This window comes from Mugil cephalus, chromosome 13, assembly GCF_022458985.1.
Source record: "Mugil cephalus isolate CIBA_MC_2020 chromosome 13, CIBA_Mcephalus_1.1, whole genome shotgun sequence".
NCBI lineage: Eukaryota > Metazoa > Chordata > Actinopteri > Mugiliformes > Mugilidae > Mugil > Mugil cephalus.
Window position 1 is genome coordinate 17,268,924 of NC_061782.1, and position 144,179 is coordinate 17,413,102.

The 144,179-nt window shown below is 44.0% G+C and overlaps 4 protein-coding genes across 47 annotated transcripts in view; all 4 read left to right on the forward strand.

Moving 5' to 3' along the window:
* Positions 1-3,865: 3,865 nt before the first annotated feature.
* LOC125018712 (ankyrin-3-like) lies at positions 3,866-117,602 on the forward strand. Of its 42 annotated transcripts, none has more exons than XM_047602852.1 (50): positions 3,866-4,683; positions 61,871-61,972; positions 62,181-62,279; positions 64,192-64,290; positions 64,733-64,831; positions 65,982-66,167; positions 68,110-68,208; positions 69,225-69,323; positions 69,452-69,550; positions 70,124-70,321; positions 70,940-71,038; positions 71,191-71,289; positions 71,412-71,510; positions 71,607-71,804; positions 73,230-73,328; positions 75,069-75,167; positions 76,826-77,023; positions 77,180-77,278; positions 77,908-78,006; positions 78,109-78,207; positions 78,343-78,438; positions 80,440-80,512; positions 80,687-80,743; positions 84,450-84,573; positions 85,871-85,882; positions 87,885-87,987; positions 88,615-88,665; positions 89,136-89,245; positions 90,088-90,120; positions 90,968-91,192; positions 91,275-91,429; positions 92,278-92,489; positions 92,745-92,952; positions 93,293-93,389; positions 94,435-94,663; positions 94,813-94,938; positions 95,540-95,662; positions 96,193-96,219; positions 97,720-97,801; positions 99,118-106,386; positions 107,260-107,334; positions 107,608-107,739; positions 108,113-108,256; positions 110,528-112,001; positions 112,113-112,275; positions 112,502-112,579; positions 112,911-112,994; positions 113,128-113,235; positions 114,067-114,158; positions 115,559-117,602. In XM_047602852.1, the coding sequence occupies exons 1-49, from the start codon at positions 4,615-4,617 to the stop codon at positions 114,136-114,138; spliced, it is 14,079 nt and encodes a 4,692-aa protein (XP_047458808.1). In that variant the 5' UTR covers positions 3,866-4,614; the 3' UTR covers positions 114,139-114,158; positions 115,559-117,602. The 42 variants fall into 42 exon arrangements, with proteins under 42 accessions (XP_047458808.1, XP_047458814.1, XP_047458819.1 ...); XM_047602858.1 differs by lacking the exon at positions 3,866-4,683 and adding an exon at positions 22,994-23,026; XM_047602891.1 differs by lacking the exon at positions 3,866-4,683 and adding an exon at positions 33,939-34,469 and having other exon boundaries at positions 99,118-104,940; positions 108,113-108,193; positions 111,914-112,001.
* Positions 117,603-118,735: 1,133 nt separating this feature from the next.
* Positions 118,736-131,374, forward strand: LOC125018910 (coiled-coil domain-containing protein 6-like). Its single transcript, XM_047603330.1, has 9 exons — positions 118,736-119,093; positions 120,137-120,286; positions 121,867-121,995; positions 122,611-122,714; positions 123,529-123,689; positions 125,080-125,236; positions 126,611-126,711; positions 127,235-127,356; positions 130,086-131,374. Exons 1-9 carry the CDS (start codon positions 118,839-118,841, stop codon positions 130,284-130,286), a joined length of 1,380 nt encoding a protein of 459 aa, XP_047459286.1. The 5' UTR covers positions 118,736-118,838; the 3' UTR covers positions 130,287-131,374.
* A 3,836-nt stretch (positions 131,375-135,210) lies between these two features.
* Positions 135,211-142,758, forward strand: LOC125019187 (monocarboxylate transporter 9-like). Of its 3 annotated transcripts, none has more exons than XM_047603744.1 (6): positions 135,211-135,429; positions 136,710-136,967; positions 138,360-138,503; positions 139,753-139,848; positions 140,221-141,099; positions 141,342-142,758. In XM_047603744.1, exons 2-6 carry the CDS (start codon positions 136,769-136,771, stop codon positions 141,524-141,526), a joined length of 1,503 nt encoding a protein of 500 aa, XP_047459700.1. In that variant the 5' UTR covers positions 135,211-135,429; positions 136,710-136,768; the 3' UTR covers positions 141,527-142,758. The 3 variants fall into 3 exon arrangements, with proteins under 3 accessions (XP_047459700.1, XP_047459699.1, XP_047459698.1); XM_047603743.1 differs by lacking the exon at positions 135,211-135,429 and adding an exon at positions 135,613-135,927; XM_047603742.1 differs by lacking the exon at positions 135,211-135,429 and adding an exon at positions 136,269-136,543.
* A 355-nt stretch (positions 142,759-143,113) lies between these two features.
* Positions 143,114-144,179, forward strand: part of LOC125018815 (protein FAM13A-like) — a 19,585-nt gene continuing 18,519 nt past the window's right edge. The window contains exons 1-3 of the mRNA XM_047603194.1: positions 143,114-143,365; positions 143,772-143,973; positions 144,093-144,179. The exon at positions 144,093-144,179 is cut by the window's right edge and continues 123 nt beyond it. Coding sequence (XP_047459150.1) covers positions 143,336-143,365; positions 143,772-143,973; positions 144,093-144,179 — 319 coding nt within the window. The 5' untranslated portion in view covers positions 143,114-143,335. The remainder of the gene's footprint in view (positions 143,366-143,771; positions 143,974-144,092) is intronic.

Genomic DNA, 144,179 nt, shown 5'->3' on the forward strand with positions numbered 1-144,179 from the left:
AACATTGGCCTCTATAAATTCCGTGATAAAAACTGTTAGAGCTAAAGTCACAAAATCCTCATGATATAGATGTTTTGTGATGCACAAACAACATATTTGTTTGGCTTCTGGGATTAGTGGCGGCTCATGAAATCTCCACAGTATCACTGAACGGACGCACGCATCACAACTGATTGTCATTGTTTCCAAATTTCTATACTAATACTTCTCATACTGTAGACTTGTAGCACAGAGAGACAAAGACCTTCACATGGACATTAAGGAACTTTTAAAAAAAAAAAAATTAAATGAATATAGTTCATGGCACAGTTCCAACAGGATCAAACCATTGTTGGTCGCTCTGCATTGACTAGTGTTGACTTTTTAGGGTGGGTCTGGGCATCTCTATTATTTTTAGTGCACTTTGTTCTAGTTTAAATATTGTGCAATGCAATGGTTTCTGAAGTTGTAACGTCTACCAAGTCATTAGAGTATTAGAGCAAGTCATTAAAGACCACATGGTAAGTGTAACCTAGTTAATATGGAAAGGTAATCAGGAAGACCACAGGGAGGATTTGCCCTGCAGATAACCTACCTACTGTACTGCACTAGAGATAACCTATTGAGTGTCTCCTTACAGTGATAACCTATGCCTCCCCTCCTGCAGGCGAGAACGCGGCACATTGGCTAAGATACACTGTATCCGAATGGCAGTGTGGTAAACAGTATGTTGTATCACTCCTAAGTATTGATCATAGGTGTAGGCCACAGTTTCTAAACAACAAATATTGTTGAGGAGTGTTTTTTTTCACACACCAGTTAGTCAGGGAGATGTTCGTCCACTTCTGTTTTCTGACATGTGTCATTGGGGATGTTATGGGTCATTTGACACTGAGGTCTGGTTATACCTGGAACTCAACTTGAAAATCATGGTAGCATTTAACCCTCCAGCTCTAAAAAGCTGAGTGATGCACATGTGTGCACTGTACAGCTCGAGTCCAAAGAGCAATGTTGCATGTTGTCATAAATAAAGGCATGAGTTTAGAATGTAAACTTCCGATTTGCTATATAAAGCCTAACCTCAGCGATATACATTAAGTAAGGGTGGGCTCTCGTGTAATGCAGTGCAGCACAGTGACAACTTCATCCTTCAAATTCATGAAGCAGTTCAATTTCAGATGAACAGTTTCAAAATCCAACTCTAAAAGCTGAACATTGATTTGTTGTACAACTGTTAATATTAGCAAGACGTAGCTGTCTTATCTTGGTCTAATGTTTTATTTCAATCATTTATTCCAACATCAAACTAATAGTTTCACCGTGGCAGTAATATGTTGCTTTAAACAGGAGACAAACGAATGTGAATGGTTTCACATTCTGCATGAGTTTATGGTGTTTCCCAGCGTGAGGTGTTGGCCTTATAAATCCTAATAAATGCCTGGCTGATGGAGCTGCCTCCTGGCAATCAATAGTACCCTCAACTAGTACACACTCACAGGGACCACACCCTTCAACACACACACACACACACACACACACACAGGCAAGTGTTCACAGTTGGCCGCAAGCAACCACAAAACACGTGCACCTTCCCTAAGAGCTCCACTAAATTCAGGCAATCAAAACAGAGTGAGGAGAGCATACTGTGCTACAGATTAATGTGTGAAGCTGTGCGTAATCCTTCCACCACTCTGAGGACTTGGTGTTGAGTATGGGGGACACTGGAGCGAGCAGATGACAGAGAGGAGGATGACGGTCTTGACTGGAGGACATTGTACAGTCCGTAACTAGCAGGCTAATCTGTTGTGAGCTTTCACTGAGGCGTCCGGGGTTCGGAAACTCTGCTTACAGATTCTGTCCTCGAATTCAAAGTCAAGTTCATACAATCATTTTGGGCAAATTCTTCTTCCAAACATTCACAAAGGACTTCATAAACAACATGAATCACGTTTCCATATGTCTCTATTTTCTGTAAAAATGTTAAAATTTCCACTGCCTCAAGGGCCGCGGTACGGGGCGCCCTTATTTGGACATCCTGTTGCTGTATCTTTTTAGTGTAATTACGTAGACACGTTTAGAAAACACCCACCACATGCATTATACGGTCATGTAAACAGCTTATTCAGCTCGCCTCACTTGATTTAAGCACATAATTATCGTTAATAAAACCCCTAAGTTGCCAGTGACAACTTGTAATGTATTCATTTGATTGATTTAATATGTGATCACGCAATGTGCTTGTTGTGTCCTGTTCTGTCAAAGAGGGGTAATCCTGAAAATCTTTATTGCATACGTCTACACTTTGATTTACTTCAAATTTACGACTATCTATGCATGACTCAGCGTCTCGTGGCCGCTGCCCAACCTTTCTGGTGTGGCTGGTGGAAATCGAGGCAAAGTGTGCGTGTGCGGTGCCGGCCACAAGAAGAGAGACACTTATACTTAACTGTTTTTTTTTTTTATTTAAGGCATTTGCTTGACAATGGTGACACACACACACAGTTTACCTGCATGCAATAAAAAGCCTCAATGCATCGTGAACAAAACATGAAAACCAATATCTTGGCTTGCCTCTAGGGTCTAGGGTCATTTTCATATCCAGATATTTGAGATGGGCCCTGTGCCCTTTGCTACATGCCACCCCCACCCTCTCTCAAGCCATTACTCCCTCAACACTAGTGCTATCAAATAAAGACATAAATGTCAAAATGCAACACCCTCGGTCACAAACTTGACGACCAGATCAAGCTTCGGCTAATAATCCTGTATGATACGATAGTCGGTATTTAAAACACAATATATTTTAGTACATAATATTGTAATTTAAGGCACATTAATCGTTGAAGACTGTGGACAATCAAAGCTGGTCAAAATATCAGCTCAGGTAATTGTTTGTGTTTTCCATTATCAGGGAAAACATTTTGTGTCATGTTTTGCTGCATGAATCTCATTACTGGGTAGTTTTGCCCGTAGGCTTTTTATAACTATCAGATGGACATAATCTCTGCGCTCAGAGTTGTTAGCAAGCTGCTTTATGTTTGTTTGATCGCTTTGTTTTTTGTCCGCGAATCGCTCCGATTGTGCTGAAGCACTTCCAAGTTGAGCGGATGCGTGCGGTGAAAACAGTTTTTTCTATGGTGTTTTATTCTTTATCTGTCTGCTGAGGGCCTAATGGACAGCAGGCAGCATGGTGGTGATGGCATACAGCTTGTCGGGAGCAGGAGGGAGGGAGAGACCGTTAACAGCAGCGTGCCCCGCAGAATAAAGAACCTGTTGTTTCGAGGGCCTTTCTCCCCGTCCCTCTGTCAGCTCCTCGTTTGTTTTTTCTCTCTTGTTCTTTCAGCCTCTTTGATTTGACCGATTCACTGATATCACATTGTTTTTCCACCTTCCCCAATTCCCACTGTCAGTTTCTCTCCCTTCTCGCTGTTTCTCACACCACCACCACCTCCTCCCCCTCCCTCTGATCTCCCGCTCTGTGTCACCCAGAGCTTTTTGTTCCCATTTTCTCCCCTTCTTTCCGATTCACTCGCTCCCCCCTTCCTCACTGGCTAGATGCTTCGCCGGCGGAGCCCCGAAGCCGGTTGAAGCCGAGAAGGCGTGGCCTTTCCGCCCGTTCAGCCTCCGGAGTTGAGCTGTCAGACGCGCATTTTAACGGTTACCGGTTGGACATTCTTTGAATAACATCGACCGCGTGGTTACACCTGACTGTCTCTCCGTCTCTCACACAGACGCACACTTCTACCCAGTCAGTCAGTCAGTGAGTGCTGGGTGTAGTTTATGTTCCAGTTTCCAGTAAGCTGATCCTGCTGGCAGAGGCTAGTGGGGAGACTTCCTTTTCTGGAAGGACCTGATGCATCGTGTTAATGATCCTCTCTCTCTCTCTGTCTCTCTCTCTCTCCTCGTCTATCTGCTGGCCTGCTGAAAGAGACTCTCATTTCATATCACAGCGTCGGTGCAGGGAGCAGAAATCATTCAGCTGGCAGAGTGAAGAGTGGATCACACGCCACTTTCTTCTCGCCTCTGTCACAGACTTACGCTTTTCCTCTCTTTCACCAACACACCCTCACTCTCTCTGTCTCAGCCACCAGTTTTCTTCCCCCGTTTTGTTTGGGAAAGTGTCTCCAGCCTCAGGTAGGCAGCACCACATCCAACCAGAAATACGCTCCTTACTTCTTTCTACCTTTTCTTTTCTTTCTTATATTAACATCCTCCTCCTCCTCCTCCTCCTCCGCCTCATCTTCCTCGTCCGTCTCTGTCTCTCGACTCTCCTCCTGCCTCCACACCCTGCCTCTGAGCGCGCCGGAGAGAGTCGCCAATTGCGCACAGCGAAGGCAGCAAGTGGGAGTGGACCTCGTGTGTGTTTGCGAGCGTGGAGAGGAAGAGGAGAGGAGGAGGAGGAGGAGGAGGAGGAGGGAGAGAGCATCAGCACAGTCCTCCTAGTCTCTCCTCTCTTCACGCACACTCCCACTCTGCATGGAACAATCCTTCCTTCACTGCTTCTAAATGGACATTTCTGTGGCAACATTTCACCAGTGAAGACAGCAGCTGCTGCCGCTCCATTCCACGAGCTCCCACATGCTGGATTTTACAAAAAAGTGAGGAGAGGCGAGGAACAGGGGGAGATCTCCGAATATGAGTGAGGAGGCTAAGGAGAAGGCAGGCGGCGGGAAAGCAGCCCATCGCAAGAAGAAAGGCAAAAAGGTACGAGAGTGGAAGAGCTTTCTTTGTCTTTGCGCGCCTCATTTCGCACAGTTGTTGCTCTGCACGGGAGGCAGGAGGTCGGCGAATGGGTCGAAATTCATGGGTGAGGCTGATAAACCCATTTCAAAGTGAGCAAAGCTGTGCGTTCTCACGTTTTACCGCTTTTGAAAGATATTCCCGATCAGGTGAAGCGATCCGTGACCGAGTCTGTTTGTGTTATGAAGTACGCTCTGCATACCTGGTTGTTTTTTTTCTTTGATTGTTTTTTCTTTCTTTCTCTCTCTCTCTCTGTGGTTCTGAAATATTTGTTTAGCCTCACCCGGAATGCTACCTAGAGCCAATTGAAATGCTTCCTGTCACTCACCAGTTATTATAATCCCAACTCTACAACCGGTCGGTCTGGTTGTTTTGCTGTGGGTGACTGCTCAGGGAGCAGGTATGTGAAGTGGAGATAGTGTGTTTAATGGGAAGCGAGGGGATGTCCTCGGGGGTTAGGGTGGGGGCGGCACAATGCACGCACTGCTCAGGCATCTGTTGTGCTGTCAAACTCACTTCACAGCTGTGTGTGCGTGGAAGTGTGTCTCTCCGTGTGCGAGACACATGCACTGTAGGCGTCATTAAGGCTTTTAACCGAAGGTGTTCCCCACAGAAACATGTTTTGACTTATGTAGTGGAATGTAGGTTTGTGCGCTTGTGTACTCCTATATGTAATTTTCCGGCTTTGATTCACGGTTAAACACCTTGAGCGTGACTGTTATCATTACTAAAGCCGGTTTGCTCCTGTGCCTCCCATGCCGTCGTGTCACTGAGGCGAGCCTGTGATGAATGTGCTTTGGTGTATTTTAGTCTCACAAAACACACACTTGAGCTGAGTTTATGCTAAAAATTTGGATTCTGGGTAGCTTTTGAAATTCAGGGATATGTGGGACGGGGAAAGACCGTATAACCTACAGGCACTGTTACAGTTGACTGGAACATTTTACTCTCTGACTGGATCTGTTTTTGAGAGAGCAATGTATTCTGTATTTTCCCATTAAATGATTTATAGCTGGCGTAATAGGGGCCACCCTCAGTGGTAACGCTGTCAGTTTTTATGGTCCCTCAGTGACGGCACGAGACAAGATGTTCAAACTAGTGGCTTCAGTAAATAATGTTGTCACAGTGGAAGCAAACTGGACCTTGTTGTGAAGAGAAAGTGTCAGTATAAAGAATCGTGTTTGCAAATGTTAGATGGTGGTTTCAAAAACCAGCCACTTCTTTTGCCTTATGCAACCCAGTTGTATGGCTGTGTAGAGGTATAATAGGTGTTTCCTCATTATAATGTCCAAAGCCAACTAGACAATTGGTATATACACCGATCAGCCACAACATTAAAACCACTGACAGGAGAAGTAAACAACATCGACCTTCTTGTGACAATACAATGTTCTGCTGGAAAACATTGGACCTGGTATTCGTGTGGATGTTTCTTAGACATGTAGCACCCGCCTAGACCAGACTAGACGCCCCCACCCCATAGAAGCGATACTCTTTGGTGGCAGCAGGCACCCCCAGTAATGGTTTAAGAGCAAACCATCAAAAAACATTAAAAACAGCACAAGATGTTGACCTAGACTCAATATACACTCGATCCCAAACTGAGGGGACAAGCCTGATCCACAGAAGTCTCTTCCCTCAACCCTTAGCACATCCTGTTGCCAGACACCACAGGACACCCTCACAAGGCCCATGTCCATTTTCTGATGAGTCACAACTGTTTTGAAAGCACAAGGGAGACGTACACAATATAAGAAAGGTGTTTTTTATATTGTGACTGATCAGTACATGTGCAGTATTTAGCTGGTTTATGAATGTTCAGACCCAAAGAAATCTATTTGTTTTTAACTCATTGTTAATTGTATAATTAATTTAGATAATTTTCTGGTTTAATTATAATGAAAACATGCTACAGTTCATTTTAGTGCACTTGTTTTGACCACAGCTGTGAGGTGAGTAGCTAACCTATCTAATTCTTGACTCTTCTATTCTTTTAGAAATGGACATGGACATGGAATATACTGACTGATTTCTGCTCACTACTGACAATTTCTTTCATGGGCATCGGAACAAGTCCCAACAAGTCCATGCTACTCGTCAGTGTCGCCAAACTCCGTCTTTTGTTACGGTTTTGATTGAGAGCCTCCTGAATGTAAATATATGTTAATTCCATGGAGCATTCCTGATGCACGTCGGAAGATCAAAACATCACGTGATAGACGGCGCGATTGCAAACTGTAAATGTTGACCCAAAGGTAACCCCGAAATAGCACCACATGTATGTGGAGCATTACTTTTAGTAAATCTAATAAAGAAACTGTGTCTCCGTTTGGTCCAAGAACATCAGTTTTTATAGCAGGAACTCGTGAGCCTCTTCCTCATGAGTCACAGAGGGTAAAATCTGAATAGTGTTTTTAAGCGAGCGGTGAAATATCAGTCTAGAATATACTAACATATTTTATATCAGACTCTATTTCCCAACAGATTAAGATAAAGACCGTTAGGCTAAATAGACCAATGGGATTATGGCCGAGGCTCAAAGTTCTCTGTTTCTGTATTTTCCCCAACAAGTCTCGACCCGTTATCACAAGCTCCAGACTGCAACCATGAAACTGAAAACATGCAGCAAAGCAGAAATAATGCATATTAATGATTATTATTGTTTTTTTTTTGCATAACGTATTTAGTTTGTTTGCGACGCGTGTCCGTGTGCGCCCGTGTCTCTCCGCCTGTCTGCGTGAGCATGTGTGAGCCAGATAACTATGCCAGATGTGTTAATGATTGTAGCCATGGCAACTAGTTTCTCTTCTGAGCGAAAGATGTCGAGGGGGTGAGAGCAGGCGGGAGAGCGGGAGGAGAGTGAAGAGGGGGTGGACTGGTGAACTTGGTGGCCAGAACAGAAATATATTTTTCATGAGGCAGCTGCTGTGACGGCTGAAGCTCAAGGATACAATCGAATATCTTTTGACTCAAGGCCCCAGACTTATCCTGATTATGACACGGGCCGTAAATCAACACCGCTCTCAAATGTTGCGTTTGCCTTACTGTGATTGTCGGCGAGTGTGTTTGAGCGTTGTACAGTTATTTGTCGGCGCGTTCGTGTAGCACTTTGATGTTACTCCGAATGCTTCGTGATCTCAGAGAGGCTTAATGATAAGAATTAGTTGTAGTGATAGAGATAATGAGGTTTACATAACACACACACACACACACACACGGATGGTTTTTACAGGAATCCAGTTGCATACATTCCTATTGCACAGAAGCTGCTGTTGGTTCAAGTGAAACCCTTTTATCAAATACTTGAATGTGCGTAAGTTGTCTTGTCACTGGGCATCTGGTTTGCTTAAATTGCACATGGAACAAAAAAAGCGAAATAAAGGAGATAAAAAGGACTCCAGAGGACTCAAACAGTAGCTCAGAAAAACTTAAAGAAGAAAGAAAATGCTCTCAAAAACAAACATTTCATTTAGCCTGGTCTAGAGACTTGCATAACTGCCCCATATGTTTATGTACAATAGCCCAAACTCGATTAAGAGCAGAGGCAGAGTTAACTCTTATGCAATTTACTTAAGGATCAAATTAAATTCAGTTAAACTGAGTGCAGGGTATGAAGTGAAAGGGTAGTGCTAAGGAAGAGCGCGCAGCTTAAGGTTAAACTTAAGGTTATGGAAGGAATACACACCCTGAAATATTATTTATTCTGTTTCTACTTTCCGTAAATAAACCTGACTCAACAGGGAGATGTACTGTATGTTTACACCACCCGGAGTATTTGTGTAAGGCAACTGTTTCGGTTACAAAAAACCAAAGCGGGGCCGCCTCCATCAAAAGCCTCTGACGGGGCTTTCGTTGGAACGTGCCGACGAACGGAGACAGCTGAGAGGTGCGGTTTCACTGAAACACTGAAATTCTGTCACAAACAAGCCACCGTTCCCGGTCATGTTTCCCCACAGTCGGTATATTCTGCCGCTGCTCCTCGCAGTGCGTTTCACACTCACGACACATCTACAAGCGGCACAGACCGTGTTTACTTGTTGCGATATTCTCTGCTGTGACATGCAAGCTCCCTTTAAAGCAAAGAAAAAAAAAATAAGCTGCTCCCCGTATGAACGTTAATTACTGTGTCTTTATGATATTGATAAATAATAATGAAAAAGATGACTTTAGCTAATTTTCTACGTTGCGTCTCTCTCCCGTGTTGCCTCTGTTGTGTCGCTCGTAATGAGGCAGCGAGGCTCTGCTCTTTGTCTTGGACTGAAAACCCCGGGCCCTGCCAGAGACTGAGAGCCCCGCGTCTGGAGGACTGGTGAAATAAGCCGTTCTGTGACAGCGCCTTCAAAGAGAAATGGCACGTCACATCCCCCCAGATAACAGCAGGGCACTGGTGAATGTGCTGATGGAAGATGTGAAGTGTGTATGTGTGGAGAGAGGCTGAGAGAGAGAGCCAACAAAGTGCTGTTTTTGTTTTTTCAGATTACACTAATGGACTTGGCACAGATCAGGGCCTTAAAGAGGGGAGGATTTTGCCTCATGGGCTATTTGGGAGAGACTGTGGAGAGGAAAATACAGTAAATATCCAATACTGCTACAGTAAATGAAGATGGGCTGATAAATTTTTCAATATTCAATTGATACTTTAAGTCCTCTTGGAGAACAGTGCCACAGATTCTCTTGTTCCTGCAGCACCAATATAAAGTATTTAATCTTAAATAAAATGCAAAATATAGTAGTTACTTTTTACGTTTTAAATTGTTTTAAAATTCAGAAATCACACACAAACCCAAGATTCTTCCACAAGCGTTTGCAGTATCACAGACACTTAAAACTCAGGAAAAATCTATTCACTCTGGATATTGATATTGGTATCAGGCCAAAAAAGCCCTGCAACCTTCCTCATCGCCTCACCTCTTTGACATCCCTCACTTTTGCAGAACGGAGATGTGGCGACTTACATAAATGTACGCGCATGCACATGTGCTGTATTAGCTGGAGAGTGGAGGTGTGAGTGCGTGCACGTGCGCAGCTCTATAAATGTATTCATGCATGTGTGTAGGTGGGTGTATTCCTGCCGCTGCTGCGTGGATGTGTGTTTGGGTAGGTAGGCGTCGTGGAGCCTGGGCACAGCTGCGCGCCCTGGGGAGAGGGCAGAGGGATCAGCCTGTCAGAGCTCCATCACTCTCAGATGAAGCATCCCTGTTTCCTCTTTTCCCACCGAGAGAGGAAAAGACGAGGGCGAAAAGAGGAGAGGAGCCGGGGGAGATGTGGGGGGGATAGCGAGGGCACGGAAAGAGGTGAAAGATGGAGGGCCGAGAAGTGAGAGTGAGGTGTGAGGAGGGGAGTGACAGAGAAGAAGATGGAAAGGGAAGGGGAGAAGGGAGTGTGAAAGAGGAGTGTTTCCTTTTCCCGTCACTCAGTCGCTGTGGAGCTCTTTGTTGAAACTGCTTTAGGGGAGGCTTGAGCGGCCGGTGCGCTTCAACCGAAATGTCACGCGGCTTTCGTAAAGCCTCGTGATGGAACCGACGGTGGCTGTGACAATATCTTAAGCTTTGCGAAATGAAAACATTTACACCCGCTTTAGCTGGAAATTGGGCAGGTGTGTGATGATGAGAAAGTAAGCATGGGAGACCTTTGTCCCCTTAGGTTTCTGTTTCCATGCTGCCACAGAGACTGACACAAAGTGTGTGTCGCATTTGAGTGATAGCTGAGGTCTCGACCCGCTCTCTGGCGGCCATTTCCCCTCCGCAGCTTTCATTCGTGCAACAAGTTGCACAACCTTGAAAGCATAACCTGGCCCTTATGAGCCCTGCTCAAATTACTGTTTGTTGACCAGTTATTAGACTGGTCCGCTGATGGTTTCTGGTTTAATACGAACCTGAGGCAGTTGCTGTTAGTCACAGAGACGTGCATTTGTGCAGTCTTTAATTTGAGCACAGGCACACATGCGAACCCCAGACAGAGACACGGCAGCCTTGGCCGGCTAACGAGTCTGTTGAACCCCGACCTAATCAACAAAAAGGCCTAACAGGGGCTCGCTGTTCTCCACTCTGCCCATCCATCCCTCCACAAACCTTTCTCCTCACCCGCACCCCCATCAACAAAAGTAGGCAATTTGCAGAAATGCTTGTTTTTTTTTTGTTTTTTTTAAATCTGTCAGGAGAACGAATCAATACCAGTGAGAGCTCAGCGCATTTTAAAAAGAAACGGCCGGGGCCAGCGTTGGACTGCGATCTCACATCTCAATGCTTCTCATTAAACATGGGAAAAATGTGTCTGTAATTAAAAAAACAAACGAAAAAACAAGGCCAGGCCTCAGTCTGAAAATTAAATTTGTGCTGAATAATATTGTTGGCGTGCGGTTTTAATCGAAACAATAGAAATGCTGAACGTAAACAAGCCCGACGTTTTTCTGCTGCTGCTCGGTGACCCAGGCTGCAGTCGCTCTGAGACGTCTACGATGTAATAATGTTCTCTCTCATATCCACTCTAGTGGTATTTTCCTCTGCTGGCAGACACTGTTGCCTGAACCCCGGTGCCTCTTCCGTTTCCCACAGCTCCGTCCGGAAGGCTTTTTACATCTCCACTGTGTTGTGCTCTTTCCATTTCTCTTCTCCTCTTTCCCTTTCTTTCTTTCTTTAAAAGACTCCGGTCAGTAATCGAAAACAAGGGAGAGAAAAGACTAGGAATGGAGAGCTTCACTGTCCCTCTTTTTTTTTTCTTTTTTTCTATCAAGTTGGGGATCCTCCTTAAGCCTCTCCTGGCCCAGTGTTGCCATGGCAACCATTAAATGCAACAGAGCAGGATAACAAAAGCTTTTGTTCGTACCAGAAGCAATAACAGTGCTTCGCGCTCGCTGTGTTGTCTGCCGACCCCGTCGTGACCGCAGAATTCTCCCATCTTTCTTCTCACTTGACTTCAGACATCAGTGCTTTTTACTACGTCTGACAAAAACACAGCGTGCGACCAGATTCAGATCACAGGTTTATTTATAGCCCGCACACTTAAAAGGGACTGAGTCACAGATGCACTCCATGTTAATTGTTCTTCACACAAAAAAATGAACACCGCTGAAGCCGACGTGTGAGTCGTTAATGAGGGTTTTGGTCGCGATGCAGCGGATGACAATTGACAAAGATCACACTATTCCCACACTAATTCCCACAGTAAGGCAGCGGGGAGACGACGTCCTGTCACGTGATGCGCGGGCCGATTGTGTGTTTATTCACAAGGAAAATTCATAGCAAGCTGTCGTGGGTGCAGTCGATCTAGATTTCAGCTTCAGATTTCAGAGACGTGGCCTTGTCGTGACCTGAATGGTGCCAGTGAAAGTGGACCCAACATATTTGTGACTGAAAGAACTTACTAAACGTTGTCTATGCCCATTACTGCGCCTTTAGTTCTCAGGTGTTGTTTATTTAAGTCAGGTGATGTATCCTGGGATCAGGAATACGTCCGCGGTGGAGCCAAGCCAGATGGCTCCCCCTCTTCTTCCTCCACGGGCTGAAGAATGAAAGCTTCCTTGTGAATAAAATAGATAAATGAAATGAAAAATTAACTGTGAGGAGATGGCTGCACCGCCACGTGTTAAGACCCTTATGCTCGCTCTCAGCTTGAAGATGCACTTAACCACAGGATACTGGCTCCCTCTGAAATCCAAAATGTCTGACAGCCCCAGAGCTGAGCTGTGTCTTGAACTGCAGAGCAGATTGCCAGTTTGGCAATTTGTACGTTAAGCGGTTGCCAGAACCAGGTGAGGTAGACATCCGGGAAGCATGCTAGGGTAAGCCATATTTTTTTCATATCTTCTGTTATCGTTTTGTTATTTTTTCAAAAGATGGCAACTGGTAGTCATCATGGTGTCACATCCTGTTACTATTAGGTCTTCAATGCTAAATAAAACAAAACTCATCTAAAACATAACACTTGAGTATAGCTCAGCATTATATTAACTATGTGAAATGACAGAAACCATCCTTGAACTAAGAGGGCGGAGCTTATGACCTATAATGCAGCCAGTCACCAGGGGGAGCTCTACTTGCTTTGGCTTGCTTTTAAGGAGCTCCTCTGTTGAGATGAATGGGAGTTTGGGATTTCGGTTACAAGTTGCTGAAAGATGGCATGTGTCTTTTCGCAGATTTTCAATATTAAACCAAGAGCATTGTCTCCTCCTAACGTTATTAATGTGCTACAAGTGCCTAAACCTAACCATAAAAAGTTGAATAACATTGACATTTTTCACAAGTGAGGGAATTGCAGTGAAGTCTACAAATGTGCGTGCTTTTTCAAATCAGAACATGTGAAATTTAATTTCTAGGAAACATGCATTGCTTTCGGATGGCAGTGCTTGTCTGACTTGACAAACGGATCAAGCACAGAGAAATGGACGTCCAAATCGAGCACGTAGTGTGTATTGTACAGTATTTTAGTATATAAAGTGACAATTCTGTACAAGCCAATTATTATGTTACTTCAGGGTTATGAATACACACAGGAAATAAAGCTCTTAAATGTAGTTCTCCCCAGTGCCTGATCTCAGAGAGTCCTTGTTTGGTCCAAAATCGTGCTCCAGAGTCAGAGAGGAGTGATTTGTTCAAATTATTAATTGGCTTCGTGGTGAGGTAAAAAAAGATTTCCTTCAAATGTTTCATTTCCCTAACACAGTGAGTCATTGTTGTGGCCATGCTGTGAAAAGAGAGATTGTCCTTTCAGGATCAATGAAACACTGGGTTACACCTGCCATTAACCCTCATGGGTGCATATCATTGGGGTTTCCCTTCTGCCTTCAGCACAGGTTCCACAATGTTACGCTTCCCTTATTCATGGTTGTTCCCAGGCTGTCCCATGGCTTTGTAGGCGGGGGGCAGCCCTATCAGTGGGGTTGAAACAGCGCAGAGAGAAGCTGTGGGGGTGGACGGAGGTATGTCGACTACGGGCGCTATGTTAAATGTTCCCCTTTTTAGATTTCATTTCAGGGGTGACGGCAGCATAATGTGAGCCCCGAGGCAACAGCACCTGAGCCAGATGGTTCAATAGCAACGTGGAAGTGGACTGGAAGGAGATGATGGATGAGCGCTGGGAGAGTCACATTTTTAAAAGAGAGCGAAGCGTGGATTTGTGGCAGGTGAAACCAAAGGGGACTGCGAGATGTTAAGCAAGGGGAAGGAACGGGGGGCGGGGGGGAGTTGAGCTGTAGGAGGAGTGGATGAGTAAAAGAATGTATGCAAGTGAATGCTCACATGTACTTACACCTAAAATAAACCCGTACAGGCATGCATGAGATCCACACTCCCCGGGGGCTACAGTGACACTTATGTATGTCAGTATTAGGAAAGTCAAGAAATCGTCTCCTGTCCTCTGTAGGAAAACTGTGATATTTGTCAGGTGTTAGTGCAAGAACAAGAATGTTCCCCTCACCTCTTCTCCCAACCCTTGGCCTTCATCTGTCCTTTCCTCTTACAGCCTGGAGCGGAGGAGCCAGTGGGATTCACTTGATATTGCTGAGTGCGGTTCATCTGTGATATCCCATTTTCCTCAGGGATGCAGTCAAAGGGCCCTGCCTGCCTTTTTATTTGTCTGGCCCCTTTATTGAACATTTTCTCGGCCAGTTACTTTGCCTATTGCCTACTACAGTCGCACTTTAGCCACTAATACTCAAACAGTTTTTTATCTTCAACATGTTGGACACACCATTCATTCCCCACATCAGTGACTTTAATGAGAAGCCTGCAGTGGTTATATGTGCTTTGTCATTTTTCAAACCACTTTCTAACACATCACCGAATATGTTTTTGATGTTTGCCGCCATCGACAGTGATGTAATGGCCCATTAAATGAAAAAGCTGCATGCCACCGGGCCTGTTTTCACTCATGATTTTTTTTTTTTTTTTTTTTCCAAAGTCGTCATCACGTTTCATCTCAGTAATGTTGAATATGAGGATGTTGTCATTGGAACATATTTGTAATTGATTGAAGGTAATGCTGTGATGTTTTTGCTGACAGCGCATCGACAGGAAGTTGGCTTAAAATCATTAACACTGGAATCTGTAAATGCTTCAGACTTTCTGTTCTCCTCGTCAACAACGCTCCATGACAGGATGTTCGACTTCTGGAGTTTTTTTTATTTATTTATTTTTTTAAATTCGAAAAGACAACTGTGTCTACCTGAAACAGTGAATTATGGATTTAAAAATTTGAGCATTGATCTTGGCTCCAGTGCAAAGTGCCGTATAGGCACAGTTGTCATTGCGCTATAAACACACTGTAACTGACCTGTGTTTACCTTGCTCACAATACGCTGAGGCGTGAATGTAGCGTTGCCTGAGGCTTAGACGAGGCATGTGGGAGTTGAACAGGGCTAGCATACCATTTTCACACGCACACTTTTATACGTTTGTGTTTCCATTTAGTTTGGAGCGCATGTTGTTTGTTTGTGTGTGTGTGTGTGTGTGTGTGGCGGCGGCAGAAGGCTTGTGTGAGGATTGTTTTTTCCCATAACAGTGACAGCCCTGTGGTCAGTGACAGCACACACAATGTGGCAACCTGCAGCTGTGAGGGTGTGAGTTTGCTAATGAGATACCCTTTGGACCTGTTTGTTTGCTTGTGTCTGGGTGTGTGTTCGTGCAGTGGTACACCCTGAACAGCGACATAGGCATTCATCAGAGGTGACACGCGGATCATTCTGCCACATCAGACGTTATCGTAAGCATCTGTAGCATGATTCAACATCTGTCCTTAAACCGGGGCCTATGGGTTAAACCAGTCAAGTATAACATTAGGACCACCTTCCTAATATTGTGGAGGTCTCCTTTGTGCCCCCAAAACAGTTGTGACTCATCAGAGAATGGACATGGACCTTCTGAGGGTGTCCTGTGGTGTCTGGTAACAGGATGTTGTTTGTGTGGTCTTGAGGGGAGGGGTGTTTGTCAATCAAGCTTGTCCCAGTGCGCCCCACAGCTACTTGGATCAGTTTAGGATCTAGTGAATTTGGAGGCCAGGTCAACACCTTGTGCTGTTTTTAATGTTTTTTGACAAATCACAAATGCCAGGTCCAAAAGTTTTCCAACAGAACATTGAATCCTCTCAAGATGGTCGATGCTTTTAACTTCGCCTGTCAGTGGTTTTAATGTTGTGGCGGATAGGTGCATATTCTGTTTCTGCACAGCAACCGTAAGAGCAAGTAAACGTCAGCATAGAGAGTAGCAGCACAGTTGGTGATAGAGTCTGCCAAGTAGGCTACGGTTAATTACTTGTGATGTGATTTCAAATTTCTACTTTAAATCCTTGATTGCAAGTTGTTTGCGGTAGCAGGTGTTTTGAGTTTGTGAAACGTGACTCTTATTTTGATGCGATAACAAAGAAATTAGGTCATGATAACCGCCAGTTCAACATTTTGGGACCTAATTTGATTAAAAAGAGTGATGCCAGTCTCATGTTTGATAAATATGAAGCCACAACCAGCGGCCAGACACCGGTTTAATCCAAAGGTTTCAGCTGCGATTCAAGGTATTTACTGGTCTCTCCGATGCCAATGCACTCAACCAAGTCCTTCTTTGTAGGTTCTCGCCTTGAACTTGTACCTCACAACATCATTTGCTAATTACTGAGTTCCAACTTATACAAGTTATATGCTGTTGAGACAGTCTCCTCACTCTAATGTCTCTGCATATGTATTCAGTGCCCGCAGAAGCAGTGAGAATGAATTGCTCCTGCCTCTCGATGATTAGAGGTGATTAATATGAGTAGGAAGGAAAGCAAGGGACGGAGGAATGTGGGCGCTGAGGAGGGATGCAGGAGAACATGGAGGATGAGAGGATGATGTAAGGGTGGAAACTGAGGGAGCAGGTAGACAAGGGGAAGGTTTGGTCTTCATCCTCTTGTGTCATGAATAAATCACTGTTGAGATCCCCTTGCTGACCAGAATCCTTCCGTAGTTATAGCTCATCCCAGATGGCCTAGTTTACCCACAAAGAATAAGCCAAGTCGTAATTTACCAGCTGGGGACTTTTTATGATTGCTTCATCCATCATCAATTACCCGGCGCTACTGAAGTATGCAGGGGAAGTCGGTCTAACGTCGCGGGCATCCCCGCTATTGAATTTTTACCGGCACGAACAACAGAAAAACAATGTGGAAAAGAAGATGAGAGGCGACTATATTAAATCTACCTGGAGCCCGTCACTTTAAACGTAAAAAGCCTTTCTAATAATCGTCTTCATCACAGTCACAGAGGAGGGTGTTATATAAAAGTGAGTGGGAAGCCAAGATGAGTGCCAAAAAGAAGAAGAAAAAGTCAAAATTACTAAATGATGCAGTCTTGTCAGCTCAGCACAGTCCTGCACACCCATGCACAGTAATGGAGTTGTAAGGGAACAAAAGGAAACCATTTCCTCCCTTAGTGCCATTAAACAATGGAGACATCCTCCTCACTGGCCAACACAGAGAGGGCTCTGGAAAGATCCATGTTCCACTATGTCCTTGATTGATAATGTTATTCACTGGTGCTTGTGTGTGTGTCTGTGTGTGTCTCTGTGTGTGTGTTTCTTTATTATGGTGTCATGTAAAGGGTGCAGGGACAAAGAGGCAGATAGAGAGTATCACAGTGCAGAGGACAACTGAGAGAACAAGATAAAACATCTGCTTCTGTGCAGCTTCTCCGTCTCTAAAGCCTCTGCCTTTAGTAATGAACACAGTCCTGGATTTACATGAATCAAAATGTAATGTGAACGAGATCCCTCTCTTAAACATCAAGTCATCTCAAACATGCGAACGTCTGTTGATCGGTGACCGCGGCTCAACAAGCGTGTTTTGTAATTCTATGCAAAGACTACGCTTTAGAAATAGATAAATCCCCTTAATATTGCCCAATGTCTGATGACAGCTTTTATTTAAGAAACCTTAATTTAAGCAGAACCTTTGTTTCTGGATGAATATTAGATCATTTCTAAATTCTGAAAGCCCCATAAAGATGAAGGATAAAATGCGAGGTTTGAGTTGGGATAAATACAGGCGTGATTAGGTGGGATTTTCTACTGCGTAGTCATCCAGATAGCAAACACCCATTGAGCAGAAGCTTTGTTAGCAAGTAAATCTCCATTTACGCCGAGTCTGAAAAGCAGCATTAAAAATCTACTAAACTGTTCGAGCGGGATGTTGAAAGAGGACTTGGTTTGTAAGAAAAAGGTGAAATCTTTCGTTGTCCGTCAAGGATGCCGTAATCGCCATTTTGACTTGTCACAGCAGGGAGGGCGCAGGTGTTTTCATGATGATCCACTAAGTGTCCCTGTAAGCCATGGCCAGGAACCTGCACAAAAGCAAAACCTCCCCTCTGAGGAACGTAGCCAATAATTAAGACACCTGTTGTTCCCTTACTGTGTCAAGTCTAAACTGTCTCCTGCTCCTCCACGGATGGCTGATTCAGAGCTTCAGACGGCCTATTTCACAAATTTCAGACTTAAGTCTTGCAATTTGGCACTTTTCACCCACCGTGGTACAAAAGACACTGAAGAGCTTCTAAAATACATTCTTCCTGTTTTCTATTTGCCGATTTCCTTTTGGATCCATATGTGGCAGCACGAAGCCAAAGCTGGCTTATTATTGTTTGCAAGATTTATAGAGATGAAAACATATTGTTTTATATGGTTAATCCCTTTCTTTATTTGCATTAGTTTTGCTTTTTTTTATTTACATTACTTATGAGGCATTAAACACATCCTTTGGCGTTGCGTCAGCATTGCACCGTCTGATTGTGACCAAGACTTCATCAGACTGATCTTGCACATATGCCAGGCATTTAAGAATCCTCGTTACCTACCGAAGCATCCGCATGATTCCTCACAAGCCCTCCGCCATTCATCCCGTAAGCACGGCCAGAGAGAATTTTTAATTATCCACACGCCATCAATCTGGTGATCTCTGCAAAGTGGCATTCTCAATATTTCTATGCGCTACAAGGCCGCACCGCTGGAAGCTCTTATTAAATTCAATAACATCCCGACCCAGATAGTTTTCTGATTAGCATCATTGTAATATCGGCCGTGCACAAGGCCGTCTACGTGCTCTAAATCCTCCGATACGTTTCAGAGGAAATATTATTTCCTAACTGTAACTGGCAGCTAATTGTCTGCTTTACCAGCGTGGCCACAGTTAGATCAGGACAGAGGTAGTGTTAGTATCGATCCTGTGACTGAGAATCGTGCTGAGAGCTGGAGAGACGTGGTGGACGAGGAGGGGGGGCAAATGAAGTTTACGTGACTTCTGCTCTACTTTTAAAATCAGCACCAGCAAATAAATGATAAATCACTGAAGACGGGGGGAAAAAAAAACATGAAACGTTTGAGGCCAAGTCAGAGTCGCCCTGTCTGGTGGCTAACGTCCTCTTAACTTTGTAGTTAGATTATCCTCCTGAAGAGCGTTTAAATGAGATTCTGTACGGATTTTCTCCACTATCATCGGGGTAGAGATTGGAGAGGGGTAATGATCTACAGCGGGACTTTACCTTACAATGGCAGCTAATTGGAGCTGTCAAGCCCATGATGGTCCGTGTTAGTGTGTGCCATTCAGAAAGCCGCAACATTTCTAAGGGAGATGATTAAAGGACGAGTGTGTGTTTGTACGAGCGGCAGAAAGAATGAAAAGAGGCGCGCGGCTTGCGAAGGAAAAGGCCAAACCCAACAGCGGCGTGTCTGACAGGAAATGTAATGAAACAGATTGGTCGATCAAGAGTTCACGGCGGCTCTTTTTGACTCGTCTCCGAACTCTTTTGAGGGATGGAATTTTTCTTTGTGAGAGGACGATTCACGATGACGGCTCCAGTTCTCGTCACCGTGTTGGTCTTTTTTGAGCAGTATAAGTTACTTGACAACGCCGCACCATCTCCCTTCAATCTGTTCGGCCATCCTTGGTCCTCAAATCAAAGCAGCACCTTTCCACCTTCGGGCGTTCACGCTCGGGCTCGGCGCAATAAAACCTTTTCCACCGCCTGACCTCCTTTTCTCCTCACACTCGCAGCCTCCTGCTGTACCACTCTCTCTCTCTAGCTTTTTCTCTCACTGCCTTACTTCTCTTTTTTCCTCTCTTTCCTCGGTTTCCACCCTCACTGTCAGTCTGCTCGTTTTCTCGCAGCTGCCTCAGAGTGACGGGGAGGAACTGTGAAAACCTGAAGGAGGGGAGAATATTTTGACTAAGAAGCTCAGTAACACACACACGCGTACACACACACACACACACACACACACACTTGACATCAAAGCTCCCGTCATTCTCTGCCTGCTGACAAGCCGGATCACTGGGCGGCCTGGAATAGAGAGAGAGGTAGTAGACGAGGTGAGAGAATACGAGGTTGGAGACAGAATGTAAAACAGACACATCACTGCTGAGACGTACTTATCTTTGCGTGTCTGGGCATCGTGATGGGCATATGTGCTTGGCAAAGCTGTAGTGGAAATGTGTGTGTTATGTCGAGGCCTATGTCTATTTCCTCTTTTGGCACAGCCAGCAGCCTCTCAGCCCAGCATGTGGCATCTGGAACCTGCCTGCAAGCACACTCGAACAAGTCCACCGATTTAGTGCCTGTGCTTGTGTTTGACACTGATTGTACATCATAGAACATACATATAAGCATATAGGGAGACTGCAGTGTCTACAGTTGTATTAGTATATTTTGGTCCTAAAACATGGAAACTGGCAGACATACAGGAAGGTCTGTCACGAAAACAAATCTTGCTGGACGATGTGTTGTCGCACAACTTATTGCCGATAAACGATATTATCGTAATGTAATGATAATATGGCATAATAATGGAATGCACCCTTTCAAAAGCAATAAACTTTTATTTCACAAGAGCATTTAACATTGTAATTAAAGAACTTTTAAATATCCTCAATAAATAAAATAAACAAAAAACGATAAAAGTAAAATGGACTCAGTTAAAGGCTGCATTTCTATTGGGATGTATCACACTCCACTCTCTGTAGCCCCTTTCACATTGAACGGAAAAACACATCGACCCCGGTTTCATTGGCTCGGCTTCAATGTGAACAGGAATGCCGCGTCAACCCGCTAATTTACACAGTGACGTTGATGTACCTGCCTGTCATGTTCAGATTTTGTCACTGGACGGCCTGTCTGTCTGTCTGTCTGCCTGGGTCATTGTAGAAGCTCCAGGGCTGCGAACAGCACAAAAACAGACAACGTGCTGTGAGCTGAAAATCGCACAGCGTGAACTCTCTTGTCATCCGGCCTCTTTGGTAGAGAGACGAGGAAAACAAACATGTGTGCACATGTTAATACATCCTTATATTATCGAATTTGTTTTCATTTGTGGCGCGATTAATTGATTTATTGATTATTGTGACAGGCCTAGATACATGTCAGTCGAATGGGATGGTATTTCCTGCTGTTGATGAAAACAGACCTCTCTTGCTCTCTTTCTCCCTTTTTGTCTCTATCTATCTCTGTCTCTGTCTGTCCTCCTGTCTCATTTGCTCGACTCCTCAGTCTGGGTCAGCCACGGGTACTTCATCATCTGCTCCCTCGCAAAACATTCATCACTGTATGCGTCTGAAACAGTATGAAAGAAAGCTTGAGTCCTTATGCACACAAAGGTAGTTATTAAAACACAGCCTTTTCTAAGTGTTTCAGCGTTTAGTTCGCACACAAACCCAGATTTGTAAAAATCTGCCTATCTAAGATCTGTGGAGGGGAGCTGGAGGGATGACTGGAGGTGGTCACTCAAAGCGCCACAACCTTATACATGATATAATCTAAGTAGATGAGTTACTCTATGCAATTTACCACAAACTTTATTTATTTTTCTGATGTACAAGTGGACATTTAAACAAAGAGGCCTATGGAGATTAACTGTGTTTGCGAACAATGCGTAATTTGTTCCTCACTATGTTCCTAATTTGTTCATGTAGCCCATAGACTAAGACTATGTAAATGTGTTTTTTTATTGTTTGAACTAATAGTTGGATATGAAAACATCTTATTAAATTCTTATCAAAAAGACATTAGACACTGAATACTCATCCGATGCGCTGGAGCCAGGCTCAAGCACTTAACCACAGCTGCAGCCACTGTTTCCATGCGCTTGACCGCAAAAGCCATTTCCCACTTTTGTGACTGCAAAGTTTAACAAACACTGTCTTAGTGTGTTTGTAACAGTTTACAGATGCTCTTAATGGAAGTATAATACTTTTTTTATGGGAACACTAACAGTCTTAAGCACAGCCTGACTCTTGTATATCCAGTTTCGGCATTAAAAAAAAACTTATGTATCTTATTTTCTCAGCTCAGGCCAAAATGCGTTTAAAGAGCCGATAATGTGAAGCAGCCTCCCAAAAAGAATCTTAAAAATGGTTTTAGAAGGACTGGCAGCAAAGCCCTGGACGTGTCTGTCATTTCTTCACCAGCTGATGGCTGGGTTTAAGTATAGGTGTAGAAGACAAACAGTAAAAGAGAGAAAGCATCCAGACCATCTACTTTGAATTCATGACATACAAACCACACTTTGATTCCAGGTGGTGTGAAAATGTCTGCGCCGGATTCCGTGAAATTCCAGTAGCAGGACGCCGGTTTGTGACGGTCTGTTCACAGCTCCCTCGCGTCTGAGCGTTTCTGTCCTTGTTTCCATGGAGACCAAAAGAGGTGTGGAGGATACTGAGGCCCTTTCTGTGGTCGCCCGCTTTGTCATATGTGCTGCCAGCCACCGCCACTTACCTTTAATAGCCCTTCACAGCCAGCTGCTTGGCAAAGACACGATTCCTTGACGTTGCTTATCGGAGAGAACAGGTGGTTGTATTAGTCATACACAGTCATCCTGTGCCCCTACTTCTGTTATCAATTAAATATAAAATATTTCAGGTACAGTGTTGCAGACTTTAAATGTGTTGCTTTGAGACACCTCAACCATTAGTCCAATACAAATTATTCCAGTACAAATTCCCAGCTGATAGCACAGCTTAATGCTCCTGCTGCACGCGACCCTCATTTGGATCTGAAATATGACAGTAATAACCCCCTTCCTATCCACCCTGTTGTTGTTTTACACAATGCCATTGACCTCCTCTATTGTCCGTCTGGCTGTGTCCTCCTTTTCAGCCCTGAGAGGCTCATTTGTTGATCTCCTAACTGGATTAGCACTTGTCTGATTAACTGCCTGTAACCAGCGCTGTAGCTACTTGTAGCTAATATGGGTTGGACGGGGTTGTGTCTTTAACTGGTTCGTGGCCACCGACACTTTCCCTTTTTGCACCTTTTGAACCCATGTCAAACTTGGATTAACTGAAGATGCAAAGACTTGACGTGGTGAGTTTAGAGACACGCAGGGTTGTGAGCTTTCTACATGTCTGGGATTTTCTATAGGACCTATTGACAGTACTAACATTCCTACGGAGAGGCTAACACTGGGCTGTAACGGTAACCTATTTATCTGTTGGATGGATGAGTCGGTGTGGCTCTAAGTAAAGGTCAGGTTTGATAGGATCTCTGCAGATTTGTTTTGCTTCACCATGATTTACCAAGATGTATATTTAGTCACTTTAACCATCCCATTATTGGTGGATTGGTTTTTACTACTTTTCCCTAGACTGAAATATCACATTCACTGTTGAATGGATTGGACATTTTAGTTCATTTTAACCCATTGTCTTGTCATTTCTGGCATAGCAGCCTTAAGTTGTCCTAATGCATGTGTGTAAGTCAACAATTTGACTGGAATGCAATTTTTGAACCCTTTTTCCCCAAACGTATATTGCATTAACCTTTAAAATTGATCAATAGAGGATCCAGACGCAGGGGACTTTCCCCTTTGACCCATCACCTTTTCATTCTGGCGCGTAGTTGAGTTACCATGACAGGTTGAACTCTAAGAACGAGGGACTGAGGACGCAGTACGAAGGGGTCTAGGGAGTAAGTCACAGTGAGTGGGAGGGTGGGGGGGGCTCAGACAGAAACGTACACGCATGGCCAGGCAAATTTTGCCTCCCAGTGCTGGAGTCGGGGTGACAACCATCATGCGGGGAAAAGAGACGATTGGCTAGGAGAGGAGTGGGTGTATGTCCGTGTATGGCCTTTGCAGCAATACAATCAGGAGATCTGCTGGAGTGACAGTTCAGGAAATTTCCACTGATGTGGGACTGGGGCCCCAGCTGTCAAGTCAGAGGCGGCAGGGAGGGAGGGGCTGGGGAGAGTAAAATGAGTGGGAGAGAAAGAGAGAGGAGTGTTGGATGTTGCTTATCAGACTTGGCGAGATGTTGCAGCTTTATGGCTTATGGGAGAGAGCATTGATAAGTTCCGTCTCTTCCTCTCTTGTATTATTGCTTTCAGTGATAGAGCTTCTCTGTGATGTTGGCAGCGCGAGGCTCATATTGGTTTTGTTTTCTGAGCTTCCTAAGATGAGATAAATTATGCTCTTAGGTCCACGTTTATGAAACCGCATCAGTGCTTTGAATATAGATGGGTTTCTGGTCAGGAGGATCATTTCATTACCTGACATTTTTCATTAAGAGTTTCACTGGTTATGTTTACATCGACAACATTTCTATAACCTAATAGAAATAATTAGGATTGCAGGTTAACTGTTTACATGGATGCTAACTAAAATGATTATGAGTCACAATGAGTAACACGCCCCAACACAACTTACTGACATGCCAGAAGTTTCATTGACTGCAGTGGTGTCAAATTAGTCACCAAATATAAGAAAACATTTTCTTTGACAACACTGAATTCATTCAGTTGAAAAGTCCAATATGGACCAAGCTGGACTTGTGTTTTTTTTTTTTTTTTGATTTTCACCATTTCCTACGTAGATTCTGATTTTCTTGATATTTTCAAACGCTCAATCAACATGTTTTTGCTTCTACTATGTTCCTGCGCCTCCTGGCAGCTTGTCACACCTGAAGTTTACCCCACGAAAGGCAAACACGGACCGAAAGAACACGTATTCTATGATCCAGAGGAACGGTCAGACTTCAATAAACCCTCTCTTTAACCTTTCCATGTGGTCTCATTTCCAGATACGATATCAGGCAGCGCGACGACCTTTTGGCAACACTAATACAAGAATACGCGAAGCGAAGTGTAGTGCTGCTTCCATTGCCAAGAGTTGTCTGTCTGGATGGCTAGCGTCTCTGGCTGGCATTCGGATCAAGTGTTTACTTGGTTATTTGGCGGGTTTTGAAAGGTTTACACCGTCTCGCAAAACACTTTCTGATGGTAGGTCTTTTCCAAGTGAAATGGTTACCTGAGGCATTTCACTATTACTTGGCTATTAAGTACACATGTTTGACGGTACAATGGGGTAAGAGTCGTGAACTTTGTAATTGGGTTAGTGAGAGGACTTGACATTTACGCCACCTGTGTCTTGCCCTGCCCCGCTTCTCGGATCCCAACCATCCAACGGGTGTGTGTGCGCATGGTGATCATTGCTAAGGTGTGAGAAAGATGAGGTGATTGGAAGCGTGTGACCCAGACTCGACGCTATTCGTGCTTTCGCATGTAGTTCGCTGTTACAGTGCAAACGCAATTAACTGATTTTCATTCAATTAAAACTTCAACCAACCCTCCTTGTAACCTTTCCCTGCTGTCAAATATCCAGATATGATGTCAGACAGCACGTCGACCTTTTGGCAACACTAATGCAAGAATGAGGTGGTGGTGCTGCGTTTGCATTGCCAAGCGTCGTCTGTCTGGACGGCTAGCTTCTCTGGCTAACCGTCGGCCTCTTCTATCCAAAGACTGAAAATGAAGCCTGTCGGTGATAAAACGCCCAAGTGGTTACTGTACCCTGGGCTTAGTTCCAATTTGGAGATTTTACTCCATTTAGCTCCATAGATGTGTATTTTAATGGGAGACATGCGTTGCATGCATCTTTGAGTCACAGACGGCCTCCTGGCTATATGTAATGTCTACATTGAAAGAACATTAAACTTGTAGTCAGATTCATTACATGCATGCACAAGATGTTGCTCATACTCCACCTGTGTGACATGAGTAGAGTCAGCGGCTAACACTAAACTGATAGTGGTGACCTTGCTTTGAAGATGCTTCTAAAAATAGAAAACACTGCTTGTTTAGCGTGGATTATCATTCTGCGCTTGTAACTTTCTACAATATCTCACATTTTGCATCTGACTCACTTACTTGAGATTTTTACTTACCTTCATTGTTTACCTTAATTTTGTTGAATCACATGCTGTGCATTGCCAAATATGCCTTAGGTGTATTAGCACAACATAAAGAGACATTTAAACACTTTCGAATTCTATGCGCGTTTATCATTGTTGTGATACCTGGTATGTAGATTATGTGTAAATATCTCAAGGCTAAAAATAAACAAGTGTTTTACGGTTGACCTCTCCGGTACGTAGAAACCCTACGGGTGTGTGCAAATGTGTTTGTGTGTGTGTGTGTACTCCCACAGCAACACAAGAGTTTGGGGTTCGCCGGGTCCGCCAGTACTTTCCAGGTGGTTGCTTTGTGTGGTTGCGCGCGCGCGCGCGTGTTATGATACTTTGATATGGGTCTGGCACACCGCGCGAGAGTGAGCAAAGCTCCCCAGGCGCACTGCTTCTTGGCACGTCTCTGTGATTCCATCATGATGGGGAAACTCGACACTGGGGAGGATATTCCACTGGCCGGCAGCTTAGGGAGAGTAACGAGGCTGCACAAACATAAAGCTCCTGCAATTCCAGTGACAGGATCTGGTGAGGTTACGCTAGCACGAGCACACACACACAGGGCGTCACACACTCTGTGCTCTCTGTCACTTCAGCGCAAAAGTATTCGCGCGCATGGAAAGTATTTATGTGTGTGTGTGTAAGTGTACACGGGTGTAAATATACATACAGTACAGTGCATATGTGCGCATCCATGCACATACCCACGCCCCAGCGCTGCACTAATGAACACTCCCATTGCTGAGCGGACAGTGAGATGATTGGCACAGAGAAAGCATTACACCAGCACTTTCAGGCATATGGCATGTAGACCCACTGATGGGCACACACATATGGTGCTGGTGGCTTCTGCTGCTTCGCATGGGAGGAAAGGCACTGTGTGCTCGCCTTTGATCAGACTCCAAATCACAGAGCACAGCACACAAAGTACAGCCTAAAAAAATCCAACTGATTGGATGGCATCATTCGGGGTCATTATTTAAGTAAATATAATATAAAGAATTTTACCGCTCACTACTGTTTCTTTATGGTGGCTCAGTCAAAGGATACTGTATATACTAGAGACGACAAAGCAGTGAAATATCTTTTTCTTTTCATTGAGACATAGACTATTACCTGTAAACCTCTTGAACACAGATAAACGATGTCCATGCAAACCAATTATTTTGTTCTTGTCACTTTGATTTAATATCTAAATTATGATTTTAATTTGGAAATGACTGTATCTTTGATCTTTGTGTTGTGTCTATATAAAATTAAATAAAATTAAATGTAAATGAGATGCTTATTAGATATAACTAGTCCGCATATACAGTACTTGCATATGTGATGCAGATGTGAACACACATATGACAGCATAGTGAAGTAAAGGTGAGAGTGTCTGTCTACAACTGTAACTTATTTTATAAACTATAAAATGCATCCATGACCAAAAATTTATTGGCCGAACTGTAGAAATGCTGCTACTCACAATAGTACGCAGCAATATTAACAACAAACCTGACGCAGAAACCTAGCCCGAGTTTAACAGGTGTCATTTTTTTTATGAACCGTATTTGCGAGCGTTCACTGTGACAGTAGGCGTGTGTGTGTTACATTTACATAGAAAACTGTTGCTTTTCTCACTCTTATAACACCCTCCTGATTCCCACATCAGCAAAACAACCTCCCGTTACCATGGTAACCTTTGTATTCGGGATGTTTCCTGTGTGTGTGTGTGTGTATGTGTGTGTGAGAGAGAGAGAGAGAGAAAGAGAGAGAGATGTTCCCGGAATATCCCACCGCCACCACCTCGCCCACCAGAGAGCTACTGAGGATTTCCGTTTATATCTGACTATTGTCATGGGAACCGGTTGCCGTGGCGACGAGTTGGCTCCCACAGTTTTAAGCCGAATCTGTCGTCAGTCCGTGATTACCTTGAGCATGGAGGTCATGACCTGCAACGCTTTGATGGCGTACCTCCTCACTTGGCCGTCACCAGGTTGCGAAACAAGTTGCTAGGTGGGAGGAGCTATTTTTGGCGCCCCTTGTGGTTACGGGAGTCGGTGCAGACGATGATGATAAAGATTCAACCTCTGGGGTAGAAATTAAGTAAAGCTTAAATGTTTTCTTCGCTTTGTGGCTTCTTCTTGGTCCCAATGGTGCATGAGGCTCATGGGAAATGTAGCATTACGAGTCAGTGACCATGCATGTTACAAAATAATTGAAACTAGTGGTCCTAATATAAAACTAAATAATCTTTACTTTATCTGGGAGTCCTTTGGTTTTTTACATTGGATATTGTTAAAAAATGGAATAGGAACGCAAAAACCTCTTCTCATATTTTTCAACCGCAGTCAGGTTTTTCTTGTTTTATATTTCTCCTTCATCAGTTTGTTACATGGGGATTTCAAAGTAAAAGCATGGGAGTACACTGCTGATGTCTACAATTAAAAACCCATCAGGCTGACTTTTTAATGATTTCCATCAGGAAATTGTGTTTTATTAATGCCCGAATTGAACTTTCTGCTCGGCCACAAATGTAATCATCCTGCCCTCAACAGATTTCCAGGACAACATAATGTAATAAGGCCGCCTGTAAAACAGCAACAACCCGCTGAGAATTAAGAGGCGCATTTAATAGAGGAAACTTTTCGTTAGAAATATAATGCACTTTGAAATCAACGCAGAGTTTAGACGGTATCTTTTCGACAGCATTTAAAGCTGCTCGATTGCATGGTGGTTAAAATGACTGATTGCAGTACAGTATGCAGATATGAGGCAGCCTGTGAATGGGGACACACTGGATGTGATTGTGCGAGGCCGTGTATTACCGTTCCCGACAGACCGTGAAATTGTTTATTCTTCTGCTGCCATTTCTGCGTAAAATAGAAAAGGGGGTTCACTTCCCCCGGCTGCTCAGCCGTCACAGTCGGACCGCCATTTATTTTGGCCAACAAATTAACTCCCCATTGATTACCGGAAATTCTTAATCAACAGGCAACCGTTATTTGTTATAGATGTTTTTTTGAATATCTGAACTGAAACTGTTGCAATAGCCATGAGATATTGGCGGGGGAAACACTACCGGCCTATTAACATTATTGATTGTCTTTCTTCACTTCTCATATTGTCTTAGATTTGAGATCAGAATAAAATACATTTGCTCGCTCATGATAATGAGCTGAGACTGATTTGCTTCCACCAATGTGGGTGGAGGTTTTTAATGTGCTTGGAATACATAATGGTGGCTCTGTAACTTGAAATCTGGAGGCCCAGTTCATTGGCTTTCCGTACGCACGTCTTCCCCTGCTGTTCTAGAAACATCAGTGCACCCACTTTGGTTTTGTTTTTTTGTGAAAATCCCACTTCACCTGGGGGAAGAGGGATTATCCTGGTGATGAAAGAGGAGGTGGAGGCAGGAAAGCGGAGGGAAACCAGTGCTGTGTTAACCCTGCATGAGCCCAAAGTTTTTAGGGGGATTTTAAAAAGGAGCTTTCAGGGTTGACAGAAATTTGCTGTAATCAAGGCTTTAATCAAGCCCTCCCTGTAATCATCTCCTTTTACATTTTGACCACATCTTAGGGCACGTAAAATATATTTTTAATTCAGTCATTTAGTTTGCTTCAGTGCGACTTATGTAATCTGTATCTGTGAGTGTGAACAGTGGGTTAATATCTTTCTGCCTCTGATTGATATGGGTACAAAATAACCCTTCAATTCTGAATATTCTGTTTAATACACATCCTCAAAGTCTTTAGTTCAGTCCCAGCCTGAACCTGTGTGTGTGTGTTTATATCTGTGCATGTGTTTGCCGGTCCCCTCCACTGTGAAGGTCTGTCTGCCCCTCAGTGGGGAAACCGTGGAAGGACATTTTGGTCTGGTTTGAAGGGGCCCGCTTTGGTCGTGACACACATTTAGGTAGGTTATTGGAAGCTAACTGGGCTAAAGTCTCATGGCATATTTTGCTTATCCGGAGGGGAGACTTTATAGAAAAAAATTTAGGTGATGGAGTAGAAGATCATCGAGGGGGTAACTGAGAAGGGTAAGAAAAATAGACGAGGGCAAGAATTTGCAGGTCTGAGGTCCAATTGTCTGGTCAGTTAAAAATAAAATCACAATAACACAACATTCACTTGTGGCCGCAGAGGCTTCAAACATCCTTGGACACTTCTGCAAGGCCTGCAGATCTACAGTAGTATTCATTATAAAGTGATGCTTGGTTTGTTTTGACCTATGTTTTGTTGAGTGGTGGGTTATTAAATGGTTCCTTCTCTGCACTGCTCATATATCCCCCCCTCCTTTCTTTTGTTGCTCCATCCAGATCTGTATTCTGTGTTTTTCTATGACATGGTCTTCAACCTCCTCTGGCACCCCTCCCCCCCCCGACGACGCATTAGCCTCTGGGCCTAGTGTAGCTGCTGCATAGAGGGTTTCTCTTTTTCCGGTGGATCCGTCTCCCATCAATACTTCTTGCCATGTGACCTTCCGCCTTTCACGCTTCTCTTCCTTCTTTTTCTTCTTCCTGGAGCCGCTCGCAGGCAACAATTTCTCCACACTTGAAGAGAAGCTGAGTTGGAGTGGAAGGGATTTAGATGGGAATAGTAACTGTAACTGACTATCAGTGAGCTGCATCGCTACATGAGTAGAAGTGTGGTGTTTTCATGTGTGAAGCTGAATGCAAGTACAAGTCTTAAATTTGGAAAAAGTGGAATTAGTCCATGCGTTGTATATTTGGACACATTTCAGGTCATGACGCATGACTGTTTAAATTTATGCTGATTAATTTGTGTTCCCTGTGATTTATTTACTTATTTTTTACACGTTAAACCAACTGTTACCTTGAAGACGTTTCTAGGCTATTGCCACAGCTGAGCACTAGAGGGCAGCAGAGTACAAAGAATCAGTGCAGTCTGAACGAGCCAAACGCTGCTACTGCTGCTACATTTCCCTCTTTTCCAAATATCAAAGCAGATACTACATGTGCAACATGATTTTGTCCGTTTACAAACTGCAATTGCTGCTTTACATCTGTAGCAGAGTGATGGATTTAAATAATGTAGGTGTAGCTTTAAAATGGCCAGAGCACAGTAACACTTAGGCTAACACCTGAATCACAAGGAATTATGCATAATACAGCCCAGATAAGAAACTAAAATTAATTTATTCATGTGGCCTCTGAAGGCTTTTCAAAGCATCCTCCAGCTGCAGCTGTTTAATATAAAATGATGTAAAATATTAATAATATTATTTTCCAGAACTGTCTCCCTCATTTAAGAGGCATCAGGGCTGTTCTGTAACCTCAAAGTGACCTGTCCAGCTCAGGCCCTCCAGATGTCGTCTTCGCCTCGCTTGTTTTTGTTGGTGTTCGGGGACCCACTGTTGTGGCCGGAGAGGTCACAAAGGCCAATGTGATTGACGCAACGATTGGTGGAGTTGCACCCGTGGGAGTTGGGGCAGTAAAGGATACGCAGGGCGAGACGCTGACCCAAATCAACCTGCTTCCAGGAGCATCTGAACGCACATGAGGATGGACAAAGTTTGGTGCTCCGCCTTCTAGGTTTCTTAATTCACTGTAAGATTTATAAAATAATTCTATTCAGACTATTTTTTTTTTAAATTTGTCATCAATAGTAGTACTACGGCTACTACTCATAATGACAAGGATAATAAATAATACACACATTTCATACAAATTCAGTTAATTTTTTTTATTACCAGTTAATCTATAGATACATTTCTAAATTAAGTTCTTAGTCTGGAACTGCCAGTAAATATAAAATCGACTAAACTGCTGGAATATTGTTTTAGGACTAATCATTGTGACGCACAGATTTTATGCTTTATTGTATTCTTTATTTGCATTGCGTGATTTATTATACTAGTATTGGTTCCGGTCTTTTGTGTATGGCATAGTGCCTGAAAAAAGGTGGATAACGTCCAATAATTGTCCAGTTCTACGGCCACCAGCCAACTCTGCTCTATTGTAGTAGTCGGCATTTCTCCTTTGCCTGCAAAATTCTGCTATTTGAAATATAGGCCACCTTGGCAACGGCTTTTACTACGAGCATGGCTATGGGATGTTACAGTCTTCTTTTGGCTCGCTGAGTGTGAATGGAGTTTTATTGTCGATGAATTGTCGAAGAGGTTGTGGAAGTGGCAGCCGGTAAAAGAGCCCAGCAAAATAGACTGTGGCCATTTTTATAATTTCTCCTAAGGCAAACGATTTATTTCTTTTTTTTACCCCCTCCGTATTGGTGATTTGTTTGTAACGTGCACATATGGCTCGTCTTCTCCAATGCGTCCACATACAGTTGCTCTCATGCACCCACCCCCTACTCCCATTCCCCATTCTTACCTCTCCACGCTCCTTATCCATCCATCCTGTCGTCCCCACAGCTACCCCATTGGCCCTTGCCTAGCAACCGCATGATAATTTGGCATAATGTGACACCCCCTGATGCATGATGGGGGCTGTAAGTCAGTTTCAGACCCCCCCCCCCCCTTTTTTTCTTTTTTTTTTGCTTGTGGCTGGCGTGTGTGGTTGAAAAGAAAGAAAAATGAACTGGGGACGATGAATAGATATGAGGAGGAGAAAAAGGGATTTCACGCTCATATCGTTACGTGACTGGTGTCCACCGGCTAAACCTGTCACGCCTCCCAGGGGGGTTGTTCTTCTCTTTCTCTAGCAGCAGTGTCCGATCATCTCCCTTCTTATTCTCAGCTTCTCTCCATATGGCTCCCATTCGGTCCGCCGCTGGAGACCCGAGCAAACGCTGCACAGTAGATGTTTGGGAAAGCAGACAGGCATGTGCTGAGGCAGCCTCTCGGTATCAACAGGACCCGGCTTTGAGGTGGCTCTGACACGCAGGCAGGCAGGCAGGAAAATGAAACACAAAGATGGCCGCTGCGTGCTCCATCTGTCTCCACGCTGCCTTCTCTGACGTGAGCGCGGCGGTTCTGAAGGACATCTTAAATGAGACGTCTGCTGTTTTTTTTTTTTTTTCCTCCTCTGTATCTCCCTTCTTCAGTCACAAAAAATCAAACACAATCTTTTGTTGTCTCTCTCTCTGTTTCTCCTCCTTCTCGCTCTCCTCCTCTTCTGTTCCTCAACAAAGACCCGAGTGATTTGGTGAAACAAAGGCTCCCCTGGTCCTGTTTGACCTCTCCATCATGATGTCAATGATCCCAGATGGGTTGACCACGCTGAGGTTAGAGAGGCACGGGGCTCAGAAATCAAACATGTTTCTTTTTGATTTGTGCACAGTTTAATTATTTATCAACTCATTTACTAAATCATTTATCATTCGCTGACTGGTTGGTTCAGTTATTTGATTGGTTATTGCTCATTCATTCAGTCACAACTGGAACAAATCAACGTTGAGTATCATCCGTTACCGCTACCTCCTCCTTGTGTGTGTGTGTGTGTGTGTGTGTGAGGTGGATGAGGGAGTTCGGGTTCAGACTCTCCCCCCTCTCCCTCTTCGCCTTCACCCTTGTCCTCTGCATGTTCTCCCATCCCGTTACTAGGCCACCTCCAGCTGGTAATATGTGTATGCGACAGTAGAAAGGTGGGGGTCACACACACACGCACACACGCACGGAGGCGAATGCACACTTACCCAATATCTGATGTCGCTCCCTACCACCCGTTTCACGTCTTTCCTTAATGATGTATTTGCTTCATTCATGCACTCGCATCCACTCACACCCAATTTATCTATTTAGCTATCTCTCTCACACACACACACACACACGCACACACACACACACACACACACGTTTCCATGGTGCATCTCCAGACAAGGTGGATCAGTAGGAACCACGGCACGGAGAATAGAGAGAAACATTTAAGAGAACAACTGAAACAGAGCGTGGTTACCATGGCAACTACTCCCCTCCTCCCTCCCTCCCTCCACCTCCACCCTCCACCTCCATTCTCTCTCTCTCTCTCTGTTTCTCTCTCTCTCTCCTCCCTCCCTCCACCTCTGTGCTGGTGGTGCTCGTGTCTCTTTTCTCTCCATCCGGTTTGTCCTCACCTCTCCAGGACGCGCTCCTCTCACACTGCCAGCGGAGGACACACGAGGAGGAGGAGGAGGTGGAGGAGGAGGAGGAGACGAGGAGAAGCTGCTGTCTCTTCTCTCCCGTCTTTCCATCACTTTAAAAAAAAAAGAGAAGAGAAAGAGAGAGAGACAGAGAGGGAGAGATCAAGAAGACCGGTCCAGAGTAACAACCAAAAGAAAGGACACACAGGATATACAGACATACCTAAAAGAAACCCTACTCTTCTCCATTCTCCTTTTCAAGGAGGGCATTTTTCTTCCCTTTCCCCCCCTTTCCTTTTCTACCCCGATTTTTTCCTCTGAGATCCCGGTTTTGTCAATCACAGCCCCTGAACTTCTCTGGGATTTCAGGTGAGGCACGCGTGTGTAGTGTGTGGTGCTGCTTCAGTTTTTTCATTACCTATCATGGCTCACGCGGCCTCCCAATTGAAGAAGAATCGGGGGGAAGTGGATGTGAATGCAATAGAGGACGAGAAGGAGAAGCGGAGGAAGAGCAGGAGAGCAGCGTCCCGGGAACAAAAGAGAAAGGTAACAGACGAGGGCTGACTGACTGGCTGGCTGGTGGCTTCATCTGCTCCGCTCCACTGGCATCATTGGAGCGTGACTGTGTGTTATGTGCTCGATACCTAAATGGGGTTTGGAGGTCTGGTGAACATGCGGTACACTCGTTCCTCTCTGTGTGCTTGTTTCTGTGCAAGATGCACGTGTGGAGCTTCTGTTTTTCTGTTGACACCGGTCACGCTGTCCGTTTGAATTCGGCGTCTCTAACCTTGGAGGTGAAAGGAGTGCGTGCGGTGATGTTCCCCCCCGCGGGGGAGTCTGCGCGCACGTGTTTAAATCTTCAAATGCACGATAGCACAAAGTCAAAAGTCCATCCACCCCGTTCGTGCCCTCCTCTAGATGAAGTGACACATGGAGCGTTTTGTTTTCCTCTTACACTATCAGCATCTCTTATATTGTCTGCCTTTAGCAGAACTACGTCACTCAGGTCCTCCTCAAACATTCCCGCATCCTTCCTCCTTCCGTGTCTTATTGAGAAATAAGATAGCCAGGTGTTACGATCGTATGAGTACTCTGGGTTTTCTATTAGACAAGATGAAGTTTCAAATATGCAAGGCTGCGTATTTTTTTTTTTAATGTAACATCAGAACAGATGCAACCGAATAGAGCAAACACAGGGCAAGGCGTAGAGGGAAAACTCTTCCGTCATACTTTTTTACTTTACAATGGTTTTGGAAATGCGGTTTGGCGTGGGCGTGCTCGGATGCACAGATAGCCATGTATAATGCATACACGACTGATTTATTGATGACAAAGCTTTTCATATGATGGAGGAGGAACTGAAATGCACGTGGCTCCCTCATCCCTTACATGTCAGGGCTTTGCTTTGCTCCAACCAGAACAACAAGGTAATCCAAAATAGGAAGCCGTGTAACGAGACTGCAACAAATGGGAAGCTGCTGCTGCTGATGGGGGCACACACACAAACCCGTCTCCTGTCCGCAGCTGTGTCTTAAAATAAATCCTGGTCTTGACTGTTTTAGTGTTGCATTCTGCAGGGAGATTTGACCGTGAGAGATCAATTCAATAACGGTGACATTTACTGTACTTTGCGCCCATGGGTGGCCGGTTTTGAATTATGCTGCTGGCGACGTTATTTGACCTTAGCATAAACAAGAAGCCAGCAATCATTGCTCAATCTTACCGAAACTAAAAAAAGATTCGTAAGGTCAAGTGGATTTGTGGACTTCACTTTGCGGCCAAACGCGTTCTGAGACCGTGCATATGACTTTAATCGCCCATGACTTTTCACTTTCTTCCTCGTCTGCGTGCATTACACAAGTGTTTGAGATTCTGATCTGCATCGGACGCCTTTATAGTCCTTCTGAAGTGTCATGTTTCATAGAAGAGAAGAGGAGATGGAGAGGAGAGGGTTGTATTGATTAGACTGTGCATCGCACCAGCCATGAGGATAATCAGCTTTTTTGTCTCTGCCTGTCCTTCCGCGTGTCCTCCTCACACCAACCTACTCTCGGTGTGTCCGTCACTTTCCCTTTGTCCCCTTTGTTTCTCTACCTCTCTGGCCCCTCACTTTTGGCTTTGTTCCTCTGTTTTCATTCATGCATCGTCTCTCTCTCTCGCTCTCAGACTATTTTATTATTAGCATCGCTGTTTGGCTCATGCTGCTGTCTTTGAATAATACACTGAGACAAAAACAAAGTCAAACAAAGTTAATGTGTCAGTTGTTCCTTTCTTGAAAGGTCCACGGTGAACTGTGGGCCCCTGATGTCCATCACTCTTCCTCTCCCACATATTTAAAAAGCAGTTGTAAGTTATAAGAAAGAAAAAAAAAACACCAGGATCTCTTATGTTTTAATTCCCACCGTTTTATTCCTCGGCTGCCCTCGCTCGCGCCTAGGTTGCCCCCGTGGTGGCTTTCCAACTCTCGCTGTGCCCCACAATGAGGTTATAGGCTGACTGAGGAGTGTAGGAGTTACAGACACACACCCAGAGGACTATAGACGCAATAAAGGGGCATTACTGTCACGTAACATTACAGGGACGGAATGATGGAGACGGAAATGAAATATTCACAATGTAAGAGAGCAACAACAGCAGAGAGAGGCTGACAATCGAGGTGACATGGCCCTGTTAACGTGAAAAACTGACAACGCTTTGTTGTTTCTCTTCATTATTTAACCTTTAATTCTTCGTTTCTATCTGATTCATGCTGTAGTAAACTGATACGTGGTCTTGGTGCAAAATGTGCAACAACCGGCTTTGAGTCACTCCTTCCACAGCCCCACAAAGGCTATATTTAGATAGCGGAGCAGGTAGAAAACTGTTCGTAGAGAACGCTTGTAAATGCACAATGTATGGTCGGGTTTATTTGCATTGCTCACCAAGAAGGTGGATGAAATGCGGCAAAATAGTTGTGGTTAGTTTAGGGCTTAAGGATGTTGTTGCTGTAAAAACGTGCCTGTGCATTCGCACTAAATATGAAAATCACTGAATATTATAAAAAAGAAAAACGTCCTACTTACTTCCTTTCTAAAGACAGGATTATAGTAATTACTATAACTCATGTTATAACTTCGCGGATGTACTTTGTGTCAGTTCTTTTCCCATTCAGACAACGTGGGACTAGCAGCAGATTCCAGTTTGTCGTTCTGAGCAGAGTCAAGAGTTTTTAACTGATCTAATCTGACCAGGAAATAATAACTTGTGCGTTTAGTCTCATATTATTATATGTGCAACAATGTGCAATCGATTGCAGGTTTTCCAAAATCACTCCTTTGTTTGCGTACTCACTATGTCCCGGCTGCACTCAGTAAACTGAGATTTTGGATATATTAATCTTCGGTGTAGAATCACACCGTGGTAATTTTACCCCCTATCAAATGCAACATGTTGTATTCGTGGAACGGTTTGTAGATCCACTGTTTTGAGGGCAAACATATACTTACGCACATTTTACTCTCACACTTCAGACGCTCAAGTTTCAGTAAAGAGGGGGGGTGACTTTGGAGGAGAGGAGTCCACGCCGGGGAGATGAGGAATAGTTTGACATGCTGCCTTTATCGCACAGTTCAGCGTTGACCTAATACGGCCCGTGGTGTCTGGGGAGACATCACTTATATACCGAAGGTGACAGCTCGCTGTGTGAGTGTGTGAGTGTGTTCGCGGCGTGCACATTCAGGGAAGCACGGGGAGATTAAGTTCCTGCAATAAGCATCCCGGGAATAGTGGGTTAACCCGAGAGACAAGACAACTAGGAAGAGAGAACGCACACCTCTCAGCCGCTGAAACTGATTTCCACGCGTTCCTGAGGAATAATCGGTGAAAACTTAACAGCCGCAGTGGTCATTTTAACGGGAAACCCCCATTACTGTGTTACGTAAATTCTCCAAGCTGCTTTACATCTAATGACATTATCCAGAGCCAGGAGCCCCCAATGGATTCCCATAGACAGAGGGAGAGGGAGGGAGAGCTTAGCAAAGCATTGGTTTCCTTCTGCTGTGTCCCAGATTTACACACCGTTCCAGTGCAGAGGATGTTCATTTTCACTGTACACTACTTATTATTTATCCCGCAAGGTTTATATGGGCCATGTGCTACCTGTTGTCCTTTTTGTCACACTCTTATTCCAGAGCGCCCTTTGTTTTGACTGCGTGTCGTCAAAGCTCAGTTTTGTAGCGTTCCCTTTACTGGAAGCTCGATAAAAGCCTTACATTTACAATGCTTCTTCGAGACGAGATCCATTCCTGCCCGTCTCTCTCGACGGAGGCGAATGTCATCATCATTCATCAGCGTTCACCAGGGGGTGGTGAATCTAAAGCTAAACTGTGGGATGCTGGAAGGCGAAACGGCAGTGTTGAATTTGGATTTTAGCCTGCGCTGCCTTCAGAGGGAGCCCATGGCAACTGTGGCAAGGCAAGTGTCTGTCAGTCCCTTAGGGGAAAAATAAACCGTGGGGAGGGGAGTCATCGCGCTGTAGGCAGACGGGAAGGGAAACATAATATCAGTGCATATTATATAGGATGTTCCCTTGATTTTCCCTTGATTCATTTTCTGACTCCCCTCACTCTCTGCGCTCATGTTCTGAAACAAAGCCGTGTTGCTTCCCTCCTCCTACTCCTTCGCCTCCTCCCCTCCTCCCCACCAGCCCACGAAAGATGGAGGTTAATGAATTCGGCACTCATGCATGCCTCGGCTAATTGCATTGGCATTGGGAACTCCTCCCAGTATTACAAAATGTTTTCACCGTCAAGATGGCCACCGGCTGGACCGGCCGGCGAGTGTGACTTTGAGGGGGATGCCAAGCTTCTGTTCATGGAAATAATGGCGATTGATGTAGCACATATTAGGTTTTTATTCACTCAGCGGGGAAATGATGTGCACGACTCGGATTAGCTCAATCAAGTAAACTGCTATTGTCCGGTTAGGTCTACACATTGAATGTGTGTATGTGTGCGTTGGGGGCAGCAGTGACACTATGGAATAGCTCTATCGGTCAATGTCCACTAACTAAGTGAACTCAATGTCAAACACCATCCTGACACTCACACATACAGTAAATCATACACAGTGACATGGTGAAATGGACAAAGAAAGACATCAATTCTTTATACAACCATTTCTGAAGGACGTTGGTTGTCTCACAAAAGTGCACTTGGCGGTGTTAAACTGTTTTTGTGCTGGCTTTGACATAAGGCGGTTCATAAATGACCCTACAACAGATTCTCACCCAGGATTGTGTTAAATTAAATGAAACCGATTTAGAGTTAGGGGTCAACGGTTTAATGTAGACTGTCAATGACAATAATTTTATCATCGAATATAGGAACCGCTCAGAACTTAACAATCTCCATTTACAAAGTCGTTGTGTCATTAGTGCCATGTTTCTAATGGACGCTTCCATAACAATCGCTGTTGTTTCCATTTCAGGGCAAAATCCGGTCAAACCGACTTGTTTCTTGTTTCTGATCGAAAATCGAATCGATTTCAGCCTCTCCAGGAATAAACAAAGCGTTCTAGTTCTCGACGGCGCACATGGCCGCTTCTTGTTACACGTCCGTAATGCACGCGCTATAATATGAGCCAATCAACCCGTTTTAATCCTCACTACTTCACATGGCCGGAAACGTGCCGGATCCTCCAGTGAGCAACGCAGCGTCCTCACTCTACTGTACGCTGCTATTGTTCTACATTAGCTCCTGTCTCTAAGGGGAAATGAGAGCATGTAATAAGGATTGTTCTAATTATTGATCCACCACTTCGAGGGTCCTCACTAAGAGCTGCTGCTGCTGCTGGGGGCTGGTGTATGTGTGTCTGTGTGTGTGTGTGTGTGTGTGTGAGAGACCGAGAGAGGTGATGGGATTTTCTTAGGAAGCCTTCGTAACTGGAAACCAGTATGTGGGGGGATTTGTTTGTCCTGCCACTCGGGGGGGAAAAAAATCCATGTTGTCTCGTTGCGGTCTGGAACAGGGTTTCCCTTATGTGCGCATCAGGTGATAAAATAAAATTTGGCTGCGTTTGAAAAGTGCCAAGGTTAATGTGCGCACGCATGAAAGAGGAGGAAAAAGTGCTGAGAAGGAGGGGTCGTGGTAGAAAAGAGAGAGAGAGAGAGAGAGGAAAAGATAAAAGCTAATAGATGAAGTGAGAGTGAGCAAGAAGAGGGTGAGTGATAAGGAGAAATGGAGAGCATTACTATAGAGAGACAGAGAGAGGGGAGAGCGTGACTGTAAGCCTAAAGGTCATTTGAAGGTGAGTGGCGTGTTTCTTGCCAGTCTTTCGATCCACGTTCTCCCTCCCTCTTCCCTCTTCTCACCTCCAGCTTTCTCCGGTGTAGCGTCACATGTGGAACTAGGAAACACAAATTCGCCCCCCTGTTAAAATTCATACGTCATGTTTTCGAAAATCTCAAAACGTGGAGGTAAACGGGCTTCGCCGAATAGGAACGACATCACGTTACACCGCGCACACACACTATCAGGTAAAGACGGAAAGAGGCACGTGAAATGGTTGCGTTATTGTTTTGCTGGCAGGGAGTTATTGACATCAGCTGATCAGTTGAGGACCAGAAAAAAAGACCTTGCAGGGGATCAATGCACTAAGTTTAATTATCATCTATAATAAAGTCAACGTTCTCTTATTTCATCTTCTCTGTATTATTTGGATTTGCTGCTTTTTGTTTGTTAGGTCAGAGTGAACTTTAGCTAACAACATGTAAGCGAATGTTAATCCGTCGTATTCATGTGCACATACACACTACATATGAACTATTTCCTGAAGGGTAACGACGCTGCCATACATACAAATGAGCTGCACGTGTTCATTTTGTCGGCACCAGTGGCTCCATTCTCCAACCCCGCTCAGTGACAGAGGGCTAGAAGTCCTCTCAGCAGGGTACGGCAGGAGTGTGTTTTGCAGTCTGCCTTGTCGGAAACATGAGCGCACACCCTAAGATTCCCTGAAAGGATGCGGCAATACAGTTTGATAGCAGAAAATACACCTGCTGAGAGAGAGGCGAGCATTATTCACCGGAGGATACGCATCTACCGCTTTCACCGGGATTCTCTTCTTTCTCGGAGCAGGTCACAACTCCGGCTCTCAAGGAGTTTTGGGAAGTTCATTTTGAGATTATTCACACATAGTTGGAGATAACGGCCGCGCTGCTTAACAGTATAATTACAGAGCGGAATGGTATGTGGGGTGGAGGGGAGAGGGAGACCAAAGACAGGCATGGGCATGAATGAGCCGGAGATAAAGGAACAGGGAGTTGATGACGCAAGGGTGGAGGGAAGGAAAGGCAGGTCAAGTGGCAGCAGGTGTGGACGAAACGCGGGGAGAAGAGAGGAGAGAGTGCAGAAGAGAAAGATTAACAGCGTTCGCGCTCGTTGTAAACTGGTAATAATCGGACAGTGAAGGATGAGCCCCGCTTCCCTTTCGCCTGCTGTTAGCATTAGCGCATTTGGAAGCATTATGCCGCCTGCAGGTCCTGTTGTGTTTCCTTCCATCTGATGCACGAGTCAGCCGTGGGGTCAGATACGACTCACTGTTCACTGAAGGAGAGAGACGACGCCCCCACTCCTACGACATCACACCCATTAATCCCCCACTGTGCGTCAATGCCAGGCGGCTTCCATCAGGCTCTTAAATGCGCCAAATGTGCGTGGCGCGGCCGCGCACGTCCGTCTGTGCGCGTACGGCAGGTGCTCCTCACACACCGGCAGATAAAGCTTATCCAGTTGAAATAGTGCGGTCTTGCTTTCTTTATCTCCCTCTCTCTCTCTCACACACACACACACACACACACACACAGCACGCACACCACTCTGTTGACCCTTGGGACTCACGCCTGTATGGCTTGATAATTACTTTCATTTGCTCGGCCCCCACCTCCCCCACCTCCACCACCGCCATGTCTTCCTGTCCTCTATTTAACCACCTGCCACTCCACCATAACGTGCAGAGATAAATGCACCCGTGTCGTCATCATTTTCTTCATCCAGCCCGATTTTGTGGCTCTGAAAGCAAAAGAGGCAACAATGAAAACCGCCAAATTTGTCTAACAGGCTAATTATTGTGTTTACTATTAATTTTTTTACTCCTCTTCAATATCTGTGGATGCACCACATTCTTTCTCTTAAAAAAAAAAAAAGAAGAAGAAGCAACCAAATGGTCCCGGTCTCATGTTAACTTCGCCACGCAGGCTGGAGCTCAGAGGCTCTGGAGCTGGGGAAATGGGCTGTGTTAGGACAGATCGATGGTAATCACACCTCTTCACAGTTAGCTCCCTCGCGTGGGGGGGAGGGAGGGAAGGAGGGGGAGGAGGGGCGGGGATGGGGAGGGGTGCGAAAGAGAGGGGGTGTGTGTGGAGAAAGGCGTAGGTGGCAGCAGGGAGCAGGGGAGTGGGAGTGTATCCAGGGCTCCCCTGGGAACAGAAAAACGCCTAGATTCATGATTAGAGGGAAAATATGCACCCCACCCCCGTCCCCTCAATCCCATCCACCCAGTCCGGCTACCAAACACGGATGCTCCATCCTGACTGTGTTGAAGAACTGTTCAAGCGTTTACACGTTCACATTTCTTCCAATATTCCACCTCTATATCTTTTTGCCCTTTTTTTCCACTGTGAGGAATTTAGCAGTTCCGGTTCCTGTGCGCCGCGTTTTTTCTTTACCTAGATGCATTGTTACTCTCTGAGGCGCAATAAACCTCCTGCAAAGTTCAACTAATAGACTGAACAACAACAACAACACTGGCTCTTAGTGCCGCTTTGTCACAACATGTCGGCTGTATTTGTGCGCGCCTTCGGCCAAAAGGGAAACACTCAGTTGCACCTTAACGGATGTAATTTAGTGTGAAAAGGTTGCAGTGTGATCTTAGCGTGGAAACCTTGAACGTGTGCGCACAGCATGCGGACTTGTGGCGAACTGTGCAGTACAGTGGAAGGTAAAAACGCGCAGTGAAATGATCGCTTCTGTCATCTGCCGGCTAGCGGTCTTTAAAGCAAGCCCGCGCAGAACGCACTAATCCAGCGTAATGCCGGCTGATGGGGAAAGGTTGATCATAGCTCCGAGGTGGGGTTGGTATTCTTTTACTCAGATGGTTGTGTGTCAGGTCAAACATGGACCTTTAGACTGAGAGCGTTCCACATGAACACAAACACACTCCAGAGAAGTCTCTGGCTGCGTTCCTTGTGTTTTTATTAACAGTCGTGCACACAGCCAGAATAGAAGCGAAACGTTCTGTCTGCTTAACGTTTGATACTGAATTATTCACAGGCGGCTTTGCCAAACATGTTTGCACTGTGTTATCAGTGAACACTCGCAGCATATTGTGGGATGAATGTGTATTTCATCATCCCCGTGAAGACTTTCCTCACTGAGAGATGGCTGAAGAGGCTGAAAATTCACATAGTAACAGCACCTGGTACCAGGTGCCAGGAAACTGACTGTCGATTTAGAAAGGTCAGAGACTATTCCTGCCATTGTTTCACAGTTGTACTATATCTGAAATTCAAGGATGGGAACAGAGCAAAGTGAGGATTATATGATGGGCCTATATTTGTCCTCCCTCCCGAATGTCCTCGATTTCAAACCCACGGTCTGCTGAGTTTTTCAGACTGTCCTCCCCTCTCGCCCTCTTCCTGGTTCTTCCTGAGCGTAACCAGAGAAGGGAAATCGATGCCTGGTCTGGAGGAGTTAGCAACTCTGTTATGACCTCTGATCAGTCTGTCATATTTTTTTTTTTTTTGAACCACCGTGGTACAGTCATCATACCGTCATACACCGTGTTTATTAGGTCATCAAAGCGGACTAAGCAGTCTTATTTTCATTGGACATAGCACATGTCGGTGTCCCAGAGTTTTCTTTTCCCCTTTGAACATATGCTATATCTGCAGCCAGTCCTTACATAATATGTTATGGTAGTAAAGGACTGGTGCTGCAAGGGGCATTGTCTGTAGATGTTCAGATCTATGTAGGTTTATACCCCAGGGCAAAGCAGGTATACAGGATTGATGCTGCGCTCTGGGTCTAGGTGCCCTGTGAGTCCACTGCTCCTACAGATCCATTACTATTTCTGTGGGGCAAGGGCAAAAACACAGGAGGTTGTGGAGAGGAGTCATTTTAATAAAGAGTGAAGCCAAAAGCAAGAAAGTACAGTTAAGCTCCACATGAGATGAAACTATTTTTATCTTTATATTTTAAGTGAGACTTTTAGACTATCTAATTCCTCCATTTATAAGAATAAACCGAATGTATTTGTGTTTTGCACACAAGCAAAGTTATGACAGACATTTTTCATTATTTCCATTATTAATCCAGACAGAAATCCCGAAACTGTTCGACGATTAAAACCACCTGAAAGAGAATAAAGAAAGACCCGTCACCACTTGAAACCCCGCTAGTGTTAAACATAAAGCAGCCTCGACCGATATTACATGACTGTGATCATACTGATGATGGAGGCGAAACTTAATCTTTGCTGTGTCATGGTGATTTCATTGCCAACACATGAGGCAACTCTACTGGACATAACTGAGTCACGGCAATTTCCACCGTTCCCCATGTGATCAATAATTTCTCTACGGCATCTATGAACAGAAAGCTAGTAAGTTATCTTCAGTGTCTTCGTCCTCTACTGGAGGTTCTTTCTCATTTTCTGTTCGACTGGGGACGGGTTCACAAATACCTAGCGTGTTGAAAATAGAGCAGCCCTACACCATCTCCCAGCCACATCCCTTGATGATCCGCATCGCCTTGTTGACAGTTTTACATCAGATATTTTTATTTCTGGTTGTTACTTTGAAAGCATCTCCAGTCAGAGGCTCCCAAACCTTGTATCTGCCAGCCTTCACATCTAGTTGTAGTAAGAGCCCACTGCTCCTACATGGAGGAAAGTGAGTGATGTTACAACTGTCTGTTTATAGTCAGTTTGTCACTATGTGAGAACAAAGATTCTAGCACTGCAAGCAATATTTTGGGGTATAATGTTAACAGTTCATTGTGCTAAATCTAACAATAATCAGCAATGACTGTGGAAAGAGATCAGTTTCTGACCAACTTTTCTAACTCATCCACATTGAACACAGCTCCTGGAGGGAGCTGCGTTAATTTAGTGACTTCAGTTTTTATTGTCAGCCTATCAACGCCCATCACCCTACCCGGTGCATATTATCGTCTTACACACTTTCACACTTCATAAGGGAGCAATTGGATTGGATCTTTGTTCAGTACCTGCAGACACTATGTAGTGAATACAGAATAGTAGTGAATTAAACAGGTCATTAAACTGCAGGGACGTCTTGAGCATCCAAGGTTTTAACAATCTTTAATTTTGGCTATAGACGCAACATATTATGTGAAATATGAATGCTACTAGATGTTACCACAACATAAAAGACATGCAACTGGGTATCACCTGCATGGCAGTGGAAATGAATCTCAAAACATGTGCAATGTATACACCGATCAGGCATAACATTATGACCACTGCCAGGAAAAGTTAATAACAATGACCATCTTGTGACAATACAATGTTCTGCTGGGAAACTTTTGGATCTGGCATTCATGTGGACATCTGCCTCCAACATACATCAAACCTGGCACCTCAACCCCATAATAACGACACTTGACACTGACTTGATGACAGCAGCCAGCCCCTATCAGAATACAGAATGACACAGACACACACACACAAAAACAATTTGGGAACAACTAAGAGAAAATATGAAAAACAGCACAAGGTGTTGACCTGGCCTCCACATTTACTAGATCCCAAACTGATCTGTGAGTCCACTGGAACAAGCCTGATCCACAGAGGCTCCTCCCCTAATCCCATAGGACCCAAAGAGCCCCACCAGCAACATCCTGTTTCCAGACACCACAGGACACCCTCAGAAGACCCATGTCTATTCTCTGATGAGTCACAACAACTGTTTTGGAGGCACAAGGGAGACCTACACAATGGTCATAATGTTATGCCTGATTGGTTTATGTGGTGAAGGACAGAGAATCCAAAGCCTATGAGGAGGAGACATCCTCTAGCAGGACATGTTCAACAGACAGGAGATGAACCAACCCACTGTCGTATCACTGACGCCAACACAAGTTTTCAGACATTATGATCCCCTCTATCATTTGCTGAACAGAGGCCAGGGAGTATTAACCTGGAGCACCGGCCGGTGTAATGTGTCACTAACTCATCTGCGACCTTGACCAGATTCGTCGCGGCGAGAGAAAGCACGAACCAGATTAAAACAAGCACCGTGTTGTGCACTTTATGACCTTTTGTCTAAATGCACGCTTTGCTATCTGTCGGACTGCAGCTTTGATCTGATGCACCGAGACGCAGCAGTACGAGTCAGGTTGTTGTTAGTGTTGCTGCTGACTACGTTGCTGTCACCCTGTACGTTTGTGTGTGTGTGGTTGCTGACTGGGATGCTGTCAGCTGTGTGTCAGCCATCTTGACACCCGGAGCGCACTTTTAACTTTTCTGGGACCTTCTCTCCTGACGGCCAAATGGCCATCCCAACCATGTACACACACACACACACACACATATGGTCACGCAAGTTGCTGAAGTGACCAATTAGATGAAATGTAGGAACTAAGCAGAAATGACACAATAGACAACATAAGAAAGCAGTGCTTGTCCTTTGTCTCGCAGGGTCAGCACGGCGTCCGTATCGTTTTCTCTCTGCCACAACCTTCCTGATTATACGTCAAATTAATTGACTGAAGTATTTCAAATATTGTTGATTTGGGTTTTTATTTAGACAGTCAGCTGTATGAAATGGCTGCGAGGGATCTGTTATATCACATCGTGATGTGTTGGCAGAATTGCGATTCGACACTTTAATTCAATCTCACCGCGAATCCAATAATGTTATGAGTCGGGCACATGCCACTTTGCAATTGGTGTCGTGAGAAGCTTTGGAACAAATGGCTGATTGAATGGTTGGGGGGGGGTGAGATGTGTGTGTCTGTCGGTATTTTGTGTGCGCGAATACAGCATGTGTGCGTGTTGTGTCTGTGCTCGCTTCTTTTTTGCACCTCTGCCTTGTGTTTGTGTTTTTGCGTGAATTACCGAGATTGGCAGAGGAGGCGCTTCAAGGTGAGCTAAATGCGGGGGGCGGAGACCAGGCAGCCCTTAGAGGAACACATGCCAGCCTTCACCTGGAGAGGATAACCTCAATTTACCTGTCACTGCTCCGAGATGTATGTCTCCCCCGTCTGTAACGAGGCAGACCCGAAAGCAATTGTGTCGCCAACTTGTAGGAAATGTGTCACCGAATTGTTCTCGGCGTTTTTTAAAGATTTTGTAGGGCGAGAACAGTGAATCGCGGCGCGACAAACCACAAACTGAAGCACAGCAGACCGGAGTCCACCTCAGGGACGAGGGCGGATTCAGCACTCTGATGCTGAGCTGCAGAGAGCAGAGGACTCTGTGTGTTTCTCTAAGTGTGGGACGGTGAAAGTGTGTGTGTGTGTGCGGCTCCAGCTCCAGCTCCAGCTCCAGCCAAGTAAACTGACTGTCCCCATCAGTCAAGGTTGTGTCTTATTATAGGTCATTAGTCTCTCTGCTGAGCTGCGACCTTGACGCTACCTGCTGGAGCATGCATATGTACCCCAGCAGGCAAAATAAATGCGTGCATGTGAAGGTGCACCTAGCCCGCTCTGCATGCTAAACCACACCGGTAAGAACATGCGTTGATTGCCCTGGCCATTGTAAAGATTGCTTATATTATGTGCGCATTGCTTTTTTAATTGTGTCTTGACAGCACACGCGGCTGCGGCCTTGATGAGGAGTCAGCTCGACTGGGTGCGTGTGATGGATGGACGGACACTGGGGGGTCAGAGAGGGTCAGCACACACACCCTCATGCAGAGGGGGTGGGGAGAGGATGTCAGTCACAGATTTAGTGCCACAGGACTAATGCTGCTCTAAAGTAAAAGTGCTGCCACCCACAATAAAAAAAATAAAATAAAAAATAAAAAGTCCGCCGTGCAGGACAATAGGTTCAAACTGCCAGCAGTCGTTTACTGGTTGAGTTTCTTTAGCCACTCTGACAGTTACACTGTGATATGCAAACTGCTGTATGTCATCAAGTTCTCACCCAAATACTGGACCTGTGCTCATGTCGTGCATTAAGTCTCTCCATAAAATAGTCCACAACCTGTCACTTTCTGTATTTTTCTGATTAAACGCGATACTAATAAGAGAACCCCTGTTTCCAGTGGTTTTGCTAAGCTAAGCTAACCAGGTCCTGGCAGCAGCTTTCATACTGATGGCACTTTTCCATTCTAACTGTCCAGGTAAAACAAATATTCAGTCCACGTGTCTGTCACGGTGTATAGTCAAACAACTGAATTACAATTTTCAAGCACAGTTTAGCGCACGCTGGAAGGAACATTGGACGAGAGCTGTCTTTTTTTTTTTTTTTTTTGATGAGTAATGTGCAGCTTGATTAGATTTTTAATTAATTCATTAGTCTTACAATGGAAGCTCTTAACCAGCAGTTGTTCTGACTGCGAACAGGTTTCCATGATGATAATGCAGCTACATGTCAGAGCCTCAGACACTGGAGCCTTTCGTCGGCCATTCAACTGCTCTTTCTGGTGTTGTTCTACACCACCGTCTCTTACCATGTTCGGATCATGTGTTATTTCTACATTTTGGCGTTTTCGGTTCTGCTGTTCACAGCTCGATGCCACTAAACAAACTGCTGTCCTTTAAACCTGCTTATATACAGGATGTGCAGTCTTGAAATCACCAGGTGTTCGGCAGAATGTCCATCCCTGTGTTGTGCAGGCCGGAGAGGAGGTAAGCAAACAGTCAGGATCATCCTGTACCCCTCCATTTATCGATTTCCGCGTCCCTTGTCTCGTGCTAAACACAGCAGTGGAGAGGTGCTGCTCATGCTCATAGCCTGGTTTACAGAGACAGAACGCAACAGGGGGGAGCTTTTTTTTCTTTCACAGTGTCACATGATATGACTTTTCAGGGCCAACTACCTCAGCTGTATTGTCTAGGACTGTTTGCATGCACTGACATCTGCTGGTGTTTTTAATCCAGATGGGTTTTTCTAAGCAGACGGAGGAAGAAGCCATTCCAGCGCTCTGTCCTCTTAAATGTATTGAAATCCATCTTCAGGCCCCACATGACCCATGACCTCTTAAACCCTCCTGGCCTCAGGGATTACGGTTGTGTTGTGCTCATGTCATCGTTGTTGTTTTTTTTGCTACTTTCTAACTATTGGTAACGAATATGGACTTTTGCCACGAAAGAAATCCAGCAGCTGTACTAGTTTGTCTTTTGGGAAATTGACCATTTCATCGCGACAGAGCGCAGGTGAATTTCCTTCCCTCTGAACGCTCACATTGCCCGTCTTGTTGCCTCGTTTGGGGTGTGCTGCTATTATGGAACCGGGCCTCCCCATTCAACAGCCTATTACTTTGTGTTGCCTGAGGGGCAGCTGGCTGCTTCAGCACCAAATAGCCTTCTGTTTGCCAAGCAGGAACGCCAGGACCCCGAAAGCCCATTACTCCACTGTAGGAGGCAGTAATGTGTTATATCCTCTGCATTTGCGGAAGGCGGTACACAGATTTAAGAAGTATGACTGAGAGATCAGCAGCTGGATTGTTGAGCGTGCAGGATGACGGATGAGTCCAATGTAAATGCTCTTCCACCCTCACAGGATCCTTCATCCTCCCCTCTTCATTTCTGGACACGGAGGCCTTGTGTCAAAGGGTTATCAAAGAGAATTAAGACTATTGTCCCCTAATTTTAACATGTTTACCCAGCCGTCCTTGCTGTGTGCATATTTAGTTCACGTTTGTGTCCTCCCATGTGTTTGTGTGCACTACGTGGAGGCTGAGTGGGGCTCAGGGGGGACAGATGGCCCATGGTCTGCTCTCATCTGGTGCTCTCTGCCTGCCAAAGATCAGGCGAAAACGGTTGCAGCGCTCGCCACTTAATTCCAACCTGCTCCACGTGCCAGACTCTTTATTCGGCCTGTTTTATAGCTAGTTTTACTAGCCATCAAAATATTACGGTGGAAGCTACAGCAAATTATATTTACAGCAGATTTGGTTTTGTTTGTTTGTTTGTTTGTCTCCTGGTTTTGCGATCTTTCTTGTGGCAGATGTTCATTTCGAAGATTACAACGTAGTGCTTGAGTGACATCTGTTTATGTGCCGTTGCTCAGACTTTAATAATTAAGCAGGGGAATTTTTGAATCTACAGTTCTCTCCGTTTGAAGACCTCGTGAGTGGGCGTGTCCTGCAACAAATGCTATACTGTATTAAAAAAAATACATATTCAGTATTTTCCAAGTGGTCAGATACTGTAATACATTCAGTGAATGTTGGAGCGTTGAGCTAAATGTACTCCTCGGCAGTGGTAGTTTTGTGGGAAGAGATAATGTGGACAAGGAGCTTTTAGACTGGGCCTTTTCCTCTCCATAAAGACTAGAGAAGAGGCTCTCGGTTACATATATACTGTACACAGTCCCTCCCACATCTACAGTCCTCTGAATGCTGTGCAGTGCATTAGTGGAAGATCCATTAGCACATTCACACACAAAAGTGTAATCAAACTGCATACATCCTCTTAGTGAGCTAACTGTTTGTTGGTGAGCATCACGGGGTGTTTCCTGACTACTCAGACTCTATGACTAGTGGAGGCAGAGAGGAATAGGTGTTAAAGTAGGTCTAGTGCTCAGGAGAAGTCTCTGACAGGAGCGAACAGAGGTGCAGGAAAGGGAAAACGGACGAACAGAACAGGAGAAAGACACCTTCAAACTAAATTATAGAACTCTGAAAGTCATATTCAGCATAATCCTGCACGGATAAATTTAGTAGCCAGGTGGACGCTCGGCCTCTTGCATTGTCCAATGCAGAACAAGTGTAGGAGAACAGGTAACTTGTTGAGGCCAGAGGGTTACCTAGCATTAAAAAAGAAAGAAGGGGATTTCCTCCATCAGAAATTTAATGTGAACAAGCTAAAGGAAGGAATGAGCAAAGGTGATCAGCACTAGAGTTGATTAATCATTTTCTTTTTCGGCTCCACGTCAAACATAATTGCAAGTGTCTGCTTAACATGTTTCATCGCCTTGAGTATTTTTCTAGTAATACTCCAGTAATTTGGGATGACTACACATAATTTTCAGATACTGCTCTATAACCTCTCTTTTCCTGGTCTTTTCAATGCTCTCGCCTCTTAATTTCATTCTAATGCATGTCACTGATGTGTCACGTGTCTCCTGTGCTCTCCTCCATATAGCCACAGCTCATTGTGGTTTCAGCTCCGGCAGCTCGTTACCTGCTGTTCATCCGAGATTGGTTCTTATTGTTGGAAACAGTCATTTCGGCCCCTTCACTGGTCGGTCATTTGCATTCTTATGCCCCATTACTGCATGACAAAGAGCGGGAACTCACTCATACAAAAGCGTCTCCGTAGAGGACCGTCTTTTTGACACAAAAGGTGTTTTAAGATGGTTTATGGACTTCTCCTGAGTCATTACCTCGAGATTGCTTCACATCTCACTGCTGTGAACTATTGGAATTACACACAACCTTGAAGTATGTTTGGTAAAAATGTCCCAGACTTTGTATTTTATGACTCAAGGGACAAACGGTGTCATGCACTGATACCATGAGTGTCACAAATTGTTCAGTTATGAAGGTTCTCTAATCAATATTTTATAACTACAACGGTTAAAGCACTGTGTGCAATCTGAATAAGTGATAAATCCACAGATCAAGCCTTTCAGCTGATTTAACTCAAGTCTAACCATTTCATGTACAATGATACTGATACTGTTAAATGGTAAAAGTGTGAGTAGAAACAAAAATATTAAAACACGTGTTCTGATTCCCAACATTTGATTTGTCACACAACAACAACCTGCTTTATACGCCACTGATGAGTCCTGATTACATCAGAGCACAATGATACTGAGCATCTAGTACCTGGATGTGTCTGTGCTGTGGTGTGCATATAAAGAACTTACCTATATTGAATTGTTTTCTGACCTAAACAAGAGAAACAATTTGATTCCAATAAGCGTAATGTAAATAATATTTGTCCATGTGTTTTGGTCGCATGCAGCATTCCCTTGACCCGAATGACACTTCCTACCAACTCCAGCTGTTGACATGTGACGTAAAATGTCAGTGTTTTGCCCAGTTGTCATGGAGGAGGTTGTCCACCAGAGTCCAGTGTTTGACTGTTTAACAGAGCTTGACTCAGGTCAAACGGAGGCTAGAGAAAGAGTGCAGAGGGCAGGATGGGAACGGTAGGAGTAGGAGGAGGGGGAGGACTTTGTGCCAGATTTAACTAAACTCTGGTATGCTGTTTAACTTTTTTTTAGGCGCCTTGTCACAGTTTGGCCCACGGCTCCGTCCTTCTGTTTTCCGTCTCAGCTCATGTCACTGTCATCTGGACTTTCTTTTCCTTCCCTCGCGTCCCTCTTGCATCTCTTTGACTCCCTCTCTTCTTTACCTTCTGCCCTTTTCTCCTCTCCAACTCGTCTGCTTTCTTTCATCCCTCTCCCCCTCCTCTCTGTGTGGGTCACACCGTGTGACCTTTCCTCTCCTGGAGCCTGTTGTAGGGGGACTTATTGGCGGGGCAGCTATTGATCCAGCATGTTGCACTAGTGTGTAGATTTCACCTGTACAGCTGACAAGTCAGTGGGACGAAATCTGATGCGACATTCAAGTTCTCCCCATGTCAGTGTCAGCGTTCTTGGCCCTAGACCACAGAGAGACAAGTAGCATGACCACAAAAAGGGTGACAATGAAGGTTGTAAATCATGTTGTTTTTTTTTTTTTAAAGCACAATAAGTTGCATCGGGCTCTAATAATTTAATAAACTCATAATGAATTGGACGAACATAGACCAGCCAAGCTAGATGACGGTGGATCATGATGCTGCTGCTGCTTGTTCATTCACTCCTTCAGCTGAATCTTTCACCTATTTTCACTCTTCGGGTCTCCTCCATCCTCTCCTCCCCTTCTCCGGTTTCTCCCCTTCCTCCCTGCCTTCTCAGCTCCGTCCCTCACTTCCTCTACGTCTCCCCCCTCCCTCCCCTCAGGCCTCATGTCCCAGGTGACGGAGGGGAGCTGTGCCCTTGAGCACGCTCTGTGCAGCAGAAGCAGTAAATATCTGTCTTCAGTGTGTGTGTGTGTGTGTGTGTGTGTGTGTGTGTGTGTGTGTGTGTGTGTGTGTGTGATCTGTACAAATGCTGAGGATACTCCACTGAATAAGGACAGTGTGATATTTTACTGCTCCTGTGAGATAGTAGTGCTCGCCTATGTTCATGCATCCAGGGCAGAAAATGCAGGGCAATACAATTATATTAGCCCAGAATCATTTTTATACCCTTTGACTATATAAGCTTAGGGCATGATATGATTTTAGGATGAATCCTTCCATAAATCAGATTTTTAAGGTTGCGTTAATCAATTAGTTTGAGCATTGAATAATACTATTTATAATGTTCACATAATAAATTAAATTAATTTTATTGGTAGTTGGTTATTTTATTGATAAAAACAATATTAAACCAACTTTGTCATTTGAAATAACACCTTGGCCACCTCTTTTTCTTTTCAATACGCTTTCAGTGCTCAAATAACGTTCAATTCACAAATAGTGAGATAATAGTAAGATAAATTCCACCACAAACGGATACCCGGCATTCAGCTTCTAATTTAAGTCATTTTCTCAGATAATGTGTTGAACCAGACTGCATCTGTGTGTGTGTCTGCTGACAGCTAACACAACTGTGCCAAAAGAGATAATTTTCCATAAGTAGGCCTGACTCCCTTTTTTTCCTTTTGTTGTAACCTCCCCCCGTAACCATGGTAACCCGAGGAGGGCCGCTCACTGCGGCGCTGGCCTAAAGGGGCCTGTGATCCACCAATCACACGTTCAGCTCGCCTCTTCTGGTCCAGAGCATCTGTCGCTCCCTCTGTCAGTTCGAAGCGCACCACCGTTTTGAATTTCTCTGATTATCGCAAAACTCTCTTTGTCTCTCGTCTGAAAGTTGATGGCGTCGGAAATTACCCATAATTCGGTGGTGTTATTCATCCCGAGCAGTGGCAGAATGTGAAAGCTGAGGGCCTGGCAGCGTGTCTCCTCTGTCGTGTGATATTTCAGCCGGCCCTGCCAGGGTTTTCCCACCAAAAAATAACATGCTATGGGCGCGACCCTCACGGACTTTTATTGTCAAAATACAGCGGGGAGCGTGTCCCAGGGATTTTCCATATGCTCCGAACTCACGACTAGTATTTGTTTACTCATCTGTGTAGAGCAGCTCCTCCGCTAAAGGAAGTGTTTATTTATCCCAGTATCACTCACGTGTTATGTTTTAAAAGCGGAATAATGTTGTTTTGCTGCCAACTATTCCTAACTATAGTAAATGTATTATTGTCACAGTCATTGCCGCAAAGCTCGCTAGATATTTTAGAGATTATTTCCATGTGCTGTAAATTTCCTAAAAAGAGGCGCATGCGATATTTGAATGTGGAGACTCTCTTCTTGGTGAATGTGTTCATACAATAAACGGAAAGAACAGAAAACATGCTGTCAGTTTGGGTCTTTCCATGAGAATGAGGCAGTAATATTGACAGAAAAATATAGAATAAAACCACATTTTATTAGAATTCATTTTCAAACCCGGGTTTTGTAAAACATATCCAGTCTTAATGTTCTCTTTTCAGTTGATCTACGCTTTCAGCAACAGCTGTGGGTGGTCCCTCCAAGATAAATAATCAGATAAAATACCCCCGCAGGTGTAGCAGTGAGCTGAGATCGAACGTAGAACCTGGATTCACTAGTTACGCTGCACGTTAACCTCAACTCTCTAGTCTCACTGCTCACACAGATAGCGATCGCGATCCAGCTCTTTATGTAGATTTGCCCAGCGCTTGGCTGCTACCTCGCTGTGGTGGGGCTTAGCTACGAAATGGGATTTCGCTGGGAAGAAGCAGTGGGGGTGGGCTTCTCCCGCTCAGCTGACTGCAGCGTGTCTGCGGAGGGGTGAGAGGTGGAAAGACAGGGGGTGTCCCCAATACTAAAGGAGAAGCCCCTAATCCCCTGTTAAAGTGTCCCCGCTGATGTTAGGGGAGGGGGACCCGCTGGTCCGCCCCCGGCCCCCGAAATAGCGTCTGGTGTTATTGTTGCTGTTGTTCCAGTGGTCTCATTCATTTAGATCCTCCCTGGCTGAAGCCATGCGACCAGGTAGAGCCTGGACGTACTGTGCAGCCCCAGCACTCACACTCCTCTTTGTTGGGGAGGGAGGGGGGGGAAAAAAAAGCTGATAAGCAGGATGACAATAAAGAGCAGACATTGTGGGAGACAGGGAGAGTGAGCTAGAGAGAGTGAGAGGGAGGGAAAGAGGGCGAGTGGGTGGGATAACAAGGGAGGGCCTAGTGATGGTGGTGGTGGTGCGAGGAGGGGGTGGCATTTTAGCAAAAGTATTTGTTTCAGCTGCTATTTTCAGTTTGGCCCCTCTCCCTGGTTGCAACCTTGGATATCACGGTGACACCCCCACCCACCCACCCATCCTCAGAGTAAATGAAGGTGAGGAAGAAGAGGAGGGAGGCAGAGTGGGAGGGAGAAGCCTCGGCTATTATGGTAAGTCAGGGTCCTCTTCCGGCGTCCTCCCTGTTGTGAGGTGCTTTCTGGGGCATGGGCCAGCTTCTGCAAGGCAGAAGGGATTTACCCTTGTTGACACATTTAAAAATAAAAAAAAAATAAAAAAACAACACAACGAGGGGATTGGAAAGGAGGGAGGGAGGGAGGGAGGCAGCAGAGGGGATTTGGCGTGTGTCCTTTATGCAAGCGTGAAAGACGGTGCTTTGTTTACTCACCAGCGCAGATTTATCCCCTCGTCTTCTTTCTTCCCGAGAGCCTCTTCTTTTAACCTCATACTTCACCCTCCCTCCATCCTCCTGCTTCATGTAAAGGGCTTCGACCACGCGGAGGAAGTAGCTGCTGCGTCTCACTAACTCAACGGTTAGCGTTTGTTGGGGTGCTTTGATTTTTTTTTTTTTTTTTTTCCCACCCCCCTCCAAGCTCTGTCACTTGAGCCAGTTGCACCTTGCTCTTTGCTCTGAGTGGGATGGATGTTCAGGAAGCTGAGGTGAAGACAGAGCAGCTAACTGACTGAAGCGATGACTGGTTGGCTGTTTGACTGCTTGGCTGCCTGGCCACTCTGAGCTCAGGTTTCACTCTTTGCCGTTCGGCGGCGAGGAAAGAAAGAGGGAGAGTGAACATGGCCGTGGAAGAGGGTGCTGCCTCCCTAACACAAGTGAGTAAGGTCTGACGTTAGGCTTTATTCTCGTTTTCTAATTCGGCCGTCGTCCCGATCGCGACTCTCTCTGAGGTTGTTGTTGTGAACGCAGCGGTCGCAAAACCACTAGAATGATGTGGATTCTGTGATGTGTACGTGAGTATAGAAAGTCAGCTGATCTGCTGCAAATAGATGAAGAGTGGCTGAAGCATGTGCATGATAGGTGTTCGCTCGTACACACGCACATCCAAAATGGACCAAGTTGTCATTCGAGCAGGTCAGATGTTTTTTGTTTTTTTTCCCCTTCAAGGAAACACTTTGAGATTTTGGAAAGTAGACGTGTGATGACTTGAGATCTTCCGGGAGACAGATGATATTCATTTGTGTTGTCAGAACAAAGCTGGCTTTCTTTTTATGCTCCCTGACTTAATGCTGAGTCAACCATCTTCCTTGCTGTAGGTTCATATTTTGCTTGGAGGCAGCAATTGTCTGCACATCAGCTCCTCACAAGAAAGCAAACAAATACCTCTTGTGCTTGTAACAGGCGGAAAGAAAGTGAAAGATGAAGCTTTTGTAGAACTAGATACCAGGAAGTCATTTACTCTCATGCCCATTCATTCATTCATTCGTATACTCCCTCATCGTTTCCCACTCATCATTTCTCTTAATGGACTTTCGGTAGAATGACACATTACACCACTTGTTTCCTATTTGCCGTCGCCGTAAAATATGTGCTGAAGGATCTTGTTTACAGCAAACGCTATGAGAGATGTGAAACAGGTGTTGATGCACGGTACATACAGGACGAGTCCTACAGTGCAGTCCTACAGAAATCTGAGGAAATTACTCATATAGATTACCATTCATAGCTTTGCCAATAAGATGCTTTGGAGCCATACATCTGAAAGCCTTAATAATGACTTTCTGGTGTGTTGATGGTGAAATGGAAGTATTTATTCATCAATAACTTCATTATATTTAGACCCAAGAGGGAAATTTATGAGGGTAGTTGAGAGGAATGGATGTGGTGGTTGCTGGGAGGAAGTTCTTTGGCACCGGCGGATGTTGTGGTCTGGGACTTGACGCCCCTGGCTTTGTGCTGGTGGACCCGTGGAGCTCTGTGAGTTCTGTGCTGTCAGGAGAGAAGGGGATAAAGTTAAACAATACAGCCTCGGCTGCTCTGGCTCTCCTCTTCTAAGCTCCCTCAGTTCACACAGAGCCCTCGGCAGTGACATCAACATGCGTCTGTGTTTCCGCACACATGCGTCTGTTTGTATGCGTGCGAACGACGTCCAGAAAAAACGTGTAAATGAATGTATTTTTTCTCGTAGGTGATTGAAATGCTGCGCAAGTTACTGTTTTGTTGCGAGCTCTGTGCAAAACTGACATCATCGTAGTCTGGCGGGCCGGGGATATCAGTCTTTATGCTACTAAATATCCTTTATCCATACAGACTATCACGGTGTTGATGTCATGAGGAGAAAGAGCGCCAAATACAGATTCAGCAGAGATGAAAACAAACTGCTTCAAAACATTTTCAACCTTCACAAATGAAAGAAGAAAGGAAGAAAAATCTGACTCCTCAGCTTTTACTTAAGATCACAACAGATGCAGGGACCTGATTCAATACCCGATATTCATATTATACTTTACTGTGCATGTGACTTAAGAAACCATTCATCTTTTTTTGTTTTTTTTGTGAGGATGGAGTCAAACTCTTTCTTTAACCGTGCCATCATTATTTAAATGTTCAGCTGTGTGTGTGGCTCCTCTTTTGTCCAGATCATTGTGGATCAATAGCAGTCATCCGCATGCAGCACACAAACAGGGCTAAGTGTTAAGTGGCAATCAAATGCGCTTTCCTTCCTTTCATATTGTCTTTTTTGAGTGAGGTCCATTTATAGGGAAAGCACTCAGCACTCGAAGCCTGCTCTTAATTTGTATGTCGTATTGAATTATGACACTACTTCACAGCATAAAGGAGAGAACGCAACAAGTAAAAAGGCTGCTAATCTCTAATTAATCATGATGTGGTCCAACTTGCTACAAAATGAGAATCCGTCTCCAGTCTCCAGTAATTGTTGATCCGGCTGGTGCATCGGCCAGTATAAGCTCATTGAGCACGTATCAGTGTCAGCATATACAGGATGTTTGCCAGTTGAGGACAGAGGGAACAGGAGATATTTGAAACCTTCATAATACCCGCCTCAAAAATCCTGTGTTGCGTCGGATGCATTACGACTTTTTGTCAATGGAGCAGACTGAGCCTTAATGGTTTGCCGAAAGATTTTCACTGATAACGAAGCAGGTGCAGTGATGTGATCAAACCGACACATCGCGGCTCTTCAGATAGCAACACAAAGCGGCGCTCTGCCTTTCAAACAGCATCCGCAGGCACCAGCCGGTGTCCAGAGGGCATTTTTAATTACAGCTCAGATGCTTCATTTTCACTTTTACTACAGAGAAATTGCTCGCATGTTTTCACGTTTTAAGACTATAAGTGGGAATGACGGTTTAATTTTCAGCCTTTCATGTCATCACTTGTGTCAGATTTTCATTTTGCTCTCTCTCATCCTCTCCCCTCTATCTTAACATTAGATTAATGCTTTCCTTCAGGCTTAACCTAGTCTTTAATGGCCCCGTTTTCTTTGAACCTCTGATCTGCGGCGGCTTAATGATATTTCTCTTACTAATCTCTCGCCCCGTTCTGTGTAATACTTCATTCGCCAAGGCTCCACGGCGGACGTAGATGGGATGTGGATGGCGGGCGGGACATGTTGGTCACTGCTTTTCACTGCAGGTGGGGATAAACCGGCAAGAGCAATAATGTGGATATAGATGACGCCTTATTGGGCAGGAGAAGAAGACGGAGGAGGAGCAAAGAACACTGTGTGAAATGTGAAGTACCATTACAAGATAGATGTGAATTAAATCGCCCAAAGGCCTTATTGCTGTACATTTGTTTGACTTGTATAGTATTGGATGGTCACCACCTAGTCGCTGCATGCCGCCTCGTCTGCAGAAGTTGTGACCTGTACGTTTCCATGCCAGAGGTTTAAGAGCGGTCACGCATTCAGTTTCACTCAACAAAGCCCGAGAGTCGAGGGTCACACACACACAGACGTGCTATACACACCGCGCTTCACATACCAGTTATGTTGTGTAAGCATCGCGACAACTGTTGGCCATTCATACGTGCACAGAGACACACACGAGCTGTGAGAGGCACACAAACTCTGATGCACTGCAACCATGGTGAAGCTCATAATAATAATGCACATTTAAGAATGAAAAATGTTTGTTTGCAAGCTCTGTGAGTACAACATGATATGCACCTTAAGAGATAGAAAATAGATAGAAAAATAAAAATAAGTTTAGCATCATGCATAAAAAATTATGATGCTAATGCAACTATTCTAGGGTTAGTGATCTTTTAAATATGCTATTTTTTTTTCTGGTAAGAAGCACTTTGCAACTGCTATGCCAAATGAAAAAACAAAATAAAATAACAGAAAAGGAATGAGGGAAGATTGGGAAACTTAATGCGATTGTGTTTCTCACTGTAAGGACATTTTCCTTCCTGTAGCCTGTCACTGTGGATCATTTTGAAACCACAAAACACACGTAGCATGGCGGATCTTGGATCGCAGAAAATGGTACCGGAAACTTACTTCAGTGAAAGTGTTGAGGTGTGACCCTGTGGCGGCTGCTGGCAGCGCTATTACTGGACTGGAGCCAAAGGGTTTCTAGCAGGTCACCACGAAGGTCGCTTATTCTTGGTATCCATGTTCACGACCGGCCAGTAGAAGGAGTCGGCCTTTAGACTTCAGACTTCACTCATCTCTCTGCACCACTTCCACTGCCACACTGTTTCTAGAACTTTGTGGAACAAAGTAACTGAGGATTCAAGGTGCTGCTTTGTGTGTTTACATGTCAATGTCTATTTCCCAGAACCTCAAACGTCGAAGATCGTTCTGCAGCTGTCACCTCTCACTCACTGACACACACTGAGGAAGCATCAGTTTCAAGGAAAAAAAAAAAGTTTCTTCTGTCTTTCCATGGCTCAGTGTTTGTCGTTCAGTGATCATGCTGGATCAGACTCTGTACCAGTACCTCTTCCTGTACCATGGCCTTTCTCAAGGCCACGAGAGCAAAGATATTCGTGGTCCAGTGCAATCAAGCGGTCCTCTGGGGGTTGAGGGTATGGAAAAAGGAAGAAGACATTTCTAGATGTTGGCAGATTAAATCCAGAGATATGAGTTTTAGCTCAACGGTCTCCCGTAATCCGGAAACTGCTCGGTTTCCAGTTAACACTGCTTCATTTGCCATTTATTTGTTAGTCTGCACATGAGCACACAAATATTTTCCACTTCCAGCTTTGTGCGCGGCTATCAGTGGAACAATCTGATGCTGGATGTCTTGTTCACCCACATTTTGGCTTTGGGTCAGATCCTTCTGCGCTTGTGACGAGTTATTTCTGGACAAAGCCTAGCGGAGGGGAGGCGGAGAGTATGATGTTGGATAACCGTACAGTTTGGCCCTGCTGAGTTTAAGTGTCTCTGGACGTGGAGGCTAAATTTAGCAGGTCTGGGCTTTTGATAATTCAGGGGAATTTGGGTTTTGAGCCGCTGTTGTGAAGCGACGTATCACAGCCTCTCTCCCTCCTGCTCTCAGAGGCTCCGGCGCTGACTTTTACAAATTGCTTTTTGCAAGTCTGCTTCGAAGACGGGAGACAAAATGTGCCGAGTGCGCTGCGTGTCATTTTGTGTCAAACATATTGTCCTCAGAGCTAACATGAGCTCAAAACAGGAACACCACCTTCATCTATTCCTCCCTCCTTCCAGCCTTCTCCATCGGTTTCTCTTTTCCACTCTCATCCTTCTTTCGATCTCCCCCTCCTTCCCACCCCTTCCTCCCTCCCCTTCCCCCTTCCCCTCCCGTGCACCCACACATTTATTATGGGGGCAAAAACATGCCTGCCTCATCATTTTATTTTGGTGTGCAAAGCTCTATTTCTGTAGTGAAATAAGGGACAGCCATGCAGAGTAGAGGATGCTCCGCTTCTCATAGCACAGCGACGTAGACTCACAATAGCTCCAGTGGTGGCTACAGAAGAGACGTCTGTGGAAAGGAGGAGGTCTCTGTGGCAGCTGTGAAGGACCACCCGGTCACTGAACTTCCTCCACAGGGGAATCAGAGACATTTGGATTTAACAAAGCTGGAATAACAGTCTGCTGGGATCGGGGTGGATGGCGGAGGATGATGTGAATCGCTGGGATGTTATTCTGCGTCTCTGCTGGCTTTCCCATGGATTTACTTTTGTGTCCTCGTGGTTTTTAACACCACTGACTGTTTAGTGTGACAATGAAGCAGTTGTATTTGCGGATATCGGCTTTGTTTTTCCCGCTGTTAAGGTGTTTTTGGATTTTCTGAGAAATTATGACAGAGTTCTACTTGGTACAGTACTGCATGTGCCTTTGTTCTCCAGTGTGCCTAACTGTAACAGCTTGATACTCTGATGCGATAACATGTCCGGCGTCTGACCTGAAAACCTTACCTATTTTCTCTGTTGTTTTTCTTTTTTTTCTCTCTCGCTCTCTTTGTTTCCTGCTCTCCAGTCTGACAGTAATGCCAGTTACCTGCGAGCAGCCCGGGCAGGAAACCTTGAAAAGGTCCTTGACTACCTCAAGTCTGGGGTTGAGATAAACATTTGCAATCAGGTAAGACTCTTGTTAAGAAACTTTACTAGGGTTTAAGAAACTCAAATAAGTCTTTTTTCAAACATAAACATACTTTCCCTGTACCGCCCCACCACCTAGATGAATATCTTAAATACATTATGATTTTAATCCACTACTCTAACCTTTCTTTTCTCATAGTGCATCCTGAGCTCCATCAACTCCTCTAAATATGTTTTTCTTTCTGCAGAATGGTCTGAACGCTCTTCATCTAGCCTCCAAGGAGGGGCACGTAGAGGTTGTTGCTGAGCTGCTGAAGCTCGGAGCGACTGTGGATGCAGCCACAAAGGTAAGACCCACACCAATCACAGCCTCCAGTGACGTTCCAGAGGACTATATTTGGATTCAAAACATGGCTGCTCTGTAGGACAGAACAGCACGCAGCTACAGCAACTGCTGCTGCTAAATGTTCTGCCTTTGTTGGGATTTAATACCTGATCAATATTTAATTACCCCCCTGCCAGGGTTGCTGCTGCAAATTTAGCAGAAACGTGTTATATTTTACATACTGTACAAAAATAATGTCGAGACAATGTGTCTTTGTTGGCAGCACCTTTATTCTCATGCTGAAAAGAACTGAAAATATTGATAAGCTGTATATTTGCCCAGAAGGCTTTCAGTTCCGTTCAGTCGTCTGGTTCAGCGTCTCTGCCCGAGGCCACATTCCTACTGCTGACATAAACATAGGACACTTCAATGAAATATTCAAGATCAAGAAGAAAATCGTCCCAATTAAAATCTCTCTGTTGTGACCCGGGGATGCTCAGGGATTAGGTTGGGATCCATCGCCTGCACCCTAACGCCTACCATTTCACGCAGCCAGCCGAGGCAGTGCCGTGGAGGACGCCCAGATTTAGTAACACGGAGGGGTTCATTTAAACTGTGTGGCTGAGAGTTAATTGCGTGTCCGCCCCTCTAACGCTTTGCTGCTTTTGTTGTGGGAGAATTAAACAAGAGGCCTTGTCCTCGGTTCATTAGCCCTTTAGCGGCTCTGTAACAAACGCTATCCTTGAAGCTTTCAGTGTTGAGAGGTGCTTATTTAACTCGGTTGTAATTGTGGGTACTGTAGTTTGTGCTCTTTTAGTGTAGATTTAGTGTAGCTGTATGGCTGGAATTACACTGAGCTACTCGAAAATGCTCCCATTGTGCGATGTTGTCTACTAGAAATTACATACACATAATTTGTTTTTGCCAAATATGTTTAAGGGTAATGTAATAGACACTTCGTTTCAAAGAAGGAATTCCTTAACCACAACCTTTCTCTACTGTAATTTCTTTATAAATATAAAATAATCCCACTTGGGCAGATTGAGCAACGCAAATAAGAAGAACCTGCCAGTGAGCACTTTGCAGATATGGCCGCATGTTGTTGTGGTGGGCGTTCGTAAGTTTAGACTTGCAAAATGTTGCAGTCAGCATCTCTTCAGGTAGTCGTGTTTCCTGGGGGACAAAGGAAAGTGTTGCGCAACTGTTAAATGTTGCTATAGATCTGAAATCTGTACTGCTTCAAACCAAGGATAGACTTACACATGACTGTTTGATCCCTATAGACTTATGTGCATGCACATAATTCCCTAAATGTTAGTCATGAGGCAGGATTTTAAAACAACTGTAACAATTGGTGTTACCCGTGGAAATATGTGTAGCGAGTTTCAAATATAAAGTAACCTGTCAACCATGATAATTGCTAAACAAGCTGTTGTTTCCAGCTACATATATATACTAAAAAGCCTTGTCGTATTAATCTGCCTTGTGCCTCAGATACAGCTATCTGATTTCCCTGCCACACTATACAGTACACGGTGCTATTGTGTTACACTTTGTGACTAATAAGCCTCCGTATCGCGGGGCCAAGAGAGAGGTTGTGGGTTGACTCTGCCGTCACAGTGACCTGTACAGGTTCATAAACGGCCTCTGACTTTATTTAAGGCTCATTCATGTGCAGGACATGGGGATCGGAAGCGACACATTGTTGGCAGTGCAAGCAGGGGGATGCCAGAGCTGGAACGCCAGCAGTAGGAACATGTGATTGGTGCGAGGGGATTCAGGGGGGCACATGGATTTTGGCGTGGATATATATATACCTATGCAGACTGTAGTGGCGGCCGATCGCACTCACACACACACACACACAAGCAGGGCGGTCGGACAGGTGGGCCTGAGCTTAACACACATTCTTGTCGTTGTCCCATCTAATCCAGAAAGGAAACACTGCTCTGCACATAGCCTCGCTGGCTGGCCAGACGGAAGTCGTCAAAGAGTTGGTCACCAACGGAGCCAATGTCAACGCACAATCTCAGGTGGGATATGCACGCACAAGTGTACCCGGTGTCAGAATGACAGTAAAGTCCTTCTGGTGTGAAACAACGTAAATGTAATTAGTGTTGACGACGCCGCTGTGCCGTGACGTCAGTGACATTGAGGGAATCACTGAGTGGAAAGAGCTTCACTGACAGAGCCTGGCACCGCGCCAACTAGGCCTCTGCCTCTCAAGGAACCTGCTGTCCTTGCTTTTTACATTTAACTGTAGACCAAGGTGAGAGGAAAGATTTCAAACACCACAGTTCTCTCTGGCGTCATCAAATCTCAGAAAACAAATCAGGCTCGTGTCTTTGCATTCAGTGCCTCCTTTTAGTTGGATACTTATCACTTTCAAGATAAAGGCAAAAGAATTGACCACAGTAAAGCAGTGATCAGTAGACCGTAGTGAAGTTTATTCTTGTTTTGTTGTTTCTTGTACAGAATGGCTTCACTCCTCTGTACATGGCAGCCCAGGAGAATCACCTGGAGGTGGTGCGATTCCTTCTGGAGAACAGCGCCAGTCAGAGTATGGCCACAGAGGTACTGTACACGCCTGTGTTTCTGTCATCACCTGAATGTTCGTGTGCGTATCTGTCCACCTCTCTCCACTCATACAGTAACAGTATGTCTCCATGCATTTCCTCTGCCTCATGTGTGGTCTTAACATCTGTTGTACTAACCACCTTCATCTCCTCCTCTGTCTCCTGCCCCTCTCTCCTCCTTCCCACTTCGCTCACTCCACCTCTGTCTCCGCCTGTGTCTTCATCTCTCTGTCCTTTTGTCACTGTTTTATCCTTTCTGTCTCACATTCTCGCTCTCTGTCTTTCCGCCCTCCTCCTACTCTGTCTGCCCGTTTTTTTCCTCCCCCACCCCTCCTCTCCTCCCCCCCCCCCCCCCCCCCCCCCCCCCCCTCCCTCTCCCCGTCTCCTCGTGAGGGACTAGGCAGCGCTTCATTGATTGGTAGTGTATGGTGGTGGAGGCAGAGTGACCTTGAGCGGGTCACAGATGAGGTCCTCTCCTCCACGGCTGCTCCTGCTGCTGCTGTTACAGCTCTGATTTACGTTGCTCGGCCTGTGGAACCCATACACACGCATACATGCCAGTCACCGCACGTACACACACACGCACGCCGACATAAATAGCTGATAGGGCTAATGCAATACCTAATCCAGTCTACAGCCCATTGGTTTACATCTATGGGCTACAGGGTAGAAAGCGGGACGCCCTTTGGGACGTGCACACTGGCAAAATATGTTCCGCACACACACACAGATCCGCGTATCATTCAAACAAGATACGATTGTGCACATTCTCACACATATTTGGACAAGCTGTACAGGAATGTAGCAAGGAGCTTTCAGCTGAATTATGCATCATATGGGTAATGTGTGTGGGAGAGAAGGCAGATGTGAGCCTTCCACCACATCCTCCCGTTACGTAACTTGTGGTGGAGAGGCATGGGAATACAGAGAAAATGTACAGTAACTTCTGAGTTCATCTCTGGCTTGTTTTTCTTTTAATCGCACTTAAAATACAACCACGTTCGACAGGTTTTCTAGCTTAATTGATAACGGCGATAAGAAAGATCACATTTACACAGCTAGTCGCGTGTGCCGTCTTGCATCAGCTCCACAATCCATTTGCGCCGCCCGTGGTGCGTAACCGATTCTTCTCTCCACCTCATGTGCAGGATGGCTTCACCCCTCTGGCGGTGGCCCTCCAGCAGGGCCATGACCAGGTGGTCTCCCTGCTACTGGAGAACGATACAAAGGGCAAGGTACGCCTGCCTGCCCTGCACATCGCTGCTCGCAAGGACGACACCAAGGCCGCGGCCCTGCTCCTGCAAAACGACCACAACGCAGACGTCGAGTCCAAGGTGAGGAGCAGCGTCGGTGCAGTCCGTCCCTGGTGGTCGCTCTTCCGCTGTTTTGTTTTATTATATATTTATCTCTATTGATGACTTATGGTTTCTTTATCAGTCTTCATTTCTTGCTACTTATTTTTCTTCTCGTTTGAATTCGTTTTAGTGCTTTTTTTGGCAGAAAGTGAGAAAGAGCATTAGTGCATTTTTGTTTGTATACGTATGATCACATTATTAAAATTAGCTTTTTGGATAAGAGGTGCAAGAAAACTTTGAATCCAGTCTTATCTACACAGACCAACGTCTGCCACTTTTCTGCCATAATCAGTTTTGTCCCGAGCTCCTTGTCTCCTCTCTGCTCCTCCACCTCACGTCAGTGGAGGTTCCTTTTCTGTTTTGTTTTGTTTTTTCTCACTAACTACCCATTCTCTCCTCTCTTGGCTGACTCTGTAGATGATGGTGAATAGAGCAACAGAGGTACACCTCTACTCTGTACATTATGTAGTCCCTTCATCGCAGTTCATAAAATCTCTGAAAACAACAACGATCACTCCTGTGTCCCTGACTTGATGCAGTAGTGTTTCTGCAGCCCTTTATCTCTTCCCCTTTCTCCATTTTAGCTCAGTCCCGTTGTCCTCCTGTCCATTGCTTCATTATTGTAGATGCTAAGAAAATCAAAGCAATGTTGCATGTTTCACTGATGATAATTTAGTCAGTCCTTAGGCTGGGGGCCTGGGTATCAAGGCTTTCCTTGACTCTAATGGTTTCATGGTGTCCAAAGCTGAAATTCCTTTATTTCTGGCAAATTCTTTGTGACTGCTGACAAAATGTCGCGTTGTGACACAGTCCTTCCATGAAACTGATTAACATGATAACCAGCGTTGGCATGAAAAGTGGTTATCATTCATTAAAAAAAAGCAGCAATCTTGTCCATAACCTGCATGGCAGTGATATTCCCATTAAGCTGTAAAAGGAACCCAGCCTTCTAGCAACAAACAGATTTGTTTTACTACTGTCCCCTTTTAGTACCCCTAATCCCTAAAACCTTAGTACCTCAGGCATTTTGCATGGGACCAAAGCAACAAGCTAACATGACACTGCTTCTGTAACAAGGGCCCCTCGTCACACCAAAGCCGGGCGGCCACCTTCCGTGTGCGCCTGTTTTGGTTGGCATTGTTTCTGGCTTTGGCAGACTTGCCGTCGGTCTGGTATGATTCATCTAAAACGCCTTTGTTGATCAGAGTCTTGCATTGTGGTAAACAAATTTGCATCGTACTCTGATGGAAGATGGGAGAAGGTTTGTGCAGAAAAGCACATTATAGTCATTATCTGCTACTGTATGTTGCCACAGAATTACTACAAAAAGACAGAGGCTTTAGCTCATTATGATTTTTTTTATTTATTATTTTTATTTGTAACTTATTCATAGTGAGACACCAGATACACATGTTTGATTTTGTTTGAGTAGATTCCAGTTTAATGTGGGATCAAGCTATTGGGAGGATTGTTTCCGGTGTCGTTTTGTTGCTTTGACAGCTGTTGATCACTAATTCAGGTATTTTGTCAAGACTGCTCTCATTTAAGATGACAGTTAACTTTAGGTTTGTATGCATGACTTTTATTTTGCAATATATAGGAGTACTGATACAGGAGTACAGTAATTTTCTCCCTATGACATTTGTTGAAATGTAACTTTCATTATTTAAATGTACCCCTGCTGTTGTCCCATGTTGGATGCTTCACTATAACAAAGACTTTTTCTGGAAAAGTCAGGTGTTAGTGTACCTGTGTATAGTAGAGTGTGTCCGTGTTTGATTGACTGTGACTGTAAATCAACCACAGGCCTGTAGACCGCTGAGAAATATTGACTTTCCATTTGTGTGTTTCACTTTTTGTAATATGATGTGTGTGCTTGTCTGTTTGCATGTGTGTGCCGTTGGGCTTCTTCAATCCTCAGAGTGGTTTCACCCCCCTCCACATCGCAGCGCATTATGGCAACATTAACGTGGCCACGCTTTTGCTGAACAGAGGGGCTGCTGTGGACTTCATGGCTCGGGTGAGTTTATCCTGCCCTCTGCTGTCTGGGAGGGGTATTACCAACTTTCATGTTCATATGCAGTGTGTAGTATAAACTGACAAAACAAGTCCCCTACACATCATTGAATAGTGGTATCAGCTGAAGACACATATGTAAAATGTGACATGTGTGCAGAACTATTACTAGTAATAGATATCAATGCATCTATTGCTAAAACACCAGGCACTTGATTAATAATGAGTTTTCTTTTTCATTCAGTGGGAGCATTAACAAACAACAATGTGGGGTCTATAAACAATTACTATCACAATATATATTATTATTATTATATATTATTACATATATTTCTCACCAAACAGTGCTTCGGATTATATACGCCCTCAAAGAAAAGTTAATTAATGGGATGTGTGAGAAATAGAATATGTTACTTTGAATTAAAACTTGGAGATGAAAGTAACATTAGTAATTAGTGATCCACAAGTCAAAGGACTGACCATTAAAACATGAAATCCATTGGACAGTAGCACCTTAATGAAAGCAAGATGGCTCTAAATGTGTATTTGTTTGTGTTGGGACCGACCGACTCCACATCTTACCGCATTCTCAAAGACGCTTTGTTAGCTAACAAGAAGAAGTATGTAATTTACAAGTATTTTATTTAGCTAATACAACCTCCATACTATCCATTAAATAGAGCAGTTTATTTTTTTTATATTTAAATAGTGATCTGTGTTTGCTGCTGCATTAGTCGTTGCCCAACCAGAGTTACAGTGGCCTGTAATTATAGGATCTGGTGTGTTGGTGTTTGTGCTGCTTTTTGACACTGATTGCAGGTTGGGGTTTAGTGAGCCAGCCGTGGAAGTAGATTTAATAACGGAGTTGTTTGCTTGATAGTAAAACACCACATAACCTTAATAAAGAGGGTGTAGGGTTTGTATTTATCTGTTTCCAGGCTGCGCAATTGCTTTTGTGTAAATAATACACCATTAACATACAGAAGAAATGTAACAATTAACTTTTTTTTTTTCCTGCAGAATGACATCACACCGCTTCATGTGGCAGCAAAAAGGGGCAACAGCAACATGGTCAAGTTGCTGCTGGACAGAGGGTCCAAAATTGATGCAAAGACCAAGGTGAGAGCGTTCGAGCGTTCATCCTTAGTAAGAGCTAAAGTTTGTGGTGATTTTCTGCTGTTTGTTTATGTCTCAGTTTTGGGGAATATTTTTGTGTATCTAAACCTGCTGTCACTCTTCTCGATAAGGACGGCCTGACGCCTCTTCACTGCGGGGCGAGGAGCGGGCACGAGCAGGTGGTAGAAATTCTACTAGACCGAGGAGCACCTATCCTGTCCAAGACCAAGGTAGCTACTAGGATGATCTGTTCGTGAAATTCGTCTTAGCTCAGAACAGGAAAGAAAAGCTCACACACAGGTCATATATGTATTTATCAGTGGCTGTTGTAGAGCAGGATAAACCCCATGTTGCTTAAAACAGAGAACACATTCTTAGCAGCAACACATTTGTCTGTATAAATCAGCTTTCCCTAACTACACAGAGCTATAAGACGTGTTATTTAATCAGATAGTAGGTCTGTTGTTGTTGCTGTCGCATTGTCTCTATAACATGTGTGCGACCTCTCCAAAACAGCCTGTCTTCGCTGCGTAGCCCTTCAGTTTGACCGCGCAGGACGACCAGTGTAACAAAATAGACATTGTTGTAATGGCCTCGTTATAACAATGCTCCTGTAACCTTCCCAGCAACCTCCTTCACAGTCTTTCTGTGCAGCGCCCGGCCACGCCCTAACTTACTGCTGTCTGTCTGTCCGTCTGTCTATGTGTCCGTCTGCGTGTCTGTTTGTCTCTCTCTCTCTCCTCGTCTGGCTTTCTCTCCCCCTCTCTCTCTCTCTGCCTTTACCCTTTCTCCGCCCACCGTAGAACGGCCTGTCGCCGCTCCACATGGCCACCCAGGGGGACCACCTGAACTGCGTCCAGCTCCTGCTCCAGCACGACGTGCCGGTGGACGACGTCACCAACGACTACCTGACGGCCCTGCACGTGGCCGCCCACTGCGGGCACTACAAGGTGGCCAAGCTCATCGTGGACAAGAAGGCCAACCCCAACGCCAAGGCTCTGGTAGGGATAAAGGAGCGGACAGGATGGGAGGAACAGGGAACTGAAAGCAGATACTAAAAAATCATCTTGTGGTTTGGTGGTAGCCTTTTAATATCGAATAATTTCTCAAGAGAAATCTGAGTAATTCAATATCCCAAAAGAAATGCTGCAATAAATAGTCTTTTACCACTCCAATGTGTTGCTTGTGCTTACAGAATAAATTTGCGTAGACGGTGCTAAATGAGGCAGCAGTAGTCTGCTGCTGTGCTAATAAAAAGTAGTACGAAAGGAGAACAAGGATAGGTTCAGATACTAAGCACTCTGCCAAAAGTGATAAATAATTAATACACGAGGCAAAAGAGAAAATCAGAGCGCCGTGAGAGAAATGAGGGTAAAATGTTGAATTCATAAAATCTGCCGCTGATGCTTCAGGAATGAAAAAGGCACTTTCTAGGCATCTGGGATCTGCACGAGGCATTTTCTGTGTCACACCCATGTATTTCCTGTGAGAACATTTGCTTCCATTTTTCAGCCTAATAAAAGCTGCCACAGATGTCTTGTGACTGCATAATAGTTCATCTCTTACTGGATGTCGGTGCAATCTTGATTTTTTATTTATTTATTTTTTTCTGCACGAAGAATGGCTTCACTCCGCTTCACATCGCCTGCAAGAAGAACAGAGTCAAAGTGATGGAGCTGTTGCTTAAACACGGGGCATCTATCCAGGCTGTCACAGAGGTACAGTCACAGCTTGGACCACGTTTAACAGTTGGCACCAAAAGTTAAATCTGGCCGATTTCACATGAGTCCCTTCTTTGTTTGGGCTTAATTCAAAAAGCACTGATTTGGCAGTGATTTTTATTAATGTAATGCTTCATGTTTTCTCGCAGTCTGGTCTCACTCCCATCCATGTCGCTGCCTTCATGGGCCATGAGAATATTGTCCATGCACTGACACATCACGGAGCATCACCTAACACCACCAACGTAGTGAGTGGAGATTTTTAATACACTGATTTGTGTTAGAAGTACCATATTTTCAGATGTGTGTTTCAAATCTTTCCCACTTCACATGAAAAACAGCCTCTGATAAGTGTTTCTGCGTCTTCCAGCGAGGGGAGACAGCGCTCCACATGGCAGCCAGGGCCGGCCAGGCAGACGTAGTCCGATACCTGCTGAAGAACGGGGCCAAGGTGGAGACCAAGTCCAAGGTTAGAACACGGAGCCTTATAATCAGTCACTTAGTCAAGGAGAAAACAAACAGTGATGAAGTACCCTGCCAGGAGTGACTTCCTCCTTCCCTGCAGGACGACCAGACAGCGCTGCACATCTCCAGTCGGCTGGGGAAAGTTGACATCGTCCAGCAGCTGCTGCATTGCGGCGCCTCTGCCAACGCTGCCACCACCTCAGGCTACACCCCACTTCACCTGGCCGCTCGCGAAGGACACCAAGATGTTGCCACCATGCTGCTGGAGAACGGAGCATCGCTCTCCTCCTCGACTAAGGTGAGCTGTCAACATCTGTTGAACTAAGCATTGTTATTATTTAATGGAGTGCCATGTATCTCCACTAGTGGGCATCAGTTTCTGTTTCCAGCAGCCTCCAATATCTCTGTCATGTCTGTTAGTCTCAACTAATAAATACTGAAATATTCAATCCTCACAACAAAAAAAATAATAGTCTCCAGTTAGAGACTCACAACCAATCATATTAAAATTTTGTGACACAATAAAAAAATAAATGAATAAATAATTTCAGATATCATCTTATGTTAGATTGGTGTGGTGACCTCATTGGGGTTGATTGGATTCAGGATAGAGCCGAGCAAGTAATTAAAGACCGTCCTCTTTCTCCTAAGAGAGCCTTTTTGTCATCGATGCAGTCGACCTTGAACTCGTAATGGCAAATTTCCGTCGATGGTTGATGCACATGTGACTAATTGCTCTGAACAAGGTCACAAAGAGAGGTGGACGACACTTATTTGAATGGGTTTGTGCATGTGTGTGGTACACTGCTGCAGGCTGTCTTTGAAGGTGACCTCTGCCGGTGGCACAGATTAATGAAGGGTAAACCCCATGGTGCTCACTTCCTCACACACAGAGAGAGAGCGAGAGCATCTTCTGGGACACTTACCTGAGTCAGCTGTTCAAAGAAATGATGTCATACCTATGTTCGAACAGAGGAATCAGAGGATGGGAAATGTTAACTGACCAATTATTGTGGTGCTCATGGATCGCATGTTCATTAACTGAACTAATGTCTCAAACTAGCATGATACCTCAGTTTACCATATTCTGTAAGTTGTATGAATACAAATTTCAACCAGTCACAGAAATTAGGTCATGTGTTTCAGAGCGTGCGATCTGTGGGAGTCCCACATTCCTCTGGAAAATATGACCTAATGTCTTTAAATATCTTCACATGCACACAGGAAGGAAGCTAATATCACATTATACAACAGGCATTTATAGACGTGGAATACGAAAGGAAATGAGGACGTTTGGCGGACTTTCTCAGGCTTGTGGGACCTTGTGTTTGTGTGTTTGCAGCTGAAGTGGAATTATTCATTCTTGGATAAAACTCATTTGTAGGTTCTCACAAATTTCAGTGTAGGCAGTTTAGTGAATTCATACTAGTTAGAAAAGCTAAAAAATGTCAGGAAATCTTAACTAATGCTGTTATGTGTAGTTTTTTGCAGTTTTTTGAGCTGCTACAGACTTTTTTGTTGCATAAATTTAATAATTCAGTTGATTATAACTGTGAGAAACTGTCCCTGTGAAAAAGAGCTACAAAGAGAAAATTAATAGTTACTTCCTGTTTGGATACCCTTGTGTACCCCCCTCCTGCTGTGTCCCTCTCGCTCTCTCAGTGTTCTCCATTTTCCACCTTTTTTCCATTTTGACATTGTATCTCATTTTGTGTCCCAACAGAAAGGCTTCAGTCCGCTGCACGTGGCCGCGAAGTACGGCAAGATGGAGGTGGCCAGTTTGCTCCTGCAGAAGAGAGCCGCACCTGACGCTGCAGGAAAGGTGAGGTGTCTGAAAAAAGACTGAGGTCTGTCTGGTCACACACGTTTAAGAATGTTTTCAGATGCAGCAGCTGCTGGAAAACATGAGCCGTGTTGAGCGGGTTGAGGCCTGGCACAGAAATGACACACGTAAAAAACACATTTCCTCATTTTTATAACGGTTTCTAAATGATGTGTCAGGATCAGATGCGTAGTTTTTCCATGACCAAGAGAAGTGAAGAAGAAAAACAAGACTTTGCAGAAATAAACTATACATGTGCAGTGGTTTAGTTTCCTTGAAGCTGCGAAAAAGTGTTTTAACTTCGGTTTAGACAGTGAGCTTTTCCTCAAATGGTTAAAATCAGGAAGTCGTTCGGATATTGCGGTCATTTATCATTCTGCAAGTCCTTCTGTCGCCGACTCTTATCCAACCTGTCTCACCGAGAGAGTAAACAGAGCCATTTTGGAGTCGTGTTTTTCCGAGCTGCTGCTGGACACGGCGGATGGTGGGGGGTAATTGTGTTGAGGAGTAGCAGGCTTAGGCCTGATCACAGCCAGCAGATGCTTGTCCTGCTGCACCAACCTTGTTGGTAGATTTGCTTTTATTCCCCCGATGCACACACACATATTGACTCGGTTAGCGCAGCCCTACTGGCACTAGCTGTATGCATGTCTGTGCCACCATCTGAGAGCATTTAACATAATGGAGGTCAGGTATGATAATGATGCTTCAACATTGCCTGGTGGTGTCACGCTAAAATCTGCCCCACTGTCAAACACACAAAAGAAACATCAGGCCTTTATTGCAGTTTAACTGCACCAATTTTCTTTTAGAGGTGAGAAAGGGGACAGTGAAAGATTTGGTTTTCTTAGATTTGGACAAGTTTTGACCCAAAATGCTGAATGATTAAATCATAACACGCCACCAAGTAGTCACTGGGATTTATGAGCTTCACTGTGCAGAATGCGCAGACATGTATACACCGAGCCTCTTCTTCTGAGATGGAAGTGAGATGCAAATATTTTGTGTCTACATTTCAAAATTCGTATTTTTTTGCAGCACCTGCGTCTTCAGGCTTTTAGGCTTTTTCTTAAAGGATGGTTTAAGGAGATCCTTAAATGTAACAACATGCTGCTGCTGCTACCACTACCGCTAGCACACCACTGCGTTTACTGCTTTGAAAATAATACCTTTCCCCAAAAAAACATGTATCTCCAACCGTGCTGTTTTTGGGCGATCCTCGCCTCAGCTTGAGGCTACATTAGCCACGGCTAGCATAACACTAAATTTTGTTGAAGAAGAAGAATGTGTGCAATATATATGTATTTATTAGCCTGTCAAAGTTATAATGGCGTAATGCTACATTGGTGCTATATTAACTGTCTCTTTGTGAACATATGGAGTAAAAATATAATCACAAACTTAACCACAAACGTGAGCCTTTGGAGATATATTTCAGTATAGACATTCTCCCTCTTTTTATCTTTTGACAGTGACATCCTCCACTAACGACTTTCTCTAGATCTCATCATGACATTTCTGCTTTAAACTGTTTTTTTTGTTGTTCTAAATATGTCATGAGTTCAGTGTCCATCCCCATATTTGATTTGGTTCCTTCATTTTACCTACCAGCGTGTCTGTGCTTGTGTCCAGCGACCTTCTAATCTGCTGTTGTGTTGCATGCCTGTACGTATGTGTGTGTGGATGTGTTTTTCTGCATTTGTGCGTGTGCGTGTATGTATGTATGTGTGGGTGTTTTAGAGTGGGCTAACTCCACTGCATGTAGCCGCTCACTACGATAATCAGAGAGTGGCTCTGCTGCTGCTGGATCAGGGAGCTTCTCCTCACGCTGCCGCCAAGGTATCCACACCAGTACACCTGAATACACTAAAACCAATCCACCTGCCTATGTTGCCATCTCAGCTCATTAGCGATGTTCTGTGTGTAATATCCATCTGTGTGTGCGCGGATCTCATCCTCAACCTCTTCCTCCCCTCCCATCTTCTCCGGCCTTTTGCATTGTGAGTGAATGTGCCGATTTTCCTTTGTGCTTTGTGCCAAGAGTTTGAAATCATTGACCAGCCAGAATTTAGCTCATCTACTGTCAGCATATTGAGCGCAGTGGTTTGCGAGAAGCTGTATTTCATATTACTCGTAAAACAAAACCAGGCTTTGCCAGTGAATGCGAGAGCTCTGTGTTATTGTTTTCTTAACTTAGCTGTACATTTAGTTTTTCCCCTCATAAAAAGGAGAGGTTTAACTGTTGAAATGTCTGACACACACAAACGCACATGGTCAGTGACACGTGGTCAAGCTGTGGTTTGTCTCCCGCTGGGGTTGGTAGTCTGTCAACGCCAGTGCGATCTGAAAAGGCACGACCAATGAAAATATCTCAGGAAATTCCTGCGAGAAGAGACAAAAGCTTGTAAAGCTAATTTATCTTCACCTCACCGTCTTCTCTGCTCCTCTCCTCTTAATCTGTATCGGTCTCTGTTCCTTTACTTTTCTTGTTTTTCCTCCCACGCTCTCTGCCATTCCTCCCTGCCTCCCTTCCACTCACTCTCTCCCTCAGTAAATTGTTCTTCATTTGGCCGCGGTTCTCAAGTTGGTTTGCTTGATCTAATTTAAGTACTTTTGGAAAGGGATCAATCTTTGTGTATTAGAGGAGTCGTCTAGTGGCGTTTCCACACAAAAGCGAGCCGCGCCGTAAAACATGGTTCTTGGGTTATATCAACACTCCGACACGAGGTGATTTCTTGGGCCATTTCAGTGAACACCGCCTCTAGTTTACAGATGTTCTCTCCATGGTGCACAAAGCGGGGAAAGAAAGATGGCGTTTGTTCCTTTTTTTTCTGTCTTTTCACTGTGTCTTCAGGCTTCTTGCTATTGTGTGTGTTTTTGGTTAGCTGGGGTGAACATTGTGTCTGGAGTTTCACATGCTTAGTTACTAGTTCATGGAGGATTCGTCAGCGATAAACACAAAATTAGCCTCCGGTCTTGTCTGCCTGGCAGTCACATTAAGGAATAATGTTTCTTTTAGTACTTCATTGCATAATGTTTAAGGCACTACAGCTTCATTATTGTCTATGAATTCAAGCCAGCTGGGTTATATTTAATATTGTAAGTGTTAAGATACAAAGTGTTTTAGTCAAATGTTTTTCTCCACCCTGATTACTGCATATTATTACAGTCATAAGAACATTGTTTTCCTGAATAAATTCCAATAATTATTGAAGCTCCTGACCTTTGTTCAGGTTTGGGTACTCCCAATCTACCACCACAAGTTCAGAAATAAGTAATTTTTTGTATGTGTAATGAAAAACGCCTTAATTCATAGCGACCATACGGCCTTTACCATACTCCAGCCAATAATGTATTTAAGTGACTTCCATTTTGATTCAGAATGGAATAAAAAATACATTATAGAAGCAAACACTCACTGAGTTTCCTCCTCGTTTTCACGCGGCGCCGCTAACCGACCAGCCCGTTAAACCCTGCGTCTCTCTTGTCCACCTCAGAACGGCTACACGCCGCTGCACATTGCTGCCAAAAAGAACCAAATGGACATCGGGACCACGCTGCTCGAGTACGGCGCAGACACCAACGCGGTGACGCGGCAGGGCATCAGCCCCATTCACCTGGCAGCGCAGGAGGGCAGCGTGGACCTGGTGTCACTGCTGCTGACCAAGAACGCCAACGTCAACGTGTGCAATAAGGTGCGATCAGTCACATTACCACGATATGTTACAAAAGTTACAAAACAACCATTTATTATCAGACAATCACATTTTTATTTTTTATATGCACTTTCGCTATAACACATTTATTTGTCTGTTCACACATTGTTCTGCTTGTCTTTTCCTCACACACAGAGCGGACTTACACCACTTCACTTGGCAGCTCAGGAGGACAAGGTCAATGTTGCAGAAGTCCTTCTCAACCATGGGGCTGATGTCAACCCCCAGACAAAGGTAAAGCCCTCACACAATGCAAATGCACAAACGGACTGGGGCCTTTAATTCTCTATTTATAGAGCATCTTCATTCGAAGTGTGTTTTCCTGCACAGTTTCAGTGTATTAATGACAGCGGAAAAATACACTTACGCACTCCGTTGTCCGCAGTCATCTCGGGTGTTACATAAATAAAGGATTGATACCCGAGCGGAAGGTGTTCGTGCACCTCTCACTGCATCGGACGCGCGCGCGCACGCGGGCACGTACATGCTATAATAAGTCGCGCTCTTATAACATGCAGCCCTCGTTCGCTCAGACAGACACCGCAGCAGCTGAAGGTTGGGCTACCACAAGGTTATATGGTGTGCGTTTGTGCTGACGGGGCAGTTGTTTACGGTGAATAGGTTATTCCTTCGCTGATCTCCATTACCGTTACGCATGCACATAGGCGCACGATTCACTGGGGACGTGATGTATGATGCAGGTTATATGCTGAATATCAAAGACGAACACAGTCATTTTAATATGCACCTTAAAAAAGGTACTTTTTTGCATCAAGAGAAGGTGTCTGATCACCATACTCCATATCTCCTCTTCTTTTATTTGTCTTTTATTTGTCTTCCTCCATCTACTATCACCCGTGCAGATGGGTTACACGCCGCTGCACGTTGCCTGTCACTATGGCAATGCAAAGATGGCAAACTTCCTGCTGCAGAACCATGCAAGAGTCAACGGCAAAACCAAGGTAAACACACACACACAGCATTATAAACTCGTCTCTTTAACAGTGCAATTTCTTTTCCTGGATTCGCTCATTGTCATTGCGTGTTTGTGTCTCTCTCTCTAGAACGGGTACAGTCCGCTACACCAAGCAGCTCAGCAGGGTCACACACATATCATCAACCTGCTGCTTCAGCACGGGGCCTCAGCCAATGACCTGACCGTGGTCGGTACACAAACACGCTGGCACAGACACGCACTTTCCGACAGATCTGAGGCCTGATGAAATACTGAATGCTTTTTATTGTTCGTTTTATGTGCACCTCATGTGAATGACTTCCTCATTTTCCCCGGTTCCCAGAACGGGAACACTGCCCTATCCATAGCCCGGCGCCTTGGGTACATCTCTGTGGTGGACACGCTGAGGCCTGTGACAGATGAAAACCTGAACACCATGGTGAGTCACTGTCAGCCGCATATTACGTGGTTAAAGATTCACAATCTTTATTACATAAGCAATATGATTTTTTTTTACTTGCGGACAGGCTAATACGTTATTCAATATTTGTGTGTTTTAAGATGTTGAAACACCAATACACCACTATCTCATCCAAAGGTCAAAGAAAAAAGTTTGTTGTTTCTTGGAAAACGTCTTAAAAGTGCTGATGACTCATCTTGCACTTGTAGGCACGTACTGATTTCTGTCGAATTAAACGACTTCGAACATTTTTATGACCCTCCCTCCCTCCACCTGCGGCTCTCGACTCCGTTTTCAAAAGGGTGGTGCACTCCCTGGCTCAGCTTCTCCGGGAAACGTGTAAATATGTGGAAACAAATAGTACTCTGTATTCCGTTTCATGTGACATTGAGGAAATCAGTGCGCTTATATTGGAAGGCTGTATTTCAGGTTTTTGAGTACCCAGTCAACGTGACATTTTAAAAATATTTTTTTTAAAAATGGACTTCCTCTCAACTTTTCACGTAGCTGCTGAACAACATATTAACTTAATGAAAGCATTAAATTAATTGATGAACTAGAATTTTATCGAAGTTTTGCCATAGAGATGCACGTTAACGCAGCTGCAAGCTTCTGATTCTACTTAGTGGAGTGTTGAAGGATTCTGTGACATATAAGTTTTGCGAGTGTCTGGACAATGTTAAGTGTTAAGTGTATTTCAGTTGTTGGTTACATTAAGAAGGTTCATCCATTAACAAGGCTGAAACAAAGCCAGCTGGACTTACTCTGTTTTCCTGAGAGTGTCTCGCCGCCCATCCGAGTGGCTTGTACAGCTCTCAGCAACTGGTGAGGAGTTTAGGTTTCCACAAGGAACATTTGTGGGTGGTTCCCACCTGAACCTCACATGACTGCATGTTGACTGATCTTAGGCATTTCTCTGTGAACACAATATGATGTTTTTTTCCTACTGATCAGCTGTGTTCAACTAAATTATGCAATTAACCCCTTGCCCAAATCTGATTATACGTGTAGTGGGTGTGTGAATACCGCAATTCAGCTGCCAAGTGTCAGTCGCTATGTCACATGTGTAAAGTTGCCCTGATTAAGAGACGCAGAGAGAGAGAGAGAGAAAGAGAGAGAGGGCTTAGATTGGAGCTTAAGTTTTCTCCTCGTATAGCCGAGGTCACTTAACAGCGACCTGATCCCGACACGTGTCTTGGAGGTGGGACACGGTTGAGGAAAAAGTGACAGAAAGGAGAGGCAGGGGCTGGGATGAAGAGGCGACTGCAGCGTGAGGAGGACGACGACGGAGAGCGAAAAGGCGAGCGAAGTGGGGTGACGGAGGATTCGGCGCAATCAACAGCAGAGTGAATTAGTCTCCACCAAGAGTGGCGTAACTTAAAGATCAAGGTCATTTCCCCAGAGCGTTGTCTGGTTGATCTTTTATTCGCTGTGCTGCTTTATGTCTCTGCCAGACCTGCTTGTGCAGCCTGTGGAAGCTTTGCCGGTCAGTTATGCGAATTGAAATGGCATTCAGACATCGACTATCATAACTTCATTCTGTGACAGAGGCCACAACCAAGTTCAACGTCCATATTAGGAAATATATGTGAAGGTCTCACTTAAGTTGGAATGTAAATGTTGAACTTGTCACAAACTGACTGCAGCTGTCTGAGATGTATTACCTTTAAATTTGGTGTCATCTCCGAGATGCCGTGTACTTCCCGATTTCCTGAAGGCAAGTCGTCGTGTTTCCTTCTCCACTCAGTGTTGCGGTCGTGCTGTAAACCATGATCAGTGAGCTAGTGGGAGCTTACGTAATCGTGTACTTTAATAGCATCAGAAAGTTCAAGTGTAAGCTGTTAAGGTGTGTAAATATGCAGCAAACAAGCAGAGAACACTTTTGTCGTAAAAGAAAAACACGAAAAATAAAATTGTTTTTTTTTGTCTTTTTGCAAAACTTAATTGTAATTCTTGTCCATCTGCTACTAATATTTGCAGAGTGCATCAGAAAAACACAAAATCAACGTGCCGGAGACCATGAATGAGTTCCTCGACATGTCAGACGATGAAGGTAGGTGAAAATGTCTAAAGATGTCACGTTACTCTCATGTCCAGCTTTTGAATACTAAGATTAAATTGAAAGGTTACTCCCGAGTGTTGGCGTTGCTTGTTTTAAATATTAGTATGTTGCATGGTTTTTCCATATACAGTGTGTCATTTTCATTAACATGTGCATGTTTCACAGTTCAGGCTAATGTGCCAGAAACTCTCAGTGAGGACTCTTTTTCAGATGTTGAAGAAGGTATTTGCCACCGGTTTGACTCCTCTGCTGTTTGTCTCTGTCTATTTAACACAGCACACTTCAGCAGATCCTTCCTGCTTTTGCTATACTACTATTTGGCTTTGCTGTTCATTTTAACGAGAAGCTTTCGAGGCAAAACCTGAATACACCCGCTCAACAGCCAGGATACACGTTCTCCATTTCCACTGAATGCTCTGTTTTTTAGCCTCAGCTATTGCCACTTTATGTCAGAAAACGAATAAGAAACAATTTGAGTTTGTCGCTGTTATAGCCTTGAACGCGTCAGGTCGTTCGCAGACTGGCACCGCTGATGTTGTTTTCGCTGCCACTTAAAGACGCAGTTGTTATTTTTAACAACTTTCGAGTCTCATATTCCGAGATTCTCCGCAACAATAACACCTTGTGATGTGTCACCCATAATTAAACGTTACGGTCTCTTTGCAATGAGAAGATTAAGAAAAGGTAAATGAAAACATTGTAATTCAGACTATAAAGAAACCAGCATACAATCTATTAAATAACCATGCTCCACTGTATGTCATTAAATTACCTAACATTAACAATATCGCCGTTAACTGTAGAGCTGCAGCGCGGTGCCAAACACTGCCAAGTTTATGGTTCAAGTCACATTGTTCCACGCTCCCCGCTTCACTCTCCTGTCCTTTGTTTTGGAATCGCAGAGCCAACACGCTTGTAAAATTGATGAGCTTGTTCATGGGCTGTTGCTTAGGGGACGGCCGGGGCGCAGGGGGGAGGGGGGTGTGGGGTTTCTGTGTCAGGCGATACATTCTAGACTCAACAAGTACATATCAGGTGGTGGTGGATGAGTTTGCCCCTCTGGAGCTGTGCGGCGAAGATGCTCGACGGTATAGTGTGTTTTCACTACCGTGCGGGAATTATAAATAAGAGGATCTATGGCCTCGTGTGCTCCACGTAAACTGTTTACACTGTGTAGATAATTCATCCGCAGCGCACTTGTGCACCGTGGCCCTGATATTCACTTAGCAGCAGAAGAATGGCCTCGGTTAGCCGCCCGGCTCGAGCCTGCACGCATTCGTCTTTGATTATAGGATGTTTCTGTTTTCGGTGTGTGTGTGAGTATGTTAAATACGGAGTTGGAGCAGGTAAAGAGTTTCCACAACTCTCTTTAATCCCGTATGAGGGAAGCCGATCCTATTAAGCTGTGGCTGTTGTGTGTTCTGGCCTGGGCTGCCACACGCTTATCTCTTTCTTTATATACTACTATAGGCGCTAATTGTGCTATCTATAGAGAACCACTTAGCTCATCACAGTATTTTAAGGCCTGTAACTTTACTAGTTGCCAGTCCTCAGCAGAGGAGAGTTTCTTGCATAATTGTTAAAAAAAAAATATCACTTTTTCTTGTGCAAGTCTTAGTGTGCAACATGCAGGAGGGAGAACTGGAGAGGTGTTGCCCAAGACAAAACGTTGTGGTTATTTCATAATTACTTCAGCCCTGCGACCCGTTTGACGTGAAGCCAAACACCTCCTTCCACCACAGAGGAAGAAACAAGGCAGAGGAGTGTTCAGTGAGAGTTTTCTTCCCCTCTCCGCCAGAGCCTCCTCTCCTACTGAGGTTCCCAGGCGTTTGCTCAAGCGACCTGTCAGCTGACTGAGCTCTCTGTGGGGCGGTAAACACTTCCAGTGCAGCCACAGTTGACGCGCTACTGCCGTGGATGCTGTTGAGCCAGGGACTCTAAATCCAATGAGATGAGCTTTTTTGAGCAGCCTGAGAATTAACTCCCGTGTAGCTGCGAATGTCAGAGGGCTTTGGCTTCTGTGGTTTTTGTTTGTTAAGTAGTGTTTCCTTTTTTTAAAAAGCAAGGAGACGCCAAAAAAAAAAAAGTTTTTATTTTATTGCTCGGAGGAGATGCGCGCACCAGCGACAAACGCGCAAGCTGGTCGGAGTGGAGCAAAGCGCACGAGGTGAAGGGAGGGCAGATTTTTCCATCAGCACCAGCAGCACTGAATGGACTATTGGATAGTCTGATCCTCTCTCTGGAGTTTAAACTGAGGACGTTTAGAGAAACACTAATTATTCGGGAAATATATAAGCGGAGTGATCAGTGGCTATGGCTGCGTCGGATAAAGGTAAGTCCTCAGAAGTTTAACAACAAGTGAGAAAAAAAAGGAAAAAAATGCCACAAAACGAGATAATATGAGAACTGATGAGCAATCATATATCTCATTATTATTTTTGTGTTCTGTAGTTTTTAAGTTCTCTTCCGTGTGCAGATGGAAGACTGAACCTTAAGTTTATTTTCATTTTTGTGTGATTTAGTTGCGTTGTTAGAGAGGTCAGGGGCATGGAGGGGGGAGTATGGAATAGATTTGACTTTGTTCGCCTGCAGTAGTGTGTGTGTGTGTGTGTGTGTGTGTGTGTGTGTGTGGTATCTGAACTTGAATGGTATGGTTATATATTCTCATATCAGCGGGGAGCCGATTGTTTTCCAGCTGTGTCAAGTCAGACAGAAATAGCCAGAAAAACACCGGAAATTGCGTTATTAGTTTTATCTTCAGAATAAAAGCAAACTGTACCTATGCTGCAGGTTTGTTAGTTTTTTTTTAAATATATATATATATATTATTATCAGAATCATTACTATTATCATTACTATTATTACTATTAGCTTTTTGCATTACTGAGAAATTGGTAACATATAGTTTATTATTAGAGCCTATGCCCAGCATAATTCTATATTTACATAATACTAACTTCAAACATAATATAATTTTAATTGAAAAATATCACGTATAGTCATGTCTGTCTGAGTAAATATTAACAGCATCATCTACAGATTTGTTGGGTCTATAAATTAAAACAATGACGAGCGAGCCCAACAAATTGGTCTATTAATTGAACATTTATTATTGATTCACATGTTTTCGTAGTTTTTCTCTTGGGACATGTGTTTGGTCGTTTGATTAGCTGGCTTCTTAGCTGAATATTAGATGCGAGTGACTTTCGTTATCAAGTGTTTCGACAACTAAATATCCCTTCGCCGCTGGTATTATTTTGAAATTCGACACCGGAAGCGCCGGATCGCTCGGTGTCATCCAGCCTGATGGTGTTTTAGTGTGTGATCGGAGTGCGGCAGTCCTGAAGGTAGGGGGAGGGGCTGCGGTGAAGGAGCAGAGTGTTGCAGGCAGGACAGAGCCGGACATGAGGGAGAAGGAGAAACACTGTCGCCGCTCCGGCGGCTTCATTGACCGGCGTGTCATCGTCCACCGGTCCGCCGATCGAGGTGCGGTGCGGTTCTGCACTTTCTGCTTATTCTTTGCTTATTGTGCTCAGGCTTTGGTGGCTGTTAAACCCTCCGCTGCGCTCTGTCTGTTGAGTGGTGTGAAAGGAGCTGCGTTTGGTTTTACAGGAGAGCCCCATATACCGCAAAGTGGCTTTGCTGCTGCCTGTGATTTCTCTAATATGATCACTGTCTATATTATCATTGTCTAACCTCTGAGACAGTCTTCCAGCTTCATGTTATTGCTGTGACAGAATGAAATGTGTAGGGAAAGTTGCAGTGGGCTATAGTTGCAGTGGTGTTGATAATTCCTAAAGGCCTCCTTTAAGTAATGAAATAAGGTAGACACTGGTGAGCAGAGGGGCTTGTTTTTCTGTGCCCGGATGCCGCATCGCCTCTCTGGCCCGGATTGACATTTAAAGTTGTGATTTCATCCCTCCACCAGGTGAGGATGCTATGACCGGGGACACGGACAAATACCTGCGGCCTCAGGACCTCAAGGAGCTGGGGGATGACTCTCTCCCTCAGGAGGGCTACATGGGGTTCAGCATAGGCGCCCGCTCAGCCAGGTAGGCACCTGTCCTTTCCATTACACGCACATTAAAACTGCTGATGCACCGCTATGAGCTGGTTCACCCACCCTGTCCTTATATGGTACGGCCAGCCTAGGTGTTCGTGTCTGATTGATGCTGTGATTAACCATTAAACACACACACATATGAAGTGATATGTACACTCCCTCCTACACATACACATATATGCAAAGCCATAAACTCAGAGGATAATGGAAATCACCGGAGGACGCAGCTGGAAAGCCTCCATCTAATGATTCTCCCTGACAAAGTGATTCAGCGTTTTGCGTGACCTCATTCAAACCTAGGCAGAAATTACAAGTGTAGTCAAAAAAAAACAAAAAAAAACCACGAGAGATAAAAGCTGAATCTTTGATTCCTGAGTGAACAGCTGCACTTTGGGACACTTTGAAACAGTGGGCAAAGTGTGTCGTGGAAAACTGGCAAGCTCCAGTGAAAACATGTCAGCGGCGCACAGGGCGAGTGCTGTGCAGAGCCCAGAGTGCATTGTGGCCACGCTGACAGATGGCAGGTGCTCTGTGATGGCTGGATTGATAAAAACAACGGGGCTAACTGTGACAGGAAGCTGCTAGCGTCAGCAGGGCTCGGCAAACAAGGGGAATTAAATGGAGGGATTCGATGTAAACAAGTCTGTTTGATCGGCTGATACTGGAAAGAGTTTTCGCAAAGTTTGTGCACGGAATTAGTGAAAGATACAATCATGTAAACATTTAAGGATTTGGCTCATTTGCACAGGCACAATGTCAGGTTCAAATTCAGCTGTTGTATCTTTCCATTTAAGCTACTCCTTATCATGAGTTATTTCATTAAAACTCTGCAGAACCACTCTACCACTTCTTGTTTTCTAATTGCTTACACATTAACCGAATGGTTTCTAGCCCGAAACAGATTTAAAAACTGTTGACTTGTCTCTTTGCAGGGGTGTGAACGTAAAGCTGTGGAAATATATCAAATAATTTGTTGATCAATGAATGTTTGACGCTGAGCAAGTTCTTTTCCTTTCCTTACCTTTCTGTTTATGACATCGACATTGCATGGTCTGCTTTCTGACCGGGCTGCACACACACACACATACACAGAAACCCATGTACAGCAAAAAAGATGTGTCCAGCTGTGTAGCATTCGACCATGCAAGAGCATCAATGTCATATGGGGAACAAAAAAAAAAAAAAAAGAAAGCCACATCATGCTCGAATGTCTTCAAAATGCTTTGCTTTTCACTCTTCTGTTTTGTTCTTTTCCTTGTCCTCCTGCACCCTGTCCCTCATTCTAGCCCTAGAATCAGGTAAGAAAAGAGCAGTAGTAGCAGTAGTAGTAGTAGTAGGCGACATTAGCTGTGAATGCCATCCCTCCCCTCTGTCATCCACTCATCCTTACTCTCATAAAACCTGTGACCATTCATTCATCCCACGTTGGCATCCTCCAGCGTCATCGTCTCTGTCTGTGATAACAGACCAGTAGCTTCCGTGTTGTATTTTGACGCCATCCCTCCATTTTAGCTGATCTACATCCACCTCATGTTCCCATCAGTCTAACAAAATCGTCACGTCTGCAAGTGGAAAATGTTTTTCTTGATTTTTTTTTAATGCAGGTTATTGGAGGACATGTGAAAATAAAATCCGCAGTTGTGTTTTTTTTTCTTTTTTTTCTGTCTTTGATCTGAGTTGTGTGAACTAATCCCCTATTTTTTTGATGTGGCTTCTCCCGAAGCATCCAAGTGTAACTTCCAGGGATCAAACACATCATTGTATTGATAATCCCCCGCACCTGATTGCTGTCTGAGATGTCCCCGAATCATTTTTACTGCTAAATGGACGGCTTGCAGAGATGGAAATTACACACACAGATGCCTTCTCGCTTTACGTGGAACATGGAGTTGCTAAATATTATAGTATTAGTATATAGGGACACTGACGTACGCACGGAGATGCCTGTGAGAAAATGGGAAGTCTAGTTAACAGCAACGCAAACACAGTGATGGTGGAAAGAGGAAGGAGGAGGGGAGGGGGGGAGCAAGATCAAAAGTAAAAACAGTTGTCAGTGGAGTGGGTTGACTGCACAGTACAGCCTCAGCAACATGAAATGGAGAGCATCGTTATGAAGAAGAAAAGAGGACAAGCAAGAGAATCAGAAAGAACGCCGGAAACACATGAAGAAAAGATAAAGAATGGATGATTTAGGGAGGAGAGGAGGACGGATAGAATCAAAAATAGGAGGAAGCTGTGAAGAACAAACAGGGTCTGGGTGAGAAGAGGGGAGGAGGAGGAGGAGGGGAGTGGGGGGGTTTAGCAATGTGGAGTCCATTCAGCCTGTACAGAGTTGCTTGGTAACTTGGATGGTGGGGTAGGCAGGCTGCGCTGAATAAAGGCCTTCTCTCTGTCTCTCTGTGCTGAATAGTGTGCCCACTCAAACATGCTGAGGGCTGCATTTCTACCCCCCCCCCCTTGCTCGCCCGTTCTCCCCCTTTTGGACTCACGCACGGCGCATCAATACACAAACATAGTATGCATTCAGAGAAAAGAAGGCGCCATTCTCGCGGCGCATTGTGTCCCGCACGGACGCACAAAGTGCGCCCGCCTCGCGCGTGACGTCTCGAGTGCGTGTGCACGCCGGAGGTCACCGCGGATTGAGACGCCCAGGCTCCTCCGTGCTAATCCAATCCCTGTACAAACCTGAAAGGCATCTACAGCACTGCGTTGAGCCTGTGATGCTGCAAAAATAGGCACGCGTCACCACACCGAGCCATAAAGCAGACTGCAGCAGCGAGGCGGATAGAAGGGACCAGCTTCCACTCTTTGTGTTTTGCTGCTCTGAAACAGGTCCAGGTCAGCTAATCTTAGAATGAAACAATGTCAGTCTTTGAGCTGGAGTGTCATTAACACGAGATCTAGTTTCTGCAGGCCACTAATTTGTCATATATCATCAAACACTTAGTTACACGTGTGAACCATGATGCTCAACAGCCACACCTCTACAGAGTGCTTTCTATCTGTCCACTTCTCTTCCTCCTCTTTCCTTCTATCTCGCACTGCAAACAAACTGCCCTCACTCTCATTTCCATCTCTGAATAACCTGCTGCGGTATCTCACCCTCGTCCAGCTGCGGGCTCTTCAGCCTCTCTCTATTTTCCACCTATTTGCCGCTGGGCTCTCCGTCCAGTCTGTAAAAAAACCTGGTTCCCTGGAAGTTGCATGTAGTAATGGATTCCCTGCTTTTTGTTTTGTGCCGTGTCCCCCTGCTCGTCGCTTGTTGTCGCCCGCGCCGCTGGGTTGCGTGGTAACATGTAGCCTCCGCTCCTTCAGTTCGGATAGGTCCAACACACTCAACCGGAGCTCCTTCGCGCGCGACAGCATGATGATCGAAGAGATCCTGGCCCCCACCAAGGACACGGTAAGATCCATTTTTTTTTTTGTTTCCTCCTCCTGTTGCTTTTCTCCACTGTCTCTTGGTCTTCTGTGCGTACTCTTTTCTCACCTTGTAGACAACTGTCTGTGCCTTTGACTGTCTGTTTTTCGAGCTTCGGCCGTGTCTCTGTCCTTATGTCGGTGGTCTGATGAAAACACAGGTTGGCTGGCTAAAGCAGGGTGCAGGGTAGCTTTACTTGTCTTGCACAAAGGTCACAGCAGAAGTAGTGGTAATGCCGTGCCTGCTTTTGCCAAAGTGCTGAGGGTGAGTGTATAGCACCTTGACGAAAGGTTTATTCAAACCTCAGGGTTTTTGGGAGGCCCCCTTTGCTTTCTCGTGGAAAACTGCAACCCTACAGAGATTTTTATCCTGGTCTGTCTACAGCTTGTTTTGGTGTTCAGAAGCATAAACAGAAGCAGTGGCCTCATAAATAACGTTCCAAGTATCTTGTTTAGGTCACTCAGTGTCATGATCTCATCCACATGCAGATAAAATAGAATTTTCTTTGCTGCAAACTGAGTCCTTCAGTCAAACGAAGCACCGTAACTTCATTTATCTGGATCACAGCGTATCCTCACTGCAACTTCTGAACTGCTTCTCTTCTTCCCTAAGCTTCAGAGTGTCTGTAAAGACATTTCCTATTTGGTTGACCCACTCAACAAGGTATAAATGTCGACGGCCGCCTCATGACTCATTCGTCGGTTTTGTTGTTTCTCCGTCTCAGTGGTTGAGCTCCCCTTTCTCTTCAGTTTTCTTTGTTTTGGGTCTGTTCCATTCTCATCTGCACTGCTGTTCGGTCGGTGCTTGTTCCCACCGTTGTTCGTCTCACTGGTTCAGTGTTCACATACGTGATCATTTATTAAAGTCGCTAGTTTCCGAGCATCATAATTGTTGCATGTTTGTTTTTTTGTTTTTTTTGTGCCTGTGTCACTGTGTTTGTTGTGTTTTCTTTTTTTTCCTGACTGTGGTGATCATAACAACGGAAATAAAGTGAGGGTCGTGTCTGCCCATCCATGCAGTAGTTGATCGCTGGCACTCTTTATTGTTTCTGTCCTTATTTCGTTCCAGTCCCTTGTGCTCTCAAATCTTATCCCTCTTCTCTTCACCTGTGTCTCGTTATCCTCTTCTCCCAGCACCTCGCTGTGACCAGAGACTACAATACAGAATGTATGCGGCGCTACAGCTGGACCCCTGACACTATGGACCACAGCCACAACACTGTGTCTAGCCCCATTCACTCTGGGTAAGAACACTGTCTCATTCCATCTGTCAGATACATTAACCGGGATGCACGCACTTAAACCACCTGCCAAAGTTACTTTGTGAGCACGCGCAGGCGCACGGGGCATGCACATCCGCACCGCTGCTGCAGGAATCACACATTTTCCATGCTTACTGCACAAAAGTGTCGTAACGCCTTTTGTTTCCCCCCGAAGAGTCAATATTCAGCAGAGCCTGCAGCGCTGATGCAGACGAGGTGCAGGGCTGCGGGGTTTCTGCAGCACTGCTACTGTACACGTTACATTTACAGCAGCAAAAGACACATCCTGTAAAGCTCTCGCGTCACGCCATAAGTTTAGAGACATGGTCCAGACGTCCTCCCTACATTACGCTGTTCCTGTCATTGCAGAAACAAACCACAGGCTCTGTGTGAGCTCATGGTGCGGTGTGTTTCATTTGGATGAAGGCGATAAGATTTAGCTTTCCTGTCATTTGCATACTTTGAATAAATGACATCATAAGAGGTCTGCTTTAAATAAACCGTGCTGTCATTGCGGCGAATGTTTTTATTGGTGTTGTAAAGTTGAAATACTGGGATCTTTCATCTTCCTGTTTTTTTTCTTCTTCTTCATTTCTATTTTTAACTCATTGGTATGTCTTTGGGGGTCGTCTATTTAGATGTTACTTTGCTGACTGTCATCCTCCGCGTATTCTGTTCCCCTTGTTTTTCCACCCCTTTGCCTTTTAGTCTCCTTTCATCTTCAGTAGTTATCACAGATCCCAGCCGTGATTGTGAAAGTCTGATACTAAAACCAGGCTCTGGGGGTTTGCCTCCTGCATTGTCTCCATGTGTTTATTTTGCAGCTTCTCCTCCCCGCTCCCTCAGTATGACTCCAGGTGATGATTGAGTTCGCTGCTTTCACCCACGATGACGCCGCAGTGACGTCACTCGCCCCTCCACCTCTTGTGTCCCTCTCATCCCGCCACTGTCTCTCCCGTCTCTCCCTCCACTCTGTGCTCGTCCCATATGTGTGGTCTGGTGTTTCATTTGCACTGCTTAGATTTTAGAAGTGTGAAGTCGACGTCTCTTATTGATGTGCCACGTTTCTCTCCCTGTCTCTCTCTCACTAAAAATAAAATCTCCTTCAGAACCCTTTAGGGATTTGCAAGACACAGTATAGGAAACTTATATAACACAACACTTCCAAAGAGTTTTTGTTTGTCTACACCTAACCTCATTCTTACTTTTATATACGAGTCATTTACTATATTAACTGAATGCCAAAGCGTGCTCTTAATTTGTACGATGGGGCACATCACGTAGCAGCCACATTAACCCTATCGTGGTGAAACATTTGTGGAGGTGTTTGATATTTGATCACTGAATGCTGCTTTAGAGCGACTGAATCTGTGGCGACAATCTCACCTTCAGCCTTGGAAACTAAACTTTCTGTCGACTTCATCAGCACACTGTTTAGTTTCAGACGGTGAAATGTTGTAAGTGGAGGCGGGTGAAGGTGCCAAGTTTCAGAACTCAAAGCATCTTTTTGTTTTTCTTCTCTCTATCGCCCTCTCTCTTGACCTTCCTCTGTTTTTGTTTCTTTCTTTCTGTCCCTTACTTTATTTTCGGCGTACGGTGATCACAGCATGGGAATCGCCTTTCTCACTTGTATCCGTGGTTTCAGTTTTTCTTTCTCTTTGGACCTTTTCTTTTTTTCTGAACTCGTTTGCTTTCCCCTTGCAGGTTCTTGGTCAGCTTCATGGTCGATGCCCGAGGTGGTTCCATGAGAGGCAGCCGCCACAATGGCATGCGCATCATCATCCCTCCCAGGAAGTGCACGGCGCCCACGCGCATCACCTGCCGCTTGGCCAAAAGGCACAAGCTGGCCTACCCTCCTCCTATGGTGGAGGGAGAGGGGCTGGTCAGCCGGCTGGTGGAGGTGGGACCAGCTGGGGCTCAGTTCCTCGGGTAGGTTTTTATCAGAAAAGAAGAAAAAACAAAGGAATATTTGGATTTCCAACACTGCTCATCAACTATTTTTCTCTTCCAGTCCTGTTATTGTGGAGATCCCTCATTTTGGTTCAATGCGGGGGAAAGAGAGGGAACTGATTGTTTTGAGGAGTGACAACGGTGACACGTGGAAGGAGCACCAGTTCGACGCCAGACCAGAAGACCTCACTGAGCTCCTCACTGGAATGGATGAAGGTAAAGGGACAGTTATTTAGTCGCCTTTTCGGGTGCAGTGAGTGTTTTAGACAATCTGGCATCTCGTTGTAGAAGCATTTCTTTCTGTTTTATTTTTTTGTAATGGCGCTGACTAATAGAGGGTGTGCATTGAAGTCACAGCGCCCCCTTTAGTGGCAAAAACACAGTAAAATGTATCGGTTAAGACTGCGAGACTGGGAATTATCGTGGATTATCAAATCAAATGAACAATTGGACTCGACAGTGATCATATGAACTACTGTGGATTTGGAAAAGCGGACCAGTTTCAGTTAGTTTTAAGTTATTTCATTATGATAAATGCAGCTAAATAAAAGATGTTAACAGTAAGCGCTTTACTGAGAAATAATGTAAGACATACAACACTGTAGAGTCCGACTGTAAAAGGACGACAGGGAGTGATCACAAATATTCCGTTTATTCTTTTATTGTTCTTCATTGTTGAAACTGAAATAGTTACTGTCGGCCTTAACTACGCCAAAACAACAACATCCACAAACTTATCTGACAGCCCTCCAGATCGTAACTTAAGAAATAACTTAAGGTCTGAGTTCATCAAAAAATACAGCATAAATTAATATTACCTGACACTAATGTGAACCACAACACCAGGTTTCTGTGTCTAGATTCCAGTTGTTTCTTCCTAATGCACCATTTACTTCTCTGTTCTTTAGCAAATATCTGTAAAGATGTTTCTCTGACTGCTTTTCAAATCTGCTGGTACAGTCAATCGCACAGCAGCTCTCGTAACCGTGGAGACTTCACTTCCAATCATTAGACGTCACTTAAAATCACATCTACCATACACAAAACGATGTCTTGTGTCACAGAGCTGGACAGTCCTGCCGAGTTGGAGAAGAAGCGCATTTGTCGCATCGTCACCAGAGATTTCCCCCAGTATTTCGCTGTGGTGTCACGGATCAAGCAGGAGTCTAACCACATGGGTCCGGATGGCGGCGTGCTGTCCAGCAGCACCGTGCCAATGGTCCAGGCCTCGTTCCCACAGGGGGCACTCACAAAGAGGATCCGTGTTGGCCTGCAGGTACAGTAGGACACCTTGCGTCAGTTTGAATTGAATCTGCTTCATGACATGGCTTTTTTTTTGCAAATCATTTTCACTAACCTATTATTTATTTATAGCTGACCCATTTTTGTTGAATGTTTGATTCTGCCTGACATGCCTAGATCTTTTAAGCCAATATAATATTCAGGAAAGGTCCGACTCCGCATTATTCAGGGTTTGATCTACAGATTAGTCCTTCATCTTTTTTTTCCTTCTTTCACCGTTTCCGTTTAGGCTCAGCCTGTGCCCGACGACTTGGCGAGGTCGGTCCTCGGCAACAGAGCCACCTTCAGCCCCATCGTCACCGTGGAGCCCAGGAGGAGGAAGTTCCACAAGCCGATCACCATGACTATCCCCGTCCCACCTAGGTCGGCTGAAGGCCACCCCACCGGCCACAGAGGCGACTCCGCCCCATGCCTGCGTCTGCTCTGCAGCATCACAGGCGAGCAGACCTCTAAATAACTGTAGCATGGCCATAATGTCGCATTACATTCATCTGCATTGATGCAGGACATAATTTGATTTTCAAGTTATGCAATAGAAATAGTTCAACTCTAATTGCATCATTAGATTTCTGCCATAGTTGCTCATCCATTTAAACTAAATGTGTCACAGAACAGAACAGCTGCAGCCACAACAAGTTTAGTTTGATGTCAGAATGCACTGTTTGATGGAGGGAAGATGAAGAAATGAGAGGATTAAAGGATGAGGATTATGAAAGCTCAAACACGTGCGGGTTAGAAAGGCTGTGAGCTCTCTTTTTTGACCTCTTTTTGATATAGGAGGGACGTCTCCTGCGCAGTGGGAGGACATCACAGGAACCACTCCACTGTCCTTTGTAACCGACTGTGTCTCCTTTACCACAAATGTGTCGGCCAGGTGAGACTCACACGCACTGCACACATCTGGAATAATAAATGCAACATATATATATACATGTGTCAACAATAACATTCCCAAGTCTAAATACACAATGAAGGCTCTGAATGTCATTTTATAAAACTGGTGACAGCCATTTACTGTTTACCTAAAACTTAATTAGTTATGTTATTAATCTAGACTGATTAAGCAGTAATGAGAAATTTTAATTTGGCCAGTTTGGTGGCATATTTAAAAATTTGTATTTTTCTCTAGATATTTCCAGTTGTAGTAAAATAAGAAGGCATTACCAACAATACCTGAAGGACATAAAAATTTACCAGATTTTCATTTTACCAGATGCAACAATTATGCAATCAAAAGGAAACTACTCTCCATTTTGAAAGGTCCAAATTATAAATGATTAAATTACAGATTGAATTACAGATTAAATGACAATGACTATTACTCACTGGTCCAGTCAGTTATCACCCAAGATACAATAAGTACATCCAAGGAGGTTCAAAGCTTTGCCAGGAAACATTTCAGTAGGCCAGAAAATAGTCACAGTACAGCAGCAAAAATCCATGAGGGCTTGGCCCGGGATACAAAAATATATCACTTAAGAAAAGCTCCCATTACCGTCAATTTGAACTTGAATTGGCAGATTTCTACACTTCCTTAACCAGTTGATTGAGTTAATAAAGAGACGTCGCAGTAGTTTCTTTTTTCTTTGACCCATTTTAAAAATAAAACAAAGATCTCACTCTGTGCCACATCAGCCACACATTGTTGAGACATGTTGCTAACCTGACCTTCTTGGTTACATTACACAAACTCATGAACTCTCAGCCTAACTAGATTTGAATCATGTGGTGAGGGTGCAGCCTGACATTAACAGCGCGCTCTTTGGTCCTCTGTAACTCGATTGCTGCTCGGACGTCATGTGCCCGTGTCCACCCTTTGGAGAAAATAACACATCTTGTTTGATTTGCAGCCCCATTAAGTGATTGATACAAAACTCCCTTTTTTTTTTTTATTTTGTGTGTGTTTCTATCCCTCTCAGGTTCTGGCTCGCAGACTGTCACCAGATTCCTGAGACGGTGAGTCTAGCGTCTCAGTTATACCGGGAGCTGATCTGCGTGCCGTACCTGGCCAAGTTTGTGGTGTTCGCCAAGATGAACGACGCCGTTGAGGCCCGGCTGCGCTGCTTCTGCATGACGGACGACAAGGTGGACAAGACCCTCGAGCAGCAGGAGAACTTTGAGGAAGTGGCCCGGAGTAAAGACATCGAGGTGGGGTTGTGTTCGTGTTGGCGTGCAACCATGGCAACAATCTAAAAAAGACATGAACATGAACCCAGTCCATGTAATTCAATATCAGTTTTATCCACCCTATCTCTCCAGTGTGTTAAACTACATTTTTGATCAATGGAATTTCATAGGTTCTCGAGGGAAAGCCTATCCACGTGGATTGCTATGGCAACCTGTCTCCTCTCGCCAAAAGTGGGCAGCAGTTGGTTTTTAACTTCTTCTCCTTCAAGGAAAACAGACTTCCTTTCAACGTGAAGGTATACAATGTGTTCTTCCTGTCACATTTTCTGTCTGTTTACATTCACTGTAATAATTACTGCTAGCAGGGTTAGTTTCATTGCCTATTTAGTGCATGCTCGAAAATCAAATACATATTTTCCTGGTACATATTTACATTTATATTGGATATGGACATTTAACCCTTTAAGACCTGAACATCCGCTTGCGGTATTTGAATTACCGTAACCCGCCAATGGACAAAATTGAAAGTGTGGCTGAACACTGGGAAGTTGCACTTTCTGCCATTACGGTAATTATGACCCACCGCTGCTGTCGGCTGTAGGTTGGGGAGCGACACAAAACTGGGGAGCCCCAGTAAGAGAGAGTTGTTCGGAGGAATTTGTTGGTCAAAACAAAGTTAGATGTCATGAAGGTCTTCCAGACAAATGCACATCATACCAGTGTTCAGCCACACTATAAATTTTGTGAAAACCATTGTGAGTTACGGTAATTCAAATATCGTGTGCTTTAACGTATCACCAGCAATATGTTCAGGCTTTAAAAGGTTAAATATTGAGAGAGGAAAAAAAAACTGAAATAGCGCAATTTGACTGACGATGCCACCTTTTGCCTGTCCAGATCAGAGATATGGGCCAGGAACCATGTGGACGCCTCTCCTTCCTGCGAGAGCCAAAATCCACAAAAGGCCTTCCACAGACTGCCATATGCAATTTGAATATCACACTGCCAACCCACAAGAAGGTAGGCTCACCTTGTTTGAACAGCTCACCATTTTAGGCCATACCATATCATCCATATGTAAATGAAGTTGAAAGACAGAAGGCAACGTTGTCCTGACATCGGGAGAAGCCATTAAAGGCCCATTTGGTCTAGAAGTGACTGCCTGCTGCTTGTGTCTTTTATTAATGTTAAAGCCTGTGCCAGTCATAAGACCCCACAACGTACACATGCAGCCACACGTGCACATTGTGCTTTGTCCTATTGCCTGGCTCACTGTGGGTACATCAGATCTATGCAACAAAAAATATCTCTCATTTGTTCGTTTGTTGTGGTGTCGATTGATCACAAGAAACTGTAACTATTTCGCTTTTGTTATTTTGCTGTTTATTTTTTGATTAATCCCATAGATTTCTTCTGATGCTTTTTGTTGTTTTTGCTGCTCCATTTTCATCCCCTGAGTTTTATTTCCACCTTCCCCGCTCACTATAACTTCCCTGCTCTCCATTGTGTCATCTCTCTCCTCTCCTGCAATGCATCTTGGAATACCACAGGATATGGAGTCTGATCCTGATGATGAGGTAAACAGATTCTTCATCATCACACGGAACCGCTTCTTCTTTCTCCTCCTTTTATGTTGGCTTCCCTCCAGACGCTGTAGCTATATATGTGTGTGTTGCAAATACTTTGTGTCTGTGCAGCGCCCGGACGACGCTTCTGACCGCATGTGTTTTTTTCACACAGCTACGTCATGGCTGAAGTGACACCGTGTAGTGCATGAGTGGATATGGCAGTTGTTTTAATCAGCAAGGATTTATTTATTGTTGTCTCCATCCAAAGTGCAGTGGAGCCAATTCCTGTGCCACATCTCGGCTTGTTTTACATCCCTACCTTCCTTCCCATACACGTTCAACAGGAATCCATCCTTACTAATAACTCATAGGGACTATGGTATCTCACTCTCATCAGATAAAAATCTAACCCTAACTCTCACCATCTGTGCACTTAGTGGTCGTTTTGTTGTGTTTGGGGTTTCAACTTGTTTTCCACCCCTGTCCTTGGTTTGTATGTAACAAGAATACTAACAGCTGCACTTGAAAAACTTGGTAGGAAAGTCTATTAAAACGCAGACTGAGGCTATTTTATGTTTCATAACGTACATCATAAGTTTACTGGACCAATTCAGCATCAACGCTGCATTTGGAGAACAAGAGGTATTCCAACAATAACTTTACATTTCAACTGCATAATGGTAATTTAGGTAGTTTAGCTTCAAATCCAGAGGCACACACATTTATTATAATACTGAAATTGACCCAATTGTTACTGTTATTTTAATTCTTAAATACACGTCATCACATTTTATGATGAACGAAGGAATGCATCTATAAGCATAACATAAGTAAAAAATAAAAAAAAAATCATTGACGATCTTGTGACAGTACAGTGTTCTGCTGGGAAACGTTTGGACCATGCATTCGCATGAATGTCACTTAGACATGTACCAATCACCTAGGTCAAATCTGGCACCATCACTCCATAGCAATGACACTCCTTGATGGCAGCAGCCATCCCCAGCAGGATGCAGCCTGATACAGACACTCATACAAAAACAGTTAATGAATAACTAAAAAAACATGAAAAAAGTGCAAGGACACCCTCAGATGTCCGTACTCTGATACACTTTGAGTCACAAAAACCTACACGATAATAGGTCATAATGTTATGGCAGTTCGTTGTTCGTTTTATATCCATACCCACCTGGAATCTGAATTGCTCTCATGCTCACCACTTCCTTGAGCAGACCATACAGGAAAAACACGCGTTGCCTCTAGTCATTATATTTCAGTGAGTCAGAGACATGCAGCAAGTGGAGACTCTAGCATCAGACGTTTCATTTCCAGCTGAGACCTTAATGAGTGAAACCTGCAGTGTCTCCTTGATCCATTACTAACGGCATGTACCAGTTCACTAAACGCAAGGCTATTTGCGTGCAATCCAGTATTAATCTGATAGGTTAGGCCCACACGTCATCATATTTTTATGTTGAAGCATCTTTTGTTCTTTTTTGTTTGTTTCAGACTGAAAAGCCAGAACGACGTCATACCTTTGCCTCCTTAGCTTTGCGTAAGCGCTACAGCTATTTGACCGACCCAGCAGCGAGTGAGTGTCCCATTTTTATTTTTTTTAAATTGATTTTAGATATTTATGTAATTTCAATCAGTTTAGAGTCTGTAGGTCCCATTATCTAGGGTACATATTTCTTTTATAGGTATATACTATAGAAAGAGATCTACCTGACAAAACGTGTTCATCAATCATTTATTCTTACCACCTGACACATACTCTTATATCACCTGTCATTCATCAGACATTTGCATGGTTTACTGTGTGTTACGCTTTGCTTACCCACCACCCCATGTTGGAAAAAAAAATGTCTCTCTGTGTCAACTGTTATATTATTTTTCATTTGTGGAAACGGTGAGAATCAATGTCTGTCTGTTCATTTACCATTTGAAAAACCAAATGTTTTAATTCATGTTAAATAAAAATATTCTTTTGAATCGTTCTCATTCTTCTAGGGATCATTTCACTCTTTTATTGGCTTTATGATTGTGTGCGGCTGTGTATATTAATGTGTAACAGGTTGCACTTTACATTAGCTTGAGTTCCCCTACAGGGACACTACCTTTCCGTCGAACCATTATATATGGTACTGTACTAGGATGCGTTTTCATGCTCCACTTAAATCACAAAAGTTTTGAAACTGTCTTTGCTTCGTGGTGTTGCTACAAACTTCCCCATTTCCCAGTCTTTATGAAAAAAAGAGATCGTTTGATAAGGTACAACTATATGTAATATGTTTGGGTATAATTTGAGAAGTGTTGCTAAAATTCAGATCCCTGATATATATCCTAAATTGCGGGGCATACTGGACAAACATGAAGAACTGATTTGCTGTTACGTTATGTAAAGTGCAATCTTACATTTTTTATTAACTCACGACCAAGTGTGGCAATACTTTTTTTTTTTTATAAATGATATACACTTGTGGGGTCACCTGGCATTGAATATGTGCTAAATGATAGAATACATTTTAATTAAACATACAGTAAAAGGCACTGTTGCAAAAAGGCAAATAGGTTAAGCACATCAAAAGTCAATGGAATTGTATTTTTTGGTTATCATGCCATTTTTGTCACCTCCACCATATGTCGAGCATTTTTGTTTTTATCCAGGATCCATTCTGTATCATATTGTGCATTTTGTCATTAGCCACCATCACCTGTCATATGGTCATATGGGCCTTTCTCACAGTATATTTATAAAAGTTGACCTTGAAGTTGCTGTTGTGAACAATGTTTTTTTTCTGACTGACTCAACTTTCTCTTTCTGGTTTTTATGTTTTATTTGAAATTATTTTTTGTTCAATTTTACGTTGACTTCCTTATTGCTTTTGGTTGGAATTATTATTGAAGAAACAACTGATCGAAGCCCGCCGAGAACACAGCCTTCTAGCTACCCTCACAAACCTGTCTTTTCAACGAGATCTTATCAGGCGTGGTCGCCTGTTCCTGTCGCCGTCCCTGGTCAAGCCAAGTCTGGGTTTGGCTCCCTCTCCAGTTCGTCATCCAACACGCCCACTGCCTCTCCATTAAAGTCCGTCTGGTCCATCAACTCTGCCTCCCCTATCAAGACCAATATTCCTGGATCACCTGCCTCTTCTGTAAAGTCAGTTAGTGACATGGCTTCTCCCATTCGATCTTACAGAACCATCTCCTCTCCTATAAAAACTGTAGTCCACCAAGCTCAGTACCCTATCCAGGTCACCCCCAGTCCCCTGTCTTCACCAGGAAAAAGTGCCCCAGACTCTATATCTATGAAAGGATTGTCAGCATTGTCAGCTAGGACCTCCCCTATAACTGCTTCTGGAGGAGGAAATGCTTTTCTTGAGAGAACATCCATGGGCGTGACCCCACCATCCTCTCCCAAATCATCTCTGAGTATGTTCAGTTCACCTCTGCCATACAAGACAATTGTGGGAGGTTCTAGTGGCACAGCAACTTCCTCCTCACCTATAAAAACAGTCCCTGGCCTCTCCTCTATGCGGTCCTTTGCCTCAGATGTCACTGGGCCTGCGAGAAACCTTTTCTCTACTCTTTCATCACCTCTAAAATCCAACTCATCTCCGGGTGCTGCAGCTCTCATCAATGGTACTGTGTCACCGACACAGTACCGCTCTTCATCCCCAACATCTCTTCTCACCAGCAGTTTGCAGGAGAGAATACAGGCAACAACCAACGCTGCGACTACAAGTGTCAATGCAGCCTTTGATGAGGTTGAGAAAACATTCAATTCTTGCTCGGCAGGTTATGGCACATTAAAGTCCTTATCTTCTTCTGCATCCTCGTCATATCAGTCTATTAGATCTTCAGCATCAAATTCCCTTTATGCCTCTCTAAGGTCCACTCCTAATGCCACCACGGCTGTAACTTCCAGTACAATGACTGTCCCTGTGTACTCCGTTATCAATGTGATACCAGAACCCCAGTTTAAAAAGTTACCTGAGGTGTCAAAGTCAGCTGCTGCTCTTCTGTCCCCAAGGAAAACTGTACCTGCTGAGGTGAATCCTCAGTTGCAGTCTTCCTTTGCCAGAACTCTTTCCCCTATAAAGTCCCCTCTTTTTTCTGCTGGCCTCAAATCAAACACCACATCACCAATGTCATCCAGCCAAGAAATTCTGAAGGATGTAGCTGAAATGAAAGAGGACTTGATACGAATGTCAGCCATTTTGCAGACGGACCCAAATTCCACAGCAAATAAAGGATTTCAATCTGATTCTCCCAAAGAGGCTAAGATTGAGGACGAGGAGCCATATCGCATTGTTGAGAAAGTAAAACAAGACTTGGTAAAAGTGAGTGAAATCCTCACTAAAGATGCTGTGAAGGATGGTAGGGTTTCTCTGTCAAGGGGTTCTCTTGATGACATACACTTCTCAAAAGTACAAGTTGAGCAACCACCAAGCAAATGGAGCTATCCACCAAGATACGAAACAGTGGTTCCTCAGGCCAAAACAAAAACAATACCTGACAGAGATTTCAATCTCTCCAAAGTTGTTGACTACCTGGCCAATGATGTGGGCAACAGTTCTTTCTCCAAAAAGCATGACACAAAGCTCAAAACAGATGAGGGCAAAAGAGAAGGAGAGGGCAAGGAAAAGCAGAAACGTGTCCTAAAACCCACTATTGCAGTTCAGGAGCATAAGCTTAAAATGCCTCCAACAAACATGCGATCTTCTCCTTCAGACAAAGAGATCAGTAAAGTAGCGGATTCGCTTTTTGGAGCAGACACTGTGCTAGAGTCCCCTGATGATATCTCACATGAACAGGATAAAAGTCCTCTCTCAGACAGTGGTTTTGAGACCAGAAGTGAGAGGACACCCTCAGCCCCTCAAAGTGCAGAAGGCATGGGCCCTAAAGCACTTTTTCAGGATATCCCAGTTCCACCAGTGATCACTGAGACTAGAACTGAGGTTGTCCATGTTATTAGGAGCTATGAGTCTCCAGAGGACAATAAACAGTCTATAATGGAGGATGTTCATCCTGTTAGATATATTGATTCGGATTGTAAAGGCTATCAGAATCAAATTCCATCAACTCCAGACCATAATAAATGTTATTCAGTAAAAGTTAGTCCTGATGATGATCCAATGGGAAAAGGGATGAGGGTAAAGGAGGAAACTCACATCACTACCACTACTAGGATGGTGTACCACAAACCATCTGGCAAAGAAGCAGCATCGGAAAGGTGTGAAGAAACTATGTCTGTTCATGACATAATGAAAGCTTTTCAGTCAGGCAAGGATCCTTCTAGAGAGCTGGCTGGACTGTTTGAACACAAGTCTGGCAACGAAGAGACATCACAAAGAGTCCTTGAGGACATTAACTCTAAGCCTAAGGTTGAAAGAATAATTGAAGTTCACATTGAAAAAGGCAATAAAACAGAACCAACAGAGGTCATCATCAGAGAGACAAAAAACCATGGAGAAAAAGAAATGTATTACTACCCAGGGAGTAGACAAGAAGATGAGGAGCCAGAGGAGTCACTTCCAGTATACCTTGAGTCTCCTAGAGTAAACACACCCATGTCGCAGGAGGAGGACAGTCGCCCTAGTTCAGCTCAGCTCATGGCAGATGACTCCTACAAAACACTAAAGCTACTTAGCCAGCAATCTGTGGAGTACAATGAGGATGAATCATCAGAGCTTAGAGGAGAATCTTATAATTTTGCAGAGAAAATGCTTCTCTCTGAGAAATTTGACCAGTCCCATTCCGACACAGAAGAATATTTAAGAGATAGGTCTCGCTTCCACTCGCCAGATAGAAGCAGTCACAGTGAGGGTAGATCTGCTGGGCCTAGGACAGAGTATGTCTTTAGGTCATCAAGAAATGTCTTTGATAAATCTGGCCGAATGGCCAATGTTGATGATAACTTTGACAAACTGACACTTTTGCAGTATTCTTCTGAGCCTGGTAGCCCAAAGCAATCTGTTTGGATGCGTGTGTCAGATGACACACAGAGTAAGGAAAGAGAGCAGCTTATGTATGAGGACAGAGTGGATAGGACTGTCAAAGAGGCGGAGGAAAAACTAAGTGAGGTTTCTCAATTCTTTCGTGATAAAACAGAACAGCTCAATGATGAGCTCTCATCTCCGGAGAAGAAATCTCGCAGACCAGACTTCAGAGAATCACGATCAGGGCCTAGTTCTACACACAGCAGCCCAGAGAGGTCTTCTTATAGGAACGCCGGAAGTGGGGAAGAGTGGAGTAGAGAAAGACTTAGAGACAGATTCAACTCTGGTGACAGGAAATGTGCCAGTTTACCAAGCAGTCCAGAAAGGAGAGTACTGATACAGTACAGTGATTCAGACGCAAGAAAACAGGGAGATGGTAAATCACAGGGAAGCCCTGGTGAAAGCCCCAAACCTTTTCAAATGTCTTCCTCTAAAGTAAGTGCAGTGAGGCTGAAGTTTGAGCAAGAGGCTCAGGGGCAAGAAAGGCGTCATCAGAGTGGTCAGAATTCCAATACCCCTATTAGGAAACTCCAGGAAAGTAAGCTACCTGTTTATCAAGTATTTGATGGTTCAAATATTTCAAAAACACCAGACATTCTGGGAAGTCGGAAGAGATGTCAAGAGAGTGAATCGAATATGTTCTCACCCAAGCATGAGACCACTGGAAGAGATCAGGAAGAGAAAAAGTTATTCAAAACTTGGGAGAGCCAAGGGTATGGGAACTATAAACCCCAGTCCCCCAAACTTACTCATTCGTTAATCTCTGATTCTATGAAGGACTGCAATAATAGTGATTCCGAAAGACAAGAAAAAACTAAGAAAATCATCTACACAGAATTTGTTGTCCGAGAAAGTCCAAATAGCAACGATAGTCTAAAAAAAAACTCGGAATCGCAAATTCCTGTAAGAAAGCAGTCTAATATTTCCGAAAATTACAAATCCGCCTCTTTAAAATTCGATGCTTCTGGTGAAACGTGTGAGAGGGTAGGGTCTCATATACCTACTTTAACTAGAAATCGGTTACACAGTAGCTCTGAATCCAACAAGTCTACTCATGGATCATCAGTAGGAAAATCTACTGATTCATCAGAGTGTAGCCAGTCAAGTATAGTATGTAATGGTGTTGATAGCGACCAAATAGAGTATTTGGATCAGGTAACTCCTGTAGTTGTCACTGAGGGTTTCAAAGATATTAAACCCTTACCTGTGTATGTCAGCATCCAAGTAGGAAAGCAGTATGAGAAAGAAACAGCCTCAGGACAGCTGGGAACATACAAAAAGATAGTAAGCCATGAGAGTAGGACTGTGCATGAGACTAGGGGCGCATTTTACACTGTCAAACAAAAGCAGTCTCCATCTCCTCAAGGAAGTCCAGAAGATGATACTCTCGAACAAGTGACTTTCATGGACAGCTCTGGGAAAAGTCCTGTTACCCCTGAGACCCCAAGCTCAGAAGACTTGAGTCTCACCTCAAGAACACCAGACTCTGTGATAGGCTTTATGCCTGGCATGCCAAGCCCTATCCCAGAGGAATCTGAGGAGGATGAAGGCAAGACCTTCATCTACAAAGGGCCCTCAAAGGAAAAAGCTAAGCCAGTTTCCCCAGAGAATCACAGTAAAAAGCAGGACGGAGAAAGACAGAGGTCAAAGGACAAAAGGGTCGCTTATATAGAATTTCCACCTCCTCCTCCTTTAGAGGCAGAGCAGTCTGACCCTGAGAAAAGGGGCTGTGTTTCTTCTGAGACAGAGACAGAAATGATGGAGGTGAATCTCCAAGAGGAGCATGATAGGCATCTCTTAGCTGAGCCGATCATCAGGGTCCAGCCTCCATCCCCTATTCCCCCTGGAGCTGATAACAGTGACTCTAGTGATGATGAGTCTGTCTTTCATCCCATCCCTATCAAAAAGTACACATTCAAAATGAAAGAAGAAGGGGAAAAACCTCAGAAACAGAGAAAATCTGACAAAAATGGAAATAAGGAGTCTGGGATTAATGGTGTTGTAAAGGCGGAGGACGTTGACTTTGAACAAAACGGCAATGACCAGTCAATAACAGACTGCTCAATAGCAACCACAGCTGAGTTTTCTCATGACACAGATGCAACTGAAATTGACTCTTTAGATGGGTATGATCTTCAGGATGAAGATGACGGACTGAGTGAAGACCCTAAAACATCTAGTCTATCTAATGATGGAAAAACAAATGACCGTTCATTTAGTCAATCAAAGCTTGAAGTGATAGAGGAAGAGAAATGTGAGGAAGGGGCGGATAATGGAAAGGCTAAAACCAGCACATCCTCAGCAAAAAGCAGTGGGGATGAAAAAGACTACACCCTTGAAGGAAGGCATCCAGATAGGCAGGGCTTTGGAGAGAACTACTTTGGCTACCAACTTGAAGAGGAGCTGAATTCCACCTTTAAAACTGTTGCCACCAAAGGTCTGGACTTTGACCCCTGGTCCACAAAAGGGGTTGATAACGAAGGACTTTTTGAGTCCAAAACAAAAGAAGAGGACCCCAAGCCCTTTGGCTTATCGGTGGAGGACAAATCACAGGCTACGACACCTGATACAACCCCTGCTCGAACACCAACGGATGAGAGCACACCGACTAGTGAGCCTAACCCCTTCCCTTTCCACGAAGGGAAGATGTTTGAGATGACCCGCAGTGGTGCTATTGACATGAGCAAGAGGGACTTTGTTGAAGAGAGGCTTCAGTTTTTTCAGATTGGTGAGCATTCCTCTGACCCTAAAACAGGGGAAAAGGGGCGAGGGGGCAAGATCCTGGGGGTTCTCTCCTCTCAATCAAAAACAGGGGAGAGGACCACAGTAGATGGGAAGGTGATGGTTATAGATACTACCATAGACAGCAGCACTACACCAACAACACCAGCAGCAACTACGGCAAAATGCAGCCCTGCACAGCCTGGCAGTGACACCGGCTATGCTGGTACTGATGCCCCCACCTGTGAAGCCATAGCTGAGACCGCCTCCTCATGCACAATCACAGCCTCTAAGGTTGATTCCAAATTACGCACTCCTATTAAGATGGGCATCGCGGCCTCAATAACTGTGAAAAAAGACTCAGGGGATCTCACCGATGGTAAAGCTGACATGTCAGAGGGTCAGATGGTGCCAGAATACATTAGTATAGAGGGTCAGTGTACACAGACACAGTCTAGCAGTCACTCAGAGTCGAGGTTAGAAAGAAGAGATTACCCTTCTGACAACTGCAACAACAACAATAACCTCGAGTCCTCCAGTGTTCAGGCCAATTACATTCAATGTGGTAGTGTGGTGTTTAATTTGCAGTCCTCCTCTGAGCCCACTCTTCAAAAAGCTAGCAGGATAGAAACACTGTGCTGTAGAGAGTTTGAAGAGAGAGTCGAAGTGCACAACAGCAGTCAGGTAGAACAGCAGAAAACTGAAACCCTTAAAGAAAATGAAGTGAAACAGCCCAAGTCAAGACTTCCAGTTAAAGCATCAGGGTGGTCATTTCACACACAGGGAACAGCCATAGGCAAACAGAAGCCCAAACAAGCAGTGACGGTTGAGGTCAGGAAAAGAGGAGAGCCAGCCATAGCAAAAGTAGAGCCCAGGTCTAGGATACCAATCAAGGATGTTAAAAAGAGCAGTCCAGCTGCCGCAGCTAGCTCGCTTGTTTCAGTTCAGGTTACCTTGCAGCCAGTGAGAACATCAGAGAGGGCAGCCATAAAGTTGCCCTCAAGGCTACCTCTGAAGGGCAGGCATCAGGTCAGTAATAACGCTAGTGAGGGAGCATGTAGACAAGACAGGAAGGAGAGCCCTAGTGAGGTTTGTAAGCGCACCATCGAATACTTTAAAGACATAAGTGGGGAGACGCTAAAGTTGGTGGACCGCCTGTCAGACGAGGAGAAAAAGACGCAGACAGAGCAGTCGGAGGAAGACAGCACCTCCCGGAGCACCTCTCTGTCGGACGCCTCCCAGCCTTCCCAGCCCTCCCAGCCCTCCCGCTCATCCAGGTCTGGTAGAGGTTCGAGGGCTGAGGCCGGGGCCGCGTCCGTAAGGGCAAAGGTGGCGACGACGGACAGGGCCTCCGGCAGTGAAAGGAGCAGGAGGAGTAGGCGGACTGGTGGGAAGGAGGGCAGTCAGGGACTCACAGGGTCTCGAACGCCTCCCATCGCGGAGATCAAGCCTAGTTTGTAAAACTTTCACACTATGTTTAAAATACATCTATATATTTTTATATCTCACTTTTAGTTGCATGACATCGTTGTGATCGTTTATTGGATTGACTGGAATGTCTGTGGCGTGTTTATATATTCTTCAGAACAGTAGCTGTCATTTAAATTTCTTTTTTGTCATTGATGTACTGTGTACTGTATTGTCCATGTTGCTAGATTCTCCTTCCTCTCTCCCCCTCTTTCAACCCTGTCTAACTTCCGTAGATAGAGTGAGCATGCCAGTAGCAGTGACTGGTCACTGGCACAACCAGTCCCTTGTTTGACAACTCCCTGGTCTGTCTGTCTGTCTGTGCAGGGTGGTTACCGAGTTATTGTGGTAGTTTGTTGTTATAGAATTTTTCATCCAATTGTCATTTAAACTAACTAGTGTTGACAAAGAACACACAAGAGTGACTTCGCATGTTGACATTTTAGATTCTAACCTAGACCTTTCCACTGTAGGTTCGTACAAATGAGTCTGTCGCTGAGAGTCATGTTATGCTTTGTTTTGTGTGGTTCTCATGACTTTTACTGCCTGCTTAGAGGATACATATCACAAACAATCACAGAGCACCACTTACTCTATGGACATATTTAAGTTACCCATATTGTCTGTAGTATAAAATATCCTTTTCTTGCCATCTTGGGGACATAATTGAACTAACCTATACTACATTAGCATGCTTACCATTGTGAACAAGTTTAACACAGCCATGATAAATATTGTTAACGCTTATTAATAAGTGGCCAGAAAAGGAAAATTACATATTTATTTTTCTCTTACATTAGTGTATAGGGGAAGAAGAATGTGAACGTTATTAATGAATGGCTGTCCTCTATCTACCCAGGTCCCCAAAGTCCTTGTGAGCGAACGGACTTGCGCATGGCTATTGTTGCAGATCACCTGGGGCTCAGTTGGACAGGTGGGACTAATTCTGAATTGTTCTGTTTAGTTCTCCCAGTATCTTTCCGAGTCCTATCAGTCTCAGACGTTGTAAATTACTGCCATCTTCAGGCTAAGTACATGTCTTACAATGTCTCCTATACCTCTGAAAGGAGGAGCTAAATTTTTAAGAACAAAACTGAGAAAAGCATCGTCATTGTATTAGTTACAGAACACTATTAAATGTATATTGTATATCATCACCTGTACTCCGTACATTTATGTAAGTTATGCTATTTGTGTCCCTTCACAGAGCTAGCTCGGGAGATGAACTTCACAGTGGATGAGATCAACCACATCAGACTAGAGAACCCCAACTCTCTGACAGCACAGAGCTTCATGCTTCTTAAGAAATGGGTCAGTCGAGAAGGAAAAAATGCCACAAGTAAGACTATTTCCATAACTGTAAAATTTCTCTTTCTCTTTTTCGATAGTCCTGCTCTACATTTTAAATATATAAAAGGAGGTACATTTGCATAATGCTAGATTCAAGCCCTTACCAAAAATCAGTGTCTGCATATCTTACTGCCAGAAGGAGAAGACAAAACTTCCACTCACTAGCTTGAAGGCTGAAGGTTTTTTCCCTTGATAAGGCAGATTCTTCCAGTCTATCCTCCTCACTTTATGTCATGTTGTTTTTTTCAACAAAGCCTCAAGCACCAATCTGGAATAGATGCTATAATTAGTAAAACTGCACAAAATAAAAATGTTGTTTCAGTGTTAGTCATGGAACTCACTTGGACTCTTTTCTTACACAGCGGATGCCTTAACTGCAGTGCTGACCAAAGTCAATCGGATGGATATTGTGACTTTGCTGGAGGGCCCAATATTTGACTATGGTAACATTTCAGGCACAAGATGTTTTGCCGATGATAACGCTGTTTTCCGGGATCAGGCTGATGGTAAAGTTTAGCTCTGTCTAGCTGACCTCTTACCTCTCCCTGCTACCTTTTTTGTTGTGCTAACGCATGGATCACATATGTTGTTGTCCTAGTGCAAATCTTTAGCTGATTAAAGTCAGATTCTGACTTTGTTTGGACAACTGGGGCTTACTGTTCCAAAGATACATGTAAAGGTGACAATATATTTGCTAGTTATTTATTCTACTTTATGATTTATTTGATTCAGTTTATATTAAAATCATATTTTAATAACATTTTTGCTAATTTGATTTGACTTCTGTTGAGTTGACCACCATTTTTAGTGAAATCTGCTCAGGGGGTTGATAATAATTTTCTACGTATTCCTACAGTGTATCCCAGTTGTCACAAATGAGCAATAACTATTGAAGTAAAAGTGCATGCTGCATACTACGTAACGCTTTAAATACATCTGACTTGAGTAGAATGACATAACCCTTTAGAGTTTGCTTTCCTCTGTTGATTTAGTTTAGTTCTCTTAGTTCTCCTCCAGTTCCTCTGAGCCTTCCTTGGATAGATGAGAGAAACTCTTCCTCTGTGAAAACAGACTGCCTTCTCCTCCTCCTCCTCCTCCTCCTCCTCCACCTCCTCCTCCTCTTGCCTCCCATCACCTCCCCACAGCTGCATCTGCTACTTGTAAAAACACATAACAACTCTTAACAAATTAAGAGTCATGTGTTGCTGATACCTCCACGTGCCCACTCCCTATTCATCTACATTATTAATTCATTATCTTGTTTTGCATGTCTCACATTATGCAATATTTGTGTTTTTTTCTCCTTTTCTTTTATCTCTTCTGCATGACTCTTTCCTTTTTCCTTTTCCATAGTTTGTGTGATTATCCCCTTAATGCCCAGAAGCACTGAAGCAGCTTTTGTCTTGCAAGCACACAGTCCCCTCTTTTCAACACCAACACCTCCACCCACTCCCTTAACACCTGCTACAGCACTTAACTGCGGCCGCTTTCCCCTGCGCCGCTCCCCGAGTTACGAGTCCTCCATTTTGCTCAAAGACTTGGCACCTTTAGCGTCATTTGAAAAGCCACACATCAACTCCCTCTTCTCCCTTCCCCCCTGTCCCATTCCTCATTGCCCTCCTGCTGACCCCTATCAATCCCCCGCTTTCCCTTTTTCACCCACCATGTCCTCCCCAATCCCCCTCATCACTTCACCTTTGCCTTCCTCACCTGCTCCGGCTACACCTGTCCCAACTTCTCCAACGTCCATCCCAGCCTCCCCCACTCCGCTCCTTTCACAAGCAGATCCGCACGCCTCCTCTCCCACATTATCCGGATCTACTTCTGAGCTGTCCTGCCACGCTGCTGCCCCCTTCAAACCCGCAACCGAACCGACCGATCTCACCCCAATACCCTCCCCTGTTGCCCCCAACCCGTCTCAACCTGCTGCAGTACCTATTTCAACCTCAGCCACAGCCTTGCCTTCGGTCGCCGCCTCCAAAAGCAAAGAATCTTTAGTGACCCAGCTGGCCTCCTCCTCTCGCCCTGTTTCTCCTCTTTCTTTTTCCACTCTACCTCCCATCTCTCCCTCTGGCTCTCGGTGTCCAAGCCCCAGTCCTTCATCCCCTCCTCTCCGCTCACTGTCTCCCTGTCCCGTTTGCCAGTGCACTTGCGCGCCCTCAGTCAACCCACCACCCACTCAAACCCACATCGACCCTTCTACGGTAGAAATCTTCATGTAGTGTGCTCTGTCCTGTATCTTGTTCTTTCACCTTTCCCTCTCGCACCTGTCATCCTCTGTCACACGTGAGCATGTAACTGAACACCATGGCAAATATTAAAATCTTATACTGATCACATCCCACCCTTAGCCTTATGTCACTAATGTGTCCCACTTTCAATATCTTACCTCACTGAAACCACTGGATTAACAATGTCTGAAATTTAGGACAACTACTTATAAACATTTCTTTTAGGGTTACTATCGGTTTGAATATACTTCTCATATGTGTTTAATATTATAATTGTAATCGTAGGGAATGTGTTCAAACATACAGAATAAAATGTATGTACTGTATGTGCTACATATTGGGACATATTCTTTGCTGTTGGCTTGCCATGCAGCCTTTATGCAGTTCGTTAGCAAGTCATCACCTCAGCTAGGGGTTGTTTGGATACATGCTTTACACTTCAGCCTCTGTGCCATTGTCCATGTCATTTGGAGTATGTGTTTGGTGTGTTTTGTGGCTTGCTTTGGTGTGGGTATGTCTCTACATTTGTCATCCTGTCACCTACAGTTTATCAGAGCATTCTAGCGGAGCTGCAGTCCCCCGCCGCACTGCACTCTGACCCCCACTTCCTGGAGCCCGAACTCCCCGTCACCCCCAACCCTTCCCTTGCCCACCACCAACAGCACCATTACCCAGAACCAGAGTCCCCTTTGTTGGCCGACACCCAACCTCAGCCCCTGCCCTGGAGTCCGGAGATAGAGCCTGGTAGCGGAGAGCCAGACAGCCCTCCTAGGAGCCCCCCCAGACCCTGTGAGCTCGCACTATCCGTCTCAGCCTTCGAGCTCCCTGATCCTGTTCCATCTAAGGTCAGGAAGCCCCACATCGCTCTGAACGACCAGCTGCTTTTGAGCGAGGAGGAGGACAGGTCCTTCCAGGAAATGGAGCCGACCTTCAAGCCCAAGTCACAGTCCTTCCCCGCCATGTGCGAATTAGACGTCGACATGGCGTACTCCACATCTTCCCCTTCACTGTCATCAGTATCCTCAATAACCCCTTCATCCCCTGAAAGAATACAAATTGGAGATGGTGGCGTGCAGATGGGTGCGCTCAATGGGCTGCAAGAGGATGTGGGTTTGAAAGGAAGTGAAAGGGAAGTGAAAGAAGAAATAGAGAAGGTTGTTGAGATGGTTGCAGCGGAGTTTGCAGAGGGAAGTAGATTTGTGGAAAAGTGGGTAGAGCAGGATTTAATTAAAAATGTGGAAAGGAAATGTGAGATGATAACAAAAGACAGGCCTAAGACGACAGAGGAGAGCAACATTTTGTTGGAGGAGATGAAGGAGTCTGAGGAGGGAGAGGAAGATGAGAAAGAGAAGGGAGAGAAAGATGTATTAAAGGACCTTATACAGGATGAGAGTAAAGGGGGCATCTGTGAGGTAGAGGAGATGAAAGATGGACAGGATCTGCCAGAAGAGCAGCTTAATCTGACTGCATCTGGGCATGAGGCAGAAAAAGAGACGGTCGAAGTGAGTATTAAGGTAACGTCTGAGGTTGGAAAAGTTGGTGGGGACAGTGAGGAGAGGGTCGCCCAGGGTGACGGAGTGGATGATACAGAAGGGACAGCCGTAGTTAAGGATGAAGGGTTATGTGGCGGTGAAGGAGATATTTATGAAGTATTAGAAGGGGATCTGGCAGCTGAAGACCAGGCTGTACATGACCTCTCTCCTCAGCCCTGGGTTGAGGCTCTTGGGGAACTTCAGCCCAGTGAGTCTGGGTCCAATGAGGAAGAGGAGGAGGGCGTCAAAGAAGTCGCAGAAGAGACATTAGGAACTCTGTTGGATGAGGAAGAGAAAGAAGAAGGCTCAGAGGAGAAGGAGGAGGACGAAGAGATGACAAGAGATCAGGAGACGCTTGATCAGACTGGACAGGCGGAAAAAGACATGTGTTCAATTTCAGGTTGGCACAGTGATTCATCCAGCGTCAATGTGGAACCACCAACGCCGGGCCGCAGTGTCAGCTCAGACCTACTTGACAGGCGGGAAAGGTAAAAGCGATGCACAGCTATACTGTCAGCCTACTATAACTGCTGTTACAGCGCATCATTTTCATTTTGTGTGTCTCTTTACATTATCTGGTTCTGGTTCTTACCCAACAGCCAAGAAAACTCTAGTGACTCCATCACTTCGTCATCTCGGGGCGAATCAGGGAGGTCCCGACAAAACGGCGACAACTCAAGGCACTCACCTCAGGACGGTTCAATGGAATCATCAAACAGCAGAAAGGAGGAAGGAGCACTAGTGTCGGAGAAAAAAGTCCAGGTAATGGTCCGTGAAGTACTTGTAAATAACAAATCGAATATCGATCGAATATCGATCTTCTCATACCTTGTGCTAAAGAATCAAAACCTTTAACGATATTCTAGGTTTCTCAGCCAACCATGGAGTTCAAGGATAAAGGACATCAGCAAAGTGTCACCACTAACTAATTATTTGTGTTTCCTTCCCCATCCAATGTGTAATGATTTTATGATGCCCTCCTCTGCAGAGGGTTAGTGTAGATTCCGGTTCAGAGGAAGAACAGACTGTAACCACCAGAATCTTCAAACGCCGTCTCATTTTAAAGGTACCCGGAAAGCCTGCAGCAGAGGCTGGGCCTTGGTTTGGTTTGGTTTGGTTTAGTTAAACGGTGTGGTGTCAATCATAGTATCTGGGTGTACCAGTAGTTCTTCTCTCTTTGTGTGTGTGTGTGTGTGTGTGTGTGCATCAATGTGTTGTGTGTATGCTCTGCTGAGCGTGCCACAGTTTGTGGTTGAAGACTAACACAGTTTCCTTCTTTCTTTTTTCTTGATTTTTTTTTCCTCTGTGGTGCTGGTGAAGGATTGTTTTTTATCATGTTTGAAGTAGACCACGAAGCAATGAGCCTTTAATCGTGTGCTAACCGCAAACATTTGCAGGGAGAAGAAGCAAAGAATATTCCAGGCGAATCTGTGACAGAAGAACACTATATGGACCACGATGGTAACATCGTCAGTAGAAAAGTAATGTATAACTTCCTACACAGCTCTGAAATGAAACCAGTCACAAGAGAATAGTTTGTGAGGGTTTTTTTTTTGAAGCAAACACCATCAGTTTTTTTTTCACCTTTTGTCAACATCCTTCTGCCTTGTGAAGGTGATCAGGAAGGTTATTCGACGGGTGTCCACTCCCACACCAGAAAGCAAAGGAGGCAGCAGCTGGCACCGTCAGCACAGTCCCATTCTCCAGGAAGATGGGTCAGAGGTTGGCACGAAGACACCCTTTAACTTTGTTCCTTCAAAGTCTAATCTGCACGGGACTCCTCAGTTACTGTTATCCACTTGTCAGCAATCATCAGTGGTGATGAGAAAATAATCTGGGCTGACATAAACGTTAGGCTTAAAGCTGCACTGAACTACGTTAAAAAACAAAACTGTACTTTTTACAGCACACGTTCTGCCACATGCAACTTCTTCGATTTATTTTAAGAGATTAAGAAAACAGAACTGTACTGAAGAGTTAAAGTAACATCTCACTTCTGTTTGAGTGCAGCTTTAAGTCAAAAGTCTTATTTTCTCAAGGTGGTGCAGTTGAGATTAATTGTCCTCACTATCTTTCCTATGGGCAACAAACATGCATTCATTTAAGTGCAAACTTGCATGTTGGGTTTTTGACAGTGTGATGTTTTTGCATAACAAAGGGGATGCTGCCTTTGCTGTTCCTGACTGTGTGGTTTCAGTGGTCTTTTAAAGCATTTACCAATTAGTCAACATTATGACTAATGAGTGCCGTGACTCAGCTGTGAAAATTGTAAAAGACTCTGCTTCTTTTCTCGCTAACTCTTTTGATAACATCAAAATAAAACTGACTTCTTTCAGGTTTCTAGTTGGTGTGCGGTTTGGGTCCTAATTGAATTTTGCGTGATGGAACTGCCACTAACTTCTGCATAGCTTTAAAAATGTAACCTTTCTGGTTTCTGCTCCTACAGAGTGTGGAGTTTTGCTTTCTCAGATGTTCTGGTTTGACAGAAGATAAATCTCACGTGTACAGAAGACAAATCTCACGTATATTTCTGTCTCTGTTTGTGTTTTCTAGCAAGGAGAAGGGTCAAGAAATAACAGGCGAAAGGATGACAGAAGGTCAGGGGATAAAAAGCACCACTCATAGGGATGGTCGTGCTCTACCAGGTACAGTAGCCGTCCTTGCTGCGTGTCTGTGTGTTATTGTTTTCTTCATTTCATTATGCTGCACATTGTCTCCCACACAAAGGCAGTGTTCCACGAATGACATTTTCAGAGCTTCTCCATGAACAATGGCTGTGCACGCTGCCTTCCCAGAAGCTTGGCATCACAGCGAGGCTGCTAGGCAACCAGCAGATATGATGCACAGAAGTGCTGAGCAGCTGAAATAAACATGCAGCCAAAACATAACCACAGCATGAAACCGAACCATTTAAAGTGCTGTATTTGTGCGCAAGTAAAATGACTTTCAACGGTAATGGTATGACGTTTTGGAAAATGACGGGAAAAAAAAACAAAAAAACAAGTTAAATCAGCATTTGTTTTGACCAGTCTTTGCCATCAGACACGCTCAAATGCTTCTGTGTGCAGACAGTTTTTCATCTTGTTTGGTAGAAAGGTTGTTCCGAGCGACTTGGAGAATTCACCACATTTATTCTATGAATGTAGGCTCAATCCTCAGTCTGGTTTCTTTGTGTAATCCCGGATCTCTGCGGGGCCATAACATTTGCTGCAGGACTCATTGTTCCTCTTTTTGCAGATGATGGTTGTTTATGACTGTTTGTTTGGGCTTGTTGTCATGCTGCAGAATGACTCTGGGACCAATTAAGTGTCACTCGTGGGACTTTGTGATGAATAGTAATTTAAAGCATCTAGTGTCTTAAACTTATGCACACAACTGTAGATAAGACTGATAATGATCTTCTCATTTAACTCTTAAACCCAGTAAAGCGTGTTTCTTAAATCAGACAGTTTCTATCTATCACTGTCATATAGTGTAAAAGGCTGACTGGCCTGAGTCTGGTTATCCCCTGGCAACATTTTCTGTCCTCTCCGTTCCCTGAGTGTGTGTGAATAGGGAACTGTTACAAAGGGAAGAGAGCTGATGGGAGAGGTACACACCTCAGCATTATATTGCCTCGCTGATACCACCCGTGCTTGTTTTTTGTCCGGCAAATCCCCAACTCACAACGGCATTGTAGCATCCAGAAAGAGTTTGTTATCCCACTGGCCAGACTGTTAATCCCTACTGCTGCTCACCCGTATGTTGTTTGCAGTGAATCATTCCATCTGCACAAAACTGACTTAGAAACGAAACGGCACTGCTGTGAAGTCTGGCAAAGGGTTACCGTGGTAACAAGAGGTCACCACAACAACCCACGGACCAGCGGGTCTTATTAACATTTAGTCATGCAAAGGAAGATAGTGACAGTTTAACTCTATAAAGGACATGTAATATTTAATGAGAAAAACTCTACTATTCAACCCTAGATAATGTTTCTCTTAATCTAATTTGTTTCTTCAATGATTGTGCTGTGATACGTGATGTATTATTCTTTGCCTTTCAGACGGATGTTTCCTGGGAACGTGACTGTCCAGAGTGATGGAGAGTTCCAGTGTGAGGGCTTAAGGCGAAGGTCCAGTCTGCAACTATCTGCTTCAAACTGGTGGTTTTCACAAGAGAGGAGTCAACCCTTTTGACTAAAGCATGAGCATGAAAAACTCACTCCCTGTCAAAGGTCTGGGAGGTTCTCACTTTCTTGCTGTGGCGGACCAGTGGCCAGTGATTCTGCTTCCTGTTTTTGCGTGAAACAATACGTGCCATCGGTCCACTGGCGTTGTGAGAGCTTTTTGTTTTTTGAGGAGCGTCACTTGTTGCAAACACAACAAAGACTCCCATTACTGACAACCACACAGGTGCAACTGTGACCAAAGATGGCACAAGAGCTCAATCCACGCGGGTGGAAAGAACGACGTAGACACAATAACACACGAAATATAAAATCTAATGGAACACTTCTGGTCCAACTTCAACACTCGCCTTATAGTTTTTTCTTGAACCCATTGTTGTCAGGATGTAAATTGTTTTGGGATTTTTTTTTTCCTTCCTTTTTAAAAACTTCAACTAACACGAGAGCTTTTTTGTGTATATACAACTACAGTGTGTATAATTCTTAATAAAGGGTACAGGTTGAGAACGCACTGAGCAGAGTGAGCTTTTCAAGTGCTTTCAAAAATTTACCGAAACAGTTCCACTTTTAAAGATTTGAGTGTAACTTCACAGGTTCTTGTATAATTAATTATTAGAGCAGGTATAATGTTTGTACATGAAGAAAAAAAATGCTGGTTTGATTTTAACAGAAGAAATTTCCAGAAAATCAAATCTCAGTGATTCCCAAAGTGGGAATGGATTTAATCCTGCAAAAAAAAAGCAGCCTTTCAGAGTACTCATATTTTCATGCATGCTGTTCACATTATTTTAAGTACGATTTTTACAAGTTTGCAAACACTGTATTCAAATGACAAAGCCCTTTATCTCTGTACACATATAGCCCTAACATTTGTCACCAGTTTTATATTTTAAATTGAAAAACGTTACCATTAAAGCATTTATCATGTTGGGGTGAGGAATGAAAAAAAAAGTTCTATAGCTTCTTGAGGATGTGATGTCTCGTCTGTATGTGTAAAACTGGAGGGCAGCTTCTGCTACGAGAACGAAGTAATCTGAATGTAAATGCTAGTAGGCTGGCTCGCTGTAAAATTATAACTGTATCGTGCGTATTGGCTATAAGGTGTAGGAGTCTCTGTACACTGTTAGACTGTTTGTAATCATTTTAGCAGTGTGTTGATTTGGTTTTCTAATGGCTGCTGTGGTTATTAAAGGAAAACTGGGGCATTTCACTTTGGATTTTTTGGTGAAGTATTTCCTTAATTTAAAACCTACTCACATTAAGGACACATTAAGTCATTATTTGATTGTAGCTCTAAATAGCATATTGTATGACAAAACACTGGATGGTCAAAAACAATTATTTAAGCATTAAATAAATTGTGTTTAACTCTGAAACTGTGTGATCTCTTTAGGCTTGAGAGTCTGTATATGCAGTGTCGAATAGAATTGTTTTCACTAGCTCACTGACAAACGTTTTACTTTAGGACTTCTCTTTGTATTGGTTTTCATTAGATGCCCATGTAGTTCAAGTGTGGTGTTCTACTGGTGCGATGGCTCAGTATGCTGATGTCTATGCTGTGGACATTAAAATATAACTTTATTTTTCTTTATTTTGGGGAGGGGGGGTTTGAAGGAAGCTAGGTTGGGTGCTGTATCATATCCCTTATTCTACTATGTCAATCAGGGGTTAGAGGATCCTTTGATATGGTTGAACTATCGATTTTGTCAATTTTGTTTGATATGTGTTTTCACCTGAGCAGACTTTTTTGATGTACAATTCTTACTAACAGAGTGAAGCCATTGAAATGTAACTATTCTAGCACTTTGGTTATTCAAGGTCTTTTAGAGGCTATAGCAGCAATGATGCCACCACAAATGTTTCAGACGTCTTTAAGAAAAAAAAATCAACCTAAAAATAAAAATGCAATGATTTCGCAGTACACTTGTTTCCTTTCTTTTCTTTGTGTCCTTGAACATTTTTATTGTGGAAGTAATGTGATGACAGTGATGTCACGGGAGACCCTGCCCTTCATTCAATGTTATGTACTTCTTTATTTCAGAGTGTCCGGGAGCACAGTGTCCCAGGATTGTATGCCTGGACTAACTAGCTTGTGCAGACTAGCAAATGGCAGCAACTCCCAATTTATACCCACTGTGGAATGAATAAAGGATTATCCTAATTTAATTAATTAATTTAAAAAAAAGCCTTGCATCTCATAATTTATGATATAATAACACTTCACCTTTATGTAGTCATGGAAATATTAAAATCTTTTTAGCTTCAGCGAAAACAGAAATTATAAGGAATGCACTGCATCACCTCATTTCATATATTCATCTTCTTACCCCGCTGTCTTTGTGTGTGTGGGTGTGAGCTGAACAACCCATATGCCATCACTACCTACTGGTACTATTATTTTCACAAGACTGCTCATTGTGATATTACACTAAAACGATCTGATCGAGCACTTTCATGTGGATGTCATGATTAAGGACGGAAACAATACAGACACCCTTAAAAATCTGTGATATATTTTTTTCAAGAGTGAATAAACAGCATGTTGTAACAAGCAGTGCTTATTGTCACACCTCTACAGCAATGTTGAGAAAAACATGCAGAAGTGTGAGGAGACTGTTTCTCCTAGTGCCACTGTGCTACATGTATACTGACAAGACACATGCTACTATAAGTGTGACTACTGCCACACTACTTTGTCTACTACACTACAACAATTACGACACAGAATATAAAATGATTTTAAAGATGAGATATGCAGAATCTACAACGTTCAACTGCTTCAACTTGCTGATAAATACAAGCGTACACTGTTATTTACAACTACACATGCTGCAGGTACAGAAGCTGCATATGCAATAAATGGATGAATGAATGAATGAATGAATGAATGAATGAATGAATACTGCTATTCGACTAGAGTGAACATTATTATGCACATATATCCATGCGAGTGGGTTCAGCTGAGAGTCCAGTCTTGGAAGAAGTTGATAAAGGGTGCATCGTGTAGTACTGGAGACAGCCTGGCGGGGGCGCTGTCCTGACACGAGGGAGCAAGGTGACACGGTGTTTCTGCTGCAGCTGCCGTCGTCTTCCCTTCTCCACACACCACACCATAGACACACACCGCACACACACACACACTGTCTGTCTCACAACCATGGCGGACAGCGCAAGCGAGAGCGACACCGACGGAGCGGGCAGCAGCTCAGCCACCCCGATGTCGTCCTCCGCTTCAAATTCGGGCAAACCGAGCATAGTCATTTCACAGTTTCGTCTGGAGGAGCTGACGAACCGCCTCGCCTCCTTACAGCAGGAGAACAAAGTTCTGAAAATTGAGCTGGAGACGTTCAAACTCAAGTGCAAAGCGCTGCAGGAGGAGAACCGGGACCTCCGCAAAGCTAGCGTCACCATTGTGAGTAACGTAACGTTAGGCTAAGTGGCCCGATGCTACCCACCACGCTACGTAAAATATTGAATTTGTCAGCGAGCTGCGCATAGCTGGCGCTGTTTGTTTAGCGCCGATTAGCAAACGTTTGCGCATTTGCCGTGTTACGAGGAGACGTTATCTGTATTTGGCCACAGCTCCTGGGTGTTTTTGTTAGCTCTGTTAGCGTTAGCTCGTTGGACGTGTTGCTAATGTAGCCAGCGGGGTAGCCCCTTGCTGGTTTGCTTTGTTTTGTTTTGCAATGCTAACATCGGCTAACGCCAAGTTACAAGGCGTCAACGCTTAGGTGTGCACCTCGCGATGCAAGTTGCCGGCCTGGCGTAAGCTTTTTTTTCTGGTCAGCTGACTACTCCCTGCTAGACACTGTCAGCTCGCTAAAATAGATAGCCTAGCAGCAGCAGCACTAGCTGCTCCTGGTGCGTCATGCATCTCCAGGCTCCGTTAATCAGACCCAGCTTCATAAAATGTGTAACCGATCTGCTGGATAGATGGGAAGTATGTAGGCCAAACTTAGCGAGCTAGCTAAATGCCACGCTCTGAACGCTGGCAGCTTGACCACACCGACCCCCCCACACACCCCACACACACACACACACACACCCTCTTCGTAAATTTGTGAAGGTTTAACCAGCTGTTTATTTTTAATTGGCCCTCTCTTATTGTTCTTGAACCGCTGGCACAGTCCTCACAGCCTCATCACAAAACGCACTTTGATTTAATTTCCCAATCACGGATGCCCATATCTTTTTTTATTTCCTCTGCTCCGTGCTCCACTCCTTATTGTTCACCCATTACTGCAACATCTCTTGTGTCATTTGGAAAAGTTGTGCTTCCTCTTTGGCTGGCAGGCTTCTCTGCAGCAGACTGTTGCTGATCGGTGCTCGCGTGTCTACACTCACTGTTATTTGCCACAGTTTAATCAGGATGAGGGTAAGAACGGTTTAGTGTGCCAGAGTCAATCTCGCTGACGCTTTCTCCGCCGCCGTCTCCCGTGTGTTTGTGTCCCACAGCAAGCGAGGGCCGAGCAGGAGGAGGAGTTCATCAGCAACACCTTGTTCAAGAAGATCCAGGCCCTGCAGAAGGAGAAGGAGACCCTGGCGGTCAACTACGAGAAGGAGGAGGAATTCCTCACTAATGAACTGTCAAGGAAACTCATGCAAGTGAGTGATGGGAACAGCACGGGAAAGTACCGCATTTTTAGCTTGTTAGGGTTGTTTAAACAAGTCACAGCGGCAAATAGCATTAGTTTGAACTTTTGGCCAGTTTGATGACTAATCGCGTTGATAACAAGTATCCCTGTGGTACATGTTTACTCGGTTTAGGTGCAGTATTGACAAACAGCGTGAGCTCGGAGAGTGCGTTCTCACCGACTCTGCTGGTACATGTTTGAAGCCTGGAAAGGCTCAAGATGACTTCACTGCAGCTGCTAGCAACTCAAAATTACTCTCAAATTACTCTCCTCCCGTCTGTCGGTTATTCGGTTCAGTCTGTTTTCCACATTTTACTCTCCCAACTGCAGACAACTCGCGTGTTTGCTCGAACGCTTCCAGTGGATAACTGTAGCGTGACTAATGGTTTACTAATACCTAAAGAAGTCAGAATCTGGAAATGACACTGGCAAAGCGTCAGAGAGAGGTCACGGAGAAGGACTTATATGGGCTTTTGTTAGACTGACCTCTAACTTCTTTTCTGCATAGACCTGATGCTGCATGATGGTGCTGAATGACATTTTTGTGATGATGGATGGATAGATAATGATATTGTGAATTTAATATGATATGTCCTCTTTCTCATACATGTATATATTTATAATCCACCAGTAAAGGTGTAGAATGATCAAATGTTCGTTTGGTAGAAAAACAGCCATCTATTATGTTCTCATTCTTTATGCACACACGCCCACATTGCCACCGTTCTGGTGTCGCTTACAAACAGCCTCTGCTTTGAAGGACAGATAAACCCAAGTTGAATATAATATCTCCGCAAGGTCTCCGTCAGGTGGAAAAAGTCCATCTTGCTGTTCGCCTGTTCAAGGTGGGACTGTTGCACCTTTATTCAGCCTCACCGTTCTGTGTGAAAGGTACAGAAACGGATTATGTCAGCTTTATTTTGAACGAAAGAAAGGCACCATAATGAGGGTATTCTTGGTAGCATTATAGCGTAATCTCTCGAGACCTATGATATGATATCTGTTGGTACTGACGAAAGCAGGGAACTTTATATCGAAATAAACCACATATTCAGTGTGTTAATTCGAGGAATAGTGACTGTCCCGTGTGACCTAAACTCAGTAACCCATGCTTTGAGTCAGGATGTTGCAGAGAGCTGAATATGGTCTTTGCTCTTGAAATGAACTGCGTTATTTTGTGGTCTTCTGGTTTTCCTTACTAGCATAATGGAAATAGTTACTTTTCCCACTCCTTTCCTGTAAATGAATTTGCATCCCTTTCCCCATAATGACTAATCACTTATATAATCCATCATGGAGCTGTCCCATTTTGAATCAGGGCTGAGCCGCACCCCACTTTCTCCTGGTGAGCTGCCAAAAGTGGTTACTTTGGTTGCCAAATCCTTATTTTATACTGTCTATTCTTCTGCAAGGTTTGACCCTGAATACGACAGAACTGGCTACTATCATCCGTCCCTTAAACTCCTCCGCGTTTGTTTGCTTCCTGAGCTTTTGCCCCTCTTCGGTTTTTCTCATCACTTGTTTTCTGCCTTCTCCTCGTTTCCTTTCTAGCTCCAGCATGAGAAGGCAGAGCTGGAGCAGCACTTGGAGCAGGAGCAGGAGTTCCAGGTTAACAAGCTCATGAAAAAGATCAAGAAGATGGAGAATGAGACCATCACAAAGCAGCTAACCCTGGAACAGGTATGAGTACAGTGGTATAAATATCCATGAATGTGTGTGCGCACGTGCCTGTGTGGAGTTACTGCTGTAGTATGTGTTGCCAATATTTCATCATCCTTAAATCTTCCCACTGAATGTTAACTGGAAAGAACATTTTGGTTTGTGGCTGGGTCAAACCTGTGTGTGTCTAATGTTGCCATGCTCTCATGACAGTGTTTTTCTTTCGATGTGCATGTTTTTTTTTTTAACCCTCTCCCTCGTTGTCTAAGTTAACTACGCCTTTTGCCCTGATGGAGGTTTAACCAAGTGGCACGTTTGCCAAAAATGACTTAATTCACAACAAAAAAAACAGTAGTGAGCAGCTTATTTGAGTTTTTATATATATATATATATATATATATATATATATATATATATATATATATATATCCGGTGTCAAAATTCTAAATCATCCCAAACGATGCTGCAGTGTTGTTTTCCTGTCAGTATGACACTCTGATAAGCCAGCTCTGCAGAGGAGAGGCTTATCTGAGCAGAGACCTTGAGTTTGCAGTTCTGCGTTTGTGTGCAGTCTTGCAAATGCTTTTGTCTATCTCTGAACAACGTCACTCTCAGCCTTTTCCTTTTATTCTCTAGTTGAGGCGGGAGAAGATTGACCTTGAGAACACATTAGAGCAGGAACAAGAAGCCCTGGTCAACAGACTGTGGAAACGGATGGACAAACTGGAGGCTGAGAAAAGGTAGGGAATGATAATGTTGTGTTAACTGACATTTTAGAAGTTGCTTCTTGTGCTTGGTGCGATTCAAATCCTGTTCATTTCTAAATCTGTACTAGTGTAGAATTATAAAAGTAACTAATGAGAGCGTTTTCATCATTCACTGAGATTTTGATTTTCATCTCTTACTCTATACAACCACCGGTATATGAATCGGTAATTCAACGAATATATTGACAGGTGGCTGTTTCCACCCCCGGTTGTTTTGTTCGGGACGTTTTTCAGCGTTTTAATTTGATGATGTAATGGTCTGCTTTTCTTCAGAATTCAACTAAAGCACAATTCAATGAATGCGCTGTTAGGAGCTGGCAATTAGAGCTGCCATACAGTGACTGAAGGACTATTTGGTTTCTTTAGTTGCTCGACGCAACAACAAATCATAAATTATGTTTAAGAACTGGACAAAAAAAAAAAAAAACTTGATTAAGGCCACAATCCTTTTCATCCTTAACTATATTTCTTCTCCTTTTTGTTTGTCTGACAGGTTATTATACATTCACAGACAAATGTAATACCTCCCTGTCATAGAAAACAAAGCAATTACCACTAATGTTAATGTAAGATGCAGAGTAAAATTACCAGTTAAGATTAGCTTGTTCTTTTTAGATGTAGAATAATTACAATAGGCTGAATAATTACCCCCCTAATGGCCTGTGTGTGTGTGTGTGTGGATATAATATGGAGATTGTGGTCCTGCCACACATAAAAGCTAGAGTGGCTTGAGTAGACTTTATTGTAAGGACACTACATGGTGTGTTTTGTTGGTTTTCTCAACTAGAATCCTTCAGGAGAAGTTGGACCAGCCCGTGTCAGCTCCTCCCTCCCCGAGAGATGTTTCCATGGAGATAGACTCGCCAGAGAACATGATGCGGCATATCCGCTTCCTGAAGAATGAGGTGGAGAGGCTCAAGAAAAGCCTGCGCACCACCGAGCTGCAGCGTAAGTGGCCACTCAACTTGTCATGTGATGCCAAGTTGTGAAGGCGCAGATGCCCTCAAGTGTTGATTAGGGATGTGATTGTAAAGCTGATCCTCTGATAACCAACAGGGGGCGAATTCACCCTACACCCCTGCTTGTCTTGTTTTACATAGACCAGTAAGAACAGGATACTTTCTGGCTCTGGGCTGACACAGTTTACAACCTTGTTACGTCCTTGAAATTCACTGGTCACATTACACCTGAAGACAGGTTGGCAAGAAGTGGGATGCAACCATAGAAAGGTCACATTGGTCTTAAAATAAAAGTTATGCCCTTTCTTTTGAAATGAGTAATTGGATTCTCAAAAAAAAGTCTACATCCTAAAGAACTGTTTCTTACCAGCAGTGTCCTTGGCCATTAAATTACCAGTTCCTTAAGTTTTTTCCTTTTCTATTTGAAGACAAAAGAAATGCTATCTACATGATTGACTGGCGCTGGCTGTGGACATCGCTTTGTGTGATTGTCTGAGAGGTTGCATCCCTCTGTCTGTAAAAACTTACTTTCCACAGCCTACAAATGAGAAACACCAGTATATAATTACAGCATTTTTAATGCTCAAAAAAAAACTTTTACACACTCAGTTCTGCAGTGCTTCCTGTCTAAGCTAATGCCCTTGGAAGTAATATACAGAGATGCTACTGTAATGTTGATGAGATATGTTCACTTTTATCTATGACCAAGTTTCAAGGCTAAATAAGTTGAGAAACTCTGCTGTGATGTTAATCTAAAATTCAAAATTAAGATGGACTCACTCTATATAGTCTATTAATACCTGTTCTCACTTAGCTGCTCATATCATTTTAATGAACAAATGTTATACAAAACAATAACTGAACATCACAGACGTCTCATTTGACTTCTGGATGAACTCTTGAATTTAAGGTTGTCATATATATATGTGTATACACACACATACATACATACATACATACATACATACATACCACTGTTCAGAGAGTGAGAAATGTTGATACAATTTGAATATGAATGAATGGACTTTAATATGAATGCTTATTTGGGGCTCAGTATTATTGTGTCTATGCTGTGTTTTGGCCACTAGAGGGTGATGTCTGTCCATCTGAGGAGCTCGCTGAAGTAATGACACACAACATAGTGTGTTAGTAGAAATTGGACATGACCCACTTTCACTTCATTTCTGAAAAGAAAACTTTGTACAGCTCGAACTAACTTTACTTCCCTATGAGGTCTTCTTCAAGAAGTGGTTATATTTGCATACATTTTAAGTAAAGGCCTGTTATTTGTTGTCTAGCAAACCACGCACAATTGCATTTGTTATTCACATATAATGGATGCAGGATTTAACAAAATCTCACCGTGTGTCCCATTCCAGACACAGAGAAACGTGCCCAGTACATAGAGGAGGAGCGACACATGAGGGAGGAAAACATCCGGCTGCAGAGAAAGCTTCAGAGAGAAATGGAGCGCAGGGAGGCTCTGTGCAGACAACTGTCAGAGAGTGAATCCAGTCTGGAGATGGACGATGAGAGGTAGCGAATGCAACACACAACGAGGCCAATATTAAGGTTACAATAACATGAATTAGCAGGGTGCATCCGTAGCAAAAGGGGAAAAATGGATGAGGCAGGGACTTCTTTGTGAATGATTATGTATTGGAGCTGATCTTGCAGAGAGGCGTCAGTCAACAGTGCTGACACTGACCGTTGGATAAAAAGGGCTTGAACCTGTGAGAATGAAAAGACAACAGGAATGTGTTCAAACCTTTGTTAGTCCTCTGTAGGCTTTTCTTTGTGTTAGCAAGGTGATAGCCTGATGCCTATTAATGACTGTTATCCTTGTTAGCTGTATGTCAGACACACAGCCCACTCGGCCAAAATGTTTTCTACACCACTGTGTTCTCTTATGAAATAGAAATAAATGTTTTGAACGATTAGTACTCCCCTGCAGATTTGATTAACAAAACATTTGCCAAGATTTCTTCAAACGCATGGGCAGACGTCAAAAAATGCAGCCAAATTAAGTGGACTCCTTCTGTCTGTGAAAACCCTTTGTGTGAACCCCTTTACTACTGGCAGCCATTACACTAACAGCTCAGCAAGACTTGTACACAGATTTGTTCTGAAATCAAGACAGGACTGAGTTTGTTGTGGCGACACCAACGGTTGATATTGTCACAAAAGCTCTCTAGCCCAGTCTCATTTCCCTTAACTTTATATCTGGTAAGGTTCAGCATTGCCTCAACATTAGATTGTTATGGTAGTGTTGTTATTTTAAAAAAAAAAAAAAAAAAAAAAAAAGCTGTGTCATCTGCATAACACTTCCTAGATCCATACAAGTGGCTTATTGTGCTTTATTTTTGGTAAAACTAAGACAGCGTTTGGAACGAGAAACAAATAAGTGTCAACTCACGCCAGTTTATTTCCTGTGTTGCATACCAGGTTCATATATCTTAATGTAGCTGGTATTTAATCTGAGTCAAACATTGGGTGCGGTGCACATTTCAGGAGACATGGGGCACTAACACGATAAGCCAATACTGAGTGGAAGTAAAACAATATAAATGCCTTGGATATGCTTCTATTTATATTGCAGGTGGTGAGTTTAAACAAATAAAAGTAGAGTCAGCAGGAGGAAGTGAAACTTTGTGGCACATGGATTGTTAGTAAATGGGTATTTCCTTCAGGCAGTATGTACCAGTTTAAACTAGATTTTTTTATTGAACCATCAAAAAGAAGAAAAACCTTTGTCCTGTCTGCATACACACAATCCTTTTTTGAGCATCTTCAGAGGTTTAAAAATGTACATAGGCTGAAGCATTCACACCTAATTTATGTATATTTTTCCTGGATTTTTTTCATCTGCTGAACATTTAAAAAAAAAAAATGGTCGTCTCCTCCCCTCAGGTACTTCAATGAGATGTCAGCACAGGGTCTGCGAGCGAGGACTGTATCCAGCCCCATCCCCTACACCCCCTCCCCCAGCTCCAGCCGACCCATATCACCTGGTAGGTACAACACAACAATAAAAAAGCTCCTTTGATATCAGCAGCTGTGATATCAGTCTGCGTGAGTATTCGCTTTATCTTTCTGCAAACAACATTCATTTACAAGTTGATATGATTTTAATCGACTTTTCCACTCTGATGGGACCTGCTGTTTTACAGTTCGGTCGGCCGGGCACGATTCAAAGCTCAGACTAAACAATAGTCCTGGTTGTCTTTGTACTAAAGAGACCTAATGCCACAAACATGCAGCAGACAATCAAATCCATTTCAGGGTTGCACAATGATACACTCAGCACGATATTAGATTAGAGTCTAGATACACACATTTGCTCGATGATACAACAACTGATAAAACCTCAGTTACCTTTTTGTTTGTTTGTTCTATCAGCCGTGTGTAACATTACCTTTTAGGTCTCAGTAATCCCGGACCTGCTTTCAAGTAGTGAAGTGGCAGCATTATGAGACTCATTAACCATCGGCATTGATTTCACAGTTTCACCCGGTCTGTCCTTCTGTGTTACAGGTCTCTCATATGGCACCCACACAGTTGGCTTCACCCCTCCAGCTACACTGTCCAGAGCTGCCATTTCCCACTACAACACCCCCGCCCTGCACATCCACGGAAGCACCTCTCATGCCGTAGCAGTGAGTAACGTCCGCCCACATGTGTCTTAACATCTGGAGTACTGGTTTGAATTTCTAACTGGGATTTGTGGCTGTTTTGGGATCAGCCGTCCAAGTTGAACGTTAGTGGAGACAATCAGTTGAAAACGCACATTGTCATCTTGTTGAAAGTTTTTTTTTTGTTTTGTATAATTGCTCTGATATTCAAATTCGAATAATATTTTAATTATAAGCTCTTATAGGTGGGATTTTAATCCACATTTGTTCCGTTACATGTGTAAATAAATGGATAGTAAACCAGAATATTGCATGTGCACTGCACTGCCTTTTCTTTTGTTGAATTCACGGCCCCACCTTGAGCTTCAATGTCAAGGCCACTTTTGTTTCTGATATACAGTAGATATACTGTAGTAAAGCCTACAGTCCAGCACATTGGATCTCAGCCAAAATCATGAAGCGAACCGCTGCCTTTCAGCTGCAGTATCAAGGTGGGGAGTATTTACAGCCACCTGTGATGAACTGTGGTTTCATTGTGCCGTAAAAACTGCATCGGATGGACACAGTTCACCCAAATGCGGCAAATTTAACCTGCTGAACAAAACTGGCTCGAACATCATGCAAATAATGTTGCTCTCTGACTTTGATAGCTTGAGAGCTTACCTTTGCTTGTAAATGTGCCAAGGTCCAGGACTGTGTGTTTATCTTTTTCAATAACTGATAACTGTACCAGTTACGTCACACAGCTTTCTTTATTATGATGTCCTTCTTATTTATGTTAATATGTTATACCAGGGTTGTGCTCTATTTAACCTGAGCAATCACTGTGTTTTTAACACCTAACTGCCGGGTGCCATAAAATAATAAAGGTTATATGTGGTGACATACGGAAGACTTCAGACAGTGGCGATGTATGTCTACAGACATATTACGTAAATAAACCGATGTGATAGGGATGTTCTCTGAGGACGTACTGTACTTTATAGTTGTTTTTCCGCAGCACATACATTTTGCTCAAAGTAGTGTTGGCTAAAAGGAACTTGTTGCTTCAGAAATTATATTTAATTTCCACAAAACAACTGGAGGAGGCCTGACTGCTGCTAACATTCAATGTTATAAAGTAGCATTGTTATACAAGTCATTATAAGCAGTGGCTAAGATAGGACCCTGTTTCGATTCACATTCATCTAGTTGGTTAGAGGGCTATTAGTTTGTTCTAAGCAGCATGAGTGTAGAAACGAGTCCTCTTTGTTGTGGTCGTGCTCTCCCTACTCATTACCTCAGGCTTTGAATTGCCTGCTGCACTCGCTCATTCTCATGGGAACACTTCAGTCAGTTCGTTCAGGTCAGTGTGACCTAAACCTGTGTGTCTAATCCTTAACCCTCTTCCAAGATTTTGCAGTTCTGCATTCAGATGCTTACCTTATATTACACCGGATTGGAGGCATTGTACGTTTTTTTCTTCGGCTGACACAGTTTAGAGAACAGTCGGCCCTTGTTGCAGTTTCACGGTGGTTAGTTGTAAACTTTTGACCGGTTTAGCGGGCTGTGCGTTTTCCACCTAGGCCTCCAACCGTATTCAAAACACACCTTTGATCGTTATGATGCCGCTGCTATAGAAACCATCAACATCATACGGGCGTGCAATAAAACAGGACGGGACAAGCGGCTCCTTTCACTCGCAGCTGCTCTGCAGCTGCGCACCAGCACCACATGCATCAAATCCAGGAGAATGTCCGCCTAATAAAATGGCAAAAATATACACAAAAGATGTAAATGTTTACTGACCAGAACTTAAGAAACAACTGATAGTTGCTGAGTCGGGCTAGCTAGCTTGAGGATTGGGCGGCTGTGAAAATGTCTTTATAAAAACATCTGCAACCAAATCGATGGCTTCCCTTCCCTCCACAATCACAGGTTCAAAAAAAAGTTGCCAAAACGTTAATGGGGCCAATTTAGTTGTGTAGCCCGCAACCTAAATGGAGCATCTCTGACCCAGTCACAATCTAATCACAGGACGACGAAAACCCTAACACCACCGGAGGCCTAAGAATACGAACTTGAAATGTGATTGATTAAACGAACAGCACCATTAAAATATATTTCAAGCTTCAGCCGCCTCCAGTTTTAATTGTGATTCTCGGGCAGGCTTCTCAGAATCTGGCAACGCATGGTGGCTGAAATATGATCGGATAAAAGCTCTAACGCGAAGCTACACTGCCAGAAGCACAACAGCTGAGAGACCGACAAGCCATGAAATGAAAAGAATAGGATACTGAGAATAACTTGAGAGGATTAATAGGAAAATATTAAAATGTAAGTGATTTTGATTATCGGAGATCGGTTGGGACGCGCTACGTAATGAAATCCAAATGGTGTGTTGCCAGACTCATATTCTAAGAAGAATTAAATCTGGCTGCACATAATGTTCATCACCACTCAGCCCACCCAGGAGTTGAACATGGAATTAAATCTGTCTGGAACATTAGACCCTCAGATGGATACACTCTTCTTTACTCCATTCGTCTTTCAGTTCGTCCAATTTGCTCAAGAGCTTAATGCGTCAATGTTATAAACAATCATTATATTTTGGCTGTTGTTTCCATGTCTCACAAAAACTATTATTGCTTTTACTGTGTTGTGAAAGTGACGGTTGATCTCTTTTTACGTAGAGTTCTGTTTTTCAAGAAGTGTTTTGACTGCTGTTACGCAATAAGAGTTTAACAATTTTTCTCCTTCTCTCTCTCAAACAGAGGCCCTCCCCAAGAAGAAGCGCCAGTCCTGACAAATTCAAACGTCCAACACCCCCACCCTCCCCCAACACGCACTCAGGGGCCCAACAGGCTCAGCCTCCGCTACCCCCTCCAGCTCAGCCCATGGTCCAGTCCATGTCCTCCCCGGCAGCCATGTCACAGCACGCAGCAGCAGCACAGCAGCCTCCCTCCCAGCCTTAACGCCACACACGGTCTCTGTCTTTTGCGCGTGAGCGCGCCCACTGAATGCCACGATGCTACCGCAGCAAGCTTCCATCATTACCAGCTCTGGAAGTCAAGTTTCTTACTCTTATCCAACTCCACAAAAAGACGCAGCTTCAAATGGTTTGTGAGGGGAAAAGAAACAAGATGGCAACTCACCCTCAGTGAAGCTGGTCGCCTGCCAAATCCACTTGTGGCGTTACTTAACTTCTCTTAAAAGGAATGGATGGACTGAAAAATAATCGCTTCTGGGATTTGTAGGATAATTATCTGTTCCACCTTCTGTCTTGTACATGTTATGTTTTTTTTTTTTTTTTTTTTTCTTTGCTTGGGACTTTAGCCGGTTGGAATTGTTGTTGTGGCGCTTCTAAGATAGCACAAACAGCACATACAGTATGTCTCATGGTGGTGTTTTATGCTAGGTTGGATGTTTGGATTAATGGATGAATGGACAGATGGCTAGACAATGGATGGATTAATAGATGGATGTGGTCAATTCTTTTCATGCCTATAATATGACACTTGGTTGCAGTAGTGTCCTCCACTCCGGCTTACCTTTTTGTTTTGAAGCAGTGTCAAGAATTCACACCTACTCCAGGTTTAATGTGGCTTTTATTAGGTCAACAACAGGTGTCATAGAAGAGAGCGTTAAGTTTCTCTATTAGAGGGCATTGATCAAACAGAGCTTGTGGCACAATTATTTTTGTTTCTGAAACCTTTCAAGACTCTGCTGCTCTTCAGTTAAAATGAAAAGGAAAAAAAAAACAAAAAACATCGAGGATGGACACAGGTACATAAACCACAGATAAATGTCGCCTTTTGAGGTCGTTAAAAATATAGTCTGAGGTGTTTCAACTTAGTCATGTACTCAGTCTCTTCTCTGCTCTTCTCTCTCTTTCTCTGGTGTATTTCTGAAAGCTTATATCATCCTAATGGATATTCCTCATCAGAAAAAGGAAAAAAAAACAATGCTCTTTACACTAAATATACATACTGCTAAAACATTCTAAATGAATGGTACTGTTGAACTAAATTTCTATGTATGATTAAAGCTCTTGAGATGACAACTTCTGTTTTTAATTGTCAGTTTTATGGATAGCGTATGCTACTTGTTTGTAACGTGAGAACTATGAGGGTTCGCATATAATCGAGCCTCGTTTATAATTATCATTTCCCCCCGTGACAAAACCCCTGCAATTTGATGCACACACTTAATTGAACTGATCCTTACATTTGCACAGGTTCCCGATTGATATTGTTGTGTATTTAACTTCACTGGAATGTTTCATTGTGAAAATTGACCTCCCACCAACCCCTCATAGTAGTTGATGGAAAATGTTTGTGCCTTAAATAAATCTGCACCATCAAAGCTTGCAACCTGATACTCAAGAACAGTTTTCAATATTTCTTAAACTGAAGTAATTCTCATAAGGTCTCCTGATATTTCAGTACAGGTAAGACATCATTTTTTTTTAACTACTGCCATTGTTTGAAGTGTGTCATTTGAGGATACATTCTTATCTGTCTACTGACAAAAGTAGGTCAGTTTCCACCTGAGAAATCTGCCGAGTAAGATTGTTCTGGTCAGTCTGGTTTCAATCATTTCCTGACTTGTAGTTTGACCATGGGGATGACTTAAGACTCAAAGGGGAAAATCTGTGACTTTAAATTGGGTTACCAGGAAATATGGTATATGTTAATGTTCATCAGGGGATCAGACCTAATGACTTCAGTGAGTCTCACACCTTTCCTTCAGTGTCGCCAAGTTTTTATATTATAAGATGTTGACAGCTACTGGATGAAGTTTAAAGAAATGTGGTGCGTTCAAGATCCCCAGGAGATGAATATATAATATAATAATAATAACTTTCTTACCCAGAGTTTGTATCTGTTGCATTGGTTCAGTTAACCTGGTTTTTGCCACAGTACCTTTTGTTTGACCAGACAGATTCCTATCGGACTCAACAGTACTTTTTGTTTGGAGTTGAATAAACATTAACATGCCAATTCTCTAAAATAAGATGTTGAACATAGCCACTACGGTGCTTCATCGCATTTCTTGGTTCACTTCCAAGTATTATTTTTTTTTTTTAGCTCTCCTCTTCAGTGTCGACCATAACTATAACGACAAGCATAGTAAAGCTCGTCACAGATGTGTAAGGCACCCTTGATCTAATACAATGAAATATCTTTCATTCTGGACCAAAGTGTTGGATAAAACGACCACTATAGACCGACTTTGTCATTCATGCTGCAAGCAAAAAAAAAAAAAAAAAGAAATATAAGAGTCCTTTATCCTCTGATGATAATCTATTGTAACACCACCACATCATGTGATGTGCCCTTTCAACAGTTCCGTTGAGTCTTGGTGCTGTGCCAGTGTCTAATATCCCAGTCTGCATGGTCTTAACCGGTTTCAACTGGCTGGAGGAGTGGTTTCAATAAATCAGTCATTCCAGGTTCATTTACCGCGATAAACCTTTGCTATGTGGGTTCAATAACAGGACAAGGATGACCGCCCACACGGCAGACTTTCATTGGGCCTTCTCAGGTAACTGTGGCCCATTCACGCATACAGTCCGTTCCAACTCACCAGAAACAAAATACGCACCTCGTCATAAGAGTAACATAAATATATCTTTAGCCATAGACTTGCTGAGTCTTACGATGCAACTGACGTGTATCATCTGTTTTTCTACTGTGTTGTAGTGTTCCCTCTTGCTGCTGAAGTCAGCAACATGAACTAATCCAAGCAGGAATCTAGACTGGAGGTAGGGTGGCCATGCTGGTGCTGAAGTGGTCTTTAACCTCTGTAGCTTTATGAATATAGGTGGCAAACCAAGGAATATTTATCCAGACCGCAGGGTGGCTCTGTGTGCTTGCACCTGCCGAGCCTCTTACGGAAAAGAACAGCAGGATGCAGCTTCTTTGGTGTCGCAAAAAGTACTGGAGAAAAAGAAAACATATTTAAAATGTCAGAATATCAGGGCAGCTCATGGAAACTGATGGCAATGCACGCGTTTACTTGTAGGTTGTGGATAAGAAATGTGAGCTCTTTGGCAGATAAAGCTGACAAATACTGTATGTCTTGAGACTATGTTTATTTTTTTCCACATTTAATTCTCTTACATACAAAGAATTTTGAGATGATGCATGACACACAAAGTAGGAAATCACTGTTCAACATTTGTCACTGTGTTCTCTGTTACTGCAGCTGAAGTCAACAAACTGAGATGTTCAGTCATAATACTGTAGTATATTGTTTCAAAATTTATAAGTTACACAGTTACAAAAACTAGTGAAAGAAACTTAAAGGTTAGGGGACCTGAAAGAGGTCCTAGTGGGACACCGACGTGTTTTTTAAGTCCTGTTATTACAAGTTCTCAAATTAAACCAAATTAAATCAAAGTTAAACCCTGTAAAAAAAAAAAGTTTCTTTTCAGATCACTTATGAAGAGGCCAGTAATGATTAAGCTCAGCAATGTTTACGCCCCATGAAATTAACAGTTGTCTGATGTTGTAAAACCTAGACTATAATGAAGAGGGCATCAAGCCAAAAGAGTTTGTCTTGGTACAAATCCTGATGTGCCGTGCTAGTGCAGTCAACTCTGACATTTGCTTGCACACACAAACATTTCAGACGATAATTAGATAATCATGGGAGGAGTCCCTTTTCCATACTAAAATATTACAACACTGAATTCCACACTCTGGTGTCATTCTTCTTGCAAATTGGGCAGGGGGGAGGGAAGGGAGTAGAAAACAAACAGACTGCTCTGTGTCGGATTACACAGAACTTTATACTTACTCTCAAGCATCGGTCTTGTATTTCCAGCCCAACAGAATGAATGATCCATATAGAGAACTGAGAATGTGTCAATAAATGTATTGAATGACTTATGCAACTGAGTGGAATTCAATGCCAACATTGATTCCAACATCAGTCACTCCTGTTAAAAGTGCATCTGTAATCCACCCCTTCATATTCCCACACAGTGCCCTCTACATGCACCATGTCTAGTTAAAACTGGTTTGGGACTGGTTTACCTCTGGCTGTCTTGTTCTTTCTTTTTCACTTAATTTTTTTTAAGATGGAAAGGGATTATGGAGCCTAAATCTGCTCTTTAAACCTTTCCTGGCAGCAGACCTTAGTTATGGGAAAAGGCATCAAAGTTCCTGAAGAATGTGAAGTGCCTTCAGTGTGAAAACATGTGTTACAAGTGTTTTTTTTCTCGTTTGATCACCCCCACCCCCATCCTCATTCTTTTCTGCTCCCAGCACCCACTCTCCTTCTTTGACTCCTTCTTTCCCAGCACTTTCCTCTACTCCGTCCCCCTGTATGACTCTGCTGACTTCACATTGTTCCTGACCTGGGGTTATAAAATTAGTACAATCACATTGATGACATAATTTTACGATAGTACTACAATGTGACCAACAGCAGCTTTTCTATCTGCTTGTACGCCACCTCATAAATGCAAGGGAAACAGGAAAGAAGTGCGTCAATGACAAAAAGCAGGTGTAAAATCCTTTAAATATCATTGTAGTTTATCCTGAGGGTTTATGCGGATAGAAAAAATATTTATTAAATTAATTACATTAAATTAGACAGTGTTTTCTTGATTTCTCCAATTTTATTTGCACTGTCTACTCTTTATTAAGTATGTCCTTTTTTTTCTAGTTGCAAGATATGCTGTGTAGTCGCTCTTCTGCTCATTAAAAGTATTCTCATTGATAAGGGGGCTGATTGGGATTTGATTCAAGAGTTTTGTGCTTGTACTCCATTAATCAGAGCTCACTTGGAAGCCGACTCCAGGCAGTGCGCCCTACTGGTGCAGCGTGGTGTTGTTATTACCATCCATCAACCGGTTCAGACTGGCCTGACGGCAATATTAACAATGTTGCTGAAGAGAAGGAACTCACTTAACCAGCCTCCCATCGTCAGCACCCAACTTTCAGCTCGATCAGACAGTGGTTAGATGAGTTGGGATCTATGTGTCTTTATCACAGCCTGTTAAGTACAAATTATTACACTTCTTCAACTTTTTGCAGTTTCCTTGAGACATGATTTAAAACAAAACACAACACAAGACCAGTGCCACACGGGCCAGAGAACTCTCAGGTAAACTGTTTTGTGTTTTCAGTGTGTGTATACAGCATATGCATGTGCACGCTCCACTTTGAGCTTCTAATTAATTTCATGTGCTGATTAGAGAAATGGTCGTAAAACACGCGCAGCACACAAAGCCCAAATTTGATGCGAGCGGAAAGACGCTCTTGTGTTTTTGTCCGCTGTGCGCTGCGCTCCAGGCGCGCAAGAGGAAGCGGCGCTCTTCCTCCTCCCGTGTCTGCCTCCGGACCAGCAAGAACAGCTTTGAACCGGTTTTGTCGCTCGCTACTAAGCAGTATGAAACGGATGCACAATGAACATTGTTGGTGCAGAGTGCCTTCATTACACACGGGCACCGTAGACTGCAGCTCAGAAAGACTGTTATCCGCGCTGTTGTCATTTTTATAGCGAGTCAGTATAGAGGGCTTTTAATAAGGAGAACATACATGGGAAGTTCCCGCAGAGCGCGCAGCCCTGCAGGCGCCTGCTGCTGTTTTTATAGATGCTGAGGTGAGTGTCGCATCTATTTTTTTCTTTTTCTTTTTTTAATAGAGAAAATAAGAAGCGCGATTTGAATTTTGGTTGTTTAGAAGAAACAATATATAACGACAGCACACTGTGATTGTTGTCGGTGCATGTAAACATTTGTAATTTGTAGCCTATATGTGGGGTTTCTTCATTTCCTTTATTTCTCCATTTCAGTGACTTGTCACTAAAATCTTACCTATTTACTGTCAACATGCAGTATGAATGTTTTGCAAGCAAACGTCTGAACCCCCTCCCCCCTTCCCCTTCTCCTTCTCAAGAAGCATTGTTGTAAGCAAAGTGTAATGGGAGGTGTTGAATGCTGCAGTGATGTATAAAGTTGCCTCCGCCTAAGAATTATTAACGAAAGGGGTCTGAAAAACTTCAGATCAGCACATAAGACTCTTGTGTGTCTATGGCAGCTAAATCACAGAGGAGACGGGTTTCTCCTCCTCCAAGGTGTGGTTACAGAAAAAGGAACAAAAAGGGCTGCTGGCTTTGGTTAAGTTGCAGTCAGTCTGTGTTTAGGACCTCACACAGGTGATCTGCCTGTTTGCCCAGGCCAGCTGGTGCGGCAGCCTTCCCTACATCAAGGCTTGGAGTAAGTGTTTTGTAGATTAAAACAGGTTACATGTATTTCCAGGAGTGGTGATGTACACGCTTCACTGACTGACTTTTTAACGTTTTTTTTTTTTTTACTTTTATTTTTATTTATTTTTTTCCTGTCAGACTTACAGCTGTATTATTTTTTGTTATGTCCTTTCCAGGAACCGCACCTCTGTCAAAGCTGTAACAGATCCCAGAGGGCAGCAGTAACATCAGCACCATGGCTCCGTCTACTCAAGTGCAGGATGGAGGCTGGGGGTGGGCGATTGTTGTGGCGTCCTTCATGGCCCAGCTCTTGGCTTATGGGTCGCCCCAGTCGGTCGGCGTCCTGTACCCCGAGTGGCTGCACGCCTTCCAGGAGGGCAAGGGCATGACGGCCTGGGTTGGCTCCCTCGTGGCTGGAGTGGGACTAATAGCCAGTGAGTAACACACACTGAAATTATTCTAGAAAAACGCTGACATGGGTCCATATTAGGGTTAAAGAGCCAAATACCAGATGAGGAAGGCTAACCCTGATACTGGAGATGTTGTAAACAGACCAGAAATAGAGAAAGAGGGGTCAGGTTTTCAGCTTTTGTTTCCTTATTGTCTCCAGCATCTGATATTTCCATGGCAAGCTGTAAACCAATACTGGCACTAGACATCATTCAGCGAGACGTGTGATCAAGGTAGAGATTAGCGTTAAAAGTGGAGCACTAAACACTCACCTTTACCCCTAGACGCAGTACCCGCACAAAGTGACAGGATGGTGACTGTCCTGTAAATGAGCAATGAACCTATTGCTAAGGAATATGTTCATCTACATTAAAGAGTTTGATTGCTGCAATATTTCACCGTGGTGGAGAAAGCAGGCATCACAGTGATGTGCACTTTGTGGCTCTCTGGACAAAGTTGCAGTTATTGATTCTCTAAGAGAGCAGAGCAATTGCAAGTCATCCATCCTATGAATGTAGGAGGATAGTTTATCCCTTAATCTAACCACAGGGGAGGGGGGAAATACAGAGTGAGAAAAGGAGAGAGAAAAACAGAGATTTATGTTGAAAAAATTTTACGAGAAACAAAACAAACATTCACACGTTCACATGTTATGTCTGGAGGGTGATTTGAAAGTACGCTTCATGACGGCTGAGCTCAGTCAGATGAGTGATAGAGCTCTACCTTGGCTGACATTTCCGTCTAAGGCAGAGCTCGTCTGACTGTCTGGCTTCTCCCACGGAACGGGTTAGGTGAAAATCATGACTGGACAGATCTGGTAAGGGGGCTGTGTCTTGGACACGTGTCTCAGCTGTCTGGTGCGGTACTGCAGTTCCTGCTGCACAACAGCAACATCCCCGGTTACAGGGGAAGGAAACAGTAAACATGGCACGATGCATGAGTCAAGCTGCCTCAAGATATGGCGGTATTCAGGTCAATGACAAAAAAATATGTTGTCTTAAGTTTCGAAAACAGCACATAACGGTGTTATTTACACGCAGTACTGTCACATAATGAGAAATAAGTACAATTTTACGCCGGAGGCAGCTCACAACCTTAGTTTGCGTCCAATGTATAAAATGTGAACATTTGACGTCTAACGATCCTCTTCAGGAGGGGACAACTTATCTGACAGGTTGACAGCTTGACATAATGTGATGTGACAGCGTCATGGTCAGACACTGCAGTCTTTTGTGAGATGAGCTCTGTTATGAAGAATAGAACAAATAAAGCAGCACATCGTAATTGCCATTATTTGGTTTTCCAAATATATTCTTTCTGTTTCTCATATTTTCCCCGCCCCCTGTCCTTCTTTTTGTCTACCTCTTCCCCTGCAGGTCCTGTCTGCAGTGCCTGCGTGGACAACTTTGGAGCTCGCCCCGTGACCATCTTCAGTGGTGTAATGGTGGCAGGCGGCTTGATGCTCAGTGCCTTTGCTCCAAATGTCCAGTTCCTCATCTTCTCCTATGGGATTGTGGTTGGTAAGTAAACACTTCACATTAACGTCTGCAACCCTCACGTGCACCTTACACGGTGCTGTGTAAGTTAAGGCTGGAAAATCAAGCAAACTGCCCACGTGTTCACCTGACAGTGAAATACAGACTCGGGTCTAGTCAGCGTAAATAACTGTGTCTGACACTAACTAGATCATGTGCGTTAACTAAGCTTCTTATCCCACTGACATATGAGAAACTTTTAACACATTGTATGATCATGTGAAACAAGCAGGGATGCATGTGTTATGTAATGTTAGGAGGTGACTATATCCTCCCTTATCAGTTAAAGATTACTGTTGCCACTAAAAGTGTGCAGACAAGACATACAGCTGAGCGGTGCACAATTTCCTTTGCATAGCCTTTTGGGATGTTGACAGAAAAAAATCATTTTAGGGCTTTAGCCTGATCCCCGCATGACCCTTTATTACTTCTGTGCACTCACCACTGTGCCAGAGTGGGTCCAGCACCACCTGTTACTGCACATTAAATGACATCCCAGCTATGCTTAACCCCAACGTACCCCTGGCCGTCAGCACTGACTTCTGTGCGCGAGCACCGGGGAGGGGGGGCCATGCATATTTGAAGACAGTCATTTATTTTTAGAGATGTCCTTAGAGAGCTGTCTGTGTCTGTGTACGGACACGTGTAGCTTGTTTACCACTCATCCTATTTTATGCATTGCTGAGTCTGTTGTATAGACTGTACATATATCTGGACAACATCTCACCACTTCCTTGCATTGTCCAAACTGACGCTATTTACAATTCCGCGAGACTTCGTTTAATTATTACTGCGCTCTGCTCTACATCCACCAAACAAAGAAATATTGGATTACACACTGTACTTGTTTTAAATTTTTTTTTACAACTCTCACGGGACTGCTTGGAGGTTGACATGGCAACTGGAGGTCTCCATTATGTCACATTCTGTTTCTATAGCGCCAAATAAGTACTAAAATGAAAATGATTTGACGTGTATTTTAGTGTTTTAGTTTGGCCCAAGTCCCATCCACTAACATGGAGGAAGTGGAGTGTATGACCTATACTGCAGCCAGTCACTAGGGGGGGCTCTACTTGCTTTGGCTTCACTTTTGAGGCGCAGTTCCTCCGTCATCTTTATACAGTCTATGGGTTGTTGTGCAAGAGAATATGATACACAGTTGCCTCTGAATGTAGAGATGAATATCTAATGAAAATTCCTCTTCTGTCTGTCTTTATCTTCTGTCCTACATCAGGCCTGGGTTGTGGTCTGGTCTACGCAGCCACGTTGACGATCACCTGTCAGTATTTTGACAAGAGACGCGGCCTGGCCCTCGGCATCGTCACCACAGGTACTGCTGCCTTCCTCTACCCTGAGATCTCTGGGGGCACACCAGTTCACCATGCTCACTTCTTTCATGTATGAGCTGCTGGGAGCTTTGGGAAGCTGAGGTAAACATCTGTAGTGTAGCACAGGCAGAGTGGTCTAGTGGGTAGGAACGTTAACTGGTAACCAGTGCCCAGCTGTGGTTTGGCTGAGACTCAAAACTCCAATGGTTTGGGAGCTTGACTATATATTTTGAAGCTCTGCTAAGGTTTTAGTAGCGTAGTTATAGTAGCAAAGTCCATTGTTAACTCAGACCAACTGAGCCATTTTGCCTTAACCATAAAAATCGTAAAAATAAAGCACATATGCTGAATTTCTTTCTTCTCTGCTCACCCAGGCACAAGTGTTGGCGCATTCATCTACGCCACCGCTCAGAACGAACTGATCGTGTTGTTTGGCCTGGATGGATGCCTGCTCATCATCGGAGCTATAGCACTAAACCTCATGGCCTGCGCCGGCTTCATGAGGCCCCTTAACATGCCGGGGTACTACCTCAAACAGAAAGCCGCCCTGGAGCGCAACAACGAAGAGCAGCTCTTTGAGAAGCCACCGCTGGATGACCTGAGGATCACGAGCGGTTCCACCACAACTACTCCAGAGAAAACTCTGATAGTGAAAGAGCTGCTCATCACCATCGATGCCAAGGACTTGAACATTCAGACAGAGAAGAAGAAAGGCAGCTTCCTGGCTGGGTTAGCCATCATGAAGGTCATCAAGAAAAAGCAGCAGGCTTACTCTAAGTATATGCAGTCCATGCATGAGATCCTGCAGGACCAAGCCATGGTGGCCTTCTGCATCGCTGTCTTCCTGTTCAGTCTGGGTGCATTCCCTCCTGTGCTCTTCATAGAGGATGTGGCGCAAAGTGAAGGACTCATCGAAGAGGTTAGCGTCATACCTCTGGTATCAATAGGGGCCATCGCTACTTGTGTCGGTAAACTAGCGCTCGGTGTCCTGGTGGACATCAGGTGGATCAACGGCATCTATCTATACGCCTTCACCATGTTTGCAGGAGGTGTGGCGCTGCTCCTGATCCCCATCACCAAGACTTATTTAGGACTGCAGGTACTATCTGCCGTCCTAGGTTTCTTCTCCGGAAACTGGTCTCTCACCTCCTATATTACCACTAAGATTGTCGGCTTGGACAGACTGACACAAGCCCATGGCATCCTCATGTTCTTTGGGGGATTTGGGATCATGCTTGGACCCCCTGTCGTAGGTAAGATGACTTCCAAAGCATTTCAACAATGGTTAGCTATTTTATTTGGTGCAGAGATAAACCCTGTTAAGGTCATGTTTTCAAAGTATTTCAAATATCATTATGTTACATCAGGCAGGCAGATAGAGCGAGACAAAGGGCATGTTGACTTCAATAAGAAGCCAGCTAGTTGCTTTTTAGCTGACGCCCGTATCTGTCTGGAACCCATGCTGACAATGTCTGTTCTTGTCCTCACTTTCCAGGTTGGTTCTTTGACTGGACACAGTCATATGACCTGGCGTTCTACTTCAGTGGGTGCTGCGTAGTTCTGGGAGCAATCGTTCTCTCCGTACTCACCCTTCCCTGCTGGAACAGGAAGCACTCGGAGAACGACAGACCAGACGTCCACTATACCAGCAACTGTGAAAAAGTTGCCTCAGTAGCCTGAAAATGAGCACCTTTTCTAAGGTCACACCTACTTCTCGGCAACTGTACCTGATCCACCTCTAGGAGGACTCTTCTGTCTTTTACTATAGAGGGGTTTCCCCCTTATTTCTGCTGCCAGGTTTTAATATACCAAAATTCTGAAATACAGGCTTTCCTCTGTAATTTGCCTGCGTTTCTCAGGTTCAAACCACTTATACAGATCTTTTTAAAGGTTTGACATTGACGCCTGTGTTGCTTTTCTGTTTTTATTATTGCCTCATTTTACGAGGTGAGCTGAACAATATTGTTGAGTGTAATACAGTAACATCATTTGAAATCACAAATGATCACCCTCCTTGAATCTTGCCACAAAAGAGAGAATACAGGGACTGGAACGAAGTTGTCTTTGATAATCACAACTTAAGCATCACATTTTATTTTATATTATTTTATTATATATATTTACTATGTGTCTTACCAAAGCATTCATGATAGCCAATGCCTGTCAACACATAATGCCTGTTTGAACAATACACACGCCTTGCTTTCTAGACAATTTTAATTTTCAAATGCATTGGCTCAGTTTTACTTGTTTGTCTTAGAAATGTGTGAATTCCACATACCTCCTGTTTTTGTGTCAGGCTGCTGATTCAAAATCATGTAGAGAGATCCTACTGTATTTTCAATCTCTACAGCATGTTGATTCTCTTTGTGGCATGATCGTCATGACATCTTCGGTTTCCATCATGTTGTGCGTGTTTATGTGTACGTTGTGTGTGTATGTGTCTGCACGCGCATGTTTTGCGTAGGTGCACAGGCTTGTGTGTGGACTGTTTGATAAACTTTTGTATTAGCACTAGTTGGTAAAGTCCTATGTGCTAGTGACTTTTATATGCACAAAACCGGCCACTGGGCTGTAAAAAATAGGTTTTGTTTAATTTTTCATTATTGTGATCATAATAGTAATGAATACATTGCAATAGGCTTTTAGAATCACTTGAATGTTGTTGAATAGACCACTACAAATGTCTTTGATAGTTCCAGTTTCGGGCGTAAAAGAGTAAACCTGGGACCTTAGTGTTTGCTTTTTATATTTGTACTCTAGAAGCTATTTACAGGATGCAGATGAGGTACAGGTGACACTGTACATTTTAGCCACTATTTGTTTTTTTATTCCAGTATTATTATATTTATGTCTGAATTAATGTTCTGTTATTTTATTTGAAATGTGCCAATAAAAGATGTTTGGATTAATACGTGTTAAATAGTTGGTTATTTTGAAGTTGTATCACTTTAAATGCCTGGTAAAAAAGGTGAATCGGTTGGCAGCCATATTTGTCTACAGCGACAGAAAAGTGTAAATTCTCCACACAGTAAAATGGAATAAAAACATTTTTGATCTCAGCAATACTCTTTTAAGATTGAAGGTGGAAACGGGAAACCTATTAGACCGCTGCTGGGGAGACTCAGGGACAGTTTCCCTACTGTGTATTTACATTAAATGAGCTCTGCCTCAACATCCTGAACCACCCTGCTTCTCCTTCTCCTGGCAACCCCTCCACTGGTCGCCATGGTTACACCCGTGTCACGTGACTAGCAACATAAACAATTTTCCAAAGCTTACGGCGACTAGTAAGCTAGCTACTCCATTTTAACCACTGTGTGTTTGCTTTTGGTGAGCCCAGCGTTGGGATGTGAGATAAATGAATGGAATTACTAGTCGTACGTCGGACTTTCCGGTGCTTTCAGAGAGCGGAGCATCATGTCGAGGACCGAAAAATCCGTCAGCAGTTCAGAAATGGAGAGCTATCCCGGTCCGCTGAGTTGAAAAATGGGGGCAGGCGCTTCAATATCGCTCTGTGTAAGTTCAGCTGCAGATGGAAATAAGTAATTCAGAGCTAATTGGCCAACTCATTGCTATTCGTGCGAGCCTCGTCATAAAAACACAGCGAACCGTTACCATTACATGTAAATGTGGATTTTACGTTGCTCACAACTTAGTTGACGTTTGTGCTTTATTAGTTCAACGGATTCCAGGAGTTTTTGGTCGTTTTATGTTGCAAATATGCCATTATGTCCATACAAAGTTTTGTACCGGTACTCAGCTAAGCACTAGTCACTGCTTTAAAACATCCTCAAATTTTAATAAAAATAATACAGTATATGACTCAATAACTGTAGGCTCTCATTACTGTTTGTGCGGATTGGAGGAACGAGATTATAGAAAATGATCTGAAGCAGCTGCATTACGCCCTCCTTTCATGTAGAATGACCCGAGCTCAGTGAGGATCCTGAGGAGCACGGCGAAGGTCAGCCCAGAGCCCGCTGCTCCCACCCTGGTCTCAGAGCCTGACCTGACTCCCAGGCCTGTGTTTGGTGTTGCCTTGGAAACGCTGCAGGAGCACGGACAGGTGGTCTGTGGAATACCTCTGGTGTTAAGAGACATGGTGGACTTCCTGGATAAGAATGGTAAAAGAGGCGCATTCATGCTACCCTTGTTTTCTTTGCATTTCATCGCTCTCTTCTCATAAGTTCACAGATGTCACCTGTATGTGTCCCGCCTGAACATACTTGTTTCCTTGCCACAGGAATGCAGCACAGGGGTCTGTTCCGCCTGTGTGGGTCAGTGGTGCGGACCAGGCTGCTGAGGCAGCGGTGGGACCGTGGAGAGAGGG

What these genes read in the sequence shown, in the direction of transcription:
- LOC125018712 (XM_047602851.1), top strand. Translation starts at nt 34,347, where the DNA reads ATGGCTCACGCGGCCTCCCAATTGAAGAAGAATCGGGGGGAAGTGGAT. An exon ending in TTTTTCAGATGTTGAAGAAG is followed by an intron (nt 80,744 to 84,449) that starts GTATTTGCCACC and finishes TCCCTCCACCAG; the next exon opens with GTGAGGATGCTATGACCGGG. An exon ending in TTTCCGGGATCAGGCTGATG is followed by an intron (nt 108,257 to 110,527) that starts GTAAAGTTTAGC and finishes TGTCACCTACAG; the next exon opens with TTTATCAGAGCATTCTAGCG.
- LOC125019187 (XM_047603744.1), top strand. Translation starts at nt 136,769, where the DNA reads ATGGCTCCGTCTACTCAAGTGCAGGATGGAGGCTGGGGGTGGGCGATT. An exon ending in CTCCTATGGGATTGTGGTTG is followed by an intron (nt 138,504 to 139,752) that starts GTAAGTAAACAC and finishes GTCCTACATCAG; the next exon opens with GCCTGGGTTGTGGTCTGGTC. An exon ending in GCTTGGACCCCCTGTCGTAG is followed by an intron (nt 141,100 to 141,341) that starts GTAAGATGACTT and finishes CTCACTTTCCAG; the next exon opens with GTTGGTTCTTTGACTGGACA.
- LOC125018910 (XM_047603330.1), top strand. Translation starts at nt 118,839, where the DNA reads ATGGCGGACAGCGCAAGCGAGAGCGACACCGACGGAGCGGGCAGCAGC. An exon ending in AAACTGGAGGCTGAGAAAAG is followed by an intron (nt 122,715 to 123,528) that starts GTAGGGAATGAT and finishes TTTCTCAACTAG; the next exon opens with AATCCTTCAGGAGAAGTTGG. An exon ending in GCACCTCTCATGCCGTAGCA is followed by an intron (nt 127,357 to 130,085) that starts GTGAGTAACGTC and finishes TCTCTCAAACAG; the next exon opens with AGGCCCTCCCCAAGAAGAAG.